This window comes from Cupressus sempervirens, chromosome 4 (assembly GCF_028749045.1).
Source record: "Cupressus sempervirens isolate cs-2001-9-10 chromosome 4, ASM2874904v1, whole genome shotgun sequence".
Lineage (NCBI taxonomy): Eukaryota > Viridiplantae > Streptophyta > Pinopsida > Cupressales > Cupressaceae > Cupressus > Cupressus sempervirens.
In genome coordinates this window covers 666226191-666370369 of record NC_143121.1, presented here as the reverse complement: position 1 = coordinate 666370369, position 144179 = coordinate 666226191, and the positions used below count along the sequence as shown (strand labels likewise).

Here is a 144179-nt window from a genome sequence, read left to right as displayed (position 1 = left end):
GACAACGTCATCAACATAATAAAAAGTGATGATTCGTCAACATAAAGTAAATCAATCATCTTCAACATAAGCAAAATATTGAAAATAAACCAATTCCATTAAGTCATTCAAGATTGAGTGAATTCATTTTAAGCACCAAATCCAAATATTTCATAGCAAGCTTCTTTGACCTTAGGCATTCAAGAGTGTAGTTGCTATCTAACCATTCGTTCCAATGAAAGCATGTGAATTTCCTTAAGGCACTCAATATTGGGTTTGATTACTCTACACACGCATTCTAATGAAAAAATGTTCATTTATTAAGGCATTCAAGAGTTTGTTTGAGAATCATTCATTCCAAAGAAATGTGTGTAAGTTTCCTTAAATCTTTCAAGAGTGTGTAATGTTTTACCGTAATGCATTGAAGAGTGTGTTTGGCTTTTTGATATTAGTTGCAACATGCATTCCAAGGACAAATGATTATTTCATACAAGTTCACTCACCATCTAATCCTACAAGTGATTAAAATCACTACAAATTTTCTAAGTGATAGAAATCCCCATCAATCAACTAATCAATGAGTTAAGTATTAAAAATTAAGTCAGTCTGTCAAAAAGTAGAAATGACAAACACCAGGTGCAGACAACAAAACTACACAGACACTAAAACAAGCAAATGACAGAACACTAGGATGTACGGTTAAATTTTCACTAATATGTTGTTAGTCATAGATGAAAGAACATGGTTGTAGATGGAAAAACTCAGAGACACAGGAATAATGCAAATGACAAAGTACTGATAATATAGATTTTTGTGGCACACAATAAAGATGACAAAGTACTGTAAGTGGAGATGATAGTCCATGGCTCGAGTACAACAAAACTTAGTAAAAATCACAAATGATAGTTTAAACAAATAGTTTAGTTTTTTATGGCCAACCTCAACGTAGACAATAGTATGGTAAATCTTTGACGATGACAATGAAATTTGCAGAGACGCTAAATTAGAATAGAGACAACAGAACAAAAGTTTCTTGCAGGGTTATGTCAATTTTATGAACTAGCGGTGGCAGAGATGCTAATATGCGGAGACACAAATTTGCACAGACGAAAGGGTGTCTTCATAGATGACACTGCATCTTGGCGGAGATGACAGTGTGTAGGTTTCAATAGCAAGCTACATTTTTAATGAAATTTGAGAATGGAATAGAGACGTGGGTCCCACTGGGCATGCCAAAATGTATATGTGAAAAACCTACCTATCAGGAGCACACTCAAACAAGGAAAAGTTAGTTGTACATGTTCATATAAGAAAGATTCAAATAATGCGACAACTAAACAACTTGTGTTTTACTAAGCTAAGCAATTGTCAAATATGATTCCCACACAACCTCAGAGAAACTCAACAAGGGAATCCAATGTGAACCTTGTTGGTGTGCTCTAGTTGGAGGGATGTGGATGTGCTCTCCCCAAACACAACTGTTGAATCCCTTGATTGATAAATGATATGAAAAATGCAATGAGTGAATCTAGACTTGAATGAAGGTCAAATACCTTCAAGAAATGGCTATGAGTAAGCCACCCTTAAAGGCTTCTATGTATATGAATGTGAATGGAATGCAATGAAGAAAGAAACCTAAAAATATCATACTAACATGAAACTAATGCAAACTCTAGAAATTTAAACAATGCAAACAATTACCAAAGGTTAGCTCTAAGCATAAAATATTTAGAAAACTCAAAATCTAAACTAGCATGATGACAATGCAAATGAGGGAGATGGAAAATGCTTGAGACAAGGGCTCTATTTATGGGTTTGAGAGAGGCCTTGGGAAAGTGGCCTCCATGTGGCATCTACATAGGTGCCACAAGGGAGACACATGGGCTAAGGAGATAAGCCATGTAAAGGTCAACATAAGCCTTCTAGATGAAAGTGATGGCTCAAGAAACCTAAGAGAAAGGAAATGGGGAAAAATGTGTAAGAGGTGTAAGAGGCTTTGAATAAAATAATAAAATAGAATCTTTATTGGATCATGGGCTTCTCACACATGTGTGAGAAAACACTTAGTAGCTAAAAAGGTGTTTAGAAAGGTGTTTAAGATAAATAAGTGTGATTAAGTAGTGGGTAAGCTTAGAAGGATGAGAGTGATGGGTGTAGACTAGGTTTTAGGATAGGATTAGGATTAGATTAAATATGATTTAAATTAATCATAGGATTAAAAAATTTAATAAAGTGGAGGGAATTACATAAATGAGGTTTTATTTAAAAGAGGATTTATGGAGCACTATGCAATAAATGAATTTAATACATTAGGGGGAAGTATTTAAATTAAATTTAAATACATTAGGAAATGAACCTATTTAATTAAACAAGTAGAAGAAAATGAAAAAATATAATTACTTAATAAATAAATAATTATAATGTCATAGGAAATATTAAATAAATTAATATAGCATTTGGGATGATTTTAAGCATCTACACCCATGTCACAAATTCTTCTTCCAAAATTTAAAAATAGACAAGTTGCAAAATATTTCCTCCCTCCCAATTGAAGTGCAAATTATCTAATTGAATTTGAATGTTAAAATTGAATTTAAAAAAAAAAAATTATATGAAATTTTTTTATAAGAAAAAGAAACCCCTAAAGGATGATAAGAGTTTCACTCAAAACTACCTTAGGTAGTTTTGATAGAAACTTTAGGATTTTGTTTCTATCAAAACTAATGTTTATAGTTTCAATAGAAACTAACTTTATATTGAAACTAGCTAATTACATGTCTTCTCCAAATGTTAGATTTTTTTAGTATTTTCATGAATTCCATGCTCAATTACTAGTTTCAGATGGAGCACTAAAGACATGTCATTTTGCATGATAGAAGTACTCTGAACGAGATTTTTAATAATTATAAATTTGATACATTTTGAATCTTTTAGGTATACATTTTTTACATGAATTGAACAAAGGTTCGTTATAAAAAATAAACCTCTATATTGGATGCACATGGAAAAATAGTAACCAAGAGAATAATTTTTTTTGAAAATAGTTACAGTCTCACTATTTGAGTCCTCTGTCAATCAAAAAAAGAAATTTTGAAATCATGTAAATATGTAATAAGTTACATGTGTCAAAAGCCACGTATGTCCAAATTAGTGTTATGTCAACTTTAAATATGATAAAATATGAAATACTAAAGATAAAGACATAAGACCAATTCCATGGTCTTAGTATGGATGTTAGAAAACTAAATTTGAAAGAATCAAACTAATATCTATTTTAGAAAAAAAGTTGTGTGTCAAAAGCAATGTCATTCTTTCAAAATAAGCTTTCTAATAAGATACCAATTCTTGTGAGAGAAAAATAATTCAATAAAATCAATTGGAAATTTTAAAAAAAAAAAATTTAGAATCTAGATAGAAACTCCTAAAAATCTCTAATTTACTTCATCTTCAAATTCCTAACCGTTAAATGAAAATTTGCATTTGAAAGTGAAAGTTTTCTAAGACAATCATAATTCAGTATCAGTTTAGGAAAAAAGTGAAACCCACTATTGTGGGTTCACCCAGCAGAAAAGTACCCTGATCTTAGAATTTGATGGGTCATAGTCTCCACTAATCCATGTCTAGTCTTGTACATGTCATGTTATTGTTCTAGTACTTCCATCACTTCTTCATATCCTAAACATTTCAAATGAATCCCTTCATAGTTTTTCTTGTAGAGTTTCCTATCTTGAAGCATGTAGGATTCACATTTCATTTTCAACCCTCTGCATTGGGAACTATTCATCCATTAAGGGTATTGATTTTGCAAGAGGTAAAGTACAATATCTTGGTACCAAACATCTATTATCATTTCTTCATTATTTTCTATTTGAGACACTATAATTTTTTCTTTGTTGTTAGCTATCATCTTGGTTATTCCTTGCCCTCTCACCAACTTCATTGGTTGAAATTCTAAATCAAACTCTTGTAGTATGGTATCCATTTCCCTCATCTTTCACCTAACTCATTCTGCATCAGCAATGATTTCACTTTAGGATCTAGTACAATAGCATATACTTTACTCCTAAGTATGTAGTGGCGAAGTTTATTGACTTCCTTTATCAAGGAGAATGATTGTTTGTCAAGATTGGGATAGTTCAATTCAAAACTCTTCAGTGGGAAACTCATGAATAAAATATGTCTCTTATGTTCTTTATCTTTCTTTTGTGTGAGGATACCTTCACATAAGTGTTCTAAAGAAAAATAATAGATTTTGAAAGGTAACTCATAAATGGGACTTTCAAGTATTAGGGAAGGGGAAATAGCCACTTTGATATCTTCAACAGATTTGTTGATTTTAGGAACCCAATCAACTTTTTCTCATTTATTTAGTAAGTTATTGAGGGGGAAAACTATCTCAAAAAACCCGATAATGACCTTGTGTATGAAATTAATCTTTCCAAAGAAAGATTTAAGCTCTTTTCAACTATGGGGAGGTGATAGCTTCAAAATCGCTTCTATCCGTTCAGGATCAATGAAAATACTTACTTTAGAAATGATGTGACCTAGTGTCTTTCCTTTGGTAACTCTGAAAGAACATTTCTTAGGGTTAAGTGATATACCATATTTCTAACATTAGTTGAAAACTTGTTTCAGATCAACAATGTGAGTACTCCTCTCTTTTGAAAAGATAGTTAGTCATCCATATAGATAACTATGCATTTTTTTATCAATCCCTTAAATGTCTCATCCATTGCCCTTTGAAATATATCTCCTACATTAATTAATCTAGAGGGCATCCTTCTATATGAAAATGTTCCCTATTTTGTTGTAAATGTTTGCTTTAATATGTCTTCCTCATCTACCATCACTTGGTTATATCTTGAATATCTATCTAGAAAAGAGATCATCTTAGACCCATTTACAATTTTTAATACTTCAAAAGTAAAGGAAAATGGTACTTATCTTTCTGGGATGTTTGATTCAAATTCCTAAAGTCTACACAAAGGAAAATCTCTCCAATATTTTTCCTCATAGGTACTAAGTTGGCAACCCATGTAGAATGTTGGATCAAAAAGATAATCTTGGAATCAAGTAGTGTCTAGACCTACTTCATTATCAATGGTTCAATTATGGGGTTTATTGGTCTTTTCCATTTGCAAAAAAGCTTGGTATTAGGTTTTAATAGAACATCATGAGTGATGATTTTAGGATCATATGTCTTGTTTTCTGCATAACTCTATGCAATCTAATATTTGTATTCTTTGAGTAATTGGAGCATACTTTCTCATACTTGGGTCAAATTACATGCCTTCCCAATTCTCACCAACTTAGGGTAATCTTTTGTGCCTAAATTATAACAGTAACATTCTTTGATTCCCTTTTCTTCAATGGTTCTCTTGTTGTGTGCTGGCTTGTCTTGGTCAAAGATACATCCCAAATCTACCATCTCTTTAGGAATAGTATTAGTTTTCAAGTTTATAATCCCATCTTCATCCTCTAGTTCATCTTCTTCTAGTTTTTTATCAGGCGTGTCATCAATTTCTTGTCCTTTGAACAAACCATTGCACATAATGAACTCCAGAATGTGTTGATCATCTTGGAAGACTTGGAAGTTAGTAATGTTATCTAGAATAGACAGGGTAGCCACTAGTTCTACTAAAAACTTTTTGAGTTTTTTTTCTTTCAATGAGTTGTAATGCACTTGCTGAAATTTCCAAGGCATTAACTATTACATTTCTTCTTCTTGGAATAGATCTTGTGTTTAGGGCTTCAAAATATTTCATCAAGTTTAGAACTCTCTTTTGGTAAGAAAGTATTCTTCTTTCATTGCAAGAATAGATCAATTTGACTTGTTGAATCACCAAGAATCCCCTTCAATTACGTAGCTTAGTGCTGAAGCAATATCTAACATTGCTTGATTTTGCTCCTTCTTCTTGCTCATGTCATCTGTAGTGAGAGGTCCTATAGGGTCTACATGGTCAACTATGATTGAGGTCTGTGCATAGTCATCTATTGATCCGAGGTGTAGCTTCATCAAACTTTTCCATGCAACAAAGTTGTCTTTGTTTAGCTTGGGAACTTCTCTCTTGGACATCTTGATCTTTTTGCTGCTAGTACCTTGAAACAAATCAGTAGTCTGCTCTGATAGCAATTATTAGAATTATTTAGAATAACTGAGAGGGGGGTGTGAATCAGTTATCCAAGGTCCAATGATGTCTAATTAAACTTTTTCTACAAATCCTTGATGACACATAACTGAAATTATCATGTATGCAATTGAAAATTAGACAACCATGAAAAGTAAACATGCATCACACCATAACACTAAGGATTTGATAACCTAGAAACCCTCAAAAAATAAGAAGGTAAAATTAGAGTGGGGATGATACCCACAAAATAATTGCATAATTTATTTCAACCACTTCTAATGGTCTACCCTATTAAAGGCCTACCCTATTAAAGGCTACAACACATTGTTAAATGTGACCTTGTTAAAGGATTTAAGAACATTCAACTTGGAATGCCACCGTGTTAAAGGATTTACATAGAGCTGTTAGGCTCACCCAAGTCCATGGGATTTTCAGTCACCTTCTCAAAAGAATCTTTCATCCCTCTCTAAGGATCTCTTATCCTCCTCCTAAGGATCTCTTATCCTTCTCTTAAGGATCTCTTTATCCTTCTCCTAGGGATCTTCTACTCTTTTTCTGAGGCTTATCCACCTAGCTGTTAAGCTAACCTAGCAATGTAGGGTTTCAATATCTAATACAATGGTAAGAAAGTATTAGAAGGGTTTTGACCTGATACAGATTTGCAACCCTCACTGTGTAGATTTTAGATCACTTCTCAGTTCTCTTCTTTGCTTGGCTTCTTTCCTTTGTAGTGCAGATAGCTTGTTCACCCTTCAAGATCTGTCTCCTTGAGTTCTTCCACTCGTTGTGCCAATGCAATCTCTCTGGTCACTTGATCAACTCAGAGTCTTGATGCTTTGTTCTTATTCCTATAGGCTTCTTCGCATGATCACACTTATGACCAATTCCCTCTCTTACATGCACATTTGATCTCTGACCTATAACTCCTTATAAAGAAGTTCTATACTCGATTTCTCACTCAAATCTTAATTTTCTCTTGAGAAAATGGTATTGTTTTACCTCCAAATTATTTCTTCTGGAAACTTCATGATGAATCTATTTGCATTTGCCTTGGATTGATTTGCATGGATTACATAGAATTATGTGACATCTACTCATCATTCATAACTTCCAACTACTTCACAAAATTTGATGTAACAACCTTATCACTGCTGATCTGGCAAATCTTGTCTTAACAAATAATGCAGCAACTCGGCATTATTGGTTTATTGATGCTCGGTACCTTCTGTGTTACTCGGGTTCTTAATGTCATTTACTGACGCTCGACACCTGAAGGATTTTGTGTTACTCAACATCTGAGTAATCACTCAACTTAAACTCAAATTGAACTTGCTCGGCTTCAACTCAAAATTTGTTCGGCTCTAACTAGGACTTAGTTAATCCTTGTGTCTTAGAGTATGTCATCAATACACTATTTCATCAATGGCTTAGCTGATCCTTATAATTCATTACATCATCATAACTTCAACCTTTTCTCTAGGTACTCTAGTTACATCTTATTGATTGCCACCTCGTTGTCAATCAATTTCAATTATTAGTACTTGGATCACTAAAGCAATTGTCATTCCTGCAAGTAGCAAGTTTGACATCAATGACAAAACAATGATTGAAAACATTCTTTACCAGTTCCATTATTCTTCATTCATGATCTTTTCAATCATTTCCAACAGAGTCCCCTTCAATTATGAGAGCTTTTACATCCTTTTCTAATATGAAGAGAATTTCGCGTATCAAGGCTTCATATTCTACAACATTGTTAGTATAAATGAATTGTAAATGATATGGAGAATAAAAAGACCTACCTTTTGGATTAATTAGTTTAATACTTACTCTGACTCCTAATTTACACTTAGAACCATCAAACCTAACTTTCCATATTGGTTGTTTTTTTGGTTTCCTTGACTTGTTCTTATTTCTCTAAAGCTTTTGTTTTACTTGGACTTTGAAGGACTATTTCTTTGAGACCCATTGCATCTTTTTCGCATGTTGGGCTTGATGAGTTATTACCATTTACCTTTGATATAGACATTGTTCATTTCTTTTGTTCATCTTTGATTTCTGCAATCAAATTTTTGATTTTTTCAATTTGTGGTTAAGGTCAAACATGTTGAATACAATTGATTGATTGTGTATTGTCTTTGATGTTACACAAAATGTCATATTATTGTCAATTGGTGTATGTCAAGCTCACTTGGGTAGTGAAGATAGTTTTCTATGTCTAGTGAGTGTTGCAAAGTTTGTCTAGTTCATAAGGTAGTATCTACTAAATTCACTTGGGTATCGAAGGAAATTTTGCAGATGATGAGTGTTAACTAAGCTCACTTGGTCAATGAAGGAAATGTTGGATGGAACCAGTGTTAACCAAGCTCACTTAGTTACCAAAGGATCTATGAAAGTATGGAATGTTAACTGAGTTCACTTGGTTAACATAGGAAATTTGTTTATGAGTTAGTGTCTACTGAGCACGGTCAGCTAACAAAGGGTTTTATTATTTTGGCATATTGAGTCTAATTGTTTTATCTGATGGTTCTAGCTAACTGTGAAGATGAATATTGATTATTCTAAGTTGTATTCTAGCCAACTTAACAATATGAAATATATAAGTATAAGGTCAAGTTGAGGATTAGAAACATGAAATAGTGTGTGGAAGATTTGATGATGCCAAGAGGAAACAAATCAGAAGGATAAGTAGAATATTCTTGTGGAGGTGAAAATATATATTCGATAAGGAAGGATCAAGTATACAAGCCAAAATAGAGATTTGTAATCATAAATTTAGTTGCATTAGAAATCAGGTCATCTCATTGTTACTCTCTAACCATTGTAGTTGTAATCTAAATCTCTTAACAGATTTGGCTTAACAACTATTTGTAAATCCTCTAACAGGGTGGCAGTTCTATTGAATTGTCTAAAGACCTATAACAAGGCCACTCCAAGCAAGGTGCTTAAATCCTCTAACAAGGTCACACCTAAAAGTGTGTTTTTTAAACCTTTAACAGGGTTGGCTCCTAATAGGGCTCACTTTAGAAGAGTGAAAAATAGTAACTAGTTGCAATTGGTGGTTTTTCCCAAATTAAATCTTGGTGTCAAATATGTTCATGCTATTTCTTTTCTATGTTTGCAACTAAATTAAAGTAATGATAATCATTGATAACATCTTAAGATTTGCATGTTAAGTAATTATTGAGCAATTATAGTGTTTACCAAGTTACAACATTTTATGTGTGTTTGATGAGCATCAACATTGTTTAGTTTTCAGATTTTATTTTTGTATTAACATCTAAAGGATTTGGGATATGTTTTTGTAGTAATTGATTCACCCCTCCCCTCTTAGTTACTCCTCTTATAATTCCAACAATTGTTATAAGAGCTTTTGGTGCTTGTAGAGAAGGTTTCAAGGACCTAAGCTAAAGATCAGGATGTCCTACAAAAGAGAGATTCCCAAGTTGAACAAAGATAATTTTGTAGCATGGAAATGACTTAGGAGGTTACATTTGGCTACTATCAGTGATTTAGGTTGTAAATATCTTGATTTTGAATACATGACTCCTAGTGGAAAATTATTAGTTGAAGACATTGCTGAAAAGAAGAATCATAACATCATGATGATTGATATTGCATACGTAAAAGACTATAAAAGAATGCATGAAATGTGGACCAAACTAAAATACATTTATGGAGGAGATGAAAATTTAAGAAGTGCTAAAGAATAAAGTCTCAAAGCTCATTTTGATTAGATGAGAATGAGACAAGATGAAAACATTGCAAAATATGTGGAAAGAATCAAAGCAAGTGTGAGCATATTCGAAGCATCTAGAGGAGACATTGATGAAAAAAAAATTGTAAGAAAGATACTCAGAACTCTTCTTCCTATTTATGCAATTAGAGTATTTGATATTCAAGAGATGAGATGTGATCCAAATAACAAAATATCTCTAGATGCTCTAGTTAGAAGATTGACAACTTTTGAGTTGGATAACTATGATAACGATGTTCCTAATTACAAAGATATTGAGTTTTCATTTGAAGCCAAACTTTCATTGAAGAAAACGAGTGAGAAATCAAAGGCCAATCAATCAGGAAGTGAAGAAGAAGAAACATAAGTAAGTTCAAACAGTGATCTTGAAGTTGTTGAAGCCCTACTTGTAAGGAAATATCATAAAGGCAGAGAAAAATATGAAGGCAAGATTCCTCTAACCTATTTTTCTTGTGAAGAAGCTGGTCACATTGCTACTAGGTGCCCAAACAAAGAAAACAAGGATGAAAATAAAACAACAAGCACAAAGGTAAGAAGGAATTCAAAAACTACAAGGACTACAAGGATAAAGGTAATAAATCTTGTTTTATGGCTAAAGATTCTGATAATAGTGAAGATAAAATGATATATATTGCTATCAAAGATGAATTTGATGATGAAGGAGATAAGATGGAACTTATCTCTCATGTTAGCCAAAAAGATACATGGATTATTGACAGTGGATATTCATATCATATGTCTAGAGATAAAACAAAATTTGAGCACATGGAATATTATGATGGTGGTGGTGTGAGATTTGGAAACAATGAACCTTGTAACATAAAAGGAAAAGGAAGAATCTCTTTGACTAATGAAATTGTATGCAATAATAATTATTGGGTTGAAGGATTAAAGAATAATCTACTGAGTGTGGCATAGTTGAATAACATTGGATTTACGGTAGAATTCATGGATGGAAAGGCTAAACTGTTGGATGGAAAAGGAAATCTAGTTGGATATGGCAAGCATACAAAAGGTAATCTATTATCTTGATCTCAATGAAAGTTCATGTTTTATTGATCAAGTAGAAGAAAGATGGTTATGGCACAAAAGAATTTGTCATGTAAACTTTGATAATTTGGTAAGATAAAAAACATAAAAGAGTAAGAGGTATTCCTAGTTTGAAGAAACTTGATATAGGTCTATGCAAAAATTGCCAAATTAGTAAGATGGGATAGACTAGTTTCAAAAGCAAGGACTATCATTCAGAAGAAGTTTTAGAGCTTGCACACATGAAATTATGTGGACCTATTGGAATAGAGAGTTACAGTGGAGAAATTTTTTTCATTCTTTTGTTGATGATTATTCTAGAATGGTGATTGTAATTTATCTAAAACAAAAATCAGAAGCTTTTCAAAAATTCAAGTGGTACTTGGCAAGAGTAGAAAAAAAAACCGGAAAGAGATTGAAATGTTTAAGATTAGACAGAGATGGTGAATTCACCTCTAATGAATTCAATGAATTCTACATTGAAAAAGGAATTAAAAGACAAGTATCAACCCCTCGTACACCTCAACAGAATGGCATAGCTAGAAGAAGAAATAGATCCATCATGGATTTTGCAAGAACATTGATGATAGAAAAGAATGTTGCAGTCAAAAAATGGAAAGAAGCTATCAACACTGTAGTTCACACCTTGAATAGAGTACAACTAAAGAAAAATTCTAATCAAACTCCTTATGAACTATGGCATGGCTACAAATCTAATGTAAGTTACTTGAAAGTATTTGGTAGAAAATGTTATATCTTGAAAGAGTCTAGAAAAGAAAAATTTGATGTCAAAAGTGATGAAAGCATATTTTTAGAATACTCCTACAGAAGTAAAGCATACAAATGTTTGAATTTATCTACTCATAAAATCATAGAAAGTGCACATGTGAGAATTGATGAGTTTGCAGAAAATAGTGAAGAAGAAAGCAACAAAGAGCCTGAGGATTTTAGAAGATTTTTTTTCTATGAACCTTATACCCTTCCAAATCTATCTAGGAGAAAATAGGCTTCATTTCCTGAGTCCGCAAAATCTCCAATAGTTATTGAGTTGCAGGTAGTGTAATCCGAGTCATAGTCTAAAGGACCTAAGTTAGATGCTACTGAGCTATAGAAAACTGAGTCTGAAGGACCCAAGTCATAGACAGTGGAACCTGATCTTGATACTAAAGTTCATGATGAAATCAGTGAAACTCATTCCAAATCCAAAGAACCTATGTTAGCAAGATATGTAAGAAGACATCATGCACCTGATTAGATCATTGGAGACAAATCTGATGGAACAATGACAAGAAGCAAATTAAAAGGTACATGTTTACTTGCTAAATTTGAACCTAGAAATGTTAAAGATGCATTGAATAATGAAATTTGGATTGAAGAAATGAATGATGAAATAGAATAAATAGAAAAGAACAAAACTTGGAATCTTATTCCTAGACCCAAGGATAAAAATGTAGTTGGCACAAAGTGGGTGTTTAGAAACAAGCTAAATGAAGATGGAAAAGTATCTAGAAAAAAAACAAGGTTGGTATGTAAAGGATATTCTGAAGAAAAAGGCATTGGTTATGGCAAAAATTTTTATTTTGTTGCAAGATTAGAAGGTGTTAGAACTTTAATAGCATATGCAACTCACAAATGATTTAAAGTGTATCAAATAGATGTTAAATTTGCATTCTTGAATGGAATTCTTAATGAGAAAGTCTACATTGAACAACCAAAAGGTTTTGTAGATCCTAGCAAAAGGGACATGGTATTCAAGTTACACAAGGCATTATATGGACTCAAGAAAGCTCCTAAAGATTGGTATGAAAGACTTCATAACTACTTGGTACAAATTGGTTTTCAAAGAACAAATGATAACATTAGTCTGTATATCAAAGAAGGACCAGATAAAAAGATTGTGTTGGCATAAATGTTTGTTGATAATACCTTATTCACAAGAAATGATGACTTGTGCAAAGCATTTTTAGAAGAAATGAGTAAGGAATTTGAGATGTCTATGTTTGGAGAAATAAAATTCTTTGTTAGATTGTGGATTCAGCAGAAGAAAGATGGTATCTATATTACTCAATCTAAATATATCAAGGACATACTAAAGAAATTTGGAATGGAAGATTCAAGACCAGTTGGAACCCCTATGTCTACTACACATAAGCTTTCCAAGAATGATGATTCTAAAGAAGTAGATCAAACCACATACAGATCAATGATTGGAAAATTGCAATATGTAGTACACACAATGCCTGATATTGCATTAACATTTGGTATGGTGGCAAGATTCTCAACAAATCCTAGAGAAAATCACATGATGGCAATCAAAAGAGTCATGAGATATCTAAAAGGTACCAAAGAATATGGTTTATGGTAAAAAAATAGTAGGCAATTTGGACTTAAATGTATTCATTGATGCTGATTAGGCAGGAAGTTGTGATGATAGAAAAAGCACTAGTGGTGGAGCATTCTTTCTTGGTAAAAGAATAGTGTCTTGGACAAGAAAGAAACAAAATTGTATCTCTCAGTCCATAACAAAGGCAGAATATGTGGCAGCAACAATTAATTTTTCTAATATTGTTTGGTTCAAATGACTAATGATAGGTATGAAGATAGAGATTAAAGATCTAGTAGTCATATACTGTGATAACACTAGTGTAATTAAATATATCAAAGAATCCAATGATGCATACCAAAACAAAGCACATTGCTATAAAATATCACTTCTTAAGAGAATTGATGCAAGATAAAAAAGTCAGATTGGAATATGTGAACACAAATGAAAAAATTGTAGACATATTCACCAAGCCATTACCTAAGGATGCATTTTTGTATCTAAGAGGTAAGCTAGGGGTCATTCCCCTATCTGAAGTTCACTAAATGAAGTTTAGTGATGCATCAACTAGAGCATGTTGAAAATCAATTAGTTGATGCAGTATTGACAAGGGCATTTTGTAAATGAATCAATACTTACAGTACATTGACTTTCACCAAGAATTTTCTTTGGCATGTGTTGCCAAAGAGGGAGAAGTATATTGTCATATCTCATAGAAGTTTTGTTGAAAAGAAGTTTTCTGTCATAGTGAAGAAATGTCAAAGAGGGAGAATGAACTTGGTAGACACTCTAAGTAGACAAGAGTTTTTTGAAAGAGGGAGAAACTAAAGGCAGAAAGAGTTCACACTAACAAAGGGAATTTTCATGGATGAGAATGAGAATGAAACTAAGGATATGTTCCTTACTTTATTCTTGCTCCAAAAAAAATATTTGATTGTATTATGACATGTTTTGTTGCCATCAATGCCAAAGAGGGAGATTGTTGAATATAATTGATTGTGTATTATCTTTGATGTTACACAAAATGTCATATCATTATCAATCAGTGTATGCCAAGCTCACTCAGGTAGTGAAGACAATTTTTTGTGTATACCGAGCATTCCAAAGTTTTCCCAATTTAGAAGGTAGTATCTACCAAGTTCACTCAGGCATCAAAGGAAAGTCTGCAAATGATGAGTGTTAACTGAGCTTAGTTAGTTAATGAAGGAAATGTTGGATGAAATCAGTGTTAACCAAGCTCAATTGGTTACTAAAGGATCTATGCAAGTATGCAGTGATAACAGAGTTCACTTGGTTAACATAGGAAAATAATTTCTAAGCTAGTGTCTACCAAGTAGGGTTGGCTAATGATTTTTTTTCTTATTTTGGCATATTGAGCCTAATTGTTTTATCTGATGGTTCTAGTTGACTGTGAAGATGAATATTAATTATTCTAAGTTGTATTCTAGCTAACTTGACAATATGAAATATATAAGTATAAGGTCAATTTGAGGATTAGAAACATGAAATAGTGTGCGAAAGCTTTGAAGATGCCAAGACAAAGAAAATCAGAAGGATAATCAAAATATCCTTGTGGAGCTAAAAAGATAAATTCAACCAGGAAGGATGAAGTATATAAGCCAGAATAAAGATCTGTAATCAGCAATTCAATTGCATTAGAAATTAGCTCATGTCATTATTTCTCTCTAACCATTGTAGCATTGATCTAAATCTCTTAATAGAGTTGGCTTAACAACTATTTGTAAATCCTCAAACAAGGTGGTAGTTCTATTGAATTGTCTAAAGATCTCTAAAAAGGCCACTCCTAGCAGGGTGATTAAATCCTCTAATAGGGTCACACCTAATAGTGTGTTCTGTAATGTTTAATAGGTTTGGCTCCTAATAGGGCTCACTTCAAAAGAGTTAAAAACAATAACTAGTTTTAATTGGTGGTTTTTCTAAAATTGGGTTTCCACATTAAATCTTGGTATCAAATATGTTCATGCTATTTCTTTTCTATGTTTTCAACTAAGTTAAAGTAATGATAATCACTGATAACATCTTAAGATTTACATGTTAAGTAATTATCGAGCAATTACAGTGTTTACTAAGTTACAACATTTTATGTGTGTTTGACGAGTATTAGCATTGTTCAATTTTCAAAGTTTATTTTTGTATTGACATCTAAGGGATCTGGGATATATTTTTGTAGTAACTTATTCACCCCTCCCCTCTCATTTACTCCTCTTATATTTCTAACAGAATAATCATCAAGGTCCATCCTTAATCTTTCACAAAGCGTCTCCTTCTAAGAAGCTTAATCATCCCCAATGGAGGAGAAGATAAAGCTCCTCCATTTGAAGAGGTGTCATTATATAAGACATTTAGATCTTTGTTTTCCCTACTCTTCATTATTCATGACCTCATACATAGATGAATGAATTGAATTATCTTTGGGTATTTCACTTGTGATTTGACCCGTTATAGAGTGTGTTATTTGAGTTAGTACCCAAGCAATCTCTTCTTGATAGTTCAAGCATTGAAATTTTGAATGGATCACCTTATGAAACCTACACAATCTTGAAAGGATAAAGATATTTGGATCAAATTCTTCAGCTAAGCACTATAAATTTGCAACCATACTATCTAGGAATTGGGTCATAATTTCTCCCCGTGGGGTAGGGTTCAGTGATTCCACATATGGGTTGTCATATTTTCCAACTGAATTTATGTCAAGAGGCATTACACTATAAGAGCCTAAGTCTAATTGAAGAAATGATACTTCATTTAGAGCATTGTACTCTGTGATCATTGTCTTTAATTTTGGCTCAACATCTATTTTAATTTGGTTATTCATTCCTTTCAAAGGCAACCATAGTTGGGTGAAGTTAGTTGAGAACCATCCTCTTAGGCATTAGGTCCATTCTCTTCTTAGTAATAGGCTATATTATCTTGGAATTTCTTCCACATGTATATCTATGATATCTTGGATCCATGGATATGTAATCAACTATATGCAAACATCTTTCAACACTCCTATGGCCTTTAGTTCTATTTTTTCAAGTTGAATCAGTATTCAATTCATGGGTTGTGGGGTGACTCCCTATTAGAAACAAATAATATTGAGAGGGGGGTTGAATTAGTATTCTACAATTTTTTTCCCCATAATTAAATATTGTTATGTACTTTATAAATTGCATATGAAATTAAACCAACAATGCTAAATAGTAAATAAAACCATACAAATAGAGAACTCATAACACCATTATTTTTAAACTAGGAAACCCTACCCAAGGGAAAACACTAGTGAGGATGATACCCACAAGATGATCCACTAAAAAAAAAAATCTTGTTAAGGATATTGACCCTGTTAGCAGTCTATCAAATACATTTACTATCACAAGTCCTTGCTAGAGGGCTAGGCCTTATTAAAAGCCTCAACCTTGTTAGGAGTTTCTTAACCCCTGTTAGGAGTTGGTAGAATAATTATAATGTATGCAAGAAGAGCCCACTACCCTAACATGCACTATACAAATAAGTTTCTTCATAATTATAGTTATACATAAAATACTGTCTCATTGTTGCACTTTGTGAATCTTCTAATCATACACTAGATCTTGCATCATACAAAGCTTGTGTATCATATAAAATTCCTTTGCAATAGTTCACGTCACATATAGTCTTCTCATTAGCTGCACAAGATATGATCTTAACTTATACCTTCCTTGGTTGGCCTTAAAGCTTTCACATGCTTGGCTAATTATAAAAATGACTCAGGGTTGACATCTGGGATGTTGGCCCATTATGAAAAAATTAATTATTTTGTTACCAAAACAATTCCTTAAGCTGTATAATCAATTTTACTGTCATGCTCTATTCTGTTATATTAATTACCTATACTGATAATTCCTCTATAACTATAATCAAACTATCCATACAAATATGTATACAAACATATGTCATCATGACTGTATCATCTATTAGTCCTTAAATACACATGAGCTAACTCAAACTCTGTCATCTATACATACCGAATCTATCTATATATATGTATGTATATATATATGTACGTATATACATGTATGCATATACATATATACATATATATATATGTGTGTGTGTGTGTGTGTGTGTGTGTGTGTGTGTATGTATGTATATATATTGTATGTATACATACATACATACATACATACATACATACATACATATATATATGTGTCTCTATGTTGATGCAAATTGTCCAATACTTAGACAATTTTCTATCTCTGATTTCACAAAAAAATACCAAATTATTTATGGTGTCATAAATGAAAACACTTCCTCATCTATCTATCCATATTTTCAACAATATCCCCCTTTGGCATTGATGGAAACATTTGAAAAAATTGGATAGGTCCCAAAATGATGTCATACAAAACAACAATAAATACAATAAGTAATTACTCAAAACTAGCATTCAAAACTTTAACATTTTATTCATGTCTTGATGGGTCATTACATTCCTTATCACTCACCTTACAATGATTCCCTATTTACTACATTCCTTATCACTCCTGTTACATTGTTTTCCTATATACATAGCTAAGCTCCCCTTATATATATATATATATATATATATAATTATAATTTTCCTTTACATTTACATCTTCTTCCCCTTTGACATCAATGAAAAAGGTGTCAAATTATGTTACCATTCTTTTTTCAGCTTGAAATCATGGATATACAATCTGAAAAACCAAGTCTTACCTTTTCAAGTTCCTTCCTCCAATTATCTTTGACTGTATCTGATATACCGATAAGTGTGCATAATGCATATGATGCAATTTCAACTATGCTCAAGTCTAAATAGATAAATTTTTCATAGGATGCCTTAGCTACAAGACAGTCCTCCAATTACCTCTACAAAATAATAACTTGAGGAGAAAAATATTCTCTAAGGATAGAAAATCTCTTTATTACTTTCTCCTTTTTAGATTCAATGCCTCCGATAACATTGTGAACTTTCTCAATTTCTGCTTCAATGTCCTCAATGCTCATATCTTGTTGTTGTAATATAATAGTGAGTGTTTGAAGATCACTCATTATTCCTTTGATTTGTTTATCAAATTCTTATAGGTGATTATATGACATTGCACATTGTCCATACAATTTATTTCCTTCATCTTTTCTCTTCCTTATCTCTTTAATGAAAACATTAAATTTTTTCAAGTCACTTCTAAAATTTGTGCATTCTATGTCAAACAGTGATGCATCATGCTTAGTGTGAGATTGCACTGAAGCAATACCACACAAAGTGGTGAACTCTACATTAAAAGATCTTATCATTTCGTTAGCCTTCTTCTAAATGTTAGGCTCTATGATAGTGTTTTATACTATCATTTGCATTCTATCCAAAAATTCTCCCAAATTTCTCTCTAAAGTCTTAAAAAACTTGTTCTTCTCTAATAATTTTCTCAAGGAAGTTGTTGGCACTCAAAATTGCAGCCTTGATTTTGAGCACTGTTGAGAAATTAAGCCCTATGAAAGCTTTTTGGTGCCTATGTACCCGACTACCAGTCTGAAGCCTAAAAGGTGTTTAATATTTCTAACACCCTATATTCAGCCTGTCTAATGTTTCATGAAGTTAAATTGAGTTTCTGAGTCATCTGGCGAAGTCCTGTTTCAAGCATTTGTCAAATTTACAATTCTGCCCTAGTGTCAAATAACGACAGGAGGCTGTGTTTGCATTTGAATATCTCACACCCAAAAAGGTTTTGTGACTTTATACTTTGAGAGTGTCTAGTGTCCATACCTGAGAACCTATGTTTCAGATTTTGAGTTGTTTTGAGTCTGTTTGACTAGGTTTTGAATCCCTTGAAGTTGGTCAGTTACTTTTTTCATGTTTTTGCAAAATATTCAAAATTCTGGGAAGCCTTGTTTGATGTGTTGTAACTTTTGACCAGTTGACCCAAATGTTGAATTTCCTTTTGTGTTGCATTGTAGACATCAGGGAATTGTCATGTTTCAAGTTTCAGCTCTTGAAAAATTTGTTTGATCAGTTATCAAGCATGATTCCAAATGGAATTTTTGACTTTTTGCTGGTGTCAGTATTTGCAAATTGATTAGTAGCCTTGTTCGTGGCATCATAACTCCTAACCCATGATTGGTCAAGTCAAATGGTTTGTTTCCCTATATTATACTCTGAAAATACTACAAGTGTGTCAATTTTTTAAGCCATGACGAATCCATCTACATACTTTTCCAGGTCAATTCCATTTGCAAAAAATGCTTTCTGTCAGCATGTCCAGTTTGTAAAATTCTGAATAGCCTACTTTGACTGATCACCATTTGCGCCCTATGATTCGTCATGAACCCAAATCGCATATTCGTATTCACCTCATGACATAGAATCAGTGTCCCAGTTTTCGTTTCCCCATGTGCTCATTTGCCTAGTTTTTTGAGCCAAATCCAAACCCAATTTATGGTATTCTGACATGTTTTGATGCAGGTAATTCTGAAGGGGCAACTTTGATGGTCTTGAACTTTTCATGAGACGAGATTTGATGGGATGTAAGTATGTGGAACAGAGAATCAACGGGTCAGATTTTAGAGCCTGGTTAAATGTTTGGACAAGTTTTTAAAGCCAGCTGATAGGCCCTATTAGTGAAAAAGTGACAGTTTGCAGATCAGTGGTAAAATAGTTTTCAGTTGATTAATTAGTGGTCAAACTTGATTCTAATTAATTCAAGAGGCTTAATTGGTCAGTTGTGGAGTTCAACTGTTCAAAAATGAAATTTTTTTAAGTTAGACCCACTTTGGTGCCCGACTAATTTCATCAGTTGCTCAGTGTCTTGATAGTAATGGCTTTTCTAATGTTTCCTACGAAAGTGGTTGAAACAATCTTCGACTATCTAATTTTGAAGGGATTGTTCTCCTTGGGTTTTGGAAGAAAAGTTTTGGTTGCCAAAGTTGAAGTAAATAGAGGAGATACAAAACAGACATAGTCCAGGGACTAAGGATGAATGTGAATGTGTCTGTAGCATACTACCAATAGGTCAGCCATTCAGGCCCAAGGATTTCTTTTAGAAAATGGAGATGGTCTCAGATAGTTATTACTAACCATCTAGAAAATCAGTAATTATAGCCCAGTACAGGCATAATCCAAATTATTCAAGACAATAAAAAAGTCACTATCGACTAGGGTCGCATTGCAGCTGCTCACACTTGGGAAGACTAAATTTCCCATTCTTTGCTATCAATATTAGCTTTGAAGGAATTGGGTATTATACTACCCGATAACTAACAAAGAAATCGACCAGTGCAATGTTTTCTCCAAAACATTTATCAAACGAAATTCTGATAAAAGGCTCACACCAATGCAAACATAAGAAGCCAGAACCTAGGTGTGAGCATAAAAAACAACATGGAATCTATAGTCAAGCCACGTTAGAAGAGCCCACGCCTCTTAACAGGTAGCCCACATAAATCCAAGAGCAGACATTAAGAGATGCCCATGTTGGCTAGAAGTGTATACACGCAATGAAAAAGACCCATGCAATATCAAAGGAGTCACAAATTTGAAGAAGCTGGTTAGCAAGGAAAGTTCAGAAAAGAAACACACGTCTTGTAGGGAAGACAGAGTGGCCTCAAAACAGAAAACCCAAAGCAAAAAATGTAGGTCAAAGTAACAATGGAGCCAGACGTTTCAAAGAGAAACAATCAACACAATGCAGGCTGGAGGATCACGCCATTATTTAGAGATCGCCACGCATTTTAACACAAGAAGAACACACAGCCAGTCAAAGGGACCCTGCGGTTTGGAACATAGGTCATCAGGAATACTCAAAAAAGTGAGCCCACGACTATTGCAAAGAACGGGATTTCAATGCGAACACTTAAGGAAGCCATGCCTTATACAAAGGGAACCAACATTTTCTGAAGAGCGACCACCCACACAAAGAACAAAGAACGCACCATCATCAAAAGTGCAACAACCCACGCCAGCTCCAAAGAGAGACTCACACATTTAAAAGAGGCTCATAATTCTAATCAGCCCACGCCTGCAAGATAAAAAAGCCTCAAACATTAAAAGAATCACCATGGGGTTGCAGAGCACCAGTGAAAGCAAACAACAAACATTTAAAAGGGAACAGCCACAGGGAAATGGGTTTAATCCCATATTGTTTATGTGGCAATTGTTTTAAGTTGTTAAATACAACTCATTGCTAAGTTAATGTGTCTTAAGAGACACTATCTTTTCAAGGCAGTGCTTGGCCCAGTGGTGGCGCCCGTGGTTGGTCGGCCAGCTAGAGGAAAGAACGATAATATTTTGACCAGAAAAATGTACAGACCAAAGGATGACATCAGCAAGTTGCAAGCGATCGGAGAACTCAAAAATTTGACGCCTCGCTACTTCGCTAGCCCAGAAATCTTAAAAAGTTCGACTAGCGAGATAGCGAGGTCGTCAAAAAACCCCAAAATTTGGAGAGATTCAAAGTGTTATGTGGGTCCTGCGTTCAATACCAACAGCGAATCAGATGGTGACAAGTGGCAGTGATAGAGTGACTGCGTTATGATGTGGCGAGCAAATGTCAGGAGCGCATCAGATTGCGCCACGTGGCAGATCTGACGGTTCGCGTTACCTCGCTAACCGAAGTTGCTCACCGGTTAAGCATGGCAAAGTAGCAAGGAGACGACAAGTGGTGGATGATGTAGATTAGGTTCCAATCAAGAAGTGACATGTGGCATTGGTCAAACTTAAGGTTGACCATGGATTAAAAGGGTCAGGGAAATATTGCAGAATTAAAAATAATAATATTTTGTTATTTTTGTTAAAGTGCACGTCAAGTTTTTTGAATTTTCAAAAGGGGATTTTCTTTCTAAAGTTTTGACTTTAGAAAATTTTATTTTTTTCAAAAATTAAAATTTCAAAGATGTGCAAACATGTTTTTTATAGCAGAGGAGTCATTTTCAAAATGACTTTCAATGGGTTTTTGAGATGCAAAATAGGCGATGTTATATATTGCTGAAATTGGGAGAAGACAAACTTTCCAATTTCGGAGTCAATTTTTGTACAGGTATCGGTCTATTTGAGCTACAGGAGGATTTGTCTCAGATACCTAAATTGCAACTGTTTTTAGACCAAGAAGTTTAGTTGTGATTTTTGGCAAGTTAATAGCTTGAATATGCATAAAAGACAAGGAGAATTCAATTGGGGGCATTTCTGAGTCAGTTAGATGAAGTTTTATCAGCATTTTGATGCAAATCAGATATTTAGCAAATAAAAGCTTTCATCATTAAGCAGAGATATTTTGCAAATCAGTTGCAGATAATGATGAAACAAAATCAGATCAGATGGGACGAAAGAAGAAAGAGGCTACTCAGTTGTATAGGATTGAATTTCAAGTGGACACTTGTCATCTTTAGAATAGACACTAATACATTTGGCATCGATTTGTGATGGCTAAGTGTCGCAATTGTGATGGCAATGTGTCGCCACTACGACAGTAGTAGACGTTGTTGTTTTTAGTCACAAATTACAACATCTATCCTTAGATGTCACAATTTCGATGCCTATCCGTCGCAATTTCACCATTCTAACTCAGCACAGCTCCCGTTGCAATGCATGCGGTTCTCGTTGCAATTCTAACGTCTGCCCCACACATTGCGATGGGGTGGCATCAACATCTGCCCACGGGTTCGCTGAGGCGAGAGCCTTTCCAGTTCTTCCGTGGGTGTCGCACTTGCGATGGCCTTGGAAAATTGCGAAGGGGACACGACAGTGCTAGTGGCGCAGTAGCACTGGTGTCGATGCCATTGGTCATCGCAGTGTTTCCAAATGTGTCACAATTGCAACACAAAGTCAGGAATTGTGATGGCGTCGCTATGCGTGTGACACTCATTTCGTCGCAATGTGTGGGCGGACGTCGCAATTACGACGTCCGTGGTTAGCAATATGGTGGGGCCGCTATGGCGGTGATGCCAATTGCCATTGCCACCACAGCAGCCCTGCCACAAGCATGATGCATCATGGGGCATATGAATTCATATGCCCCTCGGGTGACAGAAAACATGCATTCTTTCCAAACGACAACAATCTCTTTTAGTGTTGCAGGTGTAAACAAGATATCCCAACAGGTAGAAAATTTGTCAAATGTCAATTTCATTTCAGAAAGTCTAGAAAAAAACACAAGTTTTGGCCAGTCATGCAGTAAATCCAGATCATCAATAGATCATGGTGCATCATGCTTGCGACGAGGCCGCTCGCATTGCCGCCACAACAGCCCCGCCGCAAGCATGATGCATCATGATCTACTGATGATCTGGATTTACTGCATGACTGGCCAAAACTTGTGTTCTTTTCTAGACTTTTTGAAATGAAATTCACATTTGACAAATTTTCTACCTATTGGGATATCTTGTTTACACCTACAACACTAAAAGAGATTGTTGTCATTTGGAAAGAATGCATGTTTTCTGTCACCTGGGGGGCATATGAATCTTGTAAGTGGTTTTCCTTTGGATGTCCAATGTTCAATGACACCCTCTTCTTTAGTTTAGAGCCATTATACTGAGATTCAGACCCACCTACTATTTGAATGCTAGTTTTCTTATCTCGTATATAGAATAGCATGTAAGCTTTCTAGAAAAGCACACTTTTCTCACTGACTGAATAGACCTAGAGTAGAAAATGTCATAAGAATAACTTCAATCAGTCTAAGAAAATTCAGTATAATTAGTGTTACCATATAAAGAAAAGGTTCTACATAAAATTGTAGTTCTTTTGTGTATCTTGTTATACACAAATTATAATGAGCTTGCTCCACAAAATTAAACATGTCTTCACAACTGTAGCAAATGTATACCCGATTATCATCTAAAGCATGTTAGATGCCTGTGGATGAACGAATAAAGCAGAAATAATGACCAGAATGTGTGCTCTAGCCATCATGAACAAGAACACCATAAAGAGTGTTCTTAAAATTGCCCTCCTGTGATTGATCAATAGACAGAGAAACTAGAATATCATTCAAATGTGCAATATTTATTAAAAAACCAGTAGATATTACAAAAACTATATTATTAGATTCCACTGAAAATGTGATCCACTGGCAAATAATATTGTAAGGGCTACTTACATGTGAACTGCTAACAAATGGTTTGAGATCCAACGTACAACCAAAGTCTATTTTTTTGTCAATTTTTCCTCCAGATCCAACTACACTAAAGCACTTGAGATGAATTGCAAGAACATGTGGTGCTTTATCAATTTTGAGTTGTTCTAGAGCCTTCACTTTTACTTTGCATCATTCACATTGATCTCTTTTCACACCCCCATCTAACTGCTCCACTGCCGTGTAATGGGATAATGCTTTCAACAAGGAATTTGCTCGAATGATCTCTAAGCTCAAATCTAAGAAAGGATCAAATTCATTTGAGCAATAAGAACATTGTGTGCACTTCACCTACAAGCCAGATTAAAGTAATTGTTAATGAATAAAATACTTTTCTAAAACTATAACCTAGAGTTCCCAGCATAAAAATAATTTTGAAAGGTTTAAGTGACTCAAAAAAGTAGAAATAATGACCAGAATGTGTGCTCCCACCATCATGAACAAGAACACCATAATCAATCATTTTCTAACATCTTTTTACCCATTGTGTACCCATTGCACATCAATGTAGTATTACTAGTTTTTTATTCATGTTATGCATGGAAAAAGCATACAGTAAGGGTCACATCAAAGTTTTCATTGGTAAGGAGAAACCCAACAAATTACCCACCATATTACATGGGCCTAAGGAAAGCTTTATGCTTGACCAAAGGCAAGGCACCTACAGCTAAAAGTCAGGATAATCGAACTGGAGTGAACAATGACTTTACAGAAAACACTTTGAAAAATTGTTAAGAAAATCTATCAACCTGCAATAAGATTGTATTAAAACTAGAATTATGCAGATCCATATTATTAAAACTTAAAATACCTGTCAGTATTAGGTGTTCAAAAAAGCACACGCCGGACACCTCTTGGAATGTTCAGGGCCTCCATAACCTTTGCTTCAATAAGAAAGAAATCCAAATAATATTAAATCTTTGTTGAAACTCCAGTTCACAAGGATGTATAGTTATGTTCTAATAATCAAATACTAACAGTAAAAAACACAAAGCTGAAATGGATATGTTGCTAGTTTTTCTCCATTCATTCATAAAACAAGCTTGATACTAAAATGTAAGTGTGTTCTCTTTAAATTATATCATGCTAATCAAAAATACTAATCAAAGATTAGTTATCCAAAAGGGTGCAATAATGACAGAGGAGCCAAATACTAAAAGATGCAATGAAGAGTTGCAATTCTTCAAATGATATTAAAAAGGCATCAATAACCAGTCCAGGGACATTATTCAGACAAAAGATTACTTTATATTCTATACAAACATAAGTGGTAGTAATCCACTAGACATTAGAAAGCCAGATCCCATGAGTACAATGATTAAGATCAGGAATAGTGACATATATATCACATAAGTAACAAGAGTTACATTAGAAATTGCAATAGTACAGATCACCCATCATTGGGTCATCACCATTACAAAGATATTATATCAAACAGAGATCAAATAAATATCCAATGTCTTTACAAACCAAACAGAATCAATCATATCACATTTCAATAAGGCAGATATCAGATACAGTGAATAACTTTAGACCAGTATGGTACATATCACTTTTACATTATGATAAATCTGTAACAGTGATTACTTTTTCTTGCAAATTGCTCTATAGAAATTCTAATGATACTTATTGCAGATCAATAATCAACATTAGATCGTCAGGATCTATGACATTAGGTCATTTAGTTGACTATCACTATACTTCCAAATTCAATAAATATAATCCTTGTTTAGTCTTTGATATTGATTGGATTGGGAATTTTCACAAAGTCATTTCCATCATTATTGGAAGTGTTTTTGGTTATCAAAGTTTGATTGAAGATATCAGAACTACTTAAAAAGACATTTGCATATTTTTTGTCTATATTCTTTACCAAAGATCAGTTGCATCTCTCTAGCAATGAATTAAAGAATATATCAGAAGCATGGGTGATATTACTTGTACATAACATCAAGATACATGCACAATTGCATTGATATATCTACCTCGAAAAAATATTGTTATTAATACCTAACATTTATTTGTGGAAAAATAAAGAATTGAGTATAAGTAATAATAGAAAGAAGTTTATTGTGATTTAAAATATAAGGATTTAGTCACAGACCCTTAGGAGTCATATAAGGGAACATCAAACATTAGATCTAACCTCAAATAAGGGATTATTAACAAGCTGAAAGTTATCCTTGTTTCTGAAGTCAAATCTCTCTTCTTCCAAACTTTCCTTGTCTGATTTCTCTGGACAACGTTTCAGGTCATAGGTCTCAGCTAGGTTGTCCACTTTATCATTTCTTCCTTTGTCTTTTGGTTCCTTGAAGTGTTTTGTTCCTACACCTTGATTTTCTATTTTTTATGTTTTCATGAACATCTATCAACTTATCATTTTTTCGCTTATATCAATCCAAGGTCCTACGATATATAGCTGTTGATCTATTCTTGCTTACTATCTTGTTACCTCATCCTTAAAGGACTTCAATGCTATATGTTGAGATTTTTGACAAGGTAAATGTGAGTGAAGTTCTTGAAGCAATATTTGAATTACAATACTTAGTCTGAAAAATCTCTCCTATTTAATTTTTTGCAACTTCTCTCTTTCTTGTGAAGCTATCGTCTTGGCATTCCTAGATATCATAGAGCTCTTTCAACATCTTTATCATGATCCCTTAATTTCCCTAGTTCTTTGCTTGCCATAGTTTCATCAAAACATTTTCTCACCTACTTGTTCCTATCCTTCACTATCACATCTCTTTGTCTATCTTCCTTGAGGTGATTAGATTTGACACACAATGTATTTTTTGATTGAATGACATTGGAAATATTACTCTTCTCATGCACAAACACTGACATGCTAGTCAATGTCATGTACTTTTTAGAAGGTGAAGGATAATTTTGATCAACATCCTTATCTCCAAGCAGCTTCACATAATCTGAATGATGACCCCTAGATTCAATCCCTACTATGTCATCCTCAATGTATGATGTTGAGATGCAGTAAGAACAATCTCATAATCATCATCAATCCATGTACTCATTTCATTTGTGACAGAAGGAGGACTCAAAAAATTAACTGCTTCTATTCCTTCCAAGTGTCAAAAACTATTTTCTCTCCTTGTATCTTGTTACCACTATCTTTGAGAGGGAAAGGTTCCTAAGAAAAGAGGAACATGGTGAAGCAATGGAGGATGTTTTGATAAAAAAGGATGATGCTTTGAAGCAAATAGCTAATGAGAATGAGGTTGAGGAAAAGAACCTAGAAAAGGATGATATGAAGACAAGTTGTCCATTTGAAGGAAAAATAACAAATGAGTAGCAATCAAGTGTTGAAGAGCAAGGAGAACCTAACACCAAAAAGGTTCAAAAGGTTGTAGCAGAGGTAAAGAGAAAGGATGCTGATGAAGACAGAAAAAGATCAGGTCTTGAAGGGCTTGAGGGAAAGGAGATGATTGGAGCAAAGATGAAAAGTACAAATGCTGATGTAAATAGCAAAGAAAAAAGGCTTGGAGAAGCAGATATGATATTGATTGGTTCTATATGGTGTCCATTGAAAGTTGGACAAAGAAAATTCACAAAGACAATGATGACTAAATCAGATAGAACAGCCACCAACTAGGAGTTGGTATACCAAGGCAAATGGCAAGGGTGTGAAGACATGTTGCAGATAGCAGTATAGGTCTCAAGGTGCAAAGAGAAGGATGAGAAGACAATGGAGATGAAGAGCCAAGGGAAGGATAAACAAGGTGATTATATTCCAAGCATGGAGAAGCATGAAAATATGAGTTATTTTTGGTTAGTTATTCTAATTTTGTTGTAGGCATATGAGAATATGATGGAGATTCCTAGTGCGGGGAAGATAGCAATAATTGGGAAGAGTTATGTTCTAGAAGGAGCTTGTTATTGCTTCTTGTTTCTACCTATTGTTAGTATCTTATTGAGCTTCACTTTGTTTCGAGAATAGTTTAATATTCTCTACTAAACAGGGCCAACCACGTGAAGGTGGAAGCTCATTTGGCCCCACCCCCCTCCCCTTAACATCACTCTACATTCCCTGTTAACATCTAACATTCATTCATTCTTTCAACCATTAATAAAATGTAACATTCAATCAATATCACATGATAACATTCAATCAATATCACATGATAACATTCATTAACACATTAGATTCGTTAACATGCAACATTCATCAATATTTTGCATTAACACATAATTCATGAACATTCATTAGCACATAATTAAATTCATTGAGACATAAAATTCAGTCATTATCAATTAAGGTATGTAGATGACAATCATTTCTTTTTTTTCTTTCTATTTCTTTTTTCTATGTAAGCTCTAAGAGGAGCATCGGTGTCATCATCAATTCCCCCCTCATCAGTTGTTCTGTTCTCTGGTCTTGATGATCTCAAATTCCTATACTGTTAGAAAGGGGGGTCCTCTGCAATAACAAATAAAAGAGTTAAATTAAAAATAATTTATTATAATTGTTAAAAGTATTTAATTATTTTAAATAACATAACTGTGGCACTCTTTACCTAATCTGACCACATCATTTTTTCTGGACTCAACGTCAACACGGTCATATGAACATCGACCCCTCGATCCTCTACAGCTGCTATACAAAATGTTACTTTAATCCAAACACCAATTGCAATTACATATAAAAAATTTAATAGCAAATGTATACCTCCACCACTGGGATGCACATCATACGAACCTTCGGCATCCACAGATTGTGTAGAAGGATTGTCAAGCTGCTTTCCAACATCCTACACATTGTTATCATTTCTTGCTTAAAATAGATATACTCACTTTGTATTGGAACTTAACATCAAATAGACTAATTGGTAAAGTATTCAATTTGAAATAAATTTCATTTAGTTTATTTACCTTTGGCTCAGATGCATCATTATTAGAACCTTCCACACTGATTTTAGTTCGTAGCCGTTCAACCACGGCTCTATAGCCTTGTTGGAAGCCAATTCTCTTATCCTCTTCTATGAGGCATCTCTTGAACTCTGAGCCCTGCATTTTTGCATGGTATGGTGAATTTTACTTGCATTGTTTCATCAACCAATGGAGGGTAAAAATATCAACATCAAATCATCTATATCCATCACAATATAATAGGAGAAAAATTGAGCAGTTTTGATGGAGCAATCTACTATATAAATGTTGCGTGTTTGTATGGTTTTCTTGTACCAACATATTTTCTCCAAATTCTTAAGTTGGGTAAGAGTTAGTTCAGCTCTTTGGAAATAAAAATGGCTGCAAGTGCTATTGCATTCCCTCATTCATCACTGCCTTTATTCTCAACTATTGGAGGAAAATTCAGTCTCAACCATGGCCTCCATTTGTGAGATTTCTTCATATGAGGATTTTGTGAACGAAGAGAAAAGTAAAATATTAGTGATTGGAGCCACTGGTTATATTGGTTACTTTTTTTCTCTTACAGCTATAAATGCAAGCCATTCTACCTATGCTCTCATTAGACCCATCACTGCCCATGATTCTGCCAAAGAAAAGTGCCTCCATGAATTGAAAGATTCTACTGTTAACATTGTCTATGTATGTCACTAGCTCTGTTCATAACTAAGATTTTGTGGTAGATATGTATGACATAGTTGTAAAGTGTGTGTACTTGTTTAAAATATTGATTTTACAGACTGTAGATTGTTTTGATTGGTCATATCAGTTTAGAATATATGATTAAGCTTTGCTTGTTTGTTCATGGTAACTACTATTGTAGCTATTTGCTAAATTGTTAGATATCAGTCATCTCACAAATAATCATGTTTGACTGTCTTGTTGTGAAGTTGGGTATTTAGAAATTATGTTAAGAAGGGGTGTTCGGTCAGTGATCTCCTTATCAATGAGTCTAATTTGGTTGGGATCATGAGCTATATTATAGCTGTAAAAATTTTTGTTGTAATGGGTTTTATTAATGTCTACATGTTCTATAATGGGTCTTATTAATGTGCATGTATATTATAATGGGTGTTCTGTAGGGAGATTTAAGTGATCATAATTCAATGGTAAAGGCCATGCAAGGAATTGATATTGTTATTTCAATTGTGGGCAGTGGTCAACTTATAGATTAGCTTAAGATTGTAGACTCCATTAAAGAAATTGGCACTATTAAGGTAAGAACATAGGACCCTAACATTATTACCATGAATGCTTGTTAACTGAAATAGACTTAAGAATTGTTGAACTTTGATGCAGAGGTTTCTTCCTTCAGAATTTGGGCATGATATAGACAGAGCCAATCTAGTAGAACCAGGGCTAAGCTTTTACAAAGAAAAGAGAGTTGTTAGGAGGGCAATTGAGGCATCCAACATTCCATGCACTTACATCTGCTGCAATTCTATTGCTGGGTGGCCTTACTTTTATCATACCCATCCCTCTGAGCTTGCTCCTCCCCAAGATCAATTTGAAATCTATGTAGATGGAAACATCAAGGGTGAGATTTTAAATAATGTCATATTAGTAAATGAAGGAATCTTCACTAATCTAGATTGCAGAGTCTGACTTCAATTGTTGAATTGTTTATATTGAATATGAAAATCCACTACTGTTATTATATTCTATTGACCTATTTATAATTGATGAGCTAGATAAGGGAGTCCTAGCATTTCCCATCACATTATATAAAAAATTTGATACAAATTTTCATTTACTAATACTTACAACTCTTGCTTGAAGTTTTGAAAAACCACCAGAACCGAGCTTGTGTGTCCCGTGCTTTTCTAGTCTTGCCTTTGTTGCCTTTGATGTGTCAGGCAATCTATGAAAAGTTTGAAATATGTTAGATAGTATAAATATAGAGGTTAATTAGTACATAATTAGATTCTCAACAATATCACATACCTCGCTGTACTCTCCACTGGTGTAATATTATTTTTCTTGCTAGCTTTATACTTTTCATCCAAAATCAGAGCCTGCCACTCAGCCTTAGGAACATAGGGCAGATGCTCATACCTGTGGTTATCCCATAAATCTTTTCTGTACTGGTCCCTAATATACTTCAAACATAAACCAGCTTTTTCAAGGAGCTTGTTTCTCTTGAATGCACGAGGTCCAAAGAGTTGGATCATGCTCTCTATAAGATCATCCTTCAACGGTTTGCGTTGGTTATTCCACCTTTTAAGTAAAAAAAACATGTTAGACTCATAAATGAAGTGAAGCTACCTTTAATATTGTTCAAGAAATGGATGAAAAGGAAAACTATTATAGCAATGATATGAAATCAAAATAGTGGTTTGGGGTTTTAGTTAGGATATGATGTTCCACCAGGTATGCATGGTGGGCTCGAATATTCACAAACACTCATCACCAAGTTTTCTCCAAAAAAGATCATTCCCTACAAAACAATCATGGGATCATTAGTCGATGAAGAGTGATCAAAAAATAAATTACTATTATATCACTATAGAATAATAATAACTTTAAAGTACTTGGAACTTTGGCTACTTTTAATGGAATGCCTTCATCGTCGCTGACGATCAATGTGACATCCTTCACCGTTCCCGTACTAGGAACATAGGAATGTCCAGGAAATGATGCTGCAACTCCTATTGCAAAAAGTTTCATAAGTTTCATAAGTCTTTGTCACGAAGTATAAAAGAACAAATGATAATTGATGTTAAAAAGTTGTAAAAAAAAACTGTTTGTTGCTATCATAAGAGAGAAAAAGAGGGATTTGTGTACTAGCAGATGGTGCAACAGTCGATGCCTATAAGCTGTGTGTTGCTGACTCAACAATCAAAAAGAGATTTGTGGTTGTCCTGGATGGAGGTGGCATCATCATAGAATTCAATTGATGTGAAGCTGAAGAATAAAATTGTTAGAGCATGCATAAATATAGAACGCGTGGACTAGCATGGACAAGATTGTTAGAGCATTAAAAAAAGGATTCTTCGAGCATGTATTGTCAATGATTATGATCATTCCTATATATATTCAGTGGAAAATAGAAGTGGGGAATGGAACATGCGATCTACTTGAACCACCTACAACAACCTCATCATGGGAACGGGGCTCAAAATCACGCAAAAAACTCTGTAAAGACAACGCATCCATATTTTAATTAATGCCATAAAAGAGCATAACATAAAAACCATTATTGAACTCTTGTTATAATTAAAAATTTTATTAAAATTTTTAAGGTTTTAGAGGTGTGCATCAATTCAGCTCCCCTTTCTCTTATTTCCTGAGTAGTAGGCTTTATGGTTGCCAAATGTAAAATTTCTCTGCCAATTTTCTTTAGCAACTTTTTAGTCAAACCGATTGAGTCATTGGTGTCTGCTAAATCAATATAAAAAGGGTCCTCCTTAGGGGGGGGCTACTGATAAGGGACTGCAGGTTCCTTTCCCTCCCTCCGACCACTGGCCCTCTGTGACAAAAATAGTATTAGTATTATCAAAACTACTCCAAAACAATGAAGAAAACAACATTAAAAAAATAACATTTTGCTTCTATCTAGTTTGCACAATTACAATGAGTTTTACCTGCTCGTGTGTAGATGAGTCCAGAACATCACCAGCATCCCCTTCGAGCGGTTGCTCCATATTGTGCCCCTGTGTCAAAGATCAAGTATAAAAATGTTAGCCAAAAATTTATTGACTAAATGGTATGTTGGAGTCATTGATTAGAAGTTGGTTTAATAGTATGTACCACCCCCATGATAGTAGCCTTGTTTGTATCTATGCAGTTCAAATTGTAATCAATAAGAAGCTCTTCCCCTGCACGTATTTATTTTATCGCATAGATGAATACACGATTTCCCTCGAGCGCCTCAAATATGCAATTGGGTTGCTTTATAGTTGACCCAGGTTGTGTACTATTTATAAAACCTGCAATATTCCCTGTTTCTTTTGGCCTTCCATCAATGTATATAGCCACACTTTTACTTTGATTATTGTCTTGCTGGTGTATATAATTTGCTGAGAGGGCATACCTACGCATACTTTTTTTATATTTAACAATATGCATCCAACTTTTGTAATCGTAACATGGTCCAATATACTCCATCAATTCAGAAACTTTGTTGTAAGACACCTTTATGCCGTCCATAGAAAATAGGCCCAAACCATGTAGTGATGATGGTGCTATGCGATATATCCTCTTGTTAACACAAAAATCAGTGTTTATTGGAGGAAGTTCCTTGGGTACCCAATGTTTCTGTAGATGCTGGTACCTTAAGGGCACCTCGATGTTGCCTTCCATCTCATCATCATAAGAACATGGCCCCCCTTGAGCAAGGAATTTTTTAATGAATTTATTGAATTTCCTTCTAGTCCTTTGACCTCTAGTTAATCTCCCTATTCTAGATAAACTGCATGTCTCACTTTCCTCTTCTATTCCTATATTTCCCTCACTCAAGGAAGACACTTTTGACAAATACCTATTTGCTAGTACCTGCAAATGGGAGAGATCTTAGAAGACATCAATCTTACTATTGATAAGTGTATTAAATAGACTGTCTATAAGGAGTATTGAATTATACTTGTCGATCCATGAGACTGTGCGGGATGCTCCTGAAAGGGGTTCAGTTTCCTGCAAATGTAATTCAATTATCGTGAGCATAATCACATAATAATCATAATCACATCCATCATTAGCATCACATAAAAATTAAAAACATTAAAAGGTACACAATAAAACACTTAAATTAGGCTCACATTATAAGCCTACTAGGGAAGTAGGCCTAGTGAAGGGCTAAAACTGGGTTTTTGTATCAGCTAATGAGTTGAGGGATTAGTCACCTTAGGGAAATGCTATTTGAAGTTGTTTGATGTATGTGGAGGTGGAGGAAACACCTAGTTAAGGTGAAGTCAAGTTTGGCGCCTATTGAGGCATTGTGAGCATTTGATAGTTTGTTGATTAGATTGCTTGGATGAATCTATTGGATGGATTGAGGGACATTCATGGGATTATTCCAAAGATGTAGAACCTAAGGTGGCATAAGGATTTGGTGTGCACTCTAATAGGTTATGGAGTTCGCTTGGATCAAGGAGAGGGATCTTATGAAGATGCTTGGTTGGTGTTGTGAGAACACTATGGAAGTCCCTCTTGTTATGAATGATTGCAAGACCACCTAGGGTCTCTGCATCACCTACAGAGGCAGAATTATTAACCAACAAATTGGGTAAGCACTTATATTATGTTTTCCCTATGAATTTTATTCTAGGTACAACTCCATTTTATAGATATTTAATGAATTCCCTTTTCTAAACTAAACACTTACAAATGCTTTTGATCTAAAAGAAAATAAGGCTCAATACATTCACGCATCAATATGTGTTTTAAATAGTTTTATTTAATTAATTTAGATTAATAGTTAATTTAGATTAGCAATATTCTATTTGTAGTTGAAACTTGTAGCTTTTAAATAGATAATGAATAAACTATGTAACCATATATATAAGACAAATATATTTCTATCAAGAAATGAATATTAAATAGATTAAGGATTGATGGCATACCTCTAAATTCCATCATTATCATCCTCATCGTCATCATCATCATCATCATCATCATCATCATCATCATCATCATCATCGTCCTCATCATCATCATCATCGTCGTCATCATCATCATCCTCACCATCATCATCATCGTCGTTGTCGTTGTCATCGTCGTCATCATCATCAACATCATCATCAACATCAACATCATCTTCATCATCATCATCGGGAGCAGCATCATCATCATCATCTTCTTCTTCTTCTTCATGAAAATTTGTGTCAGGAACATCATCCAATAACTGTCGATCGTGATCACCATCTACATCATCTTCTACTTCTTTGGTATCTTCTTCTTCCATCACATTATACTTTATTGGCCTTCCTCTCGGTTCATGTCTAACAATAAATGACCAACCCGATTTATGTGGAACCTCTGAGTAAAATACTTGCTCACATTGGCTTGGAAGAACATAAGGCTCATCCCCAAATGGCTCAAATGACCTTGTATTAACCATTGTAAATCCATTATCATGTTCAATAATAGCTCTATCAGGATCATTTGGATTAAGTCGTAGCTTGTACCATTTGACAATGAAGAGTACTAATTTGAAGGAACTAAAGTCACACTCAAGTATCTCATCCAAAATGCCATAGTATCGATTTTCAGACTCTCGAGGATGTAAGTCATTTCTAGATGAAATATTACTCACTTGAAAGACTTCAGTTATTCCTGAATCACAACTTTTCTTCGTGTCATCCAACACTTTGATGCGAAATTTCTGACCATTACAGAACATAGCCTTGTGGTGTTTAAACTGCAATAATATGTGAAACATATCAAAATTATTTTATCATGAGTTGATAAACATATGGGTGATTAATAAATTTGTACGTACCTGGAAATCTCTTGAACCACATGCTAACTCTATTTCCCTTTGCGTAACATTGGAATCTCCATTATGATGAGCTTCTTTAACCAATGAAGATACACCTTCCCATGTTAATGTGTGACCAGAATGTTGACATCGTTCAATCCATACTGTCATCCAATCAAGATTGTTTGCAATATAAAAATGTAGTGCATCCCACTCTCGAGCACCTATACAAAAAAAATAGACAACTTACAACCAATTTATTTTGAAGATTAAGAAATAATTTATTACAATAACATCTTATAATTTATTACCTCTCACTTTCCTCAATGTACCTTTCCCCATCAAGTACTCCCCTTCTAATTTTTTAAAAGGCTCGAGATCCCAAATGTGATCTACATGGATATTTGATGCAAACTTAGGAAGATATTCAGTAATGTACACCATAGTCTGGTATACCATATATCCCTCTACCATAGAACCCTCAAGATGTGCTCTTTGTCAAACCAAAACCTTCAAAGATTTCAAATGCCTCTCAACCATCCACATTGACCTAGTATGTATAGGTCCACACAATTCAATCTCCTCAACTAGGTGTATGAGGTAGTGTTCCTGTGCATTGAAAAAAGTTGGAGGTAGACACTTTTGCATTTCACATAGTAAATGAGGAATTCTTCTCTTCCAATAGTTTATATCTTCTTTATGGATTTCTTTAGATGACAACCACCTACATTAAGAGATTCAGGTCACAAAAAATATATAGATATGAGACTTTACAAAATAATATACAATAGATTACATAGCAAGAAAAACAAATCGCGAATATAATAAATATATACAACAAATTGAATAGATATTACTGCTTACCTCATATATTTTCCAAGATCGTATATCACTTGTTTGATGTTATTGTTGAAGTGCTCTGGGAGAGATAGAGGAAGCACATACTGCAGTAATTATAAACCAATCATTTCATTGTTTTCTAACATAACATAATGAATAGTACACGTAGTTTATGAATATAACGTAAATACAAAAGAACATAAGTTACCTTGATGAAAGTATGCCAATCATGCATTTTGATCCCTGGCCCAAATTCACTTTTTTTTGATATGAGATTGTTTATGTTCATAGAAAATCCTGTGGGAAATCGAATTTTTCGTATGACTTCTTTTATGGCATCACTGTGCTACTCCGTTAATAACCATGGAAGGGCACTTATATTAATCTGATCTCTGTTGCTATTTGAGTGAATGAAATTTTTCAATGCATGATTGGATTCATGTATGTCATTACAAATTTTGACAATTTTTTCTTTGTCACGCTTTCCATCCAATATTTTCCACAATGTCTCTGTTATATTCTTTCCAATATGCATAGTATCAAACAAATGCACAATTTGTAAGTGCTCGTAGTAGGGCAACCTACTAAATTGTCTGGGATAGCTTTTTAGTCCCTTTGGAAGGTTGTCAGTATTGCCTTGACAACCTTCACGATCATCAATTACACAATTAGTCAACAAAAATCACAATAGAAATATATAAATTACAAACATAAACTATTAGGTGGAATGACATTACCTTGACGATTAATTCTATTATATTCGAACTTCCATAGGCAAGGTGTCATTCTTCGTGGCTTTAATGTAGTCTCTTCTTTTCCATTGAAAAGAGGTTTTTCCTTACTTCAATACTTATGATTCCTATGGAGGAAGTGTCTACACTCATCAAACACCTGCTTTCCTAAACTTTTTGAATGCCAAGATTTCATCTTTGGACCATAAGCTGGACATGCAAATTTTCCCTTTGTTTGAAGACGTACAAGATAATAATGTAATTGGATTATTAAATATGTTGATTTTTATAATTATAATTATTGTGTGCAACTTGAATTCACTATAACATACCACAAAAATGTGTTAGCCCTAGGGCATCATGTATTGTCCATGCAAGTATTGCATGGAATTGAAATTGTCTTTGTCCTATTGGTCTAGACACATCATACATAGTGACATCATTCCATAAATCCACCAACTCGTCGATAAGAGGTTCAATATATACATTCATATCTTTTACTTGATATTTACCTACTTGAATGAATAGTAACATTACATAATTATTGTGACCGTTTTACGACAAGATTTGTAAGTACATGTAAATTAATAACTATCAAATGATAAGATACCTGGAACAATAATTTCCAACATAATGTGCTCTCTCTTTATTGACATCCATGGAGGAATGTTATTGTTGATAACAAAAATAGGCCACACCGAGTAAACAGATCTCATCTCTCCAAATGGATTGACACCGTCCGCTGCCATTGAAAGCCTGAGATTAGGAGGTTCTTCTTTGAAGTGTTACCACTTTTCCTCTATGTGCATAAATGCCAAACCATCCACAGGGATTTGAATAATGTCATCTTGACTTCTATTGCGTGCATGATAATCCATAAATTGAGCCAAGCTACTACACCTGAATAATTGTCGCATCTGTGGAATAATGGGGATGTAACGAAGAACCTTTTGAGGCACCTTTTTTGTTAGTCAATCTATTCGATATCTACTCGTATGACATATAGGGCATTGTGTTGCAAATTCATGTTCTTTATAATATATAATATGATCATTGGGACAAGCATGTATTGCTTCATACTCCATTCCAATATCTTTCATAACAACAGTTAATTCTCGATATGAGCGAGGTAGAATATTTGATGATGGTAACAAAAACTCGCCTATCAATCTATAGTAAAAAATATAAGTTGTTAATATAAACAATATTAGTAGTACATTATTCACCCTTTGTTAACTATAAAGACATTTATGACATACCTTAACATATGTGACATTTTTATGTTGGATAAACCATTCATAACCTTCAAGTTCAACAACAACAATACAACAGAGAGAAGAGTTGTTTGGGAGTCTTTGTATAGAGGCTCGTATGCCTTCTGAAGTAGAGGTACATCGAAGCTATCATCATCATCATGATCAGATACGCTTGGACTAGATGTGTCATGGATCAATGTATTTATACCATCCTCTTCAATTGTGTTTTCTGGTGCATGATCATCATCTTCCATGGGATCATTATCTTCACCTTGGATATTTGCATCTCCATGTTCCTCCACTTCGAAAACCATATTCTTTAGATTGTTGTGGTTCATATCATGTACTTCCCTAGGAAGATCAACCTATATAAAATTGATTAACATAAATAAACCATGATCATCAACTCATCATCAATTGATTTCATATGTATATAAATAGTTAAAATGATATAATGAATGACTTACCAATGGATGATAGTCATGCCCCCCTTCAATGTGACCATTCTCCCTACAATGTCTCTTAACTGTTTTGATTAGCAATCTTCTATGGTTTAAGCCCTTACAAATATTGCAAGGACAATAACATTTTCCATCACCTTTTCTTTTCAAGTTAGACCACAATCTAGCGATTGTCTCCCTGTTTTGTTCTTCACTTATATTATCTGACATGATCGTTCTTTGCAGGAAGCAAAAATCGGGCTATGAAAACTTCGGTCTACAACTTTCACAAACTAAGAAAAACTGTCAAAAGTACACAAATCTTCTTAGACCTAGCTAAATACTTTAATATTTTAAAAATACTTTCTTTGACTTTATTCCTAAGATTATTTGTAAAACTTTGACCAACCGCCTGAAGGTCTTATTTCAAGAGACCTTATAAAATTAAGCCACTAAAAGCAATTTCAAAACATATAAGCTAAAATTCTAGTTAAAATATACATTAGAATTAAAAAAAAACAATTTTCATACCCGAGTGCGCGGCTATAACTCGTGCAACGACCTTCTTGCTTAGTTGTAGAAGCTCTCCAGCAATCAAATTATACAAACTACAAGGCCTAACAAAATTTTTAAAACATGCTACAAGTCTAGTTAAAATATACATTAGATTAGATTCAACAATAGCAAGCAATGTTATTCAGAATTAGATTCAAGAAACCTTAGCAGTGTAAATAGCCATCTCCTCTAAACTGGACTCCAGACACGAGGAGGCATTCACATTCTCTTCCCCTAAAGGTATCCTAAAGAACAAAAGCCACTATTCTTGAGTTTGTGAATTGCACCTCGAGATGAATGAAGCTTAAAAGGAATGAAAATTGTTTTCATACATTTAAATTAAGATGTAATATTTATTCATAAGTATATACCTTGCAAGCACTTAAAATTGTTGTTATATGTGTTGCGAGAAAAGGAGAAGTTTATACTTATGTGTATAGATGCACTTCCTGTATGCGATCCAAAGCTCGAATGTTATCAAGTGTGTCCAATGATGGGGAGAGACCTTCGTGCAAGAAGAAGATCTGCAATGAAACAAAAGAAAAGAAAAATTTCTTATAGTAAGAACAAGTTTGTTGTGCTGCACAGGGTACCAACAAAATAGTGTATAATATCTTTTTCATTACCTGGCTTTCAATTCAACATGAGAGCCTTTAATAGAAAAGTCAAGTTGATAACATATTTAACAAGAGTTGCAGGGCAACATAGTTCCTGCATAAGTCCAAGAAAATGTGTGAGGATTGACATAGATTTGCGTAAGTCCAAGAAGATGTGTGAGCATTGACATAGATTTTGTGAACATTTTCTATGTAATGAAGATTTTACTGCAAATGGAATGAACCTAGGGGCCGATTGGTAAACTGATTATTTGTATCAAATGGTGTAAAATTGAAACTAAAACCATTTCAACTGGCCACGCCACTCATGGATTGTTCCTCCATATGATACTTTCATCATATATCACAAATATGAAATAGAATATGTAGCACACTGAAATAAAGCATTAAAAGATAGTGTCTAAATGTAATTAAATATATGGAACTGGTTATAAGAATTTGTACAAATCAATTAGAATGGGTTGAAATCAGTGCATCTTACTTCAACATTTCATGTAACACAGCCAAATCCAAAAGAAATCTTGCAGACAAACTACCTGAGATTTATAACCTTTATCTTCCAATATCCAATGGCTCCTTATAGGCGTTAATACAAAGAAGCCAACTGTCAAAAATTAAGGCAGTGATAAACATTTTGAAAAATAAAATTGTATTACGTATAAATAAAAAATAGTGAAGAATGGTGTAGACTTGTAGCCAGAAGATAACACAGTGAAAATTGATGAGCTCTTTGTTATCACCCACCTCAAAGAAACGTGCATATCAACTCCAAGTGTCAAATGTCAGCTGTAAGTGCAACAATGCAAGTTTTCATCTGTATAACTTGTTTTTCTGCTACAATCAATGTTGATACATCCTGCTTTAACATAAATAGATTAGTCACCAAACAAATTATCAAGAGACCCTATGGTCATCATCATGATTATTTGCTAAGCCAATTTCAACATCAAAGCCTCTAATATGAATATAGAGGATCATAACTAGATCCCATATGATTTTCATAGAGTGAGATCTGAAACATTATGATTCAAAAAACATATACAATCTCTTCTAGAAACAACATCAAGTAAAATCTTGGATAGCAGAAAAATTGTTATGTATAACAGAAAGTTGTTTTTAAATAAACTTAAGCAATTTTTAATTTACCAAAGTTTTTGCTAAGCCCACATTTGCCAACTGTGTAAGGAACCCTAAAACCATGTTTTGTTAAATTTTTCATCTTTATTTTACGTGTGTTGAAAATATGATTTTTTCTTGATTGATTCATGATAGTTTGATAAATTTTGAATCTTTTGGTTTGCCTTTTTTTTACTAAGAAGATTTTTACTACTATGGTAGATAGTAGGAAACCACTGCAAACTTTCGTTTACATAAAATATAATGCCATGATCAATAATGTTACAGGCTCTTTTAAAAAGAGAGAATTACAATTAACTCTTGAAATGAGCTGGCCTATTACAATTAACTTTATCAATGTACTGGACTATTAAAATTTTGATTGGAATTACACGATATAAAAATGCACTTGCAGTCTAGTTTATTGCAAATTGACCACTGTTTCCAAAAGAATATGTTGCATTTTATTCCATTACACAGAATATGATACTGCGAGCTTGCATTCCCTTCCAAAAACTGCATTGTATTATGGTTATGGCACACAACTCAGGAATTTGACTTCAATTCTTTTGGCATCTTTGCTACTCTTGTAGAAAAAAATGATATTGCAAATATATAACCATGCAGCTCAAGACAAAATTGTAAACCTGCTATATTATAAAACCTGTTGCAACCATACAAACTCAACAAGAGAATCATCCGTAGGACAATGAAGGGCTATTGTGCCTCCTACTAACATTCCTCAGGGTGAACTAAAGCAATAACCAACTCAGATCACCTTGAAAAAAGAAGCGACTAGGTTACCCCCAAATTTTCTCAACAATTGGGTTGCTGCCATCAAGCAAACCCATAGTTAAAGAAAGTGGTCAGACCAACCATCGATTGAAAAGCATACAACAACACCATCAGCGACTACCCAAAAATTAGATCCTATATGGACAAACAGACATCATCCATCTATTTGCAAAAAGATGCTATAGATGAGACAGTGTAAGTCAGATATAAAGAGGAAATGTTCCACTTGGAGCCAAATTGAGGGCCAAGTAATATTTACACATCAGAAAACTAGATACAAAACATATATAAACAAGTGCCATGTTGAAATATCTATATTTCTCAACCCATGTAGTGAACATTACTCATTGCTCCTTTTAGGCTTTTTGTCAACCAAATGGCTATTTCTCTTGGGGAGACTTTACCACGTCCAAAAGGCCTCAAAACTATGCCAAGTTCTTCTAGTTTCTACTATTGGAGTAATTGTGCACTAAGCTCTAGCAAGCCTTCAAGAGCTTCTGCTCTTTGTTGATATGATTTAAGATCTATTCCTCCTTTTACTCATTTTTGAGAATAATCAAAATCTCTGCTAGAGGTTGTGGTTGTCTTAAGGTGCTAATCTGCAATATGATGGCCAATAACAATTGTCCCCATGGGAACTAATAGGACATCTAGATCATTATTGTCTGCATCTAAAAATGAATTCACATCTGTTCTTCCTTGCAGCAAGCTGCTCATAGTTCCTCTCTCTGACTCAGCTTGATCTGTACCAACTCAAAAAGCACTATGTCTAATTACATGAATAACATCATTGAAGGCTGGTTTCACGTGAACAAAAGCAGGAGCTTTTGCATTGATCTAGATCGTGCACTTCTCTTGTGTTCTATCATAGTTTGCATCATCCCTATCTGAACCTGAGCTTGATGAGATGGACCTTTCTAAACACAATCCATATGGGCTACTCTCTGCTCTTAAATGACAACTTTCTTCTCTAGGAATGTCTAAGTGAGTACCCTTAACATGTTGTTTTGCAGTGGGCAGCAAATTTTTAGAAGGGGCTATGGAGAACTTCGCAATTCGATCAAGTCTAGGTGCATTAATTGATACATCAGGAGACTGCATAGCTTGAAGCCCTAAATATTTTTTCTGTCAAAATACCACAAAGTGGCAGCTTTAGAAACATAAGGTGACTCAGTAGTTGCATCTTCTGGAGTAAGGTTTGATCTCTCAGTGAGTGCTTCAATTCTTCCAAATGAAGATGCTGATGAGCATGAAGTTAAAGAAGATTTTCGTGGCCTAGGTGTTACAGATTCATTGTTAACAACTTTTACTTTAGGTGTTCCATTATGAGGACTATTAGTAATGAATATAGGCCGTGAAACTGATGGCTTTGTTGGTAGGGGCAAGGAGGCCCTACGACTAGAAATACCTGGAGTTGAACCTGGTACACAAGATGGACGTTGAGATTGTTTTGTGTGTGAATATTTACCATCCAATTTTGGTGTCAAGACAACTCGTGGTGAAGGTTCTCCATAGGGTAGCTATCAAATTTATGACTCAAGTTAACATTATAGTTAAGATAACAAAAGAAAATTGTAGAAATAATAAGAATTTGGAACTTACAGATTGCCTGCCTTGAGTAAGATGTGTCTTCTTTACAGAATCTATTTTTACTCTAGGAGTGGGAAAAAATCGATCAGGGGTCCGAGGGCTTCCCACTCCAATAATCTCTTTTGCAAGTTGCTTTGTTGCATTTGCAGGAGAGCTTTTCTTATGAACCATGGGGTGGTTTACTTCTTTATTTCTATCTACAAGACTTTCTAGATTTTCTGCAAGAAAGCTATGGCCACAATGGCTATCCAATGGAACATCCTCTGAACACAAATTTGATTCCTCTGGTTCCTGCACAACTAAATATTTATTTTAAAAAACCTACTTGGAAGATTTTGGCAATTCCTTTCCTGTGTATGACCATGTACCTTCACTTCCAATGTTATGCAATAGGCTATCCTATAATGCACTATCTCTAGCATTCACATAATCACGAGGGGGCCTTACTGGACAAGTTAGATCACTATTATTGGAACCTTCTCTATCACAACTGCTGTTGCTTTCATCTATATTTTCTTGTTCAAGATGGTATCCACCCCTCAAGACCCTATCTGGGGTCGGACAGTGAACAAGGCCAAAATGTGTCCTACCTTTAGCAATGTAAGGCTGAAAATGAGGATGCCTCAAGTTAGATACTATAGACCTTCACAATGAGGGCCATACTTTCATAACTATGCTAGATATATAATACCACTGCATTTTTGTGTAAGATACATGCAACCAAATGTACTTTTTATTACTGGCCATTTTGTGGACTTAGGGCTTTTCATTTCTAATGAAAATAATGTTCTATTATTACTTTTATACTTGAATTAATGAATATTGAGCAAGGATTTTTGAATTTTATTCATTATATGAATGTTTAAACTTGAATCTTGATCTCATGTAATGGGATACTTGTAACAATTTTCCAACTTGTATCCCAAATTTTTAATATATAGTCATAAATCTGTTGCTACCATCCTACCATAATGGGCTTCGGGAGTGAGATCTTACCACCCAAGGCTATGCAAAGTAAAATAAGCTTTGATGCATTGGACTATGAGGAACACATTTTTTTCATGGATTTCACATGTCTTTTTGTTGACAAATCCAAGCACATTGCCATGGAAGTACAAGAGGCATTAGCATGGAGCTCTCGGCATGCAATGGAAACACTTAAAAACAAGTGTCTTGTTCAAGAAATGAAAGGTAATTCATGAGAAACATTAACAGTTATAATGAGAATGCATGACCATCTTTGGGACATGGGAAGATAAATTGCAAATAGCTTGAGCCTAGTGAACCAGAATACAATTACCAAAATGAATTTATCTCATAAAGGTTGATATTTTGTAATTTTCTTTGGTCAAATGTAGATTGCCATATTGTTGTCAAGACCATAATGTCTTATGACGTTTAAACTAGAACTTGATGTTACTGAATGTTAATGTCTTGTGATGTTACTGGAGAAGGATGTGCAAAAAGACATGTAGAAGAATGTGTAGAGCTCATTGGCAAGAGCCTCTCGCCAAACAAAACAAAAGCTCACCAGCCCCAATTGCTAATGTGAGGAAAACAAATGATTCATTAAGAACTGGTTTTATGGCCTCTTTCTTCTTTGTGTGTACCAAGGTTGAAGTATCTGAAATGAAGAGTGTGAATGCAAAATATGTTGATAATTCCTCACAGTGCAAACACATTTTCCCACCACGACGTCCACTAGGGGGTGATCATGACAAGTTAAAACATAAGGGAGCAACATCTTCTATCACTATAAGATAAGCATCCAATTATGGTGCAACCACATGGATTGTTGAAATAAAAGCAGTGGAAGAACTGTAATTTGTTGGCATTTAGATTGCTCTCCTGTTCATGGGAATTAAAATTTGTTTGCCTGTAAGTTGCTTTCTAATTCAGGTGTATTCCTACTACCATAGATATTTTGTGCCTATAAATTGAGAAATATACTGATTTGGGGCTAGTTTGTTTAATCAAAAAGTGTTTAAGATGGAGGAATTTAATGATCTCTAAGGTTGTCCAAGATTCTCAAATTACCAACAAAGTAAAATTCCCATTATCTAAGTAACCAAAAATGTGTCCTCCATCTTAAAGAGAATTATTGGTCACCAACCTCTAATCTCTATATTTTCAGCCTTAGGAATGAGTTTGATGTTTCATTTTTCATAATTATTTGAAGAGAAGTAGTTATATAAGCTTCATTATATACCTAAAAAATGTTGAGAGAAATTGTGTCCCATAGAATTATAATAGGCATTGAAATGATAGTCAACATAAAATGTAACAAAAACTTAATTTGGCCACAACAATCATCACAGGGCCACATAGTGCAGTGGATTACCGCATTTGACTTCGGATCAAAAGGTCATGGGTTTGACTCCCACTGTGGTCAAGTTTGTCAAAATGAATTTTATCATTTCATTTTTGACATGTTTCTCAAAGTTCGCTACAAAATGTGAGCACTGCTCTGCTTTCTGTGAATTTAAAGCTCTTCTTGTAGCATGGTCTTAGGTGACACTATCAATATGGCTCTTTCCTTATCTTTTGCAACTAGTTTTCTGAATGACTAGAGGATTATTTTAAAATGTTTATGTTACCATATATGTGAAGGTAGTGATAGTGAAATGCATATTGATGTTTGTTCATCTGTACATATTCATAGATATATGCCATATCTTAATAGAACAATTATTTACCCTAAATGTCTACTAAAAGGCCTCTTGTTTGCCTCTTTTGCTCTGCAGTTGTTAAAAGACTTGAAGGAGCTCAAACATTTGGAAACTAAAATGAATGGGCATGCTTTTGATCCTAAAAAACATGGAGAATAAAGGAGTAATGGGTTTATTTGTCTTACACCTTGTCGATGCGTGTCTTTGCCCGACCCTCTGAATGCCTCGAGTTTGCCTCAATGCCCCTCTCAATGCTACTGAAGTGATCTCCCACGCATGCACCTTTCCTTTTAGAAGAACCCTGTGTCACGCAATTTCATTCAAATGAGGGTTTTTGGCTTTTTTTTCTCTCTTATATCCCACTGGCGTCACAATTGCGACACCTGCCGTCACAATTGCGATGGCATCGGGCTAAAATTGAAAAAAAAAGCCAAAACCACATTACCTTTTCTTTCCATCACAAATTAATGTCCCAAATTGACCCCTAATGTATTAGTGAGATCCGATAATTCTTTCTCTTCTATATCTTTCTTTCTTGCTTCCATTGAGGGGGTTCCAGTTTTTTATGACTGAGAGACCATTCCTGGTTCCAATCTTGAGTTCTCTCAGATCTGTGATACCATTTTTCTCAGTGATTCTTCCTATTATGAATAGCATACTGTATTCCTTTTGAAGCATTTTGTATTACACAGTCATTCTATGCGTATCTTTTGAGTTTTTGTATGCAGATGTTGTATTCTTTTCAATGAAATTAATACAAAGAGCCTCATCCTTTAGTTTCATTATGATTCTCATCTCCTGCTGTTGTTATTTGCAATGTTCTATGTTTAAGAACTAAGAGCTTGAACCCAGTTACATCCCTTTAAGGTTGTATATCAAAATAAATTTGCTGTTGGAACAAAGCTCCAAGTAAATGCTTGTTTATACTGATAGGATTGCAGGTTACACTAGAAGGATATCACCATAAGTACGAGAGTTTTAATGAATATTGATGTCTGTTTGCAAGTCAAGAAGATAGATCATATACCTGAATATATGAGTATATCTTAGGTATCCATCTGTATGTGAAGATTTAGTTAGTGCCCAATGGATAAGGGACTGGTCTGCCTGAAGGATTTTCTTTATCATCTATTGTTATGTTCAAGTACTATCCACTTGCATGGATTCAATATCAAGAACTATATGTGGAGGTCAGTCAATAATTTAAATTTCCTTAGCCTCTTCTTCAACATCAGTAGGTGTATTAGCCTCAAAATACACTCGGCTTGCTTTCTCTAACTACACACCCTCCTTAGTGGCTTTTGGCATCTAGAAGTCATATAAATGACTATGGATTCCTCAATTTCCTTTTTTACCTCTTCATAATTTCCTCCCATGAGAAGAATTTCTCTTCTCTTGTTCTCAACAAAGGTTCAATACCTTTCAAAATTATTTTTTTATCCTCATCAGTGTTAACATCACACAATTTCTTAATCATATTTTCTCTCAATTTTGTATCTTCCTCTACTACTCTTCTCTTCCCATTTAGTAATCTATTGTAAAATTATTTAGGAATTTGATTTTGAATATTATAAAATCTTTTATTTCTCAAAATAATGTTCCTCACTATAACATTTTCTATCTGCCTCATATGCATTTTACTATACAAACTATAATATTTATTTAACTGAACAAAATTGTCATTCTCAATAATGTGCATATTCAAATTCTCAACCTTAGGTTTCTAGGATTTATTTCGAGATGGTGTTCTTCCTTCAATAACTATCAGTTCCATGAATTTCTCCTTAGTTTCTTCCTCAGATTCATTAAACTCATCGATATGCGATGTTTTCCTTCTCTTACTCAGACCATAGTTGGTTCTCTTGGTCCTCTTTCTTGGGGATGGTGTTGGTTCTTGCTTTAGCTTCACCAATATTTTATATTTCCTTTGTGTAAATGCTATAACTACCACATCTTCATCAATATTCTTCTTCTATCCAAACTTCTCCTTGGTAGGTTGCATTGGTGCAATTGTGGCATATGATGTAGTACATATCTGTGAAGTAGATCCAGTTACTGCCACTCTCTCTAAAGGTGTTGATATGACAATATGAGTAGTTTCTAATACTTCTATTTGACTATTGACCCTCATTTCCAAGGCTATACCCTTGATCTCATAAAATCCCTGCCTTATCATTCCTAATTCCTTAAGAATGGACTCTATCCTTTTCTCAACGTTCTTCTTAATTTCCTTGTTGTGAAGTGCAGAGTAAACTTCCTTCATCTTTTATTCATAAGTTCCCCATCTAGGGCATTCTGTATCCTTTTCTGATTGAAGTATAATCTTGGCATAACCTTTAATGAGTTATTCACTCATTTCATAACTCATAGGTTCTATGAACTTAACTCTTGGTTCCAATGCCTCCATACAAGTTGTGTCAGTCTCTACCATAAAACACATTTCATCCTTGTAATTCTCTATCATAGAGGGATGGATTCTATACCTCTTCTTTATTTTTAATTGAAATTCCTTCATCATTCTGTCAATGTCCTTATCCCTGACATCTTGACATTTTCCTTGTAATACCGAGTGATGAACTTCTTGGTGCACTCATCACTACTCCAACTAGTCACACTAGGAAATTTCTTGGTTGCATGGAAAAAAATGGGTCAGTAAAGACTCAAATCTAAAAACTATATTCTAAGATTTCTTTAACTTTGCAATGTTGTCCAACAATTGCACTCTAACAATCTTGCACATGTTCACTTTTTGTTTTCAACAATCATCACATATGCTGCATGTAAAAATCTTGCTAGCACATAATTTACCCTTGAACTGCTATTAAGCTTGTGCCATCTTGCTCAACACTCTAACTCTAATATCTTTAATTAAATCAACCTTCATATTTATTCCATCAAATTTGGTCTTTAGATTTGTTTCAATAATCGTCTTGACATTTATGTCATTTATAGGATTACAACCTTCATTGCTAAGTCCACTAAGCTTATGAATTAGGTCATTGTCAATCAAAAGAGGTATATCACCTACCCAAACCATCTCTTAATTTAATCTTCTGAAGATAATCCTACTCCATTCATAATTATTGAATTCCATATAAAACATATACTTGATCAGATTTAACTCATTCAAGTATGTGTACTCAGGTTTCAAGGTTAGGTTTCCATTACACATAATACCTAAACCCTTATAAATGTCTTTATCTCTAATACTCTCAAATTTATAGTGAATGTAGACTCTAACATCTTCTATGTGAAGTACATTAGGTGGGATTTGCGAGATTGCTCCCAAAGGATCATCAATTAAAGAAACAAATAGGTGCTCCTTGAACTTATACCTTGGCCTCTCATTAACATCACATACAGACTAACTTGCCATTATGTTAGCTGACTATTTTGAAAATTTTGACTAAAAGCTTTGTAAAATACCTTGATTATCGTGTAGTAGGGATTATCCCACTTTGCACTTCATACACTTTAGTTTGCTTCTTAATTTTCTATCAAATCACTCACAAATGCTTCAAATTTTTTTCTTGAATAAATGGTATTGGAAATCAAGTTCACTATCCTTAAATCATTTCAAATTTAACTTTGCATTAAATGCAATCTACTTTATCTTCACAATATGTTTCTAATTACTAGTAAGCTTTATTTCTTCCCTACAACTTACTACAATCATACAAATTCTTGCACACTTAGTCATAGCATCCTCACTATGTCTTCTACCTTCTTTTGACCGCACAACTTCTAATTCACTTTCTAACATTAGTTCTGATCAACTGACACTTTGCTTCTAATGGAAATTCTTAATTTAAATAGGATGAGTCACAAATAATTACTAACTTCTATCCTCCATCAGATGCATCAAAATACTACTCTTCTAAAATTATATAAGAACTTTTTGGATTATTATATTTCACAAATGCTTCCTTTTATTCATCAACATGCTCTTTTAGTACTTCCTTCTAACTGTTATCACTTCCATTATCATTTCTTCTATCATTTTTGTTATTGTTCCTTTTGTGATTAGGATTCTTGTTAAAATTACTTCTACCCATTTTGCAAAATATATAATTGACATATAAGTGTATCCTTCTCTGATTGGTTCCATTCTAACTATCAGGTGCTCTATAATTCCTTGCAATATGTCTAGGGTTGTTACATTTGTAACATACAATCTAGTTCCTATCTTTGTTAGGTCTTTCACCATCATTGGACAAGTCAACTTAGGTTTCCTTAGGTTTTTCATGTTTCTTAGATAAGTCAACTTGCTCAATTTCTTTAGATAATTCTATGGATATGCTTGATTCTATCTTACTCTGATTAGTTTCTTTAGGCTTAAGGATCTTAATGACTGGATCTGGTTCTTTCCTAACTTTAGTTTTCTTGTCTAACTTTTCTCCAATAAGATATCAAGGCCTGTCTTATCATAAGAAGATCTTTGGTAAAATAGTTGTTCATCAATTTTCTCACTCTAGACTAAAGCTTCTCTAACTACTATTTAACTTTTGTTATTTTTCGTTTCACAATGGTAATTTTTTGATTCTACATACTCTATCTTAATAGAATCTAGTTCATATGTTACTTAAGATAACTGGGATCTTAGGTCTGCATTCTCAAATTTTAGATCTGGTTCAATCTTACATTCATCCTTCTTCAAACTCAACTTAAGTTAAACAATTTTCAATTCATGCTTCAAGATCTCATTTTATTTCTTGAGAGTTCCTACTTCATCATTGTCACTAATATTCTCTTTTGATTCCTTCCTAGATCTTAGATCATCAATCTTATCTTTTAGTATACCAATGTAAAATTTTGCATCTTCATACCTATCTTTCTGGTTATCTTTTTCTTTAGTAAGAAGATCAATTTTCTCAAGAGATTCTTCAATATTTCTCTTTAATTATTCGATATCCATAGGGATATTACTCAAGCTGTCAAGCCTCTTTAGAGTAATTGTGCTCTGATACCAATTATTAGAAATAGATAATATTGAGAGCGGGGAGGGGTGAATCAATATTCTGAAAACTTTTACGCCCACAATCAAATATTGTAAATTTCTTTATAACTTGCATATGAAACTAAACCATTAATGGGAAATAGTAAATACAACCATATACATAGAGAACTCATAACACCATTATTTGTTAACTAGGGAAACCTTGGCCAAGGAAAAATCCTAGTGGGGATGATACTGATAAGATGATCCACTAAATAAAAGAATCGTGTTAAGGATATTGACCCTGTTAGGAATCTATCAAATACATATAGTGTCTTGAGTCCTTGTTGGAGGACTAGGCCTTGTTAAAAGCCTCAACCTTGTTAGGAGTTGGTAGAACAATTACAATGTATGCAAGAAGAGCCTATTTCTATACATGCAATATACAAATAAGTTTCTTCACAAGTATAAATATACATACAATACTATCTCACTATTGCACTTTGTGAATCTTATGATTATAAACCAGATCTTGTATCATACAAAGCTTGCATATCATATAAAATTCCTTCACAATAGTTCACATCACATATACTATTGTGATTAGTTGCATAAGATATGATATTTCCTTATACCTTGTAGACTATCAAAACTCTTGATCAATTGGCCTTAAAGCTTTCACACACTAGGATAATTATAAAAATGACTTGGGGTTAACATCTAGGATGTCAGCCCATCATGGCTAAGTAATTATCTTGTTACCTTTGAAATAATTCCTTAAGTCATACAATCAATTTTACTATTGTGCTCTATTTTATTCTGTTAATTACTTGTACTTGTAATTCCTTTGTAACTATAGGCAAACTATCCATATAGATTTGTGCACTAACATACATCATCATGACTCTTTCATTCATCAATCCTTAACTACGCATGAGCTTAACTCCAACTAGTCATTCGTACATACCGAATCTCTCTCTATGCTGATTCAAATTGTCCGATACTTAAATAATTTTTTATCTCTGATTTCACAATGAAATATAAAAATATGTATGTTTCCCTAAATGAAAACACTTCCTCATCTATCTAGCCATATTGCCAATACTCCCAACTTTTAAGATATTGAAAGTGGCTTGATATCGTAAGAAGCTTCTATATCTATGAGACAATTGTGAAGATTCCATCCAAAATCCTGAGACTTAGAAAGAAAGGAGGCATTTTGGCCTTGTCCTTATACATGGTGGGCATAACCTCAGAGGTGTTAATCCATGGAAATGCCATTTTTTGAAGGCTTATACCAGGTGTTGTCTTTCTATGATAAAATTTTTTCAACAATGTTTCTCTTTGACCAGGACACCTTTGTAGTATATCATACATAATGATATTGGCCTTGGTCTTCTTTAATTCTTCAATGGAACTGTACTTTTTAGTTGACTAGATAGGATTCTTTAGTATTGTAGGTATATTTTTTTGGTTCTAAGTTTGTTGTCCAACATAGGGTGCTCTTATAGGTGCCAGATTATTATTTGATCTTGGGTCTGGAGGTGTTGGCTACTATCCAGGGGGAATTCCATCAATCATAGGCTCCCTTTGATTATGTAAGTTGTAAGTATTTTGGTTATCATTCCAAAAAGTGAACATCTCTACTAGTATAGGTTTTGATTCTTAATTGAATGGAAAGAAAAATTCTTCATTGACTTAGTCTCCCAGTTTTGTGTTGTGGAGAATCAAAAGATTCTAAAAACATGGCATTGAACTAAATAGGGGACTCATTATCAGTGCATTGTGAGTTTTGGTTCACTTCTTGATTTCCATTGAAAAATAAACCACCATCATTAGGTACATTTTGATTGGTGTCTAGTTGATTGATGTCCACAAAGTGAGAATTATTATAGTTGTTTGTGAAGATACTTCCATTTTTTTGTCAGGTATTCCATTATCAATTCTATCTTTAGAAATTGTTGTTCTGATCTAATGGGTTGATATTGTTCCCTGCATTATTATTTCCACTGAAATTCTTGTTGTAATTTTGACCATAATTATTGTTGTAAGGGGATGCATTTGTTCTTTGGAAATTGCTATTCTACTCTTGTGGTAACCTTAGACAAGTTAGCTTATTGGTTATTTGAGAGATAGTCTTTATCAATTGATGTAGTTCAGTTGTGACATTCTCTATCTTAATGAATGGTGTTTCCTTTTTCTCAAAGAAGGAAAATTTTCAAGGCTCATATCCTAGGTAGGTTATTATTGGAGTTGTCACAATTAGTTCCTATTATAGTGGGACTAAAGTTAATGGAATGAATTGACTAGGCATCACTAGTGCTCTAGGATATTATGTTGGTACTATTGTACTGGCATGAGTTGGAATCATCATCCCTCCTTCATTAGGGCTAGCCTATTTAGTAAAGGTGATTTCTTCTTTGAATACCTTTTCTAATGTGTTGATATCTATAGTAGGCAATCTCCTTAGGAAGATAACAGCGAGATGGTCCAAAGAGTATAGATAAATCTGAATTGCATCCCCAACTAGTATGGTGTAAGGGGTTTCCAACTTGTGATATGCAATGTGAAAGAAATGATTAAAATGTGAGATGGCCTTTGCAAGATCCCTCTTAATAGATATGAACTAGTGGTGTATCACAACCATATTAATAAATGTTATTTAATTGGTCCAAGAATAACTTTTCAAAGGCTTCCCAATTCTGGATAGATCTTGGGGGAACATTCAAGTACCAATTAAATATAATGTCTTCTAATGTATATGAGAAAAGAAAAATGACCATATTCTCTTGTTGAATTTTTTTACAATTGCATATTTCTTTGAAAACCTTCTTGTGATCCTTAATTGTCTGTGGTTTTTCATAGATGATTCTCAAGGTTTTTGGGAAGCTTATTTAGTGGACCTTACAAGTTGATTGGTGAATCTACTATGTTTGTAGAGAAATCCATAGTTGGACGATTAGGTGGAATGATAGGTGGAGGTAAGTTTGCAGGTGGAACTAAGGAAGATGATGAAATTTGAAATGGGAGTGGTAGAATTCTTGGTATCCCCTTATCACTACGAGGATTATAAAAGTGATTCAGTTCTAGGAAATCGTGACCATTAGGTGAAGACCTTAAATCTCGTTGAAATGGAAATGGTGGATCAAGATCTTCTAGTTTGTATTTATTATGGAAAAGTGCACCTCTAAAAAGAACACCTTCAAAAATAACACCTTCAAAAAGTGCACCTCTAAAAGATGCACTTCCAAAATGCACCCCTTGAAAAAATGCACCTTTAAAATGTGCACCTTTTGACAGTGATAGACTCAGAACTTCCAAAAGCTGCTGAAATTTTAAACAACTTGGGTCTTTTGGCACAATGGTTTTGGGCCTTCCTTCTAGCGCCACTTTTGTTGAGCGGTCATTTTGCACGATGCTTAATGATAGAAATCCTTTCAAATCTCTCTCTTGAAAAGTTGTTCAATGACCAAATCCAAGGTTCTAGATGGCTATTTTTAACCTATTAGGAAACTCAATTGAAGATAGAAGTGTATGTTCACAAGGAGGCCTTTTCTTGTACCCACCAATCTCCACAACTTTTTCTGAAATGAACCACAAAGGATTTTTGTTTTGTGATGAATGCAATTTATGACCAATGCAACTATATGAATTCTTATTTTAACCAAGTGTTTTGAAAATAAAATAACAAATATAAAGTAATGAGAGATTAAAAAAAGTTACTGAATGGGAAATTTGTAACAAACGTAAGCCAAACATGTATGCAAATTAAATTATCAAAAGGATCTTGGTGGAAAACTAATAAAACTAGGAGTAGTAGTTCCTCAACTCTAGTGATACAATTTTCAATGGGAACTTCAATAAAAATAGAAATATGTTTCACATTTCATCAAATTGTAAGGCCACAAAAAGTGGGCTCACACGAGACAAAATACTATGTAATAACAAAGATGATCCTTTCTTCAATTTGTCACAATAGTGGAATTTGTTAACACAAGGAAAATACCAAAATTTAAAGATCACACAACTATAACTATGCAATAAAATCTTTAGCTCCATTATTGTTCATGAAATGCATTCACAAAAATAATACACTTTGACAAGATTTACTACACTCAGAATGAGAGCACCAATAACATATATTATTGCACTAAAATAATGGCCTCTAGTACATATTACATCCATGTATTTAAAAGAAATCCTCCCCTCCTTTTATGTTAGTACTGAGAGCTCTTCTAATGCACTTTATGCTAAAAAACTAATAAAATAAAACTATTTACATACAAAATGACTCTCTAAATGGTGCTAAGTAAGTTTCCACCCTTGCTTTATCAATTAATGGGTGCATGAGCCTTTACATGACATAAAAGAATAAAAGAATGAGAAGATAAGAAGATAAAAACCATGAGATGATCTGGGAGTCATTGAGAGCTCTAAAAATGGAAGCTCAACCTTTTCTAGGTGTCTTTGGGAGTTGAACTATCATTAAAATGTGTTTCCAATGTATGAAATGCTCTAAAATAACAACTAACAATTAACTATTTGTGCACTACTTCAAAATTATTGGCACAGCTCTGAAGAACACCTTGGAAAAGGACACCTTCAAAAATAAAATCTTCAAGAAGTGAACCTTAAAAAAGTGCACTTCCAAAAAAGTGCACCTTGGAGGTAGGACCCAAAAATTTGAAAAATCTTCTAAGTATCAAAACTTGATATCCAACATCTGGGTTTTCTTCCCCTTTATACCAATATGATCTATGGATGCTTGCTTTTGAATTTCTCTATTATTTTTGACACTTCCTTAGCCTCCATTAAATCTAATGAATTTTATTTATTTCAAACCACCTTTCGATAGTTACTCACTTCTATCCTCATATCTGCAAAATCCTAAGGCTTAGAATCTAGTTCTAACAATGCTTGTTTTGTTTTGAACAATTGTCTAACATAATCTTATGATGAAGCTATTTCAAATGAAGCCCTAAATTGTTGAACTATTTCTTTCACTAAGGAGAGTTTTTTTCTCGAATCGTCTTCAAAAATCTCAAGGCTAGTAGTGTTGTAGTAATTATCCACTTCCAAAAGTTTCTCTTGAGCCTTATTCTTTATCTACTAAATACATTCATGTAGCCTCTCCATGAATTTATTTCTAGAAGATATCTTCTCTATCCAATAATCTAACTTATAGAACTCCTATACTAAGTATATTTTCATTAGCATATGGTACCTTTTCCCTTTTATAAATTTGAGTGCTTGCAAATAGTTGGCATAGGTATTCACTTCATCCATCAGCCCAACATATTTGTTTATAATGGTAAGAAATTTTTTGACATTATTCTAGATGTTTTACAAAATGTTCAAATTACCTTGTATTATTTGTACCCCCCTTTCCTCAAAACTGTGATGACACCTCTGGCAAGCATCCAAAAATGAATCTATTGGTGACCATTTCTATTTTCCTTCTAATGCATCTCCAAGAGGGATTTCATAATTAGCTTGGTCTATTAGACCTACTAATTTATTAAAGTATCCCCTGAATAATTCATTTTTCTTTCACAATATTATAAGCTCTAACTCATTCCTTTTGAGGTTTGAAAACACTTTTTTGAGGTTTGTGGTAATGAAGAATTTTGCAATATCCATTGTGGGATTTCTTAGTATAACCTCCTTCATCTAATAATATTTTGGAATCAACTCTTCAATGTCTACATGGGAAGGTGGAATGATAATATCCACCAAAAGATCCCGATCTTGATTCTTCATTATGAAGGAAAGTGCTCTAGCATCACCCTTAGGTGGCTTAGGTTTCTTGATCACCTTTATGAATTCCACCATTGCCTCTTCTTTAGTCAATTCCACCTATCTATTTTTCCTAAATATGGCCTCTTTCTTAAGCCATGATAATATTGTCCCCATTGTTGACATGTATTGTGATGAATATTTCATTTCTTTTGGAGGTTCCTTTCCTTGATTACTCCTCTCTAGAGTCTTCTTGTGTCAAGTAAGAACTTTAGAGTGAGCTTCTATGCCATGTTAGGCTGGGGACCTAACATCTATATTAGGAGGAGGTTGTTCTCTTTCTTCCATAATCTATCTTTCCGTAGACACTTCATTAGCATGTAACTTCAAATATCCTCCTCCTCTAGAGTTTGACTCTTTGGTTCAATTGTTCAAGGAGGTAGGGCCATTGATCCTTGATCTCTTAGTTCTGGCATATTTTGTGCTAGTGTGGGAGGAATACCAAGAGGTCCTTTTGGTAGAGGAGGTAATTGATTCCAATCTTCTCCTAATGGCTTATTTCAAGGAGTATCTTTTATCTTCTCTCCCATCAGCTTAGTACCCATAGGCATGAAATGAAAATATGAGAGGTCAAAAACATTTGCTTCCTTTCTTTCCATCTCTTCAACCCACTTTTTTTTCTCCTTTAGAGGTCTCAACCTAGATAGGCTCCCTAGAGAAAGAAGGCAGTGTCTGACTTGGGCTTCTTCTCATGTCTTCTTCAACTACAATAGCTAAGTGAGTCCTATGCTTTGAGAGGAATCTCCATATTCAATACCATTTCTACAAGTTGTAGACTCATTCTACAATAGTCCCAAATGTAGACATCATAGTCATCTACAACATTCATCCAGTGATCTTCCAGGGCCTCTTTAGGTACAAATTTCTTTCCCAGTAGATGCTATGCCATCCCAATGTTGTCAAAATATGGGTGAGGTGCCTGCTAATCCTTGAGAGGATATTGATCCCATTTTGAATCAAGTGTAGAAATATCTTGCTTTTTCTTCATGTTGAAGGCTCCAATAGTGATAAACCATACCAAGGTCTTCTTGTGCTATTTTCTCAACTTGTCATATACAAAAGCAAGATGTTGGACTATCTCTAATAATATAAGCCTATCCAACAAATACCTTGGGATCTTCTTAGGGCACAAGAGGGTACGAGCTACCAATATATAGATGAATGCCTTGAATTGTATATAATATGCTCCTATCTATGTTATCTATGTTTTAGCCCCTACCAACATCCTCTTCATATAGTCTCCTTCAATGAAGCTAATGGTGACAAAGATGAAACCATCATTGACCACCCTATATTCGACACTTTGAAGTGGGAGCTTCTTCTTTACTAGTTTTTGATACATGAAATAAGGCCAAGAATTTGCATCTTCCATGCTTCCATTTCTATACAACCTTGGATAATCCATAGTTCTTTCTACCAACAAATATACCATATATGAGGTCATGTAGAAGTAGGGGTCATTCTTCACCAAAATCAACTACTCATCCAAGTTATCCCTCAAGATTGTAGCTGAGACAATTGACATCTTGCTTATTCTGATGGTTTCAATGAAGTGTAATATACATGCCTCCAGGTGGCTTGTTGTAGAAAGGCTCATGGTTCTACTTAGGAGAACTATCAAGTAGCCAATATCACCAATCATATATCCACATGTCATATTAACCTTTCCAACTCTTCTCCCCAAGGGTGTCTTGTCAATTAGATACTTTGATTGTACCAACTCTTTTGCCTTAGTTTTATTCTCCTTGTACCATCTGTCTACACCCTCATAATCTTCCATGGAAGGTAAAAGGCCTTTTCAATGTTGTGTGACCTTAGATCCAAAACTATCTCTCTAGTTACATTCTTGACTACCTTCTCCTCTAGTACATAGTGATGTGCTAAGGTTATCATCAATTTAGATGATTTAACTGATGTTGGTTGAGAATCTATGTTCACCAACCCACATTGGATTAGGGTCAACTTTATGGCTGACCACTCTTTAGGTTTATTGTAAATGATCAGGAAGATGTTCAAGTTAATGTGTCATAGTCTAGTTTCTCTGATCTTAGTGTGTTTATCTTGAAACCAAGATGTCTTTGATGCTCCTTGATACTAGAAAGCCATCGACTTTGGTGCTATCTTTACTTCCATGGAGGATGAAGATGATGCCATTATATCTGCACAAAAGGGATAAAATATTAGTAGTCCAATTTTGTAAAACTATGATGACCTTTAGACAAGACCTAGAATGATGAGAAACTGAGAAAAACTAGGAAGAAATTATTAAAAAACCCTAGTTTGTGGAACATGCACGTGTGCACCTAGTGCACCTATGTAGGTGTGAAAGGTGCGTATGTGCTCTATCCTATGGCCTTGTAAAAAAAATTCCTAGTTGTGCACTTTACACAAGTGTGCACATGTGCATGGTGCACAACTGCACACATGCAAATGTGTAGTCTATTTTATAAGGTGATTTTGGTTTTCTTGAGCACACATGCAAACCTATTGAGAGTGTACAAATGCACATGTGCAAACTTCAATAGTTAGTTGTTTTACCTTTTTGAAAGGTAAGACTTGGAGCTGTGGAGCTATGAAATAGTGGAGTTATGAATATTTGGAGGGTGTGAAGGTACAAAATAAGTGGAGGAGCAAAAATGAAAAGTAAGGAAGACAAGGGGTAAGGGGGTATTTATAGGCCTCAGGGTCTATTGTGCACCTTTGATTGTGTACACATGCACAATTGTGTATGTGCACATCCTTAGAGAGATGTGAGTGCACATATGAACACTTAGTGCACATGTACATGTGCATACTTTATGCTCTTAGAAGCTAGAAACAATTTTTTTGACCCTCTTAAAACTTCCTAAAACTACTTGACTAGGGATCGGGGACTGATTGAGACCTAGAGGATGGTCCTAATTGACCAAGAAACTTGACTGGATGTTCTAGGAGGATTTGATTTTAGGGGGTCCCCATTTCATGACTCAAAATGGGGCATGTGTTGTGAGACCACAAGTCTTAGTAGGAGTCATTTTATAAGAATCCTTGTTAGGAAAATTGGTTCTAGGGACTAAATATATTTGATGACTAATTTTCCTTACTAGTGGCAACCCTTATGGGACATTATCAGATATGATGTCTCTGTACTCACTTAACAGACCTAAGACTTCAATTGGGACTTCTCTACCACCTTTCTTATCCACCTTAGGAATTAAATAATAACACATATGCTAATGTTTCATACCATTTAAGAACTTTAATCCATCAATAAGACATACCCTAACACTACTTTATACCTTTCTGTTTTCCTTTATTAAGGGCTTGGGCTTGTGATAAACTCCATCTTTTGTCAGATAATATGTGTTTGCACAACCATCATGTATTGCATTTTAGCCATACTACCATGACCTTCCTATAAACAATGACATACATCCATTGGCATGATGTCATAGAGTTCCTCATCATGGTAACTCCCAATCTTAAACTTCACCAAAAATTGTTCACTCACTAAGACCTTATGATCATCCTATATCTAGGTAATCTGGTAAGGGCCTTTTGAGCTTTAACTTTGTAACCATATCCTATGACACCAAATTATCAGTTCTCCCACCATCAGTGATCAAATCTCATCATTTACCCTCACACTTGCACTTGATACTAAAAAAAGTCCTCCTTTTCCCAGGTTCACTCTCACCACTTAGCAAGACCTACTTATTAACTAGAATCTCTCCTCTTTACACATCCTCTAAATGTGATGACTTAGCATCATCATACACATGAGAAACCCTTCCTTGATCTTCATCTCTCTTATATGCTCTTCCTTGGCATTGACGAAACTCATGTTAGAATTTGTATAAAACAAATAAAACTAAAATCTAATGAATGACATACATTAATAAAGAGGATATAAAATTCTCAGAATAATAATACAAAAAGAATCTCTAATGTAAATTCTCAAAGGCATAATATCATCAAAATTTCATGATGTGTAATGCATAAGAGCAAGCCTATTTATATAGGCAAGAGCTAGGAGAATACTTGGACAAGAGTGAGACAAGTGTCTCAACTTGGAGGAAGTAGAGTCCTAATGGAATCAACCACCTACCATCCACCTACCATCTAAAAGGGTAGTGTCCAAACTAGAATTAACCACATGTGATATCTTAGGATTAGTTGGAGTCAAAAGGATGACTCACAATATCCTCCTCCTAATAATATCCAAGAATATATAATTCCTCCTAATTTATGATCTCACCTAAGCAAACTTAACATAAGAGTAAAATTGAAAAGAACCATTTACTCTAACAACCCCCCATAAGTGCAACTTAGGGAGTACTATAATGCGATATATAGCTAATGGGTCATGGCATCGAAGCCATATTAGGTATCCATGTAAAACTAAAAAGAATCCTCTCATAACTAGAGAAAAAAGAGACAACCCAATGGGACAAAACTCCTTTCCAAAAGAGCGTAGAAATGAAGCTAAAAAACTTTAGAAGAAGACACCCATTGCACCCTAAGCAAGGCACATAGGTGAATGAACTTTCTCTCAGTGAAGATTTTGGTGAAGATGTTTGTGGTATAATTAGATGTCTGTTAGTACTAAAGGTCAAGTATCTTCTCATGAATCAACTCCTATACATTGTGCATGTGAATATCAATATTCTTGGTCCTTTGATGATGGACTAGATTGTGAGAAATATGAATAGCACTTTGATTGTCACAAAAGATGACTATTGGCTTTTGGAAAGAAATTCCAAACATGGTAAGGATGTGTTGAATCAAAATAGCCTTAGTGGCTACATTAATTTCTCCTTGATATTCAACTTCAGTGGATGAAAGAGCAATAGCAGACTGCTTCTTACTTGACCAAGAAACTAGACCAAAACCAAGAGAGAAGCAATACCTAGAAGTAGACTTAACAATCCTAAGAATCACCTACCCAATCTAAATTTATATATCCCACCAAGTAAATATTCACACCCATTGAATAATGAATCCAATAATTGTGAGTACCTTGGATGTAACGAAGAATCCTCTTAGCTACTTTCCAAATGCAGCTCATGTTGTTTCTACATAAACTAAGAGACCATGCCCACAACATATAAAATATTATGCCTTGTGTGAGTCAAGTATATGAGGCTACCAACCAATTGATGATACAAGGTAGCATCAACCAAGGTTGAAGACTAAGAAGCCTAAAGTTTGACCCTTGATAGAAATGGAGTTGGTGTAGACATGCAATTAGCCATGTGAAATTTGGAGAGCATATCAAGAGCATACTTAGGCTGGCCAATAAATATATCAGAAGGTGACTGAGAGATCTCAATACCTAAAAAGTAATGAAGAAGGCCTAAGTCAGACATTAAGAACTAATCATGAAGATTAGTTTTGACTATCGTGATGTGAGATGAGTGACTCCCTATAATCAACAAATCATTAGCATAAAGGACAAGGAAGGTGAGAGTATCATTCTGCTACAAGGTGTAGATGTTTGGATCAGATTGTGACCAAGTAAACCCAACTAATAAAAGGAAGGGGTCCATCTTGGCATACCAATCTTGTGGAGCTTGTTTAAGGCCATAGAGGGAATTTTGAAGGTGACAAATAAGTGTAGGATCTTCAATGAACCATTGTGGCTGCTCCACATAGATTTCTTTCTAAAGGTCACTATGAAGAAATGTACTCTTCACATTCATTTGATGTACTTCCCAATAATGGGATGTGGCAATGGCAATGACAAGTTAGATAGAATTCATCTTTGCAACTAGTGCAAAGGTTTTAGAGAAGTCAATTCTAGAAACCTGGGAGAATCCTTTGGTGACTAGGTGAGCCTTATACTTATCAACTGACCCATTTGATGCAAATTTTGTTTGATAGATCCACTTGTACTGAACAAGTTTTCTTCCCTTAGGAAGCAGGACCAAATCCCAAGTATGATTCCTTTCTAAGGAACTAAACTCTTCTTTCATAGTAGTATCCCACTTAGGAACACCATAAGCTTCTCAAAATGTTTGTGGATCAAAAATTGTAGCAATAAAGAGATATAGAGCTTGCTCAAACTGAGACCTCATTCTTTTCTCATATAAAGGATCACCAACCCAATCACCTATTGATTATAATGTATGTCAAGCCCAAAGAGGCCTAATATCTTGACCATGTGGAGAATCTAGAGGAGAATCATTATTTAAATGATGACTAGAGGAAGATGGATCCTTGTCATCATCATTTAAAGTAGAATAAGATTCCTCATTTGGATTGGAAGGATTAAGAACTTCATAAGAACTATCATCATGTAGTCACAATGTATCCATAGGAATGAATGATAGAGAAGTGATATAAGAAGAAGTGGAGATATCTTACTCATAGCAAAAACCATCTCAATGTAAAGATCATGTGTGGAGGGATGGAGAAGCCTATAACCTTTGATGCCATCTGGATATCCAAAAAATATATAAGGCCTACTTTGTGGATCAATTGCCTTGCATTTCTTAGTTGGAATATGGGCCCATGCAAGAGACCCAAGCACTCGAAAGTGTTTGATAGTAGGTTTTTGAGTGGTCCATGCTTCAAAAGTAGTTACCCTATTTACAACTTGATGAGGAACCTAATTCTGAATGTAACATGCACACTTGATTACCTCTGCCCAATATTGAGGTGCTAATGATTTGGAATGGATCATACTATTGGCCATTTATTTTAAGAATATATTTTTGCTTTTGATAACTCCATTATATTGTAGACTATAGGGAAAAATGTGCTGAAGATCAATTCCTTCTAAGATACATAATTTCTTAAACCTTTGGTTGACATATTCCCCCACCTCCCCCCCCCCCATTATCTATATGCAAGACCTTGATGAACTTCCTAGTTTGTTTCTCTGTAAAAGCTTTGAACTCTTGGGAATACTCAAAGACTTCAAATTTCTATTTGAGGAAATATACAAATGTGTATCAAGAAAGATCATCAATGAATGTTAAACCATATTTGATTTTATTGAAAGAAGGATGTGGAAATGGTCCTGCCAAATCACTATGTACTAGCTCCAAAAATTGAGTGGCTCTCCATGCTTTTCCTTTATCAAATTTTTCTTTAGGATGCTTGCCAAGAATGCATCCTTGAAAAACTCTATTAGAAAATCTAATTGAAGGAAACCCTGTAACCATATCATGCTGCCCAAGTTGTTTTAAGTAGCGGTAGTTCAAGTGGACAAACCACTAATACTACAAACAACTTACCTCATCAGAGTAAGTGAGTAACACAAGTGAAGGTGAATTAGGAACAACATGAGAGAAGTGATACAATCATGATGGATGTTCTACTTTTCCCACTACAATTATAGACCCATTTCTCATCTCACTAATAACCATTGTATCTGGAGTAAATTCAACTTGCTAGCTAGAGCCCATGTGAGTGATATGATAAATAGATAGGAGATTAGTTGACAAAGATGGAACACAAAGAACATCATGAAATGTACCTTTTCTCACATCAATAGACCCTCTCCCATGCACTTCAATAGGAGTATCATCACCCCAAAAAATGGATGGCATAGGACATGACTCCAATGAGGAAAAACATTCTTTTGATGAAGCCATGTGGTTTGAAGCACCCGAATCAATAATCCATGAATTTGGTTGTGTGACAAAAACTATTAGGGCCTTACCCTTTCCTATTACTTTACTTGATTCCTTGGAAGATTGTTGGGATGTATTTGACTTGATAGAATTAGGAACTTTGATATTGTTCCTTTCAAGGAGATGGGACAAGTGATCAATTTGCTTCTTCAGACATTTATGTTAATCACGATCAAGTTTCTTACAATAGGAACATGTTGTTCTCTCCTTCTTGGGCTTATTGCTTTTTGAACAAGATGCATCTTTTACTACTTTTGGAGTAGAAAACTTCTTTTCTTGATTCTTTTTTACTTGGTACTTTTGTTTCTTTTCTTTCTTAGGAGGCCCTCTTTGTTCTCTTATGCCTTGATTTGTAGTCAAGGCATGCAACTTAGATAGCATGGTCATGCCCATATGGATCAACTTATCCTGCTTCTTTGTGAGTTCATTTGCAAACTCATCAAGAGAAGGCATTGTATAGTTGTTTCCTAAGACACTTGTAGTAGCATAGAAGGTAGAAACAAAGACATAATATTTAAGACCAAGCTTGGAAAGAATACTTAGGATCAATTGTGAATCTTTCTTCTAAAGTTTACATTCTTTTAACTGCAATATCAAAGCATTCAATTTAGTGAAGAAGTCTTGAATAGTATTAAATTTCTATGGATTTAACCCTATCAATTCATTCTCTAATTTGATGCCCTCTCAAGTCATCTTTCTTTTCAAATAATCCTTCTAATGTTGTCCATACATTGTTAGGAGTTGTAGACAATTCCACATGAAAGAGAAGCTCTAGAAATATAACCATGCATAAGGTACCATAAGCTTCATCAAATTTGTTGTGCCATTTAGGATTTTCTACAAGTAATGTTGGTTCAAATTCAAGACCCACTATTACTCTATACAACCCTAACTTCTTAAGATAGATTGTCATTTTAGACTTCTACTCATAGTAGTTATAAGGTGTGAGTAATGATATTGTTGAGTGATCCATTTTAGTGTAGAAATAAAGATTGTTTTGAAGAATGAAAGAGAAGCAAGGTTAACACAAGAGGGTAATGAGGCCACAAGAGACTAAACATGAGACTACTGCCTTTTTACTAGATCAGAACACTACCTCCCTAAGATGCAATAAATTTGGCACTTTATAATTTAGTACTTATACAATTGCCACTTTCGTAAAATATGGATCAAAGTGGACTTCATTTTTCAATTAAAACTTCTAATATGAAGGAAATGAAGACTTATACAATCAAGACAAAGGATTTCTATGAATCCAAACTATTACAAGTGCAAATTTTGGCCAAAGGCTGAAAGTACATTTTTTGTTCAAATAAGACTATATTTTTATAACATATTTGGATTCTTCTTGAAAAATCACACACTTTCAAAAAAATGACACTCCAAAATCTATCCGTATGAGCCTGTACGATGCTCCAAAAGTTGAAAAATATAGGATTACATAGGTGCAATCATGAAAACCTACAATTTTAAATTACCATTTACATCCAAAAATCAAAACTAACACCACTATTGCATTATTTGGAGAATTCTACCCTAAATAAAAAATAATTGCATCTAATTTGGAGACCGGATGACCAAGTTATGGCCATTTAAAGTTAGACTACAAAAATAAAAATGCAATTGAAGAAGGGTAATTTAGAAATCTACATGATTAAACTTGATGGAATAATGGACATCATGGAAGAGCAAAAATGACTCATAGAGATGGGCATATGGACATCAAATTTAACTTCACATGGTTCTGCGACATATATTTGTAATTGATGCAAAATAAATCCATTTTGGATGAAAGAAAAGTCATTTTTGACTTTCTCGAGCCTTCTAGACACAATGGTAAAGTCTATTTGGCCTGAAGATGCTCTATTTTGTGTGCCCACCTCCATATTTGATCTACAAGTATGTGATTGTAACTGATGCAAATGAACTCCTATTTGGATGAAACAAAAGCCAATCTTGACTTTCTCTAGCCCTCTGGATGTAATGGAACTATTAGAAATTCTCTAAGAATCCTCTAGATTTCTACAATTAATAGATTAAGAAAAAAAACACATATGCAAGAGAGGGATTACTGAGTCTTCATAAATCTTTTCTTATTATCCAATTTGTATAGAAACACAAGAGAAGAGCATACGAGATTTTACAAGACCTCTAATAAAACATAATCTACTCTTAAAAAATTTCTTTGATACCATGGTAGAATCTGTATAAAAAAATATAACCAAAATCTAATGAAAGACATAGATTGATAGAGAGGAAATAAAATTGTCAGAATGACAATACAAAAACAATCTCTAATGTAAATGCTCAAAGACATAATAACATCAATATTTCCTAATGTGTAATACATAAGAGCTAGCCTATTTATATAGGCAAGATCTAGGAGGATACTTGGACAAGAGTGAGGCAAGTGTCTCAACTTGGGGGAAGTAGAGTCCTGATGGAATCAACCACCTACCATCTAGAAGGGTGGTGTCCAAATTGGAATTAACAACATGTGATATCTTAGGGATAGTCAGAGTCAAAATAATGTCTCACAATATCCTCCTAATAATAATATCCAAGAATATATAATTCCTCCTAATTTATGAACTCACCTAAGTAAACTTAACATAACAACTAAATGGAAAAGAACCATTTACTCTAACAACTCATAGGATCGATCATCTTCTTTACTATAGTGAAAACAGTTATCATAGAAGCCTCCTCTTTCTAACCTTTTTCATCTTCCCCTAGATCTTCCTCTTTTGTCTCAAAAATTTTGATCATGGGAGAAGTCGAAAACATTATTCCTTTGGTTTCGATTGATACCTACATCTTTATTTTTTTTTTGGTCCGCATTTCAACTTCCAAAAGACCTAATACCTCCTTTTCCTCCTTGAGCTCACCCTCTCTACTTTCCATCAATTTTTTTATTTAGCTTCTCCTCAAATCACAAGACAAACTAGTATACCTCTTAAATACTAGTCATTCTAACTAGACTTAGCTCCTCCCAAATACTAGGTCTTAACCCATTAAGATAACAAATAACCTTCTCCTTGTTAGCTTCTAATTTCCTTGTCCTAATGAGGACTTGGTTAAACTCTTCTATATATTCCTAGATAGATTTTTTGGCTTGCTTTAACCCTCCCATCTTCTTGAACAAATCAAGCTCATAGTGTATCATCTTAAAATGGAAGAACTTCTATGTTAAGAGTTTTTAGCCCTTTGAGTAAGTGGTTTGGGATCATGTCAAGCAACTTGAATGGGTCTTTGCATGGATTTTCCTATTTTCTTGTTCTCTCTCTCTCTCTCTCTCTCTCTCTCTCTCTCTCTCTCTCTCTCTCTCTCTCTCTCTCTCTCTCTCTCTCTCTCTCTCTCTCTCTCTCCCCCTCTCTATTTCTAGCCTATTTATGATAACCTACTTTGTGAAACTGAATATTTTGACTTCTGGGTCAAGGATGACCTGGTTGGTCAAGAATAATCTCAACCTCAACCTATGTTAGGGTCAACCTCATCCCTAACCTAGATTCATTTTTCAATTTTTAGGAGTTACATGATATTAGGCTTTGAAAAGTTTATTTTTCCCACTTCTATGTCAACTCTCTTGAGTTTTAGAATGGTAGACTCTTACATTACATTTAATCTAGGTCCATTCTTAGGGGTTAAGGTTAAATGGAATTTAATGCTCATATGTCAGCTTTCTCTAGGAGTTAGTGCCCTAGATCTAGATATAAGGAATCCTTCTTCCCTCATTTTGAGACCTACCCTCTAAGAAAGAAGATGCATGATGACATCAGACATACTATTACCTTTCTACATCCATTATTCTATAAAGTGAAGTTCTACTATCATTCAAGCATTCAAGTGTTCAAGTATCCAATTCATCAAGGAGATCCATTGTTAGCCATTAAAGGATTCAATCTCTATGGAGCCCTCTTGTTGAAGAGTCCATCCATATTCATTCGAGCCTTTTCCTATGCAAAGATACATTCAAGATTGGTGTAGAAGATTGTTGTCACAAAGGTTTGCACCCTTGTCCAAAGTTTTTACCTAAGGACAACTTGTGAAACATGGAAACAACCTTCAAGCTATGGGACTTGAACTGTGAGGTTGACTCTCTGGAGAAGGTTGACTTCCTTTACTATCAGGGTGCACCTAACTACTCTTGGAGAGGAAAAGAGAGAAGGAATGCATGAAAGAAAATCTACCTACTCTAACCTAAGGGGGTGATGCACAAAAAATAGAGTGCTCAAACCAATCTCTGCCCATACATGCACTATTGAACCATCATGACACCAAAAGATATACACATCCAGACTTGCTTTAATCTAACAATCACATGCAAATCAGAAAACCCAAATGAATGACACAAGGAAAGAGAGGATTCACTTATATACCATTCATAGGCCAAAAGAGATACAGTCATGCAAGATTGCCAATCTCTACAATACACCAATAAGAGGCAAATAGTTCTTGCACTTTACATCAATGGCTGAAGGAGATAAGGTATAATGTCATATAGTTCAGAGGCAAAGGGAATTTACAGTGAAATTGTAGAGCAATATTAGAGAAGTCAGAGAAGAGTTGACTCGAACAAAATCTATAAAAATTGCCTTTATAGCTTAGGCATAACTAAGATATTTTTTCACTGAAGTTACTCCACGACCACTGCCATTAAGTCTTGATAAAGATCTGGAGAAAATTTGATATTTTGTTGAAATAGGGCCCTGATAGAAATGATGCCATTAAACCATTCTGATCAAGTAGATGGATAAACTGGGGTGGTGGAGTGTTTTCTTGCTATTTACTAGGTTTAGCATTCATTTGAGAGTAGTTGGGTTTTGATCATAGGGATCATATCGTGCGGGAAAATTTGATCTCCTTCATTTTTGGTTCATGAATCAGCAAAAAATAGTAGTCAATAGAATACTGCAACCAGAATGGGCCACGTGGGCCAATAGCCTTTTATTTTTCCACCACCTCGTAAGGTCTTCTTAAGTTTGACCACATCTTTATAACTAATTACACCACCTCCTAAGAACCCTGACTGTGGTGGTCTCTCAACTGCTAGCCTCTAACTAGTAATGCCTTAGTCAGGCCCACTGGGACATGTGTCCTTTGGGCACTTCCCCACAATGTTTAATTTCCTCACATCTTCATAATGTGGGAAAGCACCGATCGTTGATCTCTATAAGATCAACAATCATGAAAGATCCTTCCTTATACTGTGCCTATCCTTAATACTTCTAGGCCCACGAACCACTCAACACAACCTAGCATCCAACTGGCACCACCTTGGCAACCCATAGAAGAAACAAGTCCCATAGAGACATGCAACAGTGAGGCACCTGCTTGCATTCCTTAAAAATCATGCACTTTCATATTGTGGGCAAGCGCCAGCCCTTGATTCATTTGAATCTAATGGTGGAAGGTACAACTGAGAAGATGTGACATCACTAAAACTTTAGCTTTTACCTTTGGGCCTGCGAGGGCATATGGTGATCTAGTGCTTGTCCACATTATCAAGAAGTTTGACAAAATACAAAATGTGGGAAAGCAGGCGCCAATCAAATTGCCAGTTGGACTGACCTTGCTTCCCTTTTGTGACCCACACAGAATGTTTGTCTCACCTGGAATGCATCACAAAGGGGCTTCCCCACATTATGTAAAGGTCACTCATATTGAGATGTGGAAAAGCACCTACTGTGGATCACCAAAGATCTAACGGCATGGAAAGTTGTGGGCTAGTGGAAACAAAATAGGAAATAAAGAAATACAATAATGTTTTAATCATTTTTTTTTTTGATATTTCCATGCCATTTAAATAATACTTAAATATGGAAGATGATCATTGGGAGGGCTCAAGTGTTTGAATTCAAATTTTGGTAGGGGGCAAAAATAGGTAACATTTCTAGTGACTCAGAGGGGATGCAAGCTAGCTATGCATGTGACCAGTGACCTTATGCATCCATTGGGCTATAGAGTTGTAAAAGATTTGGATTAGTGCACTACAAAACCCTAACCCTACCTCTGCAGGAGAAAAACACTAAAAACCATATCTCTACTCCTTTGCAACTCAACAAAACACATGTGCTCGTGCACTTCTTGGAAAGTTGGAAAACAACAAAAAGAAAACTAAGCTACCTATGTACATGAAACCTCAATCCCTATTAGAACATGGTTTGAGATGGATCTCATTGACTAGGATAGGCAAAATTTCACCACAAGGCCTGCTTAATTGAAAAGCATTGGCCTACTTGCAATTGACAATCACATGGGGACCACTCCATAGTGCATCAAATTTTGAGTGTCTTCCTGGTTTTGCCCTGCCTACATCCCATTTCAAAACCAAATCACCTTCTCTGAAGATTTTGACCCTAGCCTTCTTGTCAAAGCTCCCTTTCACCTGCTGTTGATGTGTTTCTAGGGTCTGCATGGCCTGACTTCTTTTCTCTTCCATCTCCATCAACTCTTCCATTCTCATTATCATGGCATCATCTTCAATTAGCTCCAGCTGATGAGCTAGTTTTAGGGATGAGAATTCTAATGAAATTGAAAGCCTTACTTCTTTGCCATATACCAACATAAATGTTGAATTTCCTATTGACCTCTTAGGTGTTATTAAGTCAGCCCACAGTGCAGTCCTCAACTTTTGATGCCAACACCTCTAGTTATCCTCTATAGTTCTTTTCATAATCCTAGTCAAGTTTTTGTTAGATGACTTAGCCAAACCATTACCCTAAGGATAGGAGCTTGAGGATGTGCTCAAGTAGAGATTATGGTCAACTGCCCATGCACAAATCTGAGCTCCTACAAAAGATTTTGCATTATTTGAAATAATGGTTGAAGGGGCACCAAACTTGGTCACAATTCCATCAAGGAACTCAACAACTAAATATTCTATGGCATCCTTCAATGCAACTTACCCTGTCCATCTGGTGAAATAATCTATAGTAGCTAAAATCCACTTGTGACTAAAACTAGAAGGATTGATAGGGCCTATGAAATCCAACCCCCATTGACTACAAGTTTTTGCTTACCAAAGAAGAAGGAACATTTTTCACACTTCCTCACATGCCTTTGACAATCATGGAATAGGGATGACTAGTAGGAACCAACCCTCACGACCTTAATTGTAGTTGTCCTTCCTAAGAAGTGACCACTATAAAGACCATCATGAAGCTCTTTGATCATTATTTTAGCTTGGTCTATGTCAATGCATCTTAATAGGGTTCCATAAAATATTTCTTGAAAAGGATATCATCAACTATAACATAAGGAATTGACTATAATCTATACTGTCTCCTTTTAGTTCTATCTAATCCTTGAGGATATCCATTGCCTAATAAGAAATTCTTCATATCATCCATCCAATTCCTTGGGTCATCATTTCTTATCTCTTGTTGTTTTGCTAGTATCATAGCGACTTCCTCATCTAATTCTTGATATGATATCATCTGTTTACACAACCCCTTCCCTCTTACCAGCTTGGTGATCTAGATGTCAACATCATATTCCATTACTTTAGTAATCCAACCAGCTCTCTTCTCACTAATATCTTTTATCAAAAGGAAATCCTTCACACTCACATGGGTTACTAACAGATGAACTTTGTTATGAGATAGGAGGTGTCTAAATTTCTTTAAAGCTCTGATGACTGTAAGGGCTTGCTTCTCTACATAGTTGTATTTGTCTTCATACTCTTTAAGCCCTTCACTAAAGAAGGCTATGGGATGCTCTTCATCTTTATCATTTGTTTGAGTCAAGACAATGGAACTGCCTTACTCACCACCAAGGGTATAAAGGATGAAATCCTTTTCAAAATTTGGATTAATGAGAGTAGGGGCTGAGGCTATGGCTATCTTTATCTCTTCAAAACTTTCCTTCCTTTCCTTGGTTTATGCAAAGATGATACTTTTCTTGAGCATAGCTATAAGGGGTTTTACCATGGTAGCAAGATTAGGGATAAATGTTCTCACAAAATTTATCCTACCAAGGAAACTTTGCAACCCTTTCTTATGTTTAGGAAGAGGGAGAGAAAGTATTGCTTTTGTTCATTCTGGATCAATGGTTAAACCATCCTCAGATATAATGTGTCCTAATAATTTTCTTTGATTGGTAGAAAAGACACACTTGCTTGGGTTAAGTGATAACCCAAACTCTCTACACCTTGAGAACACCTATCTTAAATGATCAAAATGATCTTCTACATTCTTTAAATATACTGTGATATCATCAAGGTAAACTAATACAACTTTCCAATCACATTTGTGAAGGCCATCTCCATTGCTTTTAAAAATGTAGCACCTACATTGGTTAGCCCGAATGGCATCTTACAATAAGCATAGGTACCCCATTTGGTAGTGAATGCAATCTTCTACCTATCAAACTCTTTCACCAGTAGTTGATTGTAACCAGAAAATCCATCAAGAAATGAAAACCTCTTTGAACCACTGACTTTGGACAAAATCTGCTCCATGAAGGGAGAGGATGGTGATCTTTAATAGAAGCTTGGTTAAGGTCCCTAAAGTCCACACACAATCTAATTTCTCCATTCTTCTTCCTAACAGGGACAAGGTTTGCTACCCATGATGAGTGCTTGATGGGGAAAATTATATTGGCCTCAATGAATTTGGATAGCTCTTTCCTCATTAAGGGTTCAATTTTGGGATTCCCTGGCCTCTATTTTGTCTTACTAGTTTGACATCATCAATTAAATCTATGGTATGCCGAAACAACCTTGGGTCAAAACCCTTTAAATCATAATATGTCCAAGCAAATACATCACTAAATTCTTGACATAGATGAATAAAACTTTCTTTCTCATTCTCAAAACATACCTTTCCCATGTTTAAGGATTTTTCATTAGCAACCATGATTGGGATGTGATCATCTTCATCAGTAGCTAGGTTCATGACTTTGCCTCTCACTTGGTCATCAGGATTGAAAACACTCTCTAAGGTAATGAGACCCTTAGGAAATTTTTTGGAATTGAGATTAATGATTTGATCACCATACTGATCTTGCATTCTCGACCAATTTCTATTTGAAAACTCTGCTTCATTCTGCAAGAAGCTTACAATTTGTTCATCAGATTCAAACACTTGCCAATGGATGTTGTTGTTAGGGATGGTAGGCCTTACTACTATTTTGATTTGTTGCTTCTTCTTCTCCTCAAGATTCCCTGGCACATCATGAGATGCACGCATTGCTGCAAGTCTATCAACATATCCATTTTCTTTTCTAGGGATGCTTTGAATATTAAATGCATCAAAACCCTCAAGAAAATCCCATACCCTATGTTTATAAGACTTGACACAATTTTTCTTGGTGATATTATAATTTATCACTTGATTAACCACCAACTCACTATCCCCATATACACTTAAGACTTGAATTCCTCTTTTTTGAGCAAGTAGGAGACCCTTAATCAAGGATTCATACTTAGCTACATTATTAGTGCAACTAAATTGGAGCCTAAATTAGAAGTAGTACCTTATTTGTGCAGGAGAAATCAACATCACACCAGCCCCCAATCCATTCTTACTCCTTGATCCATCAAAGTACATGCTCCATATCCCACTCACATCTTCTTTAGTCTCCACAAGGTTAGGAACTAGAGCATCCTTCTCTAATATACAATATGTACTGAGGCCTGTCTCAAGGGTTTCTGAAATAGGATCAAATTGATATGCATTAGCCCATTCATCTAAGAGAAAATTAGGTATCTTTGCTAGGGAAGAAGTGGGCTCATTCATTATGTCATTCTCATCCATTTCTAGAATAGTGAAATTCATGTTGATGAGATTAGGGGTGTAGGATTCAGTATAATGGAGAGCTTGATAATCTTCTCTGATTGAAGCTTTGGTACCATATCTTGTCCTAAAAGACATATATGACCAATTAGAAGACATGTAACCACCTATTTGGGTAGTGAAGTCTCTTGATAGATAGATGTCAAAATATGGCTTGAATTCAACAATAGATATATCTTGAGTTATAGTACAACCAGAGCATGCATGTGGGGCCATTTCCACATTCCTAAGGATCCCTACACTCTTGATAGTACTACCATCCAACTATAACACATCCTTAACAATGGGCTCATATTTCATTTCTAAGGCATCAACAACAAACCTAGGCATCATTGAACTACTAGCCCTTGAATCAATCATGCAATTGTGGACTAGTTTACCCACTATAATTAGAGAAACATAAAATGGAGGGGTTCTAACCTTTTTATTTGTTTCTTCCTCCCTTGATGACTATACTAGGCTTGTGGCACTTTTCATGCTGGGTGGCTGATTCTTTGGTTCAATACTTTCCAATTCTTGCTACAACAACCTCTTTTGCATGGGTATAGTAGCAACAACATCCCACATGGAAATATTCACATTTTTCTTCTTCATTTGTTCTACCATACTGAATGGCATAGTAGGTACTTTGGTAGAAGCCTTGGGAGCTGCATTTGTAGGAGGTTGAGATGAGACAACCTAAGGATCACTTACATCCTTTCTACCATTATTTCACCTTTGCTGCTCAAAGGTATTTGATTGATCATTTACTACTTGTTCATGAGGTATTGCATTTGAAGTTGAGGCCTAATTGAGAGGAGGAGGGGTAGCATCTACAATAGCTGTTTTTTTTCTCCTAGTGTTGTGAGCAATGGAATCCTAGTTTACATTACAATGTTCCTCCACTTGATGATTCATAAAGGAGCAATCACCTTGTCCTTGCATATATGAGGCATCTTTAAATTGGTCCTCCTTGTATGATTGTCTTATTACAAGCTCTTGGATGGTCAAAGCCAAATAAGATTCAACCTTTTGACACATGCAATGGGCATAGGAGTAGTTATAGGAGGGCCAAAAATCCTAATCTTGGGCCATGTTGTTTTGAGGGACTATGGCCCTACATTGGTTTACATTTGAGGTTGAAGCATGGCTATTTTTCCTATTCCGATCAAAAGAATTATTTCCATTATTATGATTTGGAGGCCTACCACTATTCAAAGTTTGATGTTGTAATTGATGAGACTTACTACCTTCAGCTTGCTGTCTCTCTAAAGTCACCACCTTGTTGCTCACTTTCTACATGACAGAGAAGCTATCCTCCAACTTCTTCTCTTGGCCCTATAATCATTTATCTATGTTCAACATCAAAGATTGCATCATCTCCTTGATTTCATCTATTCCATTTGAAGATGTGAAAGCTTGAGGGACTAGAGCAAGGGGTTGTGATGTGGAAGTTGTGGGAAGAGGAGCCATTGTTGGTTGGTGATTTGGAACATTAGGGAAAAAAGCCATAGGAGGCCTTGGAGCTAGCTTACCTCCTTGTATTAGGATGTTTTCTGACTTTATTGCTATATCATAAGCATTAGGCAAGGTATCTCCTCCCATAGTTTGGACTGTAGTGGCAATGTCGCTATTAAGAGATCTGAGGTAATGCAAGAAGGCATTACCAGGGGTAGGCTTTATTGAAGTAGGTATTCTATCCCATGTCTTTTGAAATCTATAGTTTAAATCAGTCATACATTCATGGGGGCTCTTTTTATAGTAGTCAACTATTCTAAAAGTGACAAATGGTCACTTTTGTCCTCAAAGTGTTTGCACAATCCTGCTCCTAATTCATCCCAATCTGTTATAGAACCATGAGCCAAACCTCTATACCATTGTAGTGCTTTTCCTTTCAAGGATGAGGCTAGAAGCCTAACTACAACATCATTTTCTGTAATACCATGGATATTACAGACATTTGCAACTCCTTGAATGTGTTCTAAGGGAGAGATAGAAGTTTCACCAATAAATTCTAGTATACTTTTGAGTGTAGCTATTGGTATGTCATGTCTTTGGTCCAATAAAAGAGTACTCCCACCATTAAAGGTAGCAAAAGTATGGGCTCTAGGCTTTGCCATATAGACAAGTGATCTATTAATATGTGCTGATGGCAATCTAGGCTGAGATTTAATAGCAGGAGCAGAGATGGATCTTGTAGGTGTATTTTTTGCTATTGCACTCCTAACTGGTGATAAAGATACTCTAGTCTTCCTTCTTCTAAGATTTGAAAATGAAAGCTCTTGGTACTTAAATTTACCTCTAGAAGATGCCCTTGTTTCGGCTTTGGGCATGAATTACTGCAACTTTGGTATGGAACTAGATGTATTTAAAGCTCAAATTCGCCAAGTACTTGAAGAATGAAACCCTTGAAGGCTTGAACATTGAAGCCAATACTATCTCCTTAGTATTAATCTTGAAATCTTCCTTTTGACACTAGTAGACTTGAAATTTTCTAAATATTGTCCCACCAGACGTGCCTAACTATTGTAACAAAGGTTTGCACCCTTGTCCAAAGTTTTTACCTAAGGACAACCTTGTGAAACATGGAAACAACCTCCAAGCTGTGGGACTTGAACTGTGAGGTTGAGTCTCCAGAGAAGGCCGACTTCCTTGACTATCAGGGTGCACCTAACTAATCTTGGAGAGGAAAAGGGAGAAGGAATGCATGAAAGCAAATCTACCTACTCTAACCTAAGGGGGTGATGCACCAAAAATAGAGTGTTCAAACCAATCTTTGCTCATACATGAACTATTGAACCATCATGACACCAAAAGATATACACATCTAGACTTGCTTTAATGTAACAATCACATGCAAATCAGAAAACCCAAATGAATGACACAAGGAAAGAGAGGATTCGCTTATATACCATTCATAGGCCAAAAGAGATACAGTCATGCAAGATTGCAGATCTCTACAATACACCAATAAGAGGCAAATAGTTCTTGCACTTTACATCAATGGTTGAAGGAGATAAGGTAGAATGTCATACATTTAAGAGGCAAAGGGAATTTACAGTGAAATTGCAAAGCAATATCAAAGAAGTTAGAGAAGAGTCAACCCGAAAAAAATCTACAAAAATTGCCTTTATAGCTCAGGCATAACTGAGATATATTCTCACTGAAGTTACTCCACGACCACTACCATTAAGTCCTAATAAAGATCTAGAGGAAATATGATATTTGGTTGAAATAGGGCTCTAACAAAAATGATGCCATTAAACCATTCTAACCAAGTAGATGGATAAACTGGGGTAGTGAAGTGTTTTCCTACTATTTACTTGATTCAACATTCATTTGAGAGTAGTTGGGATTTGATCATAGTGATTAGATCACGTGGGAAAATTTGATCTCCTTCATTTTTGGCTCATGAATCAGCAAAAAATAATAGTCAGCAGAATACTGCAACTAGAATGGGCCATGTGGGCCAATAGCCTTTTATTTTTTTCCACCTGGCAAGGTCTTCTCGAGTTTGACCACATCTTTATAACTAACTGTGCCACCTCCTCAGAACCCTGACCGTGGTGGTCTCCCAACTGCCAGCCTCTAACTATTAATGCCTTAGTTGGGCCTGATGGGACATGTGTCCTTTAGGTGCTTCCTCGCAATGTTTTATTTCCTCGCATCTTCATAATGCGAGAAAGCACCAATCATTGATCTCCATAAGATAATCGATCGTTAAAGATCCTTCCTTATACTATGCCTGCCCTTAATACTTCTGGGCCCACAAACCACTTAGCACAACTTGGCATCCAACTGGCACTAGCTTGGTGACCCATACAAGAAATAGGTCCCACAGAGACACATGGTAGCAAGGCGCTTGCTCACATTCCTTAAAACTCATGCACTTTCATATTGTAGGAAAGTGCCAGCCCTTGATCAATTTGAATCTGATGGTGGAAGGTACAACTAAGAAGATGTGACATCACTGCATCTTTAGCTTTTACCTTTGGGCCCGCGAGGGAACATGGTGATCTAGTGCTTGCCTGCATTGTCAAGAAGTATGAAAAAACATAGAATGCAGGAAAGGGGGCGCCAATCAAATTGCCAACTGGACTGACCTTGCTTCCCTTCTGTGGCCCACACAGAACATTTGTCTCACCTACCACACATTACAAAGGGCCTTCCTCACATTATGTAAAGGTCATTCATCTTGAGAATGTGGAAAAGCACCCATCATGGATTGTCAAAGATCTAACGGTGCGAAAAGTTGTGGGCCAGTGGAAACAAAATAGGAAATAAAGAAATACCATAAGGTTTTAATCATTTTATTTTTTGATATTTCCATGCCATTTAAATAATACTTAAATATGGAAGATGACCATTGGGAGGGCTCAAGTGTTTGAATTCAAATTTTGGTGGGGGGAAAATAGGTAACAAAGATTTAATGCCATTGATTTGAGACATCGTACATATGTTTCTACATACACTTGGAGCATCCATACTTGTGGATTGGAGGATTCAAATCCTCCCCAAGGATTTCAATATAAGAAAGGTGAATTGTTTCATTTTCTTTGTTTATTTATATTGAAATTTCAATTCAATTTCAAGGTTGATTCCAAATCGGGGTTTGACCAAGGAAAACCCCCTATCCAAACAAACAAACCATTTTTCTTGCAAATACAAGTGCGAAACAATGAATTGAAGAGAATATTTTGATACCATTTTTGTTGAACTTGTGAGATGCATAAACAAAAATTTGGTTAGAGAAATACAAGTCAAGGTCAAATTTTTGGGGTAAAATTGTGCCCTGGGGTAGGATTGTGCCCCGCTTTTAGGGTCAAGGTCAACCTCCCTTCAAAATGAAAAAATATTTCTGGGTTTTCTCCGTCTTGACATTTTGAGTTTGGAAGGGGTTGCAAATTTTCTAGAAATTGCATATAAACATCAGAAAACAAAACTTTCTAGATTCAAGGTTAGTATTTATCTTTTATTTATTATAGGATTTAAGTATCTACTCCCCCATAATAGAAAGATAATATAACCTCCTCTCCCTATTTTCCATCACATGATCCATTTTTGCATTGATCAATCTCATGCTTAGTCAATGTGGATCATCACATTGAAAATTAGGGTTAAGGGAGGAAATCTTATTTTCTTTCTATTCACATAGTCAATAGGAATGAATTACTTCTTTAGTTTGTCCACCATGTGATTCCACCTTGTAATTTTCTTCTTTCCTCTTCTACCCCTCTCTAATTAAATCTCTTGCCACTAGATTTTGGAATGGCCTTTCAGTCTGGTCTTCAAAAACTTAACCCTATAAGGGTCCTCAATATCCTCATACTAAAAATAGTCCTCTAGCTCATTGATCTAGTCAATCAATTCATCCAGGTTTAGATTTCCCAAAAACATGGAGACCTCAAATTTAGGTCTTTTCCCAAGCTTGGAAATGGACCTAAAAATATTTTCCTCCTACTAGTTTAGGACTTTATCTTCTTCTTCTCCTTTCTTTACAACATTTCCTTCTTCTTCATTTTCCTTCTCATTTTCATCTCTTACAATAAGATTCATCCCTCTATGGATATCCTCTTGCAATGTTGGAACTTGTCTCTAGAGGGATCCAACCGTAGAGGGAAAACCTTTGAACCTTCCACCACATTCTATTCATGGAGGCATTTTCTCACTCTCTTAGAACCCATGAAGACACATTCCTAGTGCAAACTACCTCACAACTGACAATCTATACACAATCAAGAACTCCTTCTCTAATACTACTTGATGAGGGCACAACTAAAGAAAATATGAACACAATAGGAAATGATACTTTTATTATCAAAAAGTTATTCTATTACATTCCTTATAGACAAATAGACTCAACTACATGTCGTATGGGTTTACAATATTATCAGTTTCTAGAGAAAAGGCCTTCTTACAGTACCTTCTCCCAAACTCCACATGAAATTGCCTTTACATTGCAAGAATTAACCTTAAGCAACCCTGCAAATTAAGTTTAGAGTTAGGAATAAATTTTACATTGTTCCAAGTGATAAACACCACCAAAATATAAGGTTCTAGAATATTGTTGGATACAATTGTCTAATTTTGTGTTGTCTTTGATGTTACACAAATGTCATATCAGTTGGCAGACAGTACTTACCGAGCTTAGTTGGTCATCAAGGCAATTTTCTATGTCTACTAAGCATTCTTGGAGATTACTCTGTGAAGATAGTGTCTATTGAGCTCACTCGAGGGTTGAAGGAAAATGTGGTAGAAAGTAGTGTTAACCAAGCTCTCATGGTTAATGAAGGAAAGTTAGTTAGAAGTTAGTGTTTACCGAGTTCACTCAATTTTCAAAGGATTTTCTAGGATTGTAGTGTTAACCAAGCTTCTGTTGGTCAACACTGGAAATCATTTTAGGGTCCACCAATGAAGGATTTTGTTGATTTGAGAAATAAGGTTTAATTTTTTCAAGTATTGATTATAGCCAATTGAGGTAATGATTATTGGTAATTATAGGTTGTAATTGGGCTGACTTGATAATTTGAATGGTATAAATGAAAGGTCAAGTTGAGACTCTAGTGTGTATGAGTGAGCATGCAAGTGTATTGATTCTTTGAGAAGAAAATTTTGAGAAAATTAGAAGGATGGTCAGATATCTTTGAGGAGTAGCAAAGTTATATTTGATTAGGAAGGATCTACCATGAAGCAAAATAGAGATTTGTAATCAACAAATTTAGTTGCATCTCATTTAGGTCATTTCATTGTTACTTTCAAAAAGATTCTAAAATCTCTTAGCAAATTTGGTTTAAAAGCCATTTGTAAATCCTCTAACAAGGTGACAGTTCCATTGAATTGTTCTAAAGACCTTTTGCAAGGCCACTCCTAACAGGGTGATTAAATCCTCTAACAAGGTCACCCCTAACAATGTGTTTGTAACCTTTAACTAGGTTGGATCCTAATAGGGCTCACTTCAGAAGGGTGAAACTCAATAGCTAGTTACTTGGTGGTTTTTTCCATATTAGGTTTCCACGTTAAATTTGGTGTCTCATGTGTCTCATGTTATTTCTTTTAATGCTTGCATGTTAATCACTGTAAATGTTTAAAGATTAGTAATAAGTATAACATATACTGCATCTATCGAGTTACAACAATTTATGTATGTTTACCGAGTGACAGTAGTAATTAGTTTTATCAAACATCTAAGGGATCTATGAAATGTATTTGTTGTAACTAATTCACCCCTCCTCTCAGTTACTCCATCTATATTTCCAACACTAGAATTCACATTAAAAGTTGCTGCAAAATTAGAAGAGTTGTTTACATTTCTAGAAAAGATATTTGAGTTCTCTATATGTTTATTTTCTAAATTGTGCACCCCCATTTCTCGGGGTCATAGAAGGCTATTTAGTGCTTCATATTGAGCTCTAAAGCATCCTTAGGAGGTCTCTAGGAAACTTAAAACTGTAATAACTTTTAAATCATGAAACCTTTTGACCCAATTCTTTTTAGAAAGTGCTTGAAATTATAATTAAAGCTTTCCATCCAACTTACACCCTCTAACTCATCATAAGTATGGCCCTATTACAAAATAAAATTATTTCTATGCTAGTGTGTATCCCAATGTGCTAAAAAACACTAACCTAGAAAAGTAATAATGAGAATATGAGAGTTGGAATACCTATTCATCTCAAACGAGTATCCAAAAATACAAACACATTAAATAAAAACTATCAATAAGCATATTTTTGGGTGATACAAGATTACCCTTACACCATTGGATGCTCCTACTTCAGAAGTATTCCTTTGGAAAAGACTTAATCAGAAAAATAATATATTTGTGCTTTTGGGTAATATTGTGTGTGATTTTTTAGCATCAATGTTTTGGATCATACTCAATGATCTATAATTCTTAGCTCGCTCATCCTAATGATGGATCATTGAGTATGATCTATAATGTTGATGCTAAAAAATCACACACAATCTTACTTATAAGCATAAATAGAATATCATGGATTGTGAAAATATATTATTGATAGAAAAAAATGTTTATATATTACTATCCATATTATCATAACCACATATATTTGCATATGAGCATAATCATTTTGTACAATTAAAAGAAAATAACAATTAATATATATCTAGAGAAAAATATATTAAATCAAGAATTAAGAAAAAATGATTTATGTATATTTAGACTTTATACATATACACACATATTTCAATTCATAAAAAATTTAAAAATTAGTTATTTATTAAATTTTTTTTTATTAACATTGAAAATAAATAAATAAATATTAATTAATTCTTATACATTTGGGGTTTAATATTAATGTTTCTATAAGGGTAGGAAGTTTGATCTATCGATCCCAAGAGGCATGGATAGGGAATAACAAGTTAAGCCCTAAGACCCATTTGACTCCTCAAGATGGTGTCATTTCTCATTCCCTTCCTAGGGATAAATATGCAATTGGCAAGACCACAAGCTTCTATCAAAATACTTCTTTTGCATTGAGGATGACCCATTCTACTTCAACAAATGGGACTGGGGTTTTTTCCTCAATCATGGCCAAAGGACATGCCTTGCAAGATCACGAAAAATATATTGCAAAAAGAATGAGAACAGAGAATAATTCCTCCACTAATTTTGGCCATAATCCATTCTTAGATTTAGGAGGTAGATTGAACAAAAATGGGAATCTTTGGAAAATCCCTACCAACATTTTTTCTGTGGCTACATGGGCAAATTTGGTTCTACTAGGCTTTGGATTTAGCAATCAAAAAACCCCTCAAACTAACTGGAAGGAAAAATATGTTAAGCTCCCCTCCCCCTTGGAAGAATTATCAAAAGGGTTCTCATAAAAAATCTCCATTGGGGATTCCTCGATGGTGCTTAAAACCATTATCATAAGCAACCTTCACTCAGATGAAATGTGGGAAACCTACAACTCTCAAGGCATCTTTGCAAAATGAAATGGAATCAACCTTATTCAAGTAGAGTTCTTTGTCTACATGATTTTAATCTTGTAGGATCAAGTAATTATTACTAATCTTCTTAATAATACTTTGTTCATATAATGCAAATCAAAAGAACTTAGGAACAACCTGTTATTTCATGACCCTTTCTTTCTAGAAGGCCAATTCATTAAATTCTTCAAATAGAACCCTAATTTCAACCTTGAAAGTATTAATGATTAAATATCCCTAAATGGGTTTCCTTCAAGAATTTCCCTGTGGATCTCCTCAATGAAAAAATTCTAAAACAAATTGGAGAATCCATAGAAGGATTTCGAGGATTAATGGAAGATTTTGCCTCTTCCTTTAATTAAGATTAAGGTAGGTAAATCCACATTGCAACCTATTCAAATAATATCTAATCAATCTATATACTAACTTAATCCATAAATTTACCAAGGAAATGTTGAAAGTGGGTTGCTATGGTTTCCCTCTATAGAAACTTCCCATATCGAGGCTCTAAAAAAAATCTTTCTAGATATGCTCAAAAAATGTAGGGCATCCAACTCCTATAGATAAAACTATTAATAATCAATCTAATCAAGACCCCAACAATGATCCTATGATTTGTTCTCACCATCAAAGTAAACCATATATCTCCTAGATGCTACCCTTAATCCTTCTTTAAATATTTCCTTCAATCCAATTATAGGTGGATTCACTATTTTAGATGGTTCACTCTCCCTTGTAGAAGATTTGGTAGAAGCTTGTATCCATGACACTCTAAATAAGAAACACACGGGGGATAATTTCTTCTTATGGGGTGTTGAATAATCTCAATTGAAAAATTATGAGGAACAAAGATGTAATTTAGATTTATCTCTAGATAGCACCCCTATCCCTCATATGAAGTTAAGGTCTATTGTCATATCTTCTCTAGATTTAATGGAGGAGGATGCACTATCTTGAGATAGTAAAGACCTTATAACTAAAAAATGAGTGGGGAAGAAAAGGAAACCTATGATCAACTTGCTTAAAAGATCATTAAGATGTGTACCGAGGAGGCTATTCTTGAATGATTAACTACATAAAAAGAAAAGAAATCATTAATCAACTTCTAGCCCTAGTGGGAGATGGATACACACACAAAGATCACATGAATGATCTTATTAGTATGGAACATGAGGAGAACCTTCAAGGATTGGAGAAATCTCAGGAACCTAGGGCCTCTCCAAATCTGAGTAGGTTATCTAAGAAAAGAGGAAGAAAATCTTTGAATGAACTAAGATCTTTAGATGTTGAGGTCAATGCCCAAACTAAACCTACTACTATGTTTGATGTAGGAAGGGTAAGTTCCTTCCCTTGGGAAGATGAAAGTCATGATATGGAATGTTAGGGACCTAAATTCCCCTAAAAAGAGGTGCTTAGTTAAGTGCTACCTTTCTCAATATAAGCCTAACATTCTTATGATCTAGGAGACTAAAATGAGTCTAGAGGAACTTTATTTCTTTGGCAGGAAACTTGGCTCAAGAAATTTTTTTTGGAAGTCTAGCCTGTAGGGCATTAGGAGGGCTAGCTATTATTTGGAATCCCCAAACTATTGATCTTTCCTTTCCAAGAGGAGAAAGGCATTCAATGTTAATTCATATTGAGGTTCAAAACCGATAGTTCTCATTGTTTAATATTTATGGACTAGCTTCTATAGTTGATAAAAGGAATTTACGGTTGAAATTGGATGCAAATTTTAGTCATTCAATCTCCCTTTGCATACTTTGGGGTGATTTAATGTTATTGCATCCTCTGATGAAAAAAGAGGAGGTCTCTCAGAACTATCTCAAGCCTTACTTTAATAAATGGTTGTATCAAGCGACCTTGCTAGAGGTTAAGTCTAAGGAAAATTTCTTTACCTGGAATAATAGAAGACTAGGCTTCAACTAGATTGTGGAAAAAATAGATAGATTCCTGATTTATGGAAATTTGTCTATAGAGGTTGCATCCATTGTATCTAAAACTCTCCCATTCAATGCCTCTGATCACTCTCTAGTTCTCTTATCAATAGGAAGGTTCACATTCTAGAAACCCTTTTAAGTTTGAATTACTATTGTTCAAGGATGATACGTTGCTTCCAAATTTGGAGTAATGGTAGACCCATACAAATATTGCAAGATCTATATTTTATAAATTTTTCCAAAAACTTAGAATTATTAAACACAATCTCATTTCTTGGAAAAAGTAGAAGTTTGGAAACATCTTTTATTCCAAGGGGTCAATTGAAGTGGGCTTGGCCCACATCAATACAAAATTTATGCAAAGGAGCATGGATGCAAAGTTATATGTCAAAGAAAGAGACATTAGACTCAAATTAGAAGTTATCCTAGCCAAAGAGGAGATCTATTGGAAAAAAAAGCCAAAGGAATCTTGGTTAAATGTAGGTGATAGAAATACAAAATTCTTTCACAATAGCACCAAAAAAAAAAGAGATATTAACAAAATTTCTAAGATTAATAGTAATCATAATATTCTAGTGGATCATCCATCTAAAATTTTGATGGAGGCTATAAATTATTTTGAAGACATGCTAAATAACTTGGAAGGATCTCCCCTAAACTCATAAAATGTCCTACTCAATAGCATTCCCAAAATCATTTCAGATGAGGAAAACAAAACTCTTCTACATAAAATATCTAAGGAAGAAGTCACAAAATCCCTCTTTCAAATGGGCCTAGATAAATCTCCTAGGCTAAACGGTTTTCTCACTTTCTTTTTTCAGAAATGTTGGTATTTTTTGGGAGATGAAGTCATGGAAGGTCTAGAAAATTTTAGGAACTTAGGTGGTCTTTTGAAAGAGGTAAATCATACATTCTTAGCCTTGATCCCAAAAATGGACTCAATAGAAAGTTTCAAGGATTTAAGACCTATTATCCTTTGCACCACTCTATATAAGTTGTTGTCCAAAACATTGGATAATCATTTGAATTGTCTCCTTCCCACTCTAATTAATTAAGAATAATTAGGTTTTCTTCTTGGAAGATCCATCTATGATGGTATAATTATTGCACAAGAAGAAATTCATTCCTTCTCTAAGGATAATGAGCCATGATGATTAAACTAGACATAAGTAAAGCTTATGAGAAAGTAGATAGGTGGTTCCTCTATTGATGTCTAAGTGCCTTTAGTTTTTCAAAATGATGAATAAATTTGATTTTTGAATATATTTTAACCCCAAAATTTTGTGTCTTGGTCAATGGATCCCTTGAAGGTTTCTTCTCTCCACCTAAAGGTCTAAGACAAGGGGACACTATCTCCCCTTCTTTATTCATTATTATGTTTGAAGCCCTAGGGAGAGTAGTGAATAACTTCAAAAATAATCAAAATCTCAAAGGAATCTGTATCTCCTAGGAAGAAGATGTGACGACTCACCAACAATTTGTTGATGAAACTATGCTATATTAGGAAGCAACCTGTAGGGAGGCCAAAATCCTAAAAGATGTCCTTCATTCCTATATGCTAGCCTCAAGACAAGAAATAAATTTTTCCAAACTTGAGATTTTATTTTTTAATACTTCCACATCCCAAGAATAGAGTATTATTAAAATCTTGAACACTGAAAGAGGCTCCCTACGCTGTAAATATTTGGGTAAGTACACAAAGATGAGTTTCAATTCCACAGAAGTTTGTTTTGAAGAATGAGACTTCTTCATAATCGAGCACCCAATTTTTTGGAATTGGGTGCCTGTTATAGTTTGGGAGCCCAATCTATATTCAAAAATTGAGTTCCCAATTTTTGAATATAGATCAGGCTCTCAAACCATATAAAAAAAATCGGGTGCTGGCCAATTTGTAAAAATTTAAATCCTATTTTTTCTAGCATTTTTTTTGTCATTTGTGTTGCTGATAGTGACTTTTGAAGACATGCGCCTAATTTTAGAATCTTATGACCCCCACTCCCCCAAGCTGAATTTTCACTCTTCCAGGTATTTTTATTTGTTGTATATTATTTCATTTCATTATTTTTTAGTTTTTTTTCTTTAAAATTTGGTCAATTTATTATATTTTTGTTCATGCTTAATAGTTTTATATATGTAATTCTAGATTTGCATTGTATTTACTTTAAGCATTATTTTGTTTGAGAAAATTAGTATATAAAATGTAGAATAGGTATAAAACTATAAGCAAAAACATAAATCATAGTTTCAACTAATACTGAAAACATAAACTATATGTTCAATTTCAATTAAAAAATGTAATATTTAAGTAGGAAACATAAACATTAGCATTAGGTAAAATATAATAAAAATATAACACAAATTAACAAATTAGGTAAATAAATTAAAAATAAACTTTATCACACAAAATAAATCTAAATTTGAAAATTGTAAACTTAAAAAACCAAAAAACATAAAAAATTGCATTTATATCCTGTTGTCCTCGAGCTACTCTATATTAGTTTATACAATAAAGACTTTAAGTTGATGTAAATCCATACCCTAAATTGAACCCTAATCCAATTAAACCCTAACTAAATAAAATAACATTCTAAAATAGTAAATGGTGATTGTAAATGTAAACAACTTGTGCTAACTCTAAATACTAAACCATAGTTGTCAACAACAAACCATAATCGGATCCCTAATTTACAAATGCTAAAATTGTATTTTAAATGTTAAACCATAAATGCTAGCTCATAATATTAAATGTAAGCCTAACCTTTATCTTAAATGCTAAATTGTAACCTTAATTCTAAATGGCAAAACTTTAATAAAAAATGTTAAATCCTAAATCTTAACCAACATATATTAATGCTCAATCTAGTAAAACCTAATTTTATAAATGTTAAGTTCCATAATTTTAAATCCTAACCCTATAAGTAAATTCTAAGCCCTACTAATAATCCTAATTTAAAAAATTTAATCTTAAATGTTAATCTGTAATCTTAATCGTAACCTTAAATACCAACTCTAATTATTATTTAATGATCTAGGATTAAGATTTAGCATTTAACATTTAGGATTAGGGTTTAACATTTATTATCATGGATTGTACTAAATTTTAAATTATAATTACCTAGGCTTAGGATTTAGGGATAGGGTTAGGATTAGGATTTAAAAAAGTTGAGATTTCAGTTTAACATTTAGTATTAAAGGGTTAGGGTTTAGCATTTAGGATTATAAGGGTTTAACATTTATGATTAAGGTTATAATTATGATTTATCATTTGCAATTAGGGTTCATCTTTAGAATTTATAATTAGGGTTCATTATTTAGGATTAATTTTACTTAAAAGTCCTAATTTAAGGTTTATTATTTTAAATTTAGATTTATTATTTAGGACTATTGGTTAGAAAATTGGGATTCAACAAATTTAGGATCAAGATTTTTCATTTAAACCCTAACTAAAAACCTAGTCCATATACCAAGTGTAACCATAACCCAAAATGTAATATAAACCCTAACACTTTAGAACCAAAAGTCTAAGCACAATCACAACACTAACTATACTACTAACTCAAATCATAAACTTAAATATTATCCTTATCATAACCTAAACCCTAACCCTAGCACCAAACATAAGTATTTATTTGAACTAAGATTGAATTTGATACAATAGTTTAATACAATTTTTTAAAGGGGTTTTGATTTACATGCTTGAGTTATTTATATTTCTAGGGTTAGATAATTTTGTGTTCACTTTGTTAATTTAGAGTTACCATTCCAAGTTTTTAGTTTACTTGGGGGTTTTGGATCTCCTTATAAAACTTATTTTTACCTTAATCCAAAAAATAATGTCTAGTGTTAACTATTCCTAGTCATTGTCATTATTAAATACTATAATATGTATTGTAATCTTTAAGAATGACATCAATGAAAACATATAACACTAACCAAAATATCATATCAGAGTTTGTCCCTATCCATAGGCATGCATTATCCAAAACCTCAATGGTTGAAATATCATATCCACAAGTTTATCAAAAGTCATAATATGTACTATTTATGGCGAATCTCTAATCCATTATGGATGACATAGCCATGATATTAGGTTTAACTAAATCTATTAAATTTACAAAGTTGACAAAATCTTGAGCATAATTTGAATTGTGTAAATACAATTTTGACATGCTAATTATTAATGTTTATTTAAAAATTAGTTAATTAATTTTATTAATCTAGTTATATCTTGAATCACTAGTCCAATCTCTTAATATTTTTCAAAATTCAATAATTTATGAAACATTTATATAAAGAAAAGACATTTTTTTGTAAATAAGGTGAAAATGTAGTATCACCACATAAAAATAAACACATAAACATTAAAATATAATATATAAACCTTAACACTTTAGAAGCAAAAATTCTAAGCATAATCATAACACTGACTCTATGTTGGTATCTCTAACTATTTTTTTCTATTAGTGTCAAACACTATATCATTTACAAGTTAGAGTCAGACGATCATCACTACGACCGAGCTACTCTATATAGGCTGAGTTATGTACATAAGTATTTATGTAGGAGTTGAGTAAGTGTGTGGTCACTGAGTGTTTTTAATACAAGATGAGATCAACACCTACAGAGAAGTTTCAAAGCATACAAGTGTCGAGTTATATAGTAGGTGCCAAGCACAATACAAATTTAGCAACAACAATGCTGACTATCATTAAAACAATAAAGGCCAAGCAATGCAGAGTACACATAAAATTTAGAAATGATACAAATTTTGAGGTAAATAATTTTCAAGCCAAAATGGAAGGAACATTTAATATATGTAGAGGTTGTTATAGAGAGTTTTACACATTAATGACATGGATCATAGATCCCTATGTTTTGTGATCAAAGAATAAGATGAAGAGGATAATTATGGAAGCATCTAGAAAACTCTTTAAATAGAGAAGATCTTAACCTAGATTATATGATGAAGGAAGAGAAGAGATGAGAGGAGAAGATAATATATGCAAAAAAGAATAAATATGTGAATGGTGAAGTGAAAGATTGAGATCAAATCAAAAGTTAGTTGAAGTGTTATGTTGTCTCTTAACAGAGCAAGTGACCTATTCAGAGAAAGGACAAGGAAGAAAATTATTATTAGATCAAAAGAGAGGATCAGTTAGCAAGGAGAAGACTCAAAATTAGCTTATAGAGCATACTAAGAGTTAGGTACTGAATCAATTCTAACTGACTTGAATCAAGGTAAATCTCTTAATAGAGTGGTTGTAACATATCTTTGTAAATATCCTAACAGAGTCCTTACTTTGTTGTAAGTGTTAAATCCTTTAATAAGGTGAGTCCTAATAGTCTCAAACTATTTTAATAGGATAGACCCCTCATAGGATAGATCATATATTATGATCAAACATTGTAACCGTAACAGGTTAACTTTATTACTACAGTAGAGAAAATTTGTGGGTGTCATCCCTACCCCAATTTTACCTTCACCTGAGAGGGTTTTTGGGTAACAAATATTGTGTTATGTGTTTATTTTCATGCATGTGATAGATCAGATTTACATGTTACAACAAGTTTATTATTACAAGTTTTACATGCACAATATAACAGGTGAATTTGTGAATAAATTGTTGAAAATAAAAAGTGCTTAAGATTTCAATTCACTCCCCTTTTAGTATCTTGTTATCCTATTTATATTTCCATCAATCAAAAATTGGTATCAGAGCATTGGTTCTCTAAGAGAAGCTTAATCAATTGAATATTAGATCTTGGAGATGGAGACTTTTAAATTGGACAAGGTCATTGACAATCAGGTGATTGACATCCAACTCATACTCCAAAAACTTGAGAAAGCAAGACAAGATTTGAAGAAATCATTGAAAAGAAGAATGAAATTGGCTATCCAAGATAAACAATTTTCCTATGAAGAAGTTGAGATTGAAGGACTATTTGAATCAATCAATGCAAATGACAAAGCATCTATAGATCTAATTGAAAAGTAAAAACTCTTGAATGAAGAAATAAGAGGACTAAAAAGAGAACATGAAATCCAATCAATAAGATTATATGAAGTGATTGAATAAAAGAAGAAAGCTAAAGAAGATAGGACTATGGTTGAGGAAGAAAAAAGAGTAATGGTTACTAGACTTGAAGAGAGGATATCGAATGTGTAGAAGCTCACAAACACTCAACTAGAGATGATGAATCAATTAATGCTTGTAAATTAGGAATTGAATCATAAGGATGTGGAAATAGAAAATTTCAAATAAAAAAAGGACATACTATAAATTGAATGGAAAACCTAGAAAGAATCTATGGAGAGATTCAACAAACTAAAAGAAGCAGTGAAATACTTTAAATACTTATGAAGTCATCTAGTAGTACTAATGGCTTAGGACATTCATACACTAAGAAAGAAGAATCATCCAAGAATGAAGAACTAGGAATGAAAAGCCAAAGGATAAACCAACATGCTATCACTGTGGAAAATTTGGTCATACTGAAAACATTTGTTGAAGAAAATATGGTATGCAAAATCCTAAACCTAACTTTACTAATTACTATTTTTAGTACAAGAAACAAGGACACCAAATACATAAGAGTAGGTCAAGAATAAGGAATGCATCTGCTACACCTATATTTGAAGGATATTGCTATAACTATCAAAAGTATGGGCATAGAGCATACGAATGTAGATCATAAATAAAACCCTATTGGACAAATCAGAGGAAGAGTTATGCACCTAGCAATGCATGTTCCAAATGTCACAAGTTTGGACATATAAACAAGAATTTTAGGACTCAGGTACATTCAAAAAATCAAACAAAAGGCAAAGGTAAAGGTAAAGTAGACATTGAACAAATAAAGAAGGAGATGAATCAAAAATGAAAACAAAAAGTAGAAGATGGAAATAGTGGAGCAAATGGAGTTGAGGTCACCCAATCCAATTGAGAAGGTGATCATGTCATCTCAAACTAAGTAAGAAAGGTATGTATGGAACTGTATATTTAATTGATACATTATACATTAGCTCCTTACATGAAATTTCCCAAGGTTCATATTTGTACATATGAAGTTGATGCATAAGAACATATTTATGAAGGGTTGGAGAACATCAATAAAATTGTCTATGTTGACCTAGCATTGCAACATGGACCAAGCACTTTAGAAGTGAAATGATAGAAACTAAGTGAAATGGTAGAGATCGAGTGATATTGAAGACATTGAGCTATAAAGAAAAGACCTAGCTCAAATGCACCAATGTTGACTGAGACAACTAGCTTCTACCTACCTGAGTACACAACCCTAAATCGATGAAAATATGGTATATTTAAAATTTTGACGACATTTATGTCATACCTTGTATACAAATTTCAATAAAACAGAGAAATTTGGCAATTTGAGGGACTAGAAATAGATTTCAAGAGTGATTTGGAAGAGAAAACTTGAACAAGTGATGATATGAAATATGCTGAGTAATTTTGAGAAGAAAAGAGATACTTCAAACCCTAATAAAGGATATGGTAGCTTCATTTGTATAGGAATGAGCCAAGAGGCAAGTAAAATTTTATTGGTAAAGACTGACACTTTTCCTCTACCAAAGTTTCATGCTATTCCATTAATTGCAATGAAAGAAGATTCAATGGGTGTATTATTCTTGATATCACCCAAAGTTATTATGATCCATGATGTTAGGAGCTTTTATATGTACAAGATCAAATAAGTGGGAGATTATGAGATAACAGAAGCATATGAAAAGTTATGTTGTGAAGGAATCTTGAAGGGTGAATTTAAAGTTGTTGAAAGGAAAGGGTTAACTCATGCCCTAGAATTTCCAATAAATTCCAAGATTGAATGGATTAAAATTATTTTGAGCAGAATCCATGATATGAATTTGTGGTTATAGAATGGACTTATGGAGATTAGGAAGAAAATGATTCACAATATCCAACCCTAGAAAAGAAGAAAACAATGCTTGAGTCAAGAGGAAATTGGGGAAAACATAGGTGTCAAGTGTAATAGATGAGGTTTGTCCATTACAAACATTTCTAATCCACTAATCAAATTCACTGTGAGGGTTATAGCTTATAAGTTTTAACAGTCAAGAAGATTAAATAGTGTGTCATGTATGGAAGGGGATCAAGCATGGAAGATAGTGATGAAAGATCATGAATATGATCTTGCCGAGCTTCAAAGACTACAATTAGCAAAGGATTTGTTATCTATCAGGAAAGCAAAGAACTCAATGTGTAAGTTTAGATCCCTCATTATATGTATCTTCTTTTATACACATAAATATTTTCTTGGTGTTGGTGATATTGTTTGGGAACATAAAAAACCAAAGACAAAACAAATAAGTGAATGCATTACTCAATTATGAGCAAATTTTGAAAATGTCATGGATGCTTATTTTGAGGAATTTAAGCAAGAATGAAGATGAGGATGATAATACCTAAGGAATTGGTTACAACGTATTATAATGACATATGTTTGCTCATAGATTTGGATAATACGTTTGTATAGGCAGTAAAGTCGAGGAAGGCTTGGTTATAAAGTTTAGATTATGAAATTGATAGTGATTTAGTGAGTGCAAACATTTTTGCACTATTGAAAGTAGAAATAAACACTAAGGCTAAATCTTTTGGAAGTTATAAGGAAGATAAGGCCAAAATAATAGTGAATATCAAGATAGCTTCTAAGGAGAAGAAAAGAAAAATAATAGGCATCCTAGGCAAGTGAAAGGAACCATTGCAGATTACATAAGGTTTTGGAGAGGATGAAGAAAAAGATATTGGTGATGAGGAAGAGGAAGAAGAAGACTTAGAAGAAAAAATAGGCACCCTAGGCAAGGGAAAGGAACCATTGCAGATTATACAAGGTTTTGGAGAGGATGAAGAAAAAGATAGTGGTGATGAGGAAGATGAAGAAGAAGGAGACAATGGTAAAGCCCTAGTTGTTGCCACACCACCAATTAAGAAGGATAAAAGAACTAACAAGAATCTAGTGGTGACACCCCTCTCTCCCCCACCACCAAATTAGCCAAGAAACATTGTAGATTTTAAAGAAAAAAGTATTAGGTACTATTGTGCCCAATGTGTCTAAAAAAAAGAGAAGGAGATTGGTCAAAGGACCACCCGAAGAACACATAAAGTCTATTGAAGAGGTCTATGAAAATCTAAGAAGATTTTCAGGATTATCTAGCTTTATATTTGTAAAATATGATACATTGGATAATACTAATTGAACCGAAATTGAGGAGGCTATGGTAGATATGATAGAAAATAATAAGCTAGATCCTAGTGAAATTGAGAAGAAAATACCCAAGGATTCATATGATAGACTAGAAATAAGATGGCAACAAGAAAAAAAAGAAAAGATAAAGGTAAGGAATGACACTTTAGTCAAAGTTATGCCTGATATATGCCAATATCAATAGGAAATATTTTTGGAAAAGTACAAGAAAAAACTTGTTCCTTATTATAGAATGTTTTCAATTTTAAAAAATAAAATGGAATTTGTAGCACAACAGGATGAATTTCTTTGGAAAAGAATTTTTGGGTTATCAACCAAGGGAGCAGATACAAAGAAAGGAATTGAAACTATGACCATTGACAATGATCAATGTAGTGGGGAAAGTTTGGGTGTGTCGATCTGCAAGGAAGCATATCACCAGTATATATTGACACCCCTGCCACTCTAGAGGCCGCGCAATTTAGGCTCACAGGTACAAAGGTAGAAACTAAGGTAAAAGACACAATTGTAAATAGTCAAACTATTTGAGCACCTCACATTGAGAAAAAAATAGAGATAAGTAGAGTTGAACTGAGTGCAACCATTGTTGTCTTGAGCACTGATGCACCAACACGATAGAGTGATGAAACTTCCTCACTATCTCTCAAAGTAGTGCCAAATAGAAACACTCCTTTTCCAAGTAAAAGAAAAGAAATAAAAGAAATCTCACCAAATATTGAAGTGAGTTATGTGTTTATTTTCATGCATATGATAGATCATATTTACATGTTATAATAATTTTATTATTACAAGTTTTACATACACAAGATAACTGATGAATGTGTGAATGAATTGTTGAAAAGAAAATGTGCTTAAGATTTTGATTTTCCCCTCCCCCCCAAGTATCTTGTTTTCCTATTTATACTTCCATCAATCAACACTATACTGCTAACTTGAATCATAAACTTAACTATTAAACCCTAACCATTACTTTAACCCTAATCTTAGCACTAAGCAATAGTACCAACCTAAATGACAAAATAGGTTTCCATTACATAATAATAAACCCGTGCCCTAACTATGATATGAATTTTAAGATGTTTAAATAGTTTTAAAGGCATGTAATTAGATTTATATGTTTTAGATTTTTTAACTTAAATAGTAATTTGGTGAGTTTTTATGTTGTATACATATATGCAGATTATATTTCATGGATGATGTATTTGGTGAGTTTTAAATCCAATTATTTAATTTTATGTTGTCTTTGATGTTACATAAATTTCAAGTCTCTATTGAGCAATTAGTGTCACCTGAGCTCACTTAGGTGATGAAGGAAGTTTCTTGTGTATGCTGAGCATTCCAGCAAAGACAACATAGAACTAGTGTTAATTGAGTTTACTCGGTTACCAAAGGAAGTTGGCATGGAACTAGTGTTAACTAATCTCACTCAGTTACCAAAGGAAATCTAAAGGAAAGTCATTTTTGAGTTAGTGTTGACCAAGTTGGGTTGACTAATGAAGGATTTTCCTGTATCAGTTTATTTGATCTGACAGTTTTGTTGGTTAGTTCTAGTCGACTCATGGGATGAATATTATTTGTTTGAAAGTGTATTCAAGACAACTTGACAAGGTAAATCATATAAATATAAGGTCAAGTTGAGGATTGAATTAAGAAGAAGCATTCAAGGAAGAAAATTGAAAGGATATTAGAGTATCTGAGTTGACCAAGCTACAAAGAACATTCTAATCAAAGAGGATCAAGTATTCAAGCTAGAACAAAGATCTAAAATCAACAAAGACAGTTGAAAAAACAATAAGGTCAAGTCATTTTTACTATCTAATAATTTTAATAGTGAATCAAATCTCCCAATAGAGTTAGCCTAACAACTATTTAGAAAATCCTCTAACAAGGAGGCATTTCTACATTGAAGTGTCTAAAGACCTCTAACAAGGAAACTCCTAATAGAGTAAAATAAATCCTTTAACAAGGTCACACCTAATAGTGTGTTTTGTAACCTTTAACAGGGTTGGCTCCTAACAAGGATCACTTCAGAATAGTGATAAACAATAACTAGTTGCAATTGATGCTTTTCCCAACCTAGGGTTCCACATTAAATCTTGGTGTCTCTTCTATTCATGTTATTTTCTTTATGTTTCTATAACTATGTTAACTAAGGTTAAACACACTAAACATCTTAAGAAGTGACAATTTAATTGTTTACCAAGTGACAATAATTCTTAGTGTAAATCAAGTGTTCCTATGTTAACCAAGTTACAACTACATTTTAGCTTCAAAAAAGTTTTGGTTTTGTATTGACATCTTAAGGGATCTTGGATTTTTTTTTTCTTTTTTTGTGGTAATTGATTCACCCTCTCAGTTACTCCTCTTATATTTCCAACAATTGGTATTAGATCTTTTGGTGCTTGTAGAGAAGGTCTCAAGGACCTAAGCTAAAGGTCAAGATGTCTTACAGTAGGGAGATTCCAAAGCTAAACAAAGATAACTTCCAAGCATGGAAGGAACTCATGAAGCTCCATTTGGAAACCATTGGTGACACAGGTCTAAAATATCTGGAGAAAAAATGTGTGGCACCTATTGGAACTTTGACTATGGATCATATTGTTGAAAATATGAATCATAACATAATGATGATTGACATTGCTTCCACTCTCAATTATGCTAAATTTGATGAAGTCAAAGATCGTGCTACTACTCATGAAATGTGGAATAAGATAAAATATATCTATGGAGGTTATGAAAAAGTAAGGAGAGATAAGGTAGAAAATCTTAGAGGTCAGTTTGATCAAATGAAGATGAAAGAAGATGAGAACATTGTTTAGTCTAGTGAAAGAATCAAAGCTAGTGTAAGTGCAATCAAAGCCTTAGGTGGGAAAATTGATGATGTAATAGTGGTCAGAAAGGTACTTAGAAATATTCTTCCTATTTATGCAATTAGGGTATTAACTATTCAAGAAATGAGATGTTATCCTAAGAATGATATAATTTTGGATGCATTAGTGGGAAGGTTGACAACCTTTGAGTTAGATAAATTTGATAATTATGTTCCTAACTCTAGTAAATTTTTAGTATATATTTGAAGCCAAACTATCACCCAAGAAGAAAGCTGCAAAGTCTAAAAGCAAGGAGTCTGACAAAGAAGATGAAGATGGTTCTGATGATGATCTTAAAGTCATTGAAGAATTGCTTACAAGAATATTTCCCAAAGGCACAATTCCTTTGATCTTCTTTTCTTATGAAGAAGTTGGTCACATTGCTAGAAGGTGTCCAAACAAAGAAGGAAAAGAACAATGACAAGTACAAAGGCAAGAAATATGTCAAAATCTATAAAGACTACAAAGATAAAGGTAAGAAATATTGTTACATGGCTAAAGATTTTGATAGTAGTGATGAAGATGAAATGGTTTATATTGCTATTAAGGATGAATTAGATGATGAGAATGATAATATGGTGCTCATTTCTCATGTTAGTAAGAATGATACATGGATTATAGATATAGTTTTTTCTCACCATATGATGGATGATAAATCTAAATTTGAGCACTTGGAACACTATAATGGTGGGAGTGTTAGATTTGGAAATGATGAACCTTGTTATGTGAAAGGAAAAGGTTGTATTATACTAACTAATGAAATGATATGTGAAAATGTTTATTGGGTTGAAGGACTAAAACATAATCTACTTATTATGGCATAGTTGAATAACATTAGATTCATGGTAGAATTCATGAATAGGAAAGACAAGCTACTAGATGGAAAAGGAAACCTAGTTGGAACTAGAAATTAGACAAAAGATATTTTGTTTTACCTATAATTCATTGAAACTACATGTTTGCTATCTTAGATAGAGGATACTAAGTTGTAGCCAGTGCAACTTGAGTTTTAGAACCCAAGTTAGAAATAGCTCTAATCGAGTATTAGTCAGAAGAAGGTGAGTAGCAAACAAAGGAGATATTGAAGAAATTTAGAATGGAAGATTCTAGACTAGTTGTAACACCTATGTATACTAGACACAAAATTTCCAAAACTAATGATTCCAAAGAGGTAGATCAAACTACATATAGATCAATGATTGAAAAAATTCAGTATGTAGTGCACACCAGACCTAATATTGCATTAGCAGTTGGTATGGTGGCTAGATTGTCTACTAATCCTAAAGAAAATGATATGATGGTAATCAAAAGAATCATGAGATATCTAAAAGGTACTAAATATTATGGTTTGTGGTATAAGAAAGGAGGAAACATTGAAATGAAAGAATTCATTAATGCTGATTAGGCGGAAGTGCTGATGACAAGAAGAGCACTAGTGGTGGAGCATTATATCTTGGAAAGAGGCCAGTCCCTTGTACAAGTAAGAAGCATAATTGTATCTCTCAATCTACAACAAAAGAAGAATATGTTGCTGCAGTAGTCAATTGTTCCAACAAATTTTGTTTCAAACAACTATTTTGAGACATGAAGGAGGAGATCAAGGACCTAGTTGTTATCTTCTATGATAAAACCAGTGCAACAACATATCCAAGAATCCAGTGATGCATACCAAGTCCAATCACATTGCAATAAAATATCATTTCTTGAGAGAATTGGTGCAAGACAAGGAGGTAATAGTGGAATATGTGAATACAAAAGAATAGATTGTAGACGTATTCACCAAGCCATTACCTAAGGATGCATTTTTGTATCTAAGAGGTAAGCTAGGATTTATTCCCCTATTTGAATATCACTAATATTATTTTAGTGATGCATCAACCGAGTGCTTTGAAGATCAGACAAGTTGATGCAGTATTGACAGAGTAGATTGCATATGAATTAGTACATCAAGTACATGGAAAATAGATTGATTGTTGTCTTTGGCATTAGATGTAAAAGAGGGAGAGTTTGTCAAGTTTATCATATAAGAGAAATTTTTGTATCAGTAAAGAGGGAGAGTTTGTCATATCAAAATCATAATTTTTGAGTTAGATGTCAAAGAGGAAAGTTTGCTACCATAAGAAGAAATTACAGTCATAGCAACTAGAGAAATAAAAGAGATTGATGTTAGAGGGAGTTCAAACTAATAGAGGGATATCTCATGGATGTGAATTAGAATGAAACCAAAGATATTATTTTTCTATTTTTTCTCTAAATTTTTTTTTGTATCATAACATTTTGTGTTTACATCAATGCCAAAGAGGGAGATTGTTGAATACAATTATTTAATTGTATGTTGTCTTTGATGTTACAAAAATCTCAATTCTTTACTAAGAAATTAGTGTTAGCCGAGCTCACTTAGGTGATGAATGAAGTTTCCTATGTATGCTGAGCATTCCAAGAAAGATATCATAGAACCAATGTTGACTAAGTTCACTCGGTCACCAAAGGAAGTTGGAATGGAACCAATGTTAACTGAGCTCACTTGATTACTAAAGGAAGTATGAAGGAAAGCCATTTCTAAGTTAGTGTTGATCAAGTTGGGTTGGCTAACAAAGAATTTTCCTATATCAGTTTATTTGCTCTGACAATTTTGTTGGTTAGTTCTAGCCAACTCATGGGATGAAGATTATTTTCTTGAAAGAGTATTCAAGTTGACTCGACATGGTAAATCATATAAATTGAAGGTCAAATTAAGGATTGAATTGAGAAGAAGCATGGGATTAAAATGATAAATCAAGGAAGTGAGTTGGAAGGATATCAAAGTATCCAAGCTGACCTAGTTACAAAGGACATTCTGATCAAGGAGGATCAAGTATTCAAGCTAGAACAAAGATATGAAATCAGAAAAGATAGTTGCATCAATAATTAGGTCAAGTCATTTTTACTCTCTAATACTTATAGCAGTGAATCAAATCTTCTAATAGAGTTGGTGTATTAGCTATTTTCCAAATCCTCTAACAAGGTGGCATTACTAGATTGAAGTGTTTAAAGATCTCTAACAAGGCCACTCCTAATAGGGTGAACTAAATCATTTAATAGGGTCACACTTAATAGTGTGTTTTGTAGCCTTTAACAGGGTTGGCTCTTAATAGTGCTCAATTCAAAAGAGTGAAAAATAGTAATTAGTTACAATTGGTGGTTTTCCCAAATTAGATTTCCATATTAAATCTTGGTGTCTCTTGTGTTCATGTTATTTGCTTTATATTTCTACAACTAAGTTAATTAAGGTTAACTACACTAAACATCTTAAGAAGTGATTATTTTAGTGTTTGCTGAGTGACAGTAATTCTTAGTGTAAACCAAGTGTTCTTGTGTTAACTAAGTTACAACAAAATTTTAGTTTCAGCATAGTTTTGGTTTTGTATTAAAATAGCTTAAGGGATCTTGGATTTGTTTTTGTGGTAATTGATTCACTCCACCTGTCTAAATTACTCCTCTTATATTTCCAACAGACCCACCCCACACTTAACCCCTCCATCTCCACCCCAACCTCCACCTCAACCTCCATGACTACCTAGTCCTCCTCCACCACCTGCCCCTCAGGAGTTTCTAGAGAGAATGAGGCACAATATCCATGACCTCATTTGAGACATATAGACTCTTAAGCATGAGACCCACCCTCCCTCCAAGCTACTTTGCCTTCAAGAAATCATGTAAGGTTTTGTATAGTCTAGAGAGCACTTGGAATATGACATAGATAGCTTTAGAACATGGATGGAAAACATGTGTGCCTTCTATTCTGATGGCTTGTATTATAATAGGTCCATGATCTAAAAATTAAAAAAAGGATAATTACAAAGATATTTTAAGAACCCTGTAAGGAAACTTGGCAACAAAGAATATACCTGTTTCCACATAACCCATAATAAATTTGAAATAAACACAAAATTAAAATCCACATGCAAGAGAATAGACAACATACCCACAAAATTGTGACACAAGATATACCCTAGGAAACCCTCATTGAGGGAAAAACCCAGCCTCCAAAAGCATCCATCACCATGTATTATTCAACAAAAAATACCATTGCCATACAACCATGGAAGCCTTCATGGCCATAGCCACAACCAAGCAAACTATGTGAACAAGCATGAATTCACACATCCCATGCCATGCTTCCAACCTTCACAAATGCTCCCTTGGCTAACCTGTCAAGCCTTGTCCCGCTCAACTCTTGCCTTTTGTCTTCTCCTTGTCACTCTCTCTCTCTATAACAACTACCCTTGTGGCAGCTTATATAGTAGCAAGTCCCACAAAACTACTAAATGGTATTACATAAACCATGTGCTACCTAACCCACTGACCCCACATTTAATATTGGGCATTTAATTCTTTTCCCCAATATTAAATAATTACATGAAATATTTTTACAATGTTACAATACAACTCATCAAGAATATTCCATGGAAATCTTTACATGTTGCACGTCCATCTAGGTACAACATTACATAATAAAATAAAATAATAAAATAACAATATTATGCAATGTGTGCAACACCCATTATCTCAACAATCTCCCACTTGTTGTATACATTGCATAAGGTCAATCCGTAGCCACATAAATGAACAAGGGAACAATCCCTCCCAGCACATCCACCATCATGGATCAAAATACACCAAGTGCTCCATCTTGGTACCCGCAACAAAATCAAAGTATCCAGCATCTCGAAGATGAATGATCTCACCTCCTATTATGCCACTGCCACCGGACATACATAGAAGCCATCCAAAGAGAAAGCCACCCAACCTGTCGCATTAGAAGATCATAAAATCCTATACCAACTAAAATTCCAAGCACAAAAACCTGATCCAAAGGTAATCACATGTATCCGTAGTTGTCAAAATATCCATAGCTGAAATAGCACCCACAGCAAGTGCCAAACCCATCCAACTATCCATACCTCAAAGGTATAACAAGTGAATCTTATATCACCGACATATCCAATCTGCAACCTGCAATCACAAGTCTCAAGAGTAATACCTGCCACATATATACCAAGAAGCTCCCACTGCAAAAGATAATGTCAAATCTATAACCAATCCACTCAACACATCTCAAAGAAGTGAATCCATGTAGTATCAAGGACATCCATAATACATAAACTGATATCCTGCAAGAACAACTCTCATAACAAGTCTCCAATGCTCTCCCAAGTTCACCACAACCAACAAAGGAAAGAGATAAAGGAATAACCATGTCATCTCTCACATGACATACATGAGCACAAACCAGTGATCAAAATCTCCAACCAATCTCAAATCCAATGTAGGCAAAACTGAACATCCAAGAAGATAACCAAGACTAAAGAAACCATGCAAATCATAACCTGTATCATGTCCTTCTACACACATCTCTAGATGTAAACTGTGCAAGTATGATCTCCTCCATAAAACCCCAACAAGAAGCCTCAACAACACCCAAACCATACCATAAAACTCATCATGGATGTAAGCCTCTCACAAGAATATCAAACTCAATAAACCCATTCCTAAACCAAGGAATAACCATTCCTAATCCAAGGAAAATGCTCAATATAAAACCATCTCCCAAACTTAACCAGCATAACAACGTATGCACATGGAGATAACTAATGCTAAAACCATCTCTCAAATGAACCCTCCAGAACTAACTCATGTACCATAGCTCAAGATCCATATCCATGAAAGACAAGCATAAATATAATGCAACTAAGAGAAACAATGAGCTATACCTCTCAAGTAGCAAACCACCGAGTAGACCAAGAGTGGGGAATGAGAATGCTCATCAAGATACCCAAGTCTCAAACCAAGACTCATCTAAGAACAATCTCCTCTCAAGTCCATATCAGGTGACTGCCCCTCAGAATTTCTGCTGAAACCATCAATTGTCCCAACAAATACTTCTCTAATCCAAGAGAAATCAGCATCACCACCATCTCTAAGTATCCATGAGCACCTGTAACCAATCAATCCATGCCAACTCCAAATGCAACATAGCAATATCATGAAGTATCCAGCTTATGATCAGTGTACTCAATACCAAGAAACTAAACCAAGATCAATGTCAAAGTTCCAAGCATGGCCTTAGGAACATAAACATGACAACATGATCTTACCATCTCAACTAAAGAGATAACATGCTCCATATGAACATACCATAACATGTCACAACTCTAAACGCGTATCAAGAGTATACCATGACATAATAATGAAACCATCCTCATACTAAGGATAACATGCCAAATAAAAATATAAACCACACCTTTGCCAAGAACCCTGTGAGTCCTCAAGATGCAACAATCTCCACACACCATGAAGAAAAACCATCTCCACATACTAGGAAGAACCATCTCCACATACCATGAAGATAACCAAGAACTCCATGAGTCCTCAAGATCTAACCATCTTCAAACACCATGAAGATAACAAGTGCACCATGCAAATGTCAAAGATGCTTCTGCAGCAATAGGATCTAAGACAAACCTCCAACATCTGCAAACACTCAATAAATATATCAATGCCAACAACTCCCACTCAACTATGGTACCAAGTCACCTATGGCATCATAAAATCCATCCTCTCCAAACCAAGAAGATATAAACCAAACTAGGAACTAATCCTGCACTGTCACCCCATCACTGTCACAAGCTCCCACTAAACCATGTATCCAAGCTATCCATGAAATCATGATGAAAAAACCATCCTCTAACCATGAGAATCAACCAAGGCATCAAACCATCAAAGAACTCAAAGTGCACATCATGAGCTCCTTAAAAGAAACCAAATAACCATGATCCTCAACCAAGATGATATACCACCATAACCAAATCAGAAAATCCAAGCTAATGAACATCAAGGATGTACCTGTATAACCAATCATGTCATGCCAAAATTTATGACACCATGATCACATCCATGAATCGAGCATCTGTCTCTCAATATGTCCAACCTGTCAGCATAGTCAACCACAATCTTCTACCATGACTGTACCTGGTAACAACATCTCATCCCTTCTACATGAAGATAAAATCATGTGACTTAGGGCATAGACAATCCAAATCCAAGCCACCAATCTGAATATGCATCAATAATGAAAGATCAATGGGCAAAGACAACCCATAACCAAGCTATAAATACAACCTGTAAGTATAGACCGCTTACAACACTGCACTACTTGTAGACCCAACAAGTCATCATGCATATCCAAACCAAACAATGATAACCATATCATCATGAGACCAAACTTGAGTATACAATGACATCAAAACTTAAATCTCCAATGCCATAAACTCACAATGTTACCATAGTCAAAATATATCTATAAACTGTTCAGATCAATATATCAACAAATAAATCATGCCAAACCTACACCAAATCTAAACCAATGTTTAGAGCTCTCCAAGAGCTTTCCGTTGACTACTCGAAGTCCAAAATCCGACTTTGTATGCCCAAGTTATGCCCCAATTCGTGCTCAAAATAAACAACATCTGACTTTAAGGCTCTTAAAACCTGACAAAATTTTAAAATCATAGAACCAAACCTACACCATCTTGTAGTGCTCTGAATTAGCTTTCCAACGCCTATAAGAACTCTGAAATCCAATATTCTGAAAGAAAGTTATGGCCATTTTACTAAGACAGTCTTTTTACCATTTTTAGTACGATTTTTCATTTTTTTTTTCAGTGACGAAAATTCCGACGGGATTAAATTTGATGGCCATCATGGGCTGAAACCAAAAAAACTCTTTCATTTCCTCTAAACATGGCCAAACTAGGGCATATTATATATCAAATTTTATGGAAATGTCGACCCGGATCCAATGGTGAGGTCTGTTTTTACTTAGGAGGTCATTTTTGCAAGCTACCCCCCAAAACCCTCATTTAAATGAAACATCCGAAAAAATCTTTTTGTCCAACAATTTCACATGCCCAAATCTTTTAACATCCCATCATAATAGCAAACCCAAAAACCCTTAGATCTGCAATAAATCATTCATATATCTTGCCATTTTCTTTTATCCTCTCATGCATTCCCATGGATTCAATCTAGGGTTACAATAATAAAACTATAGCTCTGATACCACTTGTAAGGAAACTTGGCAACAAAGAATATACCTGTTTCCACATAACCCATAATAAATTTGAAATAAACACAGAATTAAAATCCACATGCAAGAGAATAGACAACATACCCACAAAATTGTGACACAAGATATACCCTAGGAAACCCTCATTGAGGGAAAAACCCAGCCTCCAAAAGCATCCATCACCATGTATTATTCAGCAAAAAATACCATTGTCATACAACCATGGAAGCCTTCATGGCCATAGCCACAACCGAGCAAACTATGTGAACAAGCATGAATCCACACATCCCATGCCATGCTTCCAACCTTCACAAATGCTCCCTTGGCTAACCTGTCAAGCCTTGTCCCGCTCGACTCTTGCCTTTTGTCTTCTCCTTGTCACTCTCTCTCTCTCTATAACAACTACCCTTGTGGCAGCTTATATAGTAGCAAGTCCCACAAAACCACTAAATGGTATTACATAAACCATGTGCTAAAATCATGTGCTACCTAACCCACTGACCCCACATTTAATATTGGGCATTTAATTCTTTTCCCCAATATTAAATAATTACATGAAATATTTTCACAATGTTACAATACAACTCATCAAGAATATTCCATGGGAATCTTTACATGTTGCACGTACATCTAGGTACAACATTACATAATAAAATAAAATAATAAAATAACAATATTATGCAATGTGTGCAACACCCATTATCTCAACAAACCCAAAGATGGGTGAAGATATAAGTTACAAGAAACTTCGTATCTCTATTAGATGGTGCACACACACCCTCATATCAGAGCATTTTTGGCAGTAATGGTGGATAGTATTTGACCATCCACCACACACTAATCATGAGGTGCCCATGTACTTTCTTAGGAAATTATGGGTAAAGTTTGAATTGGGTTTAAAACCCAATTATTTTGATATAAAACCATTTCAGGGGGTTGGTGGAGGGATGCCTTAGGATAGGCCTGGGGAAAATCTTAGTGATAATATGAGGAATCACTGACGTCCTTAGCCTCTTGTTCCTCTTCTTGTACTAGTTGTTCCAATGCCTCTCCATCATTAAGAGGTGTCATATGCTCTTAGTTCATTGTGTGCCATTTCAAGTAATTTAATAAATAGTGGATGCATATGAGGGATATTCTTCTTCTTGGACACATTTGTACCAGTTGTGGGGATATATGCAGATCCCCCAAAACAATGCATATACAACATAAGATACCCACAATACTGAGGGTGGTGATTTTGATGATGAGGCTTATGCTTCTAATGGAGGTGCCAATGATGATGTTGATGTGTTGTCATTTATTGACCTTCTTTGTGGGGAGGGAGATAGTTAGGAGTAGCAGGTAAAAATTTAATTAAAATTTATAAAGGACATTATTATTTACTTTCTACATATGTATAATTGTATTAACCACATTAATGTATGATGATTTTTAATTAACAATGCATGGATGGTACTATTCCTCCTAGAAGACAATATAGTCTTTCTTCGAGACCATCAAATGTTGGCATCCCTCATATGGTATGCACTTTGAATTACACTTTAAATAATGTAAATTGGAACTCAAATTTAATAACATGCACTCCTATATTATTTTTGTCTGATTTTGTAGGGATTATCATCAATTACAAAGTTAGATGCTTCTATAGGTCTTGATCTATCCACTAGTGATGCATAACCTCAAATATCTATGGTATGAACTTTTCAAGAAAAATACTTTTTACTATTTTTATGTACATATTGTTATTAAATTATCTTCAAATTTGATTCATGTATAATAATGTATGTTCATTTTACAAACAAGGGATGGATCATACTATTCCATCTAGGCCTCAATATAGTTTTTTTTTTTAGTCCTTTATCTTTTGACCATTTTTGACATGTCGATGCTTTTGTTAGTGAGGGTCAGCCTCAAATATGTATTGTATGTATATTTTCAAGATTATTTTGTTACATATGTATGCTTACTAACTTATATCTACAACTTTGATCCATCATTGTGTTTTGTAATTGTAGGCCACTGGAGTATGTGATCATCATGGTAGAAATATCTAGCCTCATCTATGACAATGGATAGTACTCAAGTATGATATATATGCTTTTATTTCAAAAAATTGTAGTTTAATTTATGTACTTTTTAATTTACATAATTTTTAATTCATGTATATATAATTTTGACTCAAGGCTTATGTATACATGATTTTAGGGTGATGTCACCATGAGTCTTGGTGGGAGTATAGGACTAAGCCAAATGGAGGTACATACATAATCCTTTGAGGTCAATATTGTTATTTATACATAGTTCATTATGATCTTTATCATATTTTTATGTCTTCTATTACAGGACTTGACCACTACCACATTTGGTAGCTATGATAGTGCACCTCCTCTTGTTACAGAGGGACACCTATCTCACATGGTATAATTTTAAATAAGTACTAAATATTTTATTTTATTTGCAAACTATATTTTGAAACCCATTTCAATTAAGCATGTACATATTTTCTTGTTAGGACATGACACATGATGCCCCACATGATGAGACAACGTCATGTTACATAGGATGATCCATTTGAGTCCTCTTCACGTGGAGTAAACAAGATTGTAGATCAGATATAATAGGTCTTTTGGAACCTTTACATTGTGTTTTTATGACACATTTTGTTTATTATTATACACTTTGTATTAGGACAATTAATTGTATTATATTTTTCTTTTTGACTTCATAGATCATGTTATCACATATCAGAATATCTTTTTACGACTTGTTATCATGCTAGTGTATGGTATCTTCTTATGTTATCATGTTGTAAGTGTGACCCATTTTATTTATTGTGACATGTTTTATTCATGTTATGCCACATTTTGTTAGTATATGGTATGAACAATAATTTTAATTAAAAATAGGAACATTAATTTAAACATGTTTGGATGTAAAATTAATGGAAAAATATTGGAGGTCATTACAAATATACAAAGAATTTAATATCAAGTGCACACCAATAACTTTCAAATAGAATTGAACTACTATATTTTACACAACTAAACTCATATATTCAAAAAAAAGAGGTGAAGTCATATATTTGAAACAAGTGAATTTGTATAGATGTAACACAATATGAACGACATAAAGAGAAGTGAATTCGTGTTTATGAATTTTTACAACATGTTTCGAATGAAATAAAAAATTGGTTGAACACATTTCTTCAAATGAGGTCTTGCAAAATTTTAAAAAAATACACAAATTGAAATGTTAGTAAAGGCATAAATTTACAAGACTTATCTGTATTATGTAAATATGTTTAGTGTACACTCATTATGTGTAATTTCACAAGATGTTGATGTTGGATCCACCTAAAATATTTTAAATTTGCATAATTTGTACTTGAGACATGAATAAGAGGTATATAAGTTCTCTAATTTTCTATTGAAATCGCATACATACATTTAAATTAAATAAGTACATATATAAAAAGAGCACAATAAAGTAAAAACTTACATGTGTGTATTTTGTAGCCATCCAACTATACCATCTGCATCCACTCTCTTTTGCAATGCATCTATGATTGTCTCATGGTATTCCATTAAAATTGTCCATAATACCTTATTGGTAGGTCTCCCTTTGTATCTTTTTGATTTTATATTTGTTGTGACAATCAAACTAAAATCTAGTGTAAAATCTTATTTTTTGATTGGTAGTCTTCAAATGTTGGTAAACCATTTCTTCTTGTTAGGTATGTACAGATCCAAGTGCTAGCTACAATGACAGATCCAATTGGATACTCAAAACCATAATCATTTACTTGATGACATATCAATTTTTTCTTAGATTCCACACATCTAGCTAGCCAATACTCAATTTGTTCATCATTATTATCAGGTGCAATAACAACATAAACATATCCTACAAGAAAAGATAAAGTACATAAATAATGACATGTGCGCATAAATAAATAATATGTCAATGACATGTACTTGAATTATATTAATGAAATGTACATAAATAATAATATAAATTGAAGTATGATCACAACAAAATTAAATTAAATTATGTATACTAGGTTGTATGAGGTCTGAAATACGACCATAGTCATTTGATATTGCAAATGTAACCTTTGGGCCTTCATTTACTATATCATCTTCAATATGTGTGTCAATAGGTGCTAATAATTTTTGTTGCCAATCTTCAACCCATTATGTATTCTCATATTCTTCCCATTCACCTGCAAGATAAAACTAACAAAAACAAGCAAGCTCCCTAGTCCATATAGTCCAAGTGTTAGAATCTGAAGTCCTAAATGAATTCCATTTAGTTGACCCACTAATTGTATCACAATCATATCTTGAAAGGATATTCTTCTCTTCAACTAGGTAGAAGAAATGTTTGATTGTAGAGTTCTAACTTGATCCTATCTATAAATATTTGTTATACCATTCCACAATGTTATGTGCATTTTTGAATTTGGCTTTTTCCTCAAATTTTAATTGCTCTCTGCAAAGGGCTCTATTCATGTATGCACTAGCACCATCATGTTCTCCTTTACCATGTCCAACCTCAAAAAAACTCCACATATGTTGGATATTACTTTTCCTATGTGTCAGGTACTCATCCAATATAAAATTCTAGCATTCTTGAATTGTCCAATATAATTATTTGACCATATTAGATATTGTGTCATGTGAATTTGGACCTCTCTCTTAAATTATCATTAAATACCTTGAAGCGATATTGGAAAAACTCAAATAAATGAAGTTTATTATCACTCATATAGAAATGGTACTCTCTCAATATTTTTTGACCCTCTTCTGTACTATTAGGTGCATCCTTATAGACTATATGAAAAAAATTGCTACTTGCACTGAATTGTAATATTGTGCTTCTACCTCATCTTGGGGTGCAAGTGTGTAGCTCTCTACAAAGTCAATGACTGAAAGTATAGTACCAATTAGAAAATTATTCTTACATATGCAAAATTGTCCATGAAGCCATCTAGCATATTGAGAGTGTTCAACATATTTTGGTATGATCATAGTTTTAAACTCATCCATAAATGCATGACAATTAACTTTATCTATAACTACATCACACCTTCTTCCAATATTCCCATCCTTCAATGAATATTCAAGAGTTTTAAATCTTTATACATCAATTAATTGTTATCAAAAGGTAGTCAAATAATTTTCATGCAAACATTCATCTAAGAAAGAAAGATTGCCACACATATCACATGTACCAAAAATACATACATTGAAAAGAAAATATTGGTCATCAGGTGGCTTACAAAAAAAATTTGATATTAAATCCTTTATAGTTTGAGGTGGTATTTTAATACCACATTCCTTCAACATTTCTTTACTGTGTATAGTACTACATATAGATCCAAATACATCATAATGGTAACAAGATTGAACATGAATTTTACAACAACATATGACTCTTTCTTTGTTAATCCTTACACACCATGGTTCACACTTTTTAAAAGATCTTTGACTAATGGTTAGTTAACACCTTATCATCTAATTTTTTTTTGAATAGTTCAGTTTGAGTCATGTCCAAAAGGTGTTTAGGATGTCGATCACATATTTTTGAGCCAACTCTCAATTTAAGAACATCTCTTGAATTAGGTGATACTCATATGTTATCATGCCAAAGAAATTTAACCAAACTTTTGAATTCACTAGTAAGTTTCATATTAGATCTTGGGAGTGTAGTGCCTGCCCCTAGATCACATTTCTGTTATCATGGTCAAATTCCTTAGGATGATTTTATGCATTGATTAGTTTTAGAGATACTAGATTTACAATATTATGATATTATTTCATGTCTTGAATTACAAATATATCGGTTATTATTGCTTAGTTGAATTCATTCATGTGTTGTTAATGATATTTTAATGATTCCTAATTAGTAAATGTGGTTTCTTTTGTAACAATGTTAACATGATGTCTTTAGTGATGATTATGTTTTATTGATAGAGATGCATTATTATATGTACGAATTTGATGTTAGACTTGTGATTTTTACGATTCTTACCCCATACTTGCACGTGTATGGTGTGCGTGTTTATTTTATCTTTCTGTCTGACGTGTTTGATGTGGCTAAGGGAGGGAGTCGTAGTCACCTGCTAGTTGGGATCTACACAATGAACCACTCCTTGCCATTGTCTGTTTAGTTTGGATATATTATATACATGTACATGCTCATCTTTTATGCAGGATGCAGGTACCGAGCATCGACTTCCCTGAATTGCCAGGATGAGCGTGCCTTATTACAAATACTCAAATGGTGAGAATGGGAAGATATTGATCAGGTCCAATCCTAGCCATAAGCCTAAAATACTTGTCCTGCAAGGAGGACTCGTAACAGACTGTCTACCCTTTTTAAAACCCGTGAGTATTTTTGTGCGTATGTTGTTTTGTGAGGCTTTGATGAATTTTCTGTTAATTAAGTCTAATTAAAAGATTAAATTAATGATTTAATTTAATGAAAATTATTATGACATTTTGAATATTCAATTATATTTAATTAATTGAGAAATTAATTAAATATAAAGAATTGAATTTGAAGATAAAAGTTTTAAGAATAAATTTAGAACATGATAATATTTATTTAATTTAATAATAATATATTTAGAGTTCATTTTTAAATAAATGCTAAATATTATTGTTATATAAGTTAATAAATATTTATCAAATTAAAATGTTCAAAAATAAATTAAAAAGTGAAAAGATATTAATTTATGAAAGATTTAAGTTCGCATGAATGAGTTTAAAATATAAGAAATTAATTAAAAGATAAAATATGTGAACTTAATAAAGATATTCTAAGAAAGTGTGCATGAGATTTTAAAAGTTTATTAAATTAACTTAAAAGTGAAGACAAGTGGAAAGTTAAATAAAGTAATTTAATGATTCACTTAACGTGCATGAAAGGAATAATAAAAGAATATTTTAATTTAAAAAGAAAATCAATTATGCATGATGAATTAATTAAATTAAATAATTGTAATTTTAGAGTTGTGGTCACAGAAACCCTAAAAGGTAATTAGATTCTATATTAGAGGGTTTTGGGGGTCATTATTACACACACAAGTTTTCAAACACAGGTTTTCGGGGCACACACAAGTTTATGGAGAGCAATTCGAAGGGTTTGGAAAGAAAAGAATTTTACGCACGACTTGAAAGATTTTGCTTGCGGTAGGAATTTGCATTTAGTTGTCAGAGGTTAGCATCAGATCCAGGTAGGATCTTATGATTTAATTGTATAGTAGTTTTCACTTTTCAAGCTTTTGTCTGCTCCGTGTCTTTTGCATGTGTTGTTTTCCTGGTATGCAAATATTTGTTCTTGATTGAGAAATATCTGTACATGGACTTAGATGGATACATCGCTGAGTTTACTTGAGAGGGTTGTATTTTTAGTAAGAATAAGATTTAATAAGAAATCCAACAAATACAATAATCTATTGGATTTTGAAATCGGGTTTGAGATTTAGAAGATAAATGTTGTCCTTTTTCTAATAGACTTTAAGAACGATATTAATCTGAGAAAGGGTTTGAAATAAAAAGAAAATTTTGAATTATAAATTCGAATAATCAAACCTAGTTTTCCTATCAGATTAATAATATGATACATACATATATATATATATATGTATATACATATATATATATACATATATATATATCATACATATATATATATACATATATGTATACATATATATATACATATATACATATATACATATATGTATATATACATATATGTATATATACATATATGTATATATATATATACATGTATGTATATATATATATGTATATATATATATATATATATATATATATATATATATATATATATATATATATATATATATATATATATATATATATAATTTTTAATTAATTATATAATTGTGGAGTTTGTTTAAAATAAATATCATAAATTTTAATAAAAAAAAGTAAAAGAAAAAAAAAGAATATTTATTTATTTAAAATATTATTACAGATATTTTAAATAAAATGGAAACTAGATTTATATATAATTGGAAATATATTTAGAAGTTTATTTTAAATAAAATAAATATGAATTTATTAATAATTGTAAACAAATTCTAAAAGTTTTATTTTAAATAAAAAAATAAAAAAATATTATACAAAGGGTGGGGATATTACCTCCCCCCGCGTACCTGCTGCCGGCTTTAATGAGCCGCAACAGCCGGTACCTCTGCTGCCGTAGGCAGCAGTTGTACTGCTGTTGCGCGCAGCAGGGTACCTTGCTGCTGCAGGTAACAGGCCGACGGGCCTTTAATTATGCATATAGGTTATAAAAATTTATATTTTAAAAAGTTTTTAAAGATTTTAATAAAAAGAATTATTAATCAATTTTATTTGGTATTTAATATAATTATTAATAAATTTCTTTTATAATTATATTAAATTTAACAAAATTTTAATTAATGAATTTGATTAATAAACGTTATTAAAATTTATTTATTTTTATAATTAATTAATAAGTATTGTCATTAGTATTATTTAGTTAATAAATAATTAAATAATATTAGAACGATTTTGTTTAAAATATATATATGTATTAATTAAATTAGTTAAAATCTTTTTAACTAAGGATAATTAATAAAAGAAAGATATTTGAATCAAGTATTGAACTTATTTAAATTATCGATAGCAAACGACCTTAATAAACTGAGAATCTTATACACTTAAACGTTCATTGAAATGCAAATTGAAAACGTTATTTTTAACTCTATTATATCTTTTCAAATCAAACCCAACTATGAACTGCATTGTTTGTTTGTAATATCTATGCATTCAGATTTTGGAGTCGAGTAGGTGTTGACCAGTCTAGGATGTACACCAGAGGTTTTGTGAGATTTCTTGTATACTATTTATGGGACTAGATGTTGTGATGTGTTTTGTGATTCATATTGGATATTATATTTATGAGGTTTATCTTGTGGAGAAATTATGTGTACTTGGATGGGAGAACCATCTTATTTTCAGGTTACCTATTAAGGAACCGAGTTTGATCTTTATGGATGTTGTGGTATGGGACACAACTATGATTTATGTGCTTAGGAGAGGTTGTCTAGGTATGTGACTTGGGAGTGGCTTGCATAGGGGTTCGGGACCTAAAGTGGTCAGTGCCAGGGTAACCTAATGCAAGTTATGTAATAAGTGATAATCTAGTAATTAAAACTTTTGGGGGGGAAAACACACTAAAAAGTAAGTTAGAGATTTTTGATCTACCCATACCTTGAGTGCTTGTATAGACTAAGGATGGGAATGGGATGAGTGCCTCGTCTTCTTGAGAGGGCTTTCTGGTTTCCATATGTGTGATGTTGAGGGTCCGGGGTTCAGAGTAACCAGTCTAGGGTAACTTAACGCTTGAGGTTCCGAGGTCTATTAAGAGATCGGTCCAGGGTAACTCAAGCAACCATGTGATGACACTCCCTAGTATGTAGCCCGAGTCTCCTCTGTAGATCTTTGTAGATTATGTGTACCTCTGGTGGTGTATTTATTGTTGGATGTGTTTATTGTAGTTATTACTTTCATTGAGGATGATTGGTGATTCATGGATGATGTACTTTTGACATGTGGCTTTTGAATTGAGATGATTATCTTTCGTTGACTTTATCTTATGATCTTGGTATTTGGTTTATACTTGGTTCGTGTATGATGTTTGGTTATGTGGTGTCGGTATTGGATTGAGTGTTCTTTCTTTCGATTATTTTATCTTCTTGAGTAGCATGTGTTACCTTTGAGGTAGTTTTGGCTAGTAGGGGTACCTTGCCTAGGAGTGTTTTATGTTTGATAGCCGTATGTGGATTGTTCATTATCTTCCCTGCACGGTGGAAGTGGAAGCCTGACTAGGTAACCACGTGGTCAGGAGGTAGTGTCTTCTTACCATTTGGGTTCCCCTTCACATTGTCAGCTGTTGGATGTTCTTTGCAGGAAATGTACCTTTATCCTTCTTATTTCATATCTCAGAGACTTCTTTTCAGATGATGTATATACGTTATCATGTATCTTGATTTATTGTATTTATTTTCACATACCCTGTGACATGTGTAGTGGATTTTATTTATTGGATGTACTTTCATTGTGTTAGATATACTTATGCATTTGCTTATGCGATTATGTATCTGTTATTTCTTTATGATCTTGAGACATTGTACTTGGAACTTAAACTAATTAATTTAAAATTATTAAATGTGACTCAATGTAAAGGAACTCTTGAGGAATTGAAACTATATCTGTAATTGCAAATGTGTATTTGATGTTTATGTTCTTATTGCTTCCGCATTAATGTTATCTTGATGTTGTTTAAACTTAAAAAAAAAAATAGTTCAGTAAACATTGTAACATGTTAGGTTTAATTCTCTTGGGTTCCTGAGCAGGGCGTTACATATGGTATCAGAGCCTGAGTTTCAACATTGGGAATCTGGGCATAATGTGCGCCATCACTTGAGAAATTAGTAAACTTGCAACTTATTTAAACGAAAAACTTATATTGACATCAAACTTGAAACCAAACTATTGAACAACAAACTCTGAAATGAGACAGATTTTGAACATGGAACTAGAAAACTTATAAGACTTTCTAGATTATTGCTTTATGTCAGTATGTTATGACCCTATGGTTATGATGGATTCTTAGATGTCGTTGGTTTGTTTGGGTGTTGTAGGAGAGATGACTTCTGGTTCTAGATCCATTGCTAGGGGTCATAGCTCAGGTCATGGTAGAAGTCGTGGGAGAGTTAGTCACCGTATTCCTTCCTTGGTCCATTCAGGGGACCCTGTCTAGGAAGAGGCTAGAGAGGATGATAGTGTTAAGCATCATGCTGAGACAGAAGGACCGGTCACTAGAGACTTGGTGAAGGAGATCCTAGCACACCTACCATTACAGGATAGAGCTTATCATTTAGAGCATGGAGATAGAGATAGGTCCATGAGTCCTAGAGGGAGGAGCCTAGAGAGCATAAGGCGATCTAGCCAGTCCATCCAGATGAAGGACCTATTACGGGTCAAGATCAAACCTTTCAATGGAGAAGGTACTGGATATGATGCTGAGAATTGGTTGATTGCTCTAGATAGATGTTTTTCCATGCAAGACTTTGACTCCAATGTCAAAGCAAGATATGCCATCACCCACTTAGAGCTCTTTGCAGTAAATTGGTGGAATATAGAGGAGAAGAAACTTGGGATAAATATGCAGACTGTCACATGGGAGTTGTTCCACAAACACTTCCATGAGAAATTTCTATCAGAGCAGTGGCAACTTTAGAGGGTAGATGAGTTTCATGATTTGAGACAGGGTACCAAGGCTGTGGTGGAGTATGAGTGTAAGTTCTTCGAGCTTATGTCTTATGTAGGGGTTAGTGATAGTTAACCATTGATGGTCCAACATTTCATTAGAGGACTTAATGCTAACATCATTGGGGGTGTTAAGGTTTTCCAACCTAAAACCCTTAAGGATGCTATATTGTGAGCTACTTTGGTTGAGATGAGTGTGACTTCGAGCCAAGGTGGCCTACCAGGTGTCCAGGCTAGAGGGGCACTTTATTTAGGAGCATTGAGGGATAACCAGTCTCAGGGGGCTGGAAGTTCTAGAAATTCTCCTAACTTCTCTAAAGGTAATCAGGAGAAGCCAGGAAAAAAATTTCTTTCATGGTAACAGTGGTGGTTCACAGTCAGGGAACTATCGCAACTGGAAGCATAGTATGTGCAACAGGTTGGATCGAGTTCCTCAGGCTCTCAGCGAGGATGCTAGTGTTGGTAGTTCTGATCAGTCGTGTGCACCTGGAGCTCAGGGAGGCTTTAGTGGAGATTGCTACTTTTGTGGACAATATGGTCATAGAGCGACCAATTGCCTCGATCGTGGACCTTAGTTTTGTGTTGATTCATGTTTCTTTGTAATGGGCTTCTAGGAGTAAGCCTAATTCTAGGGGGGGTGGATGTAGTGCCTGCCCCTAGATCGCATTTCTGTTATCATTGTCAAATTCCTTAGGCTGATTTTATGCATTGATTAGTTTTAGAGATACTGGATTTACAATATTATGATATTATTTCATGTCTTGAATTACAAATATATCGGTTATTATTGCTTAGTTGAATTCATTCATGTGTTGTTAATGATATTTTAATGATTCCTAATTAGTAAATGTGGTTTCTTTTGTAACAATGTTAACATGATTTCTTTAGTGATGATTATGTTGTATTGATAGAGATGCATTATTATATGTACAAATTTGATGTTAGACTTGTGATTTTTATGATACTTACCCCATACTTGCATGTGTATGGTGTGTGTGTTTATTTTATCTTTCTGTCTGACATGTTTGATGTGGCTAAGGGAGGGAGTTGTAGTCACCTGCTAGTTGGGATCTACACGATGAACCACTCCCCGCCATTGCCTGTTTAGTTTGGATATATTATATACATGTACATGCTCGTCTTTTATGCAGGATGCAAGTATCGGGCATCGACTTCCCTGAATTGCCAGGATGAGTGTGTCTTATTACAAATACTCAAATGGTGAGAATGGGAAGATAATGATCAGGTCCAATCCTAGCCATAAGCCTAAAATACTTGTCCTGCAAGGAGGACTCGTAACAGACTGTCTACCCTTTTCAAAACTCGTGAATATTTTTGTGCGTATGTTGTTTTGTGAGGCTTTGATGAATTTTTTGTTAATTAAGTCTAATTAAAAGATTAAATTAATAATTTAATTTAATGAAAATTATTATGACATTTTGAATATTCAATTATATTTAATTAATTGAGAACTTAATTAAATATAAAGAATTGAATTTGAAGATAAAAGTTTTAAGAATAAATTTAGAACATGATAATATTTATTTAATTTAATAATAATATATTTAGAGTTCATTTTAAATAAATGCTAAATATTATTGTTATATAAGTTAATAAATATTTATCAAATTAAAACGTTCAAAAATAAATTAAAAAGTGAAAAGATATTAATTTATGAAAAAGATTTAGGTTCGCATGAATGAGTTTAAAATATAAGAAATTAATTAAAAGATAAAATATGTGAACTTAATAAAGATATTCTAAGAAAGTGTGCATGAGATTTTAAAAGGTTATCAAATTAACTTAAAAGTGAAGACAAGTGGAAAGTTAAATAAAGTAATTTAATGATTCACTTAACGTGCATGAAAGGAATAATAAAAGAATATTTTAATTTAAAAAGAAAATCAATTGTCCATGATGAATTAATTAAATTAAATAATTGTAATTTTAGAGTTTTGGTCACATAAACCCTAAAAGGTAATTAGATTCTATATTAGAGGGTTTTGGGGGTCATTATTACACACACAAGTTTTCAGACACAGGTTTTCAAGGCACACACAGGTTTATGGAGAGCAATTCGAAGGGTTTGGAAAGAAAAGAATTTTACGTGGCTTGAAAGATTTTGCTTGTGGTAGGAATTTGCATTTAGTTGTCAGAGGTTAGCATCAGATCTAGGTAGGATCTTATGATTTAATTGTATAGTAGTTTTCGCTTTTCAAACTTCTGTTTGCTCCATGTCTTTTGCATGTGTTGTTTTCCTGGTATGCAAATATTTGTTCTTGATTGAGAAATATCTGTACATGGACTTAGATGGATACATTGATGAGTTTACTTTAGAGGGTTGTATTTTTAATAAGAATAAGATTTAATAAGAAATCCAGCAAATACAATAATCTATTGGATTTTGAAATCGGGTTTGAGATTTAGAAGATAAATGTTGTCCTTTTTCTAATAGACTTTAAGAACGATATTAATCTAAGAAAGGGTTTGAAATAAAAAGAAAATTTTGAATTATAAATTTGAATAATTAAACTTAGTTTTCCTATCAGATTAATAATGTGACACACACACACACACACACACACACACACACACACACACACACACACACACACACACACACACACATATATAATTATATAATTGTGGAGTTTGTTTAAAATAAATATCATAAATTTTAATAAAATAAAGTAAAAGAAAAAAAAAAGAATATTTATTTATTTAAAATATTATTACAGATATTTTAAATAAAATGGAAACTAGATTTATATATAATTGGAAATATATTTAGAAGTTTATTTTAAATAAAATAAATATGAATTTATTAATAATTGCAAACAAATTCTAAAAGTTTTATTTTAAATAATAAAAAAAAAAAATATTATAGAAAGGCTTCTGCTGCTACGCGCAGCAGGGTACCCTGCTGCCGCAGGTAACAGGCCGGCGGGCCTTTAATTATGCATATAGGTTATAAAAGTTTATATTTTAAAAAGTTTTTAAAGATTTTAATAAAAAAATTTATTAATCGATTTTATTTGGTATTTAATATAATTATTAATAAATTTCTTTTATAATTATATTAAATTTAACAAAATTTTAATTAATGAATTTGATTAATAAACGTTATTAAAATTTATTTATTTTTATAATTAATTAATAAGTATTGTCATTAGTATTATTTAGTTAATAAATAATTAAATAATATTAGAACGGTTTTGTTTAATATATATATATGTATTAATTAAATTAGTTAAAATCTTTTTAACTAAGGATAATTAATAAAAGAAAGATATTTGAATCAAGTATTGAACTTATTTAAATTATCGATAGCAAACGACCTTAATAAACTAAGAATCTTATACACTTAAACGTTCATTGAAATGCAAATTGAAAACATTATTTTTAACGGTATTATGTCTTTTCAAATCAAACCCAACTATGAACTGTATTGTTTGTTTGTAATATCTATGCATTTGGATTTTGGAGTCGAGTAGGTGTTGACCAGTCTAGGATGTACACCAGAGGTTTTGTGAGATTTCTTGTATACTATTTATGGGACTAGATGTTGTGATGTGTTTTGTGATTCATATTGGATATTATATTTATGAGGTTTATCTTGTGGAGAAATTATGTGTACTTGGACGGGAGAACCATCTTATTTTCAGGTTGCCTATTAAGGAACCGAGTTTGATCTTTATGGATGTTGTGGTATGGGACACAACTGTGATTTATGTGCTTAGGAGAGGTTGTCTAGGTACGTGACTTGGGAGTGGCTTGCATAGGGGTCTGGGACCCAAAGTGGTCAGTGCTAGGGTAACCTAATGCAAGTTATGTAATAAGTGATAATCTAGTAATTAAAACTTTTGGGGGGGAAAACACACTAAAAAGATAAGTTAGAGATTTTTGATCTACCCATACCTTGAGTGCTTGTATAGACTAAGGATGGGAATGGGATGAGTGCCTCGTCTTCTTGAGAGGGCTTTCTGGTTTCCATATGTGTGATGTTGAGGGTCCGGGGTTCAGAGTAACTAGTCTAGGGTAACTCAAAGCTTGAGGGTCCGGGGTCTATTAAGAGATCGGTCTAGGGTAACTCAAGCAGCCATGTGATGACACTCCCTAGTACGTAGCCTGAGTCTCCTTTGTAGATCTTTGTAGATTATGTGTACCTCTAGTGGTGTATTTATTGTTGGATATGTTTATTGTAGTTATTACTTTCATTGAGGATGATTGGTGATTCATGGATGATGTACTTTTGACATGTGGCTTTTGACTTGAGATGATTATCTTTCGTTGACTTTATCTTATGATCTTGGTATTTGGTTTATACTTGGTTTGTGTATGATGTTTGGTTATGTGGTGTCGGTATTGGATTGAGTGTTCTTTCTTTCGATTATTTTATCTTCTTGAGTAGCATGTGTTACCTTTGAGGTAGTTTTGGCTAGTAGGGGTACCTTGCCTAGGAGTGTTTTATGTTTGATAGCCGTATGTGGATCATTCATTATCTTCCCTACATGATGGGAGTGGAAGCCTGACTAGGTAACCACGTGGTCGAGAGGTATTCTCTTCTTACCATTTGGGTTCCCCTTCACATTGTCAGCTGTTGGATGTTCGTTGTAGAAAATGTACCTTTATCCTTCTTATTTCATATCTCAGAGACTTCTTTTCAGATGATGTATATACGTTATCATGTATCTTGATTTATTGTATCTATTTTCACATACCCTATGACATGTGTAGTGGATGTTATTTATTGGATGTACTTTCATTGTGTTAGATATACTTATGCATTTTCTTATGTGATTATGTATCTGTTATTTCTTTATGATCTTGAGACATTGTACTTGGAACTTAAACTAATTAATTTAAAATTATTAAATGTGACTCAACATAAAGGAACTCTTGAGGAATTGAAACTATATCTGTAATTGCAAATGTGTATTTGATGTGTATGTTCTTATTGCTTCCGTATTAATGTTATCTTGATGTTGTTTAAACTTAAAAAAAAAATAGTTCAGTAAACATTGTAACATGTTAGGTTTAATTCTCTTGGGTTCCCAAGCTGGGCGTTACAGGGAGTCTACCACTAGAAGTCCAAAAACTATTTGCTAGATCACATTCAAAGTTAACCTTTATCTTTACAACTCTTTCTAAAGTTTTACAGCCCACATTAAGATCCACTTATGTTAATAATCAATCTTTTGTCAGAAGTTGATTTGTTAACTAAACATGATGTTATTGCTCGTCATGTTGCATTCTTATCTTTAGAGCGACTTCTATGTTTGATAAAATTAAAGGCACTAGCAACAATGGATACAACTTGTTTTAAAGACTCATTTTTATTCTTGGTTTTTGCATACATTCCTAACCTTTTCATCACTTTTCACATTAAAGATATTTTAATTAGTTGCAACATCAACTAACATTGAAACCCAAATTTCTTATTATAAAAAAGTATCTATTAACCTATTAGCATGTGTCATAATTTGTCACCACAAAGCCAATCCATGAAGATTATCTAGCACATCCTTATAAAAATAAAATTTGTGTTCATGCACTTTAGTATCATTCAAACACGTTTCTTCATTACCTGGTGTTTCAATGTATACATTCATATAATTATTATTTTCAATATTATTTGGAATTTGAATCTCATTTTCATTTTTTGTTAGTATTTCTTTTATGGCTTGCATTTCTATTGGAGTTTGTTGTACATGATCATTTGACAATCTATTCTCATGAAGAAAACCTAAATCATTTAAATCATAAACTACTTCTACAAAATCACCTATTTCATCATAAGAATAAAATTGAGGGTTTGGAGACACACCTATATTCAATGTTTGATTAGAATGTGCACCTAAATATCATTGTATTGGGTTCTCTTCTTCAATCTCTTCATCCATTGTCGTATCCACAATGTCCTTCTCTTCTAAAAAATAATTTGAAATTGAAGACCAAACATTTCTCAACTCTCTAATTCTTTATCTTCTCCCTCTCATTGACGTTGTGCTTCCATCTCTTTGTTTGTTGCAATCTGCTCATTTGTTAGAAATTTCATTTTCTTCTTCTTTCTTTGTTTTTTTGATCCCATGTTTGCACCAGCTTTGAATTCAAATCAAACAGAGCTTGCAAAATGTGGAAGATGACAAGAAAGTAGAAGAATATGACATAAATTTGTTATTGCATCTCAAGACTATCAAACAATGATTGCAATGATTATTTAGTGCTTTGTGGGTCAGATTTTGGGACTCAACATGTATCTACAAATCAGGTGCCCAATTTTTAAATACTTGGGTACATGATTTTAAAATGGCATACCCAATACTTAAAAATATTGGGTGCCTGATTCTTACAATGACTAAATTAGAATCAGGCACCCCATTTTTGAATTAAGAATTAGGCTTTCGATTCTAAAGCCATGGGAGGGAATTTCACTTTGGTATCAAGTTTTTCCTTAGGGAAAGGCATGATATAGGCTTGGTGGGACCAAGCCTATGCCTTTATCTATCAAATTTTGACTAAGAAAATTATTTGACAATTTCAGGCACTGCCATAATTTTTATAGGGTCTTCCTCATCAATTTTTTTGACAAAACAAAAATCCATTATAGATATTACTATTTTGATTTCAAAAATGTAAATTTTATAGTTTTATGAGTTCATTATCTATTTTTTCATTAAATTTATTAATCAAAAGTGTCACTTAAATATAAAATAGTGAGATTCACTAAAACTTTAATAACTTTTTTAATTTTTCACATTTCTTAAATTAATTTACATGTCATCAATATGCACACAATTCTTTTGAAGTTGGAACTTTTTTTGAAAAAGTTAATTTTGATTAAATTATGGTGCCCATACACAAGAAGTTTTAGAAATTAGCTTAATTGTCAATTAAAAATAATTTTAAAAAATAATTAAAAAATTAAGAAAAATTATTCTCATCAATATTTGGTGTGTTGGGTAACTTCTTTTAATAGGATTCACAAAAAATCATTTAGTTGTGTCAAATTATGGTGTCCATACACGAGCATGGTATGGTCTTGAAACATGCATTTTGAAAATGTGGTTTTTAAAGATCCATACAAAACAAAAAATTTGTTATATAAGTATTCAAATTAATTACATATTCAAAAAGTAGACTCTAAGCACTACAATTTATATTACTAAAATTTTCTAATATTCAAACTATAAGTGTCTCAAATTCTACCATCATTTGACAAGAAAATCTAAAAATGAGAAAAACACCTCCACTTTTTGGCCAAAAGTGAGACCCAACTTCTTGCACTGACCCATTTATGGGTTTTTCTAGACTAGGGGAAGAAACAAGCTTTGAGTTAGGATGCCCTAACTTGTAAGATCAAGTCAAGAATTCAGACTTGGACAGGTAAATGCCTATTACTAGTTGGAAAAATTAATTTGCTCAAATATGTCCTCTCCAATATCCCTGTATATCAACTTTTGATTCTTGAGCTCCCATCTTAGAATAAAGATCACCTCAATAAGATTATGAAGGATTACTTATGGCAAAGTTCTGAAGATAAAAATAAAATTTCTTTCCTAGCATGGGACAAGGTATCTAGACCTAAACAGGAAGGAGGCTTTGGCATTAAAAACATGAAATACCAAGCTATGGATTTGGGGGCTAAATTGATCTACAAAATGAGATCATAAGTCCCAATCTAAAATGAGAAAGGACATCTTCAATATAATTTTTATACCTAATGACCCTTTAAGTATACTCAAAACCAAGAATCCTCCAATAGGCTCTAACCTATGGAACTTTATACTATCTTGTAGGTCAATCATCTTTAATAAGGTAACATGGAAAATTGGAAAAGGTGATCAAGTGAGATTTTGGATTGATTCCTGAGAAACAAGCTCTTGAATTTCTACTCCTCTAGATCTATTCTAGAAGATAGTCTAGGTTCATTCCTTAATAAGTATGTTGAATCAGATAATGATTCCCCCTTTGGGTGGAAATGGAAATATTTTTCCATCTTCCAAATACCCAAAGTTGAGGAAGAAGATCTCAATCAAATCCTGAAGGAGAGGAATATTACCTTCTCAGGACTTGAAGATTCACTCATATGGGATGGATCCAAGATCAATGAATATGACACCAAGGATGGTTATAACTATATTTCCTCTCTCAAATTCCATCCCAAGTTGGAATTTCTATACTCTTTGTGTTGGGATGCCTTATGTCTCCCAAAAGAAGTGGCTTTTTTGTGGCTTGCTCTTCAAAAACAAATTGTTACAACAGATAGAATAAGAAGGATTGGTTTTGAAAGCCCTTGTATCTTCTTTGTTACTCCTTGGAGGAAAATATGGACCATCTCCTTCTTACTGTTCTATATGCTTCAAAAGTATGGTATTGGCTCTGTGGAAATTTGAATGTCAAGATGGCTTTACCTAACTCAGTCCTGTCTCTTATGCTCTCATGACCAAGGTTGCACTCTAAAAGTATATAATATGGTTTACAGACCATTTCCCCTTCCATAATTATTTGGGAATTATGGAAGGAATGTAATAGGAATATTTTCAAAAATTCTAGTATGTCTTGGTAACATCTCACTCTCAAAATTGAGACTCTCATCATTGAAACCCTTAATTATAAAATTCCTAACCCCAATGGAACTTCAAAATCTATGAAAATTTGGGACAATAAAATGAGAATCTCATGGCTTGACCTAAAAATTCTAGCCTTTTATGGTAAAGGGAAATATGAAAGTAAAAAGACTAGGGCTCAATGTAGATGGATACCTCTTGCTACTAATTAGGTCAAACTCAACTTTGATGAGGCTTCTAGAGACAATCTAGGTACATCTAGGATCAATTGTTGTATTTAAAATTATAATGGGGATATTTTTGGCTAAATGTATGAAACCAATTGGTAAGGCCACCAATAATGAAGCGAAACTTAAAGCCCTTATTGAAGGACTATGGCTTTGCAAAAAATTGAATCTCAATCATGTGGATATTGAAGGAGATTATGCAATTGTGGTAAATACCTTCAGAAGAAAATCTATACCCAATTGATGGTTAAATTCTCTATTAATTAAGGCCCTTTACTTGGATTCCAAAATTAAAAACCTTACCATTAATCATATCTATTATGTAGACAATGGATTGGTAGACAAACTTGCCAATGAGGGGGCTGATGGTAAAAATGAAACCATCCTTTTCCCTCATTTTTTTTGCCTTAATTTTCTCCTTTTTTCTTTTAAAATTTTTATGTGCCTAATTATTAATTCTTTAATCCTTTTAATATGTTACTTATGTAGTACCCTTTCCCACACGACACTTTCTTAATTTGTGTACCTTATTTTGTCTCTTCTCATTTAATGCATTATTCAAGCAAGTTTTTTCACACAAGTCTTTCTCTACCCAATGCGAAAGCCTTTAATACATCTATGCCCCAACGGGGTGGCAAAAATTCTCTTCCTTATTTAATGGGGAAGACAATTTTATTCTAGCCTTACATCTTCCCATGGATACTCCAATTAAGCTCTCCTTCTTTTCTCATCTTATGGCCTTTGACAAGCCTTTGACAATTGAGAAGATTATGCAGTTTGTTAATGTTCAGAATAGATTCATCTAGAGGGCCATTCTTCGATATCTTGGGACTCAATTTATTAATAGCCCCAATAGATTTAGGTCTAACTTGGACATTATTTCAATGTTCATTGCTATAGCCCACCACTTCTATGTAGACCATGACCTCATTGCAAACCTCTGTTGAGAACTTTTCACTAAAGTTTTTCTTAGGGACCTGGATATTATTCTACAAAATACTAGCGAGGACTTATTAATCCCCTTGTCTTAAAATTACAATATGATTTATGTTAGAGGGGAGCCTATCAAAACTTACCCAATCATCTTCACCAAAGACTTGGATGGTTTCTAGGCTAAGAGTGATGTCTACAAAAGGAACTCGCACTTCCTTCTTCACTTTTTCTCTGTGATAGATCTCGCTGGTGAGGACTGGCTAGACAAATACTTTAAGGAGGAAAATATTTTTCATGATATAACCCTTTGGGTTTCCATTGAAGAACTTTGTGAAGCCTTTAAGGCTGATTAGTTTCTTCCTAGTTTTTTTGAACTTTTTAGTCATTGTGTTTAGAAATTTTCTCTAGCTGGCAATATATAACTCTATCGATAGTTTTTAACTAGACTTAATTAGTGTCTCTTTTAATTTTAATATGATTCTTTGCAATCACTTTTTTGCGACAAGTTTTCTTTTTGTGGGTTGGTTTCTTTACTATGGTTTGGTAATTTGATTGATGGTACTGTGGAACCTAAGTTTTCATTCGAAGAGGCTCAGTGACTTTTATTTTAATTGGACAACTATGAAAAATATTTCTTTGACTATGATTCTTATCCACAGTTCTCTGGAGATGTCCCATTTCGTTGATAAATTTATATAGACTTAATTGGTTTTTTTTTTCATGTCTAACTTGAATATGAAACTCTATGATTATTTTAACTCCATAAACGTTCTTTCTTGGATGGTGTTGCCTTAAGCATGGTCTATTATTCTTTGTTCATTGGCACTAAAGTAGTTATGGTTTGGTATGATGAGGCTCGGGGAATTATTATTCATATAACCTAGTGATCTTCTATGCTTTCTTACTTCAAAATTATATTTTAGTTGGTAGTTTATTATGATGCAGATGTTTATCCTCCTTTAGAGTTGACATTACTTTGGCTTTGTGGGCCACTTAAATCTTTTTCCTAAACCGGTTTGGCATGGGCTAGGAGTACTTTTCTATTCAAATTTCTTCAGTTTATGGGATAGGTCATAATCATATCTCATTTATTAATTGAAGGTTTTTTTTCTTATCATCCACTTATACAATGTTAGCTCTGGGTTTTTGGCCATCTCTTTTAGTATCTGTTTCGATATTTCTAGTATGATCTTGTTGATTATTTCAATGATACTAACATCTTGTGGAGCTAGTTTTTTGGGTTTTGGTTTCCTCCTATGATAGGTGACTTGGGGACCACTTGGGCATCACATTTCTAGTGTGTTGGCATTTTCTCAGTTGGTTGCCTACTCTTATGACCCTTTTGGGTCTGCTTATAATGGCATCTTCACAAGTATTTTATTCAAAACCTTTGTAATATGGAGATATTCCCCCTATACTTCTTGTAAAAGAGGTAATTACCTTTTCTAAACCTCTAGTGGGGGCTTTTATAGGTATATAGGACTCTGATCCTTGGGTATACCGAGGGTTTTCTTAACCTCATTTTTCCCCCTTGGTGCTCACACTTTCAACAAGGTCATTGAAATACTTTTTAAATTAATGAAATGGGGAATTTCCTCTTATCTATAAAAAAGAAATATTAATGGATCTATTTATATTTACATTTGAAAAATCAATATCATTGTTTTATTATTAAACATGTGGTGTTTTGACATGCATAGAGATTTTATTTAAATGCTTATTTAAATTTTTTTTTTATATATGCATGAGATTTTATACAAACATTATTTTTTATAATTCAAACAAGAATTTAGTAAATTATATTAGACCTAAACAATTAAGTGATTTTTTAAAATAACTAAGATGTTTATATTTTAAATTGACTGCTTTTCCCCATTTCACTATATTGTTTGATAATTATGAGTTAGGGATTAAGTTGGTCTTAGAAGTGGTACACTAGTGGTTTTGGGACTATTTTATTATTATGGGAAAACATATTTTATAGGGGTTCTTAAACCTTTACAAGAAGATTAAAAAAGATAAATAATTGAAACCCAAACAAGACTAAACAAAAAAATATGGTAGTACGACGTAGAAAAGAAAACAATGAGACATACACTAATATAAAACCAACATAGAGAGGAAAAAAAGGCACACATGCACTGAGTGAAAACTAAGAATTTTTCTTGAGAAACTCAATAGCTTCGAGCTCTTGAGTTTCTCCATGTAATCTTCAACTTTCTTGAGGTCCATGACCTCTTTATTAGTAGTCTTGTCTTTCTTGTGTGTGTTTTCTAAGTCCTTTTGCTAGGGAAAAACATGGTCGCCATAGGGCTATCCTTATCATCAAAAAGCTTAATGATATCATTTTCATTTCCAATGTTTTCCATCTTGGAAACAAGAATCTCAAGTGCTTAGTTGAGGCCTTTGGGATATTAAAAATATTTTTTCTAATACATTTGAGATCTTCTTCTAATCCCATATTCCTTTTCTCCAAATTGGAGAAACTTTCCTCCAACTCTTTGAGTTAGCACCCCCAAACTCCTTAGTATTGAATCCATTATTACCACAACCACTCAAGCCAGTAGAAAAAATGACATCCTTCACCATGGAAGAAGATTCTAGTAAGTCAAATATATTGTTAAACATATGTTGATTAATCTTGATCTCCTTTACATCATGGAAGCAATGCATAATGACCATAAAGATATCAACCACTCCATCTTAAATAGTCCACATGATAAATTAATCCCTTGTTCCCAGATGAAGTCACTAAGAAGTAGCATAGAAGAATCCATAAGGGAAGTTGCATTAACCTTGTCATTATTAGAACTTGATGCAATAACAAATTTGTCCCTAGGAACTATAGGGTTGAAGGTATAGTAAACTCCTTAACCACTCCCATTTCTTCCATGGGAGGAAGAGTATCATCTTTAGAAAAAAAAAAAATCATCATTTCCAATTTGGTCTTTAACATAGGGAGGCAAGGACATCGACTAGATATGAGAAACCTCCTTAGGAATTTTAGGAATTTAAGAAACCATTATTCTGACAAAATTAGAGGATTGATTTTTGGGAAAATATAATCCATAAATATATACATATCTACTTATTAGAGATCCCACGAAGATCTTAAAAAATAAGACACAAGAAGGACCATTAAGTGGTTCGAGATAATCAATATCATATTTGATTGTTTGGTTGTGGTACATATATTCATATCATAGCTCATACAAATACGATGCTTGATTTGAAGACAATCTAGTGTGCCTTTTTGGGTTATTGTATAACCTCAAAATATTAAATTGGCTCATGGACCCTAAGGAACATAATATTTATTAGAGAAATATGTTTCCTTTGATGACTTATGTTTTGGCTCCATACAACATGAGATAGATCTTTCATCTTGAAATAAAACTCTCTTATTTAGATGGTGTGATTCAAAAGTCTTATCAACAAGAAGATGAAGGTGAGTTGCAAGGAAAATTATTTGTTGATATAGGTATTTTGGAGAGTTATTCTTATGATCAATGTAGGTTTCCACATCCTAAAAGGGTTCAAACTATCACAAGAGATTTTTGCCTAATTTCACTTCTAGACCTATCTGTAGGAGTAAGAACTTTACAAAACAAATGAGGTGAATTCTTCATTTGGCTAAGAATAATACTAAACTTGATGCCATAGATGCCAAGTATGAATCTCTGATGAAAGTGAAACATGGGAGCTTGTTGATTTTCCCTTATGTAAGAAACCTATAGGTTGAAAATGTATTTTCAAAATAAAATAGTGTACATAGTCCATAAAAAATATAAAGTATATATTTTTTCAAATTGATATATGTTGAACACGAATATAGCAGTTATGAAAAGACCTTTTCACCCTTTGCAAAAATAAATAAAAAATGAGTTGCGTGTTTATTAGCTACACAAAAAGAATGGAGGATTTATCAAATAGAAGTTTACATGGTCAAACTCAAATAATTTATTAAAATGGGAATAATATCCACAAGGTATGTCATTAGATCAAGTCTCTATAAGGGATTACAAATTCTCCTCGAGCATGGTACATCAAAATAGATAGTAATTTTTTACTACATGGTTTTATTTATAAAATCAAGAAGGTTGAGACACAAATTACCATACTTGTATTATATGTAGATTATCTTAAGATCATAGGAAACCCAAACAACATAATTAATATTTTCAAGCATGATCTTTAAATAAATACTTAACATGATAAATTTACTTCATTATTGTCTTAGATTGGAGATTTAGCAAAAGGAACATCATATTTTTATCTCACAAATGAAATATGTCAAGACACACTCATAAATATTTGGAATGTTATATTGTAAAATTATCACCATTCAAATTGGGAAAGGTTTAAAATTATACAATTTTTAATATTCACCTCAAGTTGATGTGACTCTATACCAATAGCATGTTGGGACTCCCATTGACTAGATTTATGCTTTTCTAAATTGCATACCTATCAAAGTTCATGGGGGTGAAATTGACTAATGAGGAGAAAATAAATTACTATATTTATTTTGAGAAATATCTATTTTATCAATTTTATTATATGTATATCTACTCATACAATAACTCTATGTAGTATTTAGGACATGAAAGTAGTTACATTCCTACAACATGAATTGACATGAAAGGTAAGTCATGGAGATGCACAATCTAGATGAATACAACATATGAATAAGGCATTCCATAATGTGATATATAATGATGGAAGCTAGAAATGCATCATACAAAATGTATTTTCAATATTTATCACATTCATCTATGTTATCTAAGATATAACATTAATAAAAATGTTTAAAATAAAAGTGCTTAAAGGAATACTATCACTATTTCTAAGAACATCACTATCAGTATCCATGTGAGAAATAAAAACAACACAAGGTATGCGATATACATAATGTAAGAATATATTAGAGAAAAGTAAAAATAATAACTATATCAATGAAGAAGGAAATAATACACCTTGTAGAAAAAATCTCCCATAGCTAACATAATCTCATTTCTATGATGAAATTACATAAAGTTATTAAAAAATATTAATTGTCACAAATATTAGAGATATATACCTTATAAAATAGTGCATATGCAGAAAGGCTAAAAACAAAGGACTTTGTGTGTGTGTACACACACACACACACAAAACTTTACTAAAAATTAATAAACTTAGGACATGAAATAAAGTTGAGTTCACCAAAATGTAAGGAAAATAAACTATAATTAAATAAAAACATAAATTCACATAAGCATCCTAAAAAAATGAGTTGGATAGATAAATATAAATAAGAAGTCAAGGGAATTTCATTAAGTTATTTTAATTTTTTTTCTCTAGTTGAGGATTCTTCCCATGGTGGTGATCTCAATGTTGAAGTATTTGATATATGGAGCCAAATTTCAACTTGTACCATTGGATATTAATTTCCTTGTTACCTTGATATCTTAATTTTTATAAGGACACACAATACTTACAAACAACTTTGAAGAATCTACTAAATCTTGAGGTTTATGCTCTTTTTAATAAAAAATCTATTTGGATAAATTCAATGATTTTGGAACAATGATCAAATACAATAAGTGAACATTCAATGAATGTAGAATGATGCACAATGATTTACTATTCTAAAAATTTAGCTATGATGCTCTAGATATTATTTCATTTTTCCTTTAGTTTTACATTCTTAACATGTCCTTGATATTTACAAATGAATTATTAGTAGAGTGAGTATCTTAAAATACAACCGTTCTTACACAAATGTGTGTTATGATCATTGGTAAGGTGTAACTTTGAATTTTGAAATTAATTTTTTTTTAGGTTAGACTTAAAGTTTTAAAAATAACTCAGGTCAAGTCAATAGTCATGTATATAAGCCAAAGTAATAAATAGTAAATCAAAACACATGATAATAGAAATGAGATCTAATAATATCTTGAAGAGGATTTACATAAGGATTTTCTATTTTAAGACTTATTATTTGATTCAAAATTTGCACCTTAAAATAAACACAAGTAAAATTTTGTCTTATTTATATGGAACATTCAATGAGTTTCATTTTACAAATAGATATTATCTTGATATACAAGTCAATTATTTAATGAAAAATTAACCATTATTATTGAATACAAATTATTTTTAATCCTTTAAATAATGAGTGAGGATAATGTTGAAAATAAAAGCCATACTATTCTCCTTTCTTTCACACCATAATAAACAACTTTGAAACATCCTTTACGTACACTTGGTAGATAAATGTGAGATACACGTTGGAAAAGTGTGAAACCATGGTTGGAGTCTAGAATCAATCTCACTATATTGAAATTTCAAAAGTCTCCATCCATGACAAGACAAACTGAAATGCATTAGACTAAGATGGTATTATATTTCTCTCGTAATAACAATGATAGCTTGTTGAGGAAAGACACAAGTAAAGAATGCAGCGTTTAGATACCCAATTAAAATGACAAGGAAAGATCCCTTGGTTCGTCCTTGCTTTAGAAGGACAGCATTATTAAACAATATGACAGCAATGTTAAATGAAAGAGGAATGTGATTAGTGTAATGATAGCTCGATCATCCCAAGCTGGTGAAGGAAACAAGGTTGAAGTAGGCCAAAAATGTATAGCTGGTCATGGCAAAACAATATATCTTCTTGTATATGATCAATGTTGTGTTGATATGTTATGTTAAACCGTACTGAAAACGTTATGTTGATGTTTATAACAATCAAAGTGACGGGATGGGATGGAATAATAATACATATTATACAGTTGTAAGCCGTGTATAAAACGGTGAAATATGCAATTTTTAATGATTCAATGTTCAGACCAAGTTAAATTAGGGATATATCATAATAGACTTCTATTTGCAGTCTTATCATAATCTAAATATAATAATATCATGGTTTGCCAATGCATCTCCCCGGTCTTCAATATAATATTAATCAAATGTAGACGACAATTTTGAATAGCTTAAATTCAATGAAAATTCAATAATGTATGGTGCTCTGCATTTTAAATTCAAACCTAAAATCTACATTAGAAGATGTGAACTCTGATTATTATAATGGATGGTGAAACCGAAGTTTTGGTAAGGAAAAGTCATGCGGCAAATGTCAAGGTTTCTGTTACATAACGTCGTGTAGTGCAGGAAGAGCAAATAGAATATGGACATGAAGAAAGACAAGAATTTGTGTAGTCGATCTCAGTGATTATTCCTTACTCGACTGACCACGAAAGTTGCATTGCAGTGCAACTGCATGGCCGGCTTAATTCTATTCCTCCAAGGGCTATAAGCCAAATTTTTTAATGTCAAGTTAGCGGCTAAATGCCAAGGTTTAATCAACTCCACATTTGTTAGGGAGATTAACCCAAGGGAAGGAAACTTCTTGGGTCACACTCTTTGGACCCACATTTATCTCTTCTTCTCTCGATTCTATCTAAATGCCTTATATAGTACCCTTTCTCTTTTAGAGCCGGTACACAGATTTCCTTAGAAAAGGTACACCCAGTTCTTCGAAAAGAGCTAGAATTCCATAATCCTCTACTTCCTCCAGGGCTGAGAAATTGTAGTTCTTTCTCAGACATACAAAGGTGAGGAGGCTTTAGGTGGGTGGAGAGATTCTGCCTTGAAATCATTGGTTCAGTCACTTGGGCTGGTTTTCATTCAGATTGGAGAGATTCTACCTTGAATTTCAATCGATTGGGCTAGTTTTAATTGAGCTTGGAAGGATTCTACCTTGAATTCATTGATTCAATCAATTGGGCTAGTTTTCATAGAGCTTGGAGGGATTCTAGCCTTGAATTCGTTGATTCAATCAATTGGGCTGGTTTTCATTGTGCTTGGAGGGATTGTAGCCTTGAACTCATTGATTCAATCAATTGGGCTGGTTTTCGTTGTGCTTGGAGGAAGTCTACCTTGAACTTATTGATTCAATCAATTGGGCTGCTTTTCATTTTCATTGAGGTTGGAGGAATACTAGCCTTGAAATCATTGATTCAATCTATTGGGCTGGTTTTTACTGTTCTTGGAGGAATTCTACCTTGAACACATTGATTCAATCCCTTCGGCTGGTTTTCACTGAGTTTGGAGCCTATTCCTCTCAAGGTTGTGGCTATTCCTTGTGCCATTAGATGTGAATCAGTCTATCATTGTGGTAATTCCGTAACTGGATCATTTCAACGATTTGGGTATCTGTTGGAGCTTCCGACTGATTTTTGATTATCTTTACGAAGGAACTATCTTAAATCCTCAAGATTGTGGTTATAGCTTGTGCCAGTAGATGTCAAACAGTCTCTTATTGGGGTGATTCCTATTGCAATTGCATCATTTCTAACAATTTGGGTTTCTTGGTGGTGTTGGTGTTGGTAGCTGATCACTGATTATCTCTAGAAAGTAGCTATTTTCCAGATTGTGGCTATTCCTTGTGTCATTACTTGTGTCCTTAGATGTGAACCAGTCAATAATTGCGGTGATTCCGTTGCAATTGGATCATTTCAACGATTTGGGTTTCTTGGTTCATGTTGGTGTTGCTAGTTGATTTCTGATTATCTCTGCAGAGTAGCTATCTTGAACTATCAAGTTTGTGGCCATTTCTTGTGCCATTAGATGTGACCCAGTATATGATCAATTGAGGTGATTGGGGTATTTCAACAATCTGGATTTCTTGGGTGATGGTGGTATTTTCAACTGATTGTGTGATTATCTCTATAAAATAGCTCTGATCAGCAGCGTTTCCCTACTGTTGATGAATTGGGGTTGCAGCCAAGGTGGAGCTTTGTGGGTGTTTTGGTCTAAAGGAGGGTGCAATCAGCTTGTGTGGGGCAAATTGGATTCTTTTTGAATCTATTGATGGCAGCAAACTTTATGATTCCGTTGAGACCAGAGGAGAAGGAAATACAGCGGGCTGTGGGGATGACTGGACCTTGGCCGATGTGGAGGCCACGAGTAGTAGAAGAAGATGAGGATTCATGGGAAGCAAAGGCCTTTGCAGAGGACACATCTAGTCTCATGGGGGGCTCTACGTGGCCTCCAAGGTCCTATTCATGCAACTTCTGCAGGAGAGAGTTCCGCTCTGCTCAAGCCCTTGGTGGTCACATGAACGTCCACAGGAGAGACCGAGCTAAGCTTAGGCAGTCTCCTCCTCATGCCCCTGAAAACCATCATCATCTTCAATCGCCAGCTTTCCCATCTCCTGTAATGGTCCCTCTCCAGGATTTGTGTTTTCTCTATCCTATGCCCGAACCCAACTCAATTTCGGATCAGAATCCATTGTTATACTCGCTTAACCCTAACCCTAACCCTAATCCTAATTCCGCCATGATCACATCTTCTCAGCATCTGCCAAGATCTCCTCTTGTACCAGTCCCTTCAAGGTCACTCATGGTCTCTGATGATCCCAATTCACATTCTAATACATTAGAGTTTTTCGCACCTTCAAAGAACCCAATTTCATCCTCCCCTTCTTCCTCTCCACCATCAACACTTCTCTCAATATCTCCCTATTCTCCTCCACCATCAGATCACACAACGCCCATGAACAATCTCTCCAACAGCTCAGATTCGACAGGGATTTCATGGCCACGCCGCGGCCCAAATGCATCAAAGCCCGAATTGGGTACAGGAAAAGAAAAACAGATGGGGGCTTTCCATCCATATTTACCTCGTGGAGATCACAGAAGTGGATCAAGCAGATCAACATGCAAGAACGACGACCGCCATGCAAGAAAACTCGGTCAGGACAGCGACAATTCATCAGCAGACATTGATCTTGAACTTCGCTTGGGACAGTCAGTTTGAGTTTGTGCTTTAAAAAAATTACATTTTTATTTTACCCACTTCTTCTACATACATATTTATTCATCTTTCTGTAATTTAGTTTCATACATTATGATTTCAAACGTTTCTCTTTCTTTTTTGATTCAATTCAATTGTCGGCTAGCCTTAAGATCTTTTTCACATTCCTTCTCCCCAATCATGTATGAATAAATAACGTATACAAACAAACAAAAAATATTAATAATTTGCATCAATTGCCAGGTTTCTCTCCGCGTATGGTAGATCAAGATGCCTCTTTCGTTGGGATATTTGATATGATATTCTGATTGATGAAGCGTGTTATCAAGGAAAGTGCACGTTCACTTTCACACCTACACCCTAGAAAGAGACATGCGAGGATAAACTCATATAATAATAATATAAACATTATTGGTGCATGAGTTTGCGTACGTGCAAGAATATCTTACTTTTCTTTTGAACTGAACAAATCAAACTGCAAGTTGATGATAGTTAGAAAATATCACGGCTTACGTATCAATAAATGGAAAAAAAAATGGTTTCCTATTGACGGTTTGTTTGAAAACAAAGCCCAACTTGATAACTAGAAACTCATATTTTTCTTCATATTTGATTGACTGAGATTTGGAAGAGTACAAAGCAGTTACCTGTAAGACCCGATATGTTGCTGATAGGTGGTGACGCACTCTCAAAGAATATCACTATTCAACACAAGTACAGATTCAGATGACAAGGATTTGATTCTTTCTTGCCTTTTTTATATTCAATAGCACGTTGTTTATTTGCCGGAGTTCATTACCATTGACCTTAAGCATCAATTCAATGAATCGTTTTATTATTTCTCTGAATGGAATGATAGAATGAGTTTAAAAAGACCAGTTTATGAGATATCATTAGTAATAGACAACTTCATTGTTTTCTTTGTAACTGAATATTGATTGCCAATATTTTTTATATACCAGTATAAACATCATGCTAATACAAGTTTCTTGCAAGTTCAAACAGTAGTTATGGAAGATCAAAAAAATACTGCTTTGAAATGCAATTTGATCTAGAAATCACCTCCCGTGAAAGACCAGAAGCTGCAACTTAAAAGTTTTACTTTACTTTAGATGTCTTTATAAGAAATTTAACTTATGTCTCAAAAATAAAAACCCAATAGCTCAACCAACCAGACAACTCCTTAAACAATATATCAGTGTTTTCAATGATATTTTAAGCCTAGTATTTTTCCATTTGCCGCCTGTAAATGTGAAAGGATATCATAATTTTCCAGAAACAACTCAATTGGGTTATCTTTGATTCTTCGAGAGATGACTTAATTTCTTCCCTGTTTTCAATACATGTGGTTTTGTGTGTGCAGTGGCTTCTACCAAAGGATGAATAGCCTCTTCTAAACAGCATCCTTCTGCTGCAAGATAATCGAGGTAGGCTTTGAATCTCTTTGACAAACACATTGAAATACTGCAACATTCATCTTTATCTGCTTTTCTAACAGGATATAGATAAAACTAGATTATCAGAACCCGTCAATTTTGATATAGTATCTGCTTAACTTCCTCAATTGTAAAGTTTCTCTAACGCCGATGGGAGCTCATGATAGGTTTCAGAGAATATTTAGGCAGGCATCTGTACCCACTATCATAACTATATGTACAGAAGATTATTTAATTATGTAGCTGCTAGGAGTATGTTTAGTACATTTATAGATTGTTTTTCTCCACAGCCTTCTCGTGTTCGTTTAGGTAGCTATATGAACAATGTTTTGTGTCTTGAATTTATTATTTTTTGAACATTTATAGCTCATACACTTGCGTCAATCCATGTACAATTCCATCTGGAAAACCCAGTTGCCATGACACAACTTAATGGTAGGATTTTAAGAGCCATGGATTCTCATATTTATCCCAAATCTAGGTTTCGGATTCTTCTGTCTGACCTAAAAAAAATTAGGGTTTTTAGTGACACAGAATGCTTGAGTTCATGACCCAGATTCTCTGAAGCTCCTAGAACTAAGAGCCATGGGCTTTGCTGTCTCATGGATGCACACCTGAATAGAATTTACGAGTTCCAACCCAAGGCATAGTACTATTCTTTGTAGTAACATGTCTTCAGGACAAGTAAGCAACAGAGATACAATATTGTTTCTATTATACTCAATGAGCAATTCATTGATGCATACTAAAGATATCTGGAGGATAGTAGAAGTAGATTTATAGATATGGATATCTCATATGATCATAGATACTGTTGCTAATAAGTATACCTGTAATATGGACTCTTGATTACAATCTGAAATGCAGATGAAAAGTTATATAATTTGTTTCAGAAACACTCATTGTCAATGGTACATGCACATTCTATATGGACTGGAAAATTTTATGCTAACTATAACTATATTCTTTCTTTATATTTATTCAATTGTGAATATTAAGTAAACTTCTATATTTGAATATTGTCTCCAATTTCTAAATCTCGTCACTGTTGTGATTTGTTGTGAATAATTGCTATAGATACAGTTAGTATTTTGTTAGATTATGATTCTAATAGGTAGTAAATTAGATATATTTAGCTCTCAGGCATTTAGTTTGTTGTAATTGATTGTATCTCTAAGGATATAGAAAATATCTAAACATCAAAAACGATAGATGGTTTCATTTGTGTGTATCTTTTGTTTTTGTTCAGGTGTTATCTCTATATCTCATCATGGTATTAAAGTTGGGTGTGAATCTATTACTGAGTTGTGTGTGACTCTATTACAGAAGTGTTCAAGAAAATGAAAGCATCTGGAAAGTTGATTATTTAAGATAGGAGATAGAATATATTGTAGAGTGAGTAGCATAAGATTTTCTAATTTTTTAGGAGTTGAGGTCTTTAATTGAGGTTAGTTCCACATAAAAGTAGATTATTTTCTTTCAGTGAAAGGAAAAACTTTCAAGCAAAAAATGAGAGCTTTCTTTTGTATATAGAAATTTCAAACTGAGGGAAATAGCTATAATAGTTTGAACAAAATAAAGAATAATGGATAAGAAGATTTTTGGTAGAATTAGTTATATCTCTTGTAAGGTTGTCAGGTAATGACTCTAAAAGGTAGGAATTAGTTTCAGTTAGCATTCAATTCTAGATCCAAGTTAATAGGATCTGATATTTCTTTTAAATAATCTATAGAATATGTGATCTTTTATATTATAAGATAATAGATTATTCTTTTATGAGTAGGATCTGGTTTTTCTTCTAAATAATCTATAGAATGTGTGATCTTTTATAGTATAAGATAATAAATTATTCTTTTATGAGTAGGATCTAGTTTTTCTTTTAAATAATCTATAGAATGTGTGATCTTTTATAGTATAAGATAATAGATTTTTCATTTGTGAGTAAGATTATAGGAGTGGTCTAGAAACAACATGTAGATCACAAAGAAACATCACATGACATTCAACAATATTCTAGTACCATTTATACATGCAATCAAGTCCAAACAAGATGAAACAAATTTATTGAACTTGAGAAAACCAATATCATGAGAAACCAATCAACCAATTATATGTTATCATTTTGATGATATTTATTAAAATTTTATTATGGCATTGGAGTTAGGTTGGGTGTAACTCTATCATGGAAATTTCCAAGTAAATTTGGTCATTAAAAAAGTTGATTGTCATAGGAAAGAATATAGATATTATTCTATTTTGGAAGGTGATCTGACTATTTGATGAGAAAGAAATTTTTTTTCTATTTCAAATAAATGAGAAATTAGGAGTCAATTCTCTAAGTGATAACATATTGGAGTCCTCTAGATTCTTCATGGAAAAAGATGGTGGATAGATTCAATGTGAAATTGGCTGGATGGAAAGGAGCCCTTCTTAGTCAAGTAGGGAAACTCCAACTTCTTAAATCTACCCACCAAAACTTGTCGGTTTATGCTCTTAGTTTGTACAAAATGCCTAGCAATTTTTTTGGGTTCTTTTGAAAACATCGAAAGGAATTTTCTTTGGTCTGAAGTTGAGGATAAAAAAAGATTGGGATGACGTTTGTAATTTTAGATCTAATGGGGGCTTCTTTTGTCATTCAATCAAAATTTTAAACTTAGCCCTTATGGCCAAGGAAATACAGTGCATTTTAAAAGTCAACAAAGATTGGAATATGATGCAGGAGCATCTTGCATGGGAAAATTATTGGGGAAAAAAAAAATTGTGGAGGAGAGAGAAAGTGACAAAAATTAAAGGAGAAATAATAAAAAAATAAAAAAGGAAAAAGGAGAAAAGAAAGGAAAAGAGTATTTCTATTTTCGAGGTGCATAGGTAGCATAATAAAAAAAAATAAAAAAATAAATGGTTGTCATTCCATTTATTGAGGTGTGTGGGAAGAATTTTAGAAAGTTATGAATATTGTAGAAAGTTTTGGAAGTTGTAGAAGGTTGTGGAAGTTGTAGAAGGTTGTGGAGGAATTCTAGAAGGTTGTGGATAAGTCATGCATGGGGTGGTAAGTGCCTATTTAAGCAAGGCATATGAGCATTTCTAAATCAAGCTCAAGGAGTAAAAGTTCAAGGGGAAGCTTGAGGAGTAGAAGCTCAAGAAATAGAAGCTCAAGGGGAAGCTTGCGGAGTAGAAGCTTGAGAAGGAGGAGCTTGAGGAGTAGAAGCTCAAGGGGAAGCTTTGGAAGGAAAAGCTTCAAGGTGTGAAAGTTGGAGGGTGTGAAAAAGAAGGAGGAAGTGAAGAGTGAGTTTTCCTAAGTCTATGGACAGAGCGTCGAATGTGAGGCAGTTTACAACAGGATTGTGGTGGAATTGTGAGTGTGTAGACAGAGTGCCGAACGTGAGGCAGTTTACACTTAGATATTGGATTAGGTTTGTGAGAAGAGCTAGTGACTGTAGTTTAGAAACAAGGAGGTTGCTTGGTGGCTTGCGAGCACAAGTTGAGATCTCAGAGGTTTCTACCAGAGTGTGGATCTGGACTAGCTTGGGTTTGGATTGGATCTTGAGAGATCTTGTAGAAATGTTATTGTAATTGCTATTGGATTGTCAAGTATAATAAAATTGCTTGGGAAGTATTTTGTCATCTCTTTGTTACATTCTTGGTTGTGAGTTGGTAAGGGTGGTGTGGCCCTTTGTCAGTGGTATCAGAGCAGGGGATCCTGAGTGTACAAGCAGATCGCCAAAGTGTGAGGCAGTTTGTACCAGGACCTTGGTTGGGTGAAGTTTATTAGAGTGGGAGTTCCTGAGAGTGTAAACAGATTGCCGAAACTAAAGCAATTTGCACCAGGACCTTGGGAGGACATGTAGATGGATTGATGGATGCAGAGATGGAAGACTAGACTTGTTGAGGCATGATCGTAGAGAGCTTGTGGATTGTAAATTCGTTGTCCTAGACTTGTGATGTGGTTCCTAATTGTTCGTGCGAGGTGATAGGTTGTGATCTGACTTGCAAACAATTTGAGGTTGTCACAAGGAGTGTGGGAAGGATTTGTTGTAGAGGATTTACGAAGATCTTGGAAGATGGCTCCAAGAGGATTGGACCCTAAGATGATTACGAAAATCCATGATATAGTGGAGAGGAATTTTTCTAAGATGATTTCTTGGTTGGATGCTAGATTGGCTAATCAAGCTAAGAAGGTCAAGGTGGAAGAGGATGGTTTTGCTGATCAATTTGTGGAGCCTGATGTAGAACCTGCAGAGCAACTAGAGGTTGTTGCTGAAGATATTCCTAATGTTGTTGATGTTGGGATAGAGGTTGGTTTTCATGATCAGTTGGTTGAGTCTGACATGGAGACTGTAGAGCATTTGGTTGTGGATGATCTAGTTAATGTTAGTGGTGACCTATTGTTTGCAGAGCACTTGATCGTGGATGATCTAGTTGTTGGAGGTGAGTTATGTATTGCAGAGCATCTTGTTGTGAGTAATGAGATGGTTGGTGTTGAGAGTTTGGCTTGTGTTGATGGAGATCTACATGTTGCTACTAATGTGGGGTTCGCTGGTGTGGATTCACTAGTTGCTGATGTGAATGAGGGTTTGTTGATGAAGAATTATGTTCAGCTTGTTCCTGGGAGTGAGCATGCTAATTGGATGGTTGAGATTCTGGTGTTTGATAGAGTAATGCAGATGTGGAAGATTTGCATGGTGGTTTTGTTGTCCCTGTTGAGGTGGAAACCTTTGGTGAAGATGAAGATGGTTGTAGACCTTTCTTTTTGGCATCAAATTGTGGGACACACTTTTCTATCTACCGGGGGAGTCTGATGTAGGAGCATCTTGCATGGGAAAATTATTGGGGAAAAAAAATTTTGAAAAAAAAAAAAAATTGTGGAGGAGAGAGAAAGTGACGAAAATTAAAGGAGAAATAATAAAAAAATAAAAAAGGAAAAAGGAGAAAAGAAAGGAAAAGAGTATTTCTATTTTCGAGGTGCATAGGTAGCATAATAAAACAAAATAAAAAAATAAATGGTTGTCATTCCATTTATTGAGGTATGTGGGAAGAATTCTAGAAAGTTATGAATATTGTAGAAAGTTTTGGAAGTTGTAGAAGGTTGTGGAAGTTGTAGAAGGTTGTGGAGGAATTCTAGAAGGTTGTGGATAAGTCATGCATGGGGTGGTAAGTGCCTATTTAAGCAAGGCATATGAGCATTTCTAAATCAAGCTCAAGGAGTAAAAGATTAAGGGGAAGCTTGAGGAGTAGAAGCTCAAGAAGGAACTCAAGAAATAGAAGCTCAAGGGGAAGCTTGAGGAGTAGAAGCTTGAGAAGGAGGAGCTTGAGGAGTAGAAGCTCAAGGGGAAGCTTTGGAAGGAAAAGCTTCAAGGTGTGAAAGTTGGAGGATGTGAAAAAGAAAGAGGAAGTGAAGAGTGAGTTTTCTTGAGTCTATGGACAGAGCGCCGAATGTGAGGCACTTTACAACAGGATTGTGGTGGAATTGTGAGTGTGTAGACAGAGCGCCGAACGTGAAGCAGTTTACACTTGGATATTGGATTAGGTTTGTGAGAAGAGCTAGTGACTGCAGTTTAGAAACAAGGAGGTTGCTTGGTGGCTTGCAAGCATAAGTTGAGATCTCAGAGGTTTCTACTAGAGTGTGGATCTGGACTAGCTTGGGTTTGGATTGGATCTTGAGAGATCTTGTAGAAATGTTATTGTAATTGCTATTGGATTGTCAAGTATAATAAAATTGCTTGGGAAGTATTTTGTCATCTCTTTGTTACATTCTTGGTTGTGAGTTGGTAAGGGTGGTGTGGCCCTTTGTCAGTGGTATCAGAGCATACTGTCATTAGAATAAGATCCTAAAGAGTAAATAATTTATCAATAACGATTCAAGGCTCTTTTTCTAGAATGACATCTAGTAGGGGAAGGATTTATTTAAGTCAAGAACTAGATCAAAAGTGGGTAATAGTCATAGTGTTGACATTTGGGAAGACAAGTGGATTTTTTTGCATCCAATCTCTTCATTGTTGATGCTAGTACCCTTCAAGGAAAGATGTATTCTTTGGTTTGACTCATAGTTTTCAAATTATTGGCAGAATAATAGATCGGTGGACTTGACTATTCTTGATTCTATCTTTACTCATGTTATGATCAAGCTAAATTCCATAGTGTTGATTGTGATTGAGCCTGATCAAATCATTTGGGAAGGTAGTGCTAGTGGTTCTTATTCTATGGCATCGAGATAAATTCTTTGCAAATTCAAACCAATCCTTTCCCATTGTGGTCCTTGGTGAGGAATCATCACCTTATTCCAAAAATCAATTTTTTCAAATGTTTGGTGCTTTAAAACAAAATCCTCCCACTCAA

At 33.9% G+C, this 144179-nt stretch overlaps 1 protein-coding gene, 1 non-coding gene and 1 pseudogene across 2 annotated transcripts; 2 read left to right on the top strand and 1 right to left on the bottom strand.

Moving 5' to 3' along the window:
• Window positions 1-42360: 42360 nt before the first annotated feature.
• On the bottom strand, window positions 42361-133872 carry LOC149563019 (uncharacterized; annotated as a pseudogene).
• Window positions 45948-46021, top strand: TRNAR-UCG (transfer RNA arginine (anticodon UCG)). The gene has a single exon. It is a non-coding gene; the product is annotated as a tRNA-Arg (tRNA).
• Window positions 133873-134107: 235 nt separating the features above from the next.
• On the top strand, window positions 134108-137334 carry LOC149563018 (C2H2 and C2HC zinc fingers superfamily protein). The gene is made up of 2 exons (XM_089826457.1): window positions 134108-136410; window positions 136651-137334. Exon 1 carries the CDS (start codon window positions 135463-135465, stop codon window positions 136408-136410), a length of 948 nt encoding a protein of 315 aa, XP_089682583.1. The 5' UTR covers window positions 134108-135462; the 3' UTR covers window positions 136651-137334.
• Window positions 137335-144179: the final 6845 nt, after the last annotated feature.

Coding starts and splice junctions, on each gene's coding strand:
- LOC149563018 (XM_089826457.1), top strand. CDS start 135,463: ATGGCAGCAAACTTTATGATTCCGTTGAGACCAGAGGAGAAGGAAATA.